Source organism: Triturus cristatus, chromosome 1_1 (genome assembly GCF_964204655.1).
Source record: "Triturus cristatus chromosome 1_1, aTriCri1.1, whole genome shotgun sequence".
Classification (NCBI taxonomy): domain Eukaryota; kingdom Metazoa; phylum Chordata; class Amphibia; order Caudata; family Salamandridae; genus Triturus; species Triturus cristatus.
In genome coordinates, this window is record NC_140579.1 from 113,028,147 (window position 1) to 113,151,897 (window position 123,751).

Consider the following 123,751-nt stretch of genomic DNA (forward strand, 5'->3'; position numbering starts at 1 on the left):
CCTCCCAGCCTGAGGTATGCAGCAGATGCCCTCTCCACGTGCACACGGAGTCCCTCTCTGCACTCCCCCAGCCTGAGGTATGCAGCAGATGCTCTCTCCACATGCACACGGAGTCCCTCTCTGCACCCTCCCAGCCTGAGGTATGCAGCTGATGCCCTCTCCACGTGCACACGGAGTCCCTCTCTGCACCCTCCCAGCCTGAGGTATGCAACAGATGCTCTATCTACATGCACACGGAGTCCCTCTCTGCACCACTCCCAGCCTGAGGTATGCAGCAGATGCTCTCTCCACATGCACACGGAGTCCCTCTCTGCACCCTCCCAGCCTGAGGTATGTAGCAGATGCCCTCTCCACGTGCACACGGAGTCCCTCTCTGCACCCTCCCAGCCTGAGGTATGCAGCTGATGCCCTCTCCACGCGCACACGGAGTCCCTCTCTGCGCCCACCCAGCCTGAGGTATGCAGCAGATGCTCTCTACATGCACACGGAGTCCCTCTCTGCACCCTCCCAGCCTGAGGTATGCAGCAGATGCTCTCTCTACATGCACACGGAGTCCCTCTCTGCGCCCACTCAGCCTGAGGTATGCAGCAGATGCTCTCTCTACATGCACACGGAGTCCCTCTCTGCGCCCACCCAGCCTGAGGTATGCAACAGATGCTCTATCTACATGCACACGGAGTCCCTCTCTGCACCCTCCCAGCCTGAGGTATGCAACAGATGCTCTCTCTACATGCACATGGAGACCCTCTCTGCACCCTCCCAGACTGCGGTATGCAGCAGATGCTCTCTCTCCATGCACACGGAGTCCCTCTCTGCACCCTCCCAGACTGAGGTATACAGCAGATGCTCTCTGTACATGCACACGGAGTCCCTCTCTGCACCCCTCCCAGCCTGAGGTATGCAGCAGATGCTCTCTCCACATTCACACGGAGTCTCTCTCTGCACCCTCCTAGCCTGAGGTATGCAGCAAATGCCCTCTCCACTTGCACAAGGTGTCCCTCTCTGCGCCCTCCCAGCCTGAGGTATGCAGCAGATGCCCTATCCACGTGCACACGGAGTCCCTCTCTGCACCCTCCCAGCCTGAGGTATGCAGCAGATGCCCTCTCCACGTGCACACGGAGTCCCTCTCTGCACCCTCCCAGACTGAGGTATACAGCAGATGCACCCTCTACATGCACACGGAGTCCCTCTCTGCGCCCTCTCAGCCTGAGGTATGCAGCAGATGCCCTCTCCACGTGCACACGGAGTCCCTCTCTGCACCCTCCCAGCCTGAGGTATGCAGCAGATGCCCTCTCCACGTGCACACGGAGTCCCTCTCTGCACTCCCCCAGCCTGAGGTATGCAGCAGATGCTCTCTCCACATGCACACGGAGTCCCTCTCTGCACCCTCCCAGCCTGAGGTATGCAGCTGATGCCCTCTCCACGTGCACACGGAGTCCCTCTCTGCACCCTCCCAGCCTGAGGTATGCAACAGATGCTCTATCTACATGCACACGGAGTCCCTCTCTGCACCTCTCCCAGCCTGAGGTATGCAGCAGATGCTCTCTCCACATGCACACGGAGTCCCTCTCTGCACCCTCCCAGCCTGAGGTATGTAGCAGATGCCCTCTCCACGTGCACACGGAGTCCCTCTTTGCACCCTCCCAGCCTGAGGTATGCAGCTGATGCCCTCTCCACGCGCACACGGAGTCCCTCTCTGCGCCCACCCAGCCTGAGGTATGCAGCAGATGCTCTCTACATGCACACGGAGTCCCTCTCTGCACCCTCCCAGCCTGAGGTATGCAGCAGATGCTCTCTCTACATGCACACGGAGTCCCTTTCTGCGCCCACCCAGCCTGAGGTATGCAACAGATGCTCTATCTACATGCACACGGAGTCCCTCTCTGCACCCTCCCAGCCTGAGGTATGCAGCAGATGCTCTCTCTACATGCACACGGAGTCCCTCTCTGCGCCCACCCAGCCTGAGGTATGCAACAGATGCTCTATCTACATGCACACGGAGTCCCTCTCTGCACCCTCCCAGCCTGAGGTATGCAACAGATGCTCTATCTACATGCACAAGGTGTCCCTCTCTGCGCCCTCCCAGCCTGAGGTATGCAACAGATGCTCTATCTACATGCACACGGAGTCCCTCTCTGCACCCTCCCAGCCTGAGGTATGCAACAGATGCTCTATCTACATGCACACGGAGTCCCTCTCTGCACCCTCCCAGCCTGAGGTATGCAACAGATGCTCTATCTACATGCACACGGAGTCCCTCTCTGCACCCTCCCAGCCTGAGGTATGCAACAGATGCTCTATCTACATGCACACGGAGTTCCTCTCTGCACCCTCCCAGACTGAGGTATGCAGCAGATGCTCTCTCTACATGCACACGGAGTCCCTCTCTGCACCCTCCCAGACTGAGGTGTACAGCAGATGCACCCTCTACATGCACACGGAGTCCCTCTCTGCACCCTCCCAGACTGAGGTATACAGCAGATGCACCCTCTACATGCACACGGAGTCCCTCTCTGCACCCTCCCAGACTGAGGAATACAGCAGATGCTCTCTGTACATGCACACGGAGTCCCTCTCTGCACCCCTCCCAGCCTGAGGTATGCAGCTGATGCCCTCTCCACGTGCACACGGAATCCCTCTCTGCACCCTCCCAGCCTGAGGTATGCAGCTGATGCCCTCTCCACGTGCACACGGAGTCCCTCTCTGCACCCTCCCAGCCTGAGGTATGCAACAGATGCTCTATCTACATGCACACGGAGTCCCTCTCTGCACCCCTCCCAGCCTGAGGTATGCAGCCGATGCCCTCTCCACGTGCACACGGAGTCCCTCTCTGCACCCTCCCAGACTGAGGTATACAGCAGATGCACCCTCTACATGCACACGGAGTCCCTCTCTGCACCCTCCCAGCCTGAGGTATGCAGCAGATGCTCTCTCTACATGCACACGGAGTCCTTCTCTGCACCCTCCCAGCCTGAGGTATGCAGCAGATGCTCTTTCTACATGCACACGGAGTCCCTCTCTGCGCCCACCCAGCCTGAGGTATGCAGCAGATGCTCTCTCTACATGCACACGGAGTCCCTCTCTGCACCCTCCCAGACTGAGGTATGCAGCAGATGCTCTCTCTACATGCACACGGAGTCCTTCTCTGCACCCTCCCAGCCTGAGGTATGCAGCAGATGCTCTCTCTACATGCACACGGAGTCCCTCTCTGCGCCCACCCAGCCTGAGGTATGCAGCAGATGCTCTCTCTACATGCACACGGAGTCCCTCTCTGCGCCCACCCAGCCTGAGGTATGCAACAGATGCTCTATCTACATGCACACGGAGTCCCTCTCTGCACCCTCCCAGCCTGAGGTATGCAACAGATGCTCTCTCTACATGCACACGGAGTCCCTCTCTGCACCCTCCCAGACTGAGGTATGCAGCAGATGCTCGCTCTACATGCCCACGGAGTCCCTCTCTGCACCCTCCCAGACTGAGGTATACAGCAGATGCTCTCTGTACATGCACACGGAGTCCCTCTCTGCACCCCTCCCAGCCTGAGGTATGCAGCAGATGCTCTCTCCACATGCACACGGAGTCCCTCTCTGCACCCTCCCAGCCTGAGGTATGCAGCAGATGCCCTCTCCACTTGCACAAGGTGTCTCTCTCTGCGCCCTCCCAGCCTGAGGTATGCAGCAGATGCCCTCTCCACGTGCAGACAGAGTCCCTCTCTGCACCCTCCCAGCCTGAGGTATGCAGCAGATGCCCTCTCCACGTGCACACGGAGTCCCTCTCTGCACCCTCCCAGACAGAGGTATACAGCAGATGCACCCTCTACATGCACACGGAGTCCCTCTCTGCGCCCTCTCAGCCTGAGGTATGCAGCAGATGCCCTCTCCACGTGCACACGGAGTCCCTCTCTGCACCCTCCCAGCCTGAGGTATGCAGCAGATGCCCTCTCCACATGCACAAGGTGGCCCTCTCTGCACCCTCCCAGCCTGAGTTATGCAGTCGATGCCCTCTCCACATGCACACGGAGTCCCTCTCTGCACCCTCCCAGCCTGAGGTATGCAGCAGATGCACCCTTTACATGCACAAGGTGTCCCTCTCTGCACCCTCCCAGCCTGAGGTATGCAGCAGATGCCCTCTCCACATGCACACGGAGTCCTTCTCTGCACCCTCCCAGCCTGAGGTATGCAGCAGATGCACCCTCTACATGCACAAGGTGTCCCTCTCTCCGCCCTCCCAGCCTGAGGTATGCAGCAGATGCCCTCTCCACGTGCACACGGAGTCCCTCTCTGCGCCCTCCCAGCCTGAGGTATGCAGCAGATGCTCTCTGTACATGCACAAGGTGTCCCTCTCTGCCCCCTCCCAGCCTGAGGTATGCAGCTGATGCCCTCTCCACATGCACACAGAGTCCCTCTCTGCACCCTCCCAGCCTGAGGTATGCAGCTGATGCCCTCTCCACATGCACACGGAATCCCTCTCTGTGCCCACCCAGCCTGAGGTATGCAGCAGATGCTCTCTCTACATGCACACGGAGTCCCTCTCTGCACCCTCCCAGACTGAGGTATGCAGCAGATGCTCCCTCTACATGCACACGGAGTCCTTCTCTGCACCCTCACAGCCTGAGATATGCAGCAGATGCTCTCTCTACATGCACACGGAGTCCCTCTCTGCGCCCACCCAGCCTGAGGTATGCAGCAGATGCTCTCTCTACATGCACACGGAGTCCCTCTCTGCGCCCAGCCAGCCTGAGGTATGCAACAGATGCTCTATCTACATGCACACGGAGTCCCTCTCTGCACCCTCCCAGCCTGAGGTATGCAACAGATGCTCTCTCTACATGCACACGGAGTCCCTCTCTGCACCCTCCCAGACTGAGGTATGCAGCAGATGCTCTCTCTACATGCACACGGAGTCCCTCTCTGCACCCTCCCAGACTGAGGTATACAGCAGATGCTCTCTGTACATGCACACGGAGTCCCTCTCTGCACCCCTCCCAGCCTGAGGTATGCAGCAGATGCTCTCTCCACATGCACACGGAGTCCCTCTCTGCACCCTCCCAGCCTGAGGTATGCAGCAGATGCCCTCGCTACTTGCACAAGGTGTCCATCTCTGCGCCCTCCCAGGCTGAGGTATGCAGCAGATGCCCTCTCCACGTGCAGACGGAGTCCCTCTCTGCACCCTCCCAGCCTGAGGTATGCAGCTGATGCCCTCTCCACATGCACACAGAATCCCTCTCTGCACCCTCCCAGCCTGAGGTATGCAGCTGATGCCCTCTCCACGTGCACACGGAGTCCCTCTCTGCACCCTCCCAGCCTGAGGTATGCAACAGATGCTCTATCTACATGCACACGGAGTCCCTCTCTGCACCCCTCCCAGCCTGAGGTATGCAGCTGATGCCCTCTCCACGTGCACACGGAGTCCCTCTCTGCACCCTCCCAGACTGAGGTATACAGCAGATGCACCCTCTACATGCACACGGAGTCCCTCTCTGCACCCTCCCAGCCTGAGGTATGCAGCAGATGCTCTCTCTACATGCACACAGAGTCCTTCTCTGCACCCTCCCAGCCTGAGGTATGCAGCAGAGGCTCTCTCTACATGCACACGGAGTCCCTCTCTGCGCCCACCCAGCCTGAGGTATGCAGCAGATGCTCTCTCTACATGCACATGGAGTCCCTCTCTGCACCCTCCCAGACTGAGGTATGCAGCAGATGCTCTCTCTACATGCACACGGAGTCCTTCTCTGCACCCTCACAGCCTGAGGTATGCAGCAGATGCTCTCTCTACATGCACACGGAGTCCCTCTCTGCCCCCACCCAGCCTGAGGTATGCAGCAGATGCTCTCTCTACATGCACACGGAGTCCCTCTCTGCGCCCACCCAGCCTGAGGTATGCAACAGATGCTCTCTCTACATGCACACGGAGTCCCTCTCTGCGCCCACCCAGCCTGAGGTATGCAACAGATGCTCTATCTACATGCACACGGAGTCCCTCTCTGCACCCTCCCAGCCTGAGGTATGCAACAGATGCTCTCTCTACAGGCACACGGAGTCCCTCTCTGCACCCTCCCAGACTGAGGTATGCAGCAGATGCTCCCTCTACATGCACACGGAGTCCCTCTCTGCACCCTCCCAGACTGAGGTATACAGCAGATGCTCTCTGTACATGCACACGGAGTCCCTCTCTGCACCCCTCCCAGCCTGAGGTATGCAGCAGATGCTCTCTCCACATGCACACAGAGTCCCTCTCTGCACCCTCCCAGCCTGAGGTATGCAGCAGATGCCCTCGCTACTTGCACAAGGTGTCCATCTCTGCGCCCTCCCAGCCTGAGGTATGCAGCAGATGCCCTCTCCACGTGCAGACGGAGTCCCTCTCTGCACCCTCCCAGCCTGAGGTATGCAGCAGATGCCCTCTCCACGTGCACACGGAGTCCCTCTCTGCACCCTCCCAGACTGAGGTATAAAGCAGATGCACCCTCTACATGCACACGGAGTCCCTCTCTGCGCCCTCTCAGCCTGAGGTATGCAGCAGATGCTCTCTCCACAGGCACACGGAGTCCCTCTCTGCACCCTCCCAGCCTGAGGTATGCAGCAGATGCCCTCTCCACATGCACACGGAGTCCCTCTCTGCACCCTCCCAGCCTGAGGTATGCAGCAGATGCTCTCTCCACAGGCACACGGAGTCCCTCTCTGCACCCTCCCAGCCTGAGGTATGCAGCTGATGCCCTCTCCACGTGCACACGGAGTCCCTCTCTGCACCCTCCCAGCCTGAGGTATGCAGCAGATGCTCTCTCCACAGGCACACGGAGTCCCTCTCTGCACCCTCCCAGCCTGAGGTATGCAGCTGATGCCCTCTCCACGTGCACACGGAGTCCCTCTCTGCACCCTCCCAGCCTGAGGTATGCAGCTGATGCCCTCTCCACGTGCACACGGAGTCCCTCTCTGCACCCTCCCAGCCTGAGGTATGCAACAGATGCTCTATCTACATGCACACAGAGTCCCTCTCTGCACCCCTCCCAGCCTGAGGTATGCAGCAGATGCCCTCCCCACGTGCACACGGAGTCCCTCTCTGCACCTTCCCAGCCTGAGGTATGCAGCTGATGCCCTCTCCACGCGCACACGGAGTCCCTCTCTGCGCCCACCCAGCCTGAGGTATGCAGCAGATGCCCTCTCCACGTGCACACGGAGTCCCTCTCTGCACCCTCCCAGCCTGAGGTATGCAGCAGATGCCCTCCCCACGTGCACACGGAGTCCCTCTCTGCACCCTCCCAGCCTGAGGTATGCAGCTGATGCCCTCTCCACGCGCACACGGAGTCCCTCTCTGCGCCCACCCAGCCTGAGGTATGCAGCAGATGCTCTCTACATGCACACAGTGTCCCTCTCTGCACCCTCCCAGCCTGAGGTATGCAGCAGATGCTCTCTCTACATGCACACGGAGTCCCTCTCTGCGCCCACCCAGCCTGAGGTATGCAGCAGATGCTCTCTCTACATGCACACGGAGTCCCTCTCTGCGCCGACCCAGCCTGAGGTATGCAACAGATGCTCTATCTACATGCAAACGGAGTCCCTCTCTGCACCCTCCCAGCCTGACGTATGCAACAGATGCTCTATCTACATGCACAAGGTGTCCCTCTCTGCGCCCTCCCAGACTGAGGTATGCAACAGATGCTCTATCTACATGCACAGGGAGTCCCTCTCTGCACCCTCCCTGCCTGAGGTATGCAACAGATGCTCTATCTACATGCACACGGAGTCCCTCTCTGCACCCTCCCAGCCTGAGGTATGCAACAGATGCTCTATCTACATGCACACGGAGTCCCTCTCTGCACCCACCCAGCCTGAGGTATGCAACAGATGCTCTATCTACATGCACACGGAGTCCCTCTCTGCACCCTCCCAGACTGAGGTATGCAGCAGATGCTCTCTCTACATGCACACGGAGTCCCTCTCTGCACCCTCCCAGACTGAGGTGTAGAGCAGATGCACCCTCTACATGCACACGGAGTCCCTCTCTGCACCCTCCCAGACTAAGGCATACAGCAGATGCACCCTCTACATGCACACGGAGTCCCTCTCTGCACCCTCCCAGACTGAGGTATGCAGCAGATGCTCTCTCTACATGCACACGGAGTCCCTCTCTGCACCCTCCCAGACTGAGGTGTAGAGCAGATGCACCCTCTACATGCACACGGAGTCCCTCTCTGCACCCTCCCAGACTAAGGCATACAGCAGATGCACCCTCTACATGCACACGGAGTCCCTCTCTGCACCTTCCCAGACTGAGGTATACAGCAGATGCTCTCTGTACATGCACACGGAGTCCCTCTCTGCACCCTCCCAGCCTGAGGTGTGCAGCAGATGCCCTCTCCACGTGCACACGGAGTCCCTCTCTGCACCATCCCAGCCTGAGGTATGCAGCCGATGCCCTCTCCACTTGCACAAGGAGTCCCTCTCTGCACCCTCCCAGCCTGAGGTATGCCGCAGATGTCCTCTCCACGTGCACACGGAGTCCCTCTCTGCGCCCACCCAGCCTGAGGTATGCAGCAGATGCTCTCTCCACATGCACACGGAGTCCCTCTCTGCACCCTCCCAGCCTGAGGTATGCAGATGATGCTCTCTCCACATGCACACGGAGTCCCTCTCTGCACCCTCCCAGCCTGAGGTATGCAGCTGATGCCCTCTCCACATGCACACCGAGTCCCTCTCTGCACCCTCCCAGCCTGAGGTATGCAGCAGATGCACTCTCGCCATGCGCAAGGTGTCCCTCTCTACACCCTCCCAGCCTGAGGTATGCAGCAGATGCCCTCTCCACGTGCACACGGAGTCCCTCTCTGCACCCTCCCAGCCTGAGGTATGCAACAGATGCCTTCTCCACGCGCACACGGAGTCCCGTTCTGCGCCCGCCCAGCCTGAGGTATGCAGCTGATGCCCTCTCCACTTGCACAAGGAGTCCCTCTCTACACCCTCCCAGCCTGAAGTATGCAGCAGATGTCCTCTCCACGTGCACACGGAGTCCCTCTCTGCGCCCACCCAGTCTGAGGTATGCAGCAGATGCTCTCTCCACATGCACACGGAGTCCCTCTCTGCACCCTCCCAGCCTGAGGTATGCAGCTGATGCTCTCTCCACATGCACACGGAGTCCCTCTCTGCACCCTCCCAGCCTGAGGTATGCAGCTGATGCCCTCTCCACATGCACACGGAGTCCCTCTCTGCACCCTCCCAGCCTGAGGTATGCAGCAGATGCACTCTCGCCATGCACAAGGTGTCCCTCTCTACACCCTCCCAGCCTGAGGTATGCAGCAGATGCCCTCTCCACGTGCACACGGAGTCCCTCTCTGCACCCTCCCAGCCTGAGGTATGCAACAGATGCCCTCTCCACGTGCACACGGAGTCCCTCTCTGCGCCCTCCCAGCCTGAGGTATGCAGCAGATGCCCTCTCCACGTGCACACGGAGTCCCTCTCTACACCCTCCCAGCCTGAGGTATGCAGCAGATGTCCTCTCCACGTGCCCACGGAGTCCCTCTCTGCGCCCACCCAGCCTGAGGTATGCAGCAGATGCACTCTCGCCATGCGCAAGGTGCCCCCTCTCTACACCCTCCCAGCCTGAGGTATGCAGCAGATGCCCTCTCCACGTGCACACGGAGTCCCTCTCTGCACCCTCCCAGACTGAGGTATACAGCAGATGCACCCTCTACATGCACACAGAGTCCCTCTCTGCGCCCTCCCAGCCTTAGGTATGCAGCAGATGCTCTCTCTACATGCAGACGGAGTCCCTCTCTGCGCCCTCCCAGCCTGAGGTATGCAACAGATGCTCTATCTACATGCACACGGAGTCCCTCTCTGCGCCCACCCAGCCTGAGGTATGCAGCAGATGCTCTCTCTACATGCACACGGAGTCCCTCTCTGCACCCTCCAAGCCTGAGGTATGCAGCAGATGCTCTCTCCACATGCACACGGAGTCCCTCTCTGCACCCTCCCAGCCTGAGGTATGTAGCAGATGCCCTCTCCACGTGCACACGGAGTCCCTCTTTGCACCCTCCCAGCCTGAGGTATGCAGCTGATGCCCTCTCCACGCGCACACGGAGTCCCTCTCTGCGCCCACCCAGCCTGAGGTATGCAGCAGATGCTCTCTACATGCACACGGAGTCCCTCTCTGCACCCTCCCAGCCTGAGGTATGCAGCAGATGCTCTCTCTACATGCACACGGAGTCCCTTTCTGCGCCCACCCAGCCTGAGGTATGCAACAGATGCTCTATCTACATGCACACGGAGTCCCTCTCTGCACCCTCCCAGCCTGAGGTATGCAGCAGATGCTCTCTCTACATGCACACGGAGTCCATCTCTGCGCCCACCCAGCCTGAGGTATGCAACAGATGCTCTATCTACATGCACACGGAGTCCCTCTCTGCACCCTCCCAGCCTGAGGTATGCAACAGATGCTCTATCTACATGCACAAGGTGTCCCTCTCTGCGCCCTCCCAGCCTGAGGTATGCAACAGATGCTCTATCTACATGCACACGGAGTCCCTCTCTGCACCCTCCCAGCCTGAGGTATGCAACAGATGCTCTATCTACATGCACACGGAGTCCCTCTCTGCACCCTCCCAGCCTGAGGTATGCAACAGATGCTCTATCTACATGCACACGGAGTCCCTCTCTGCACCCTCCCAGCCTGAGGTATGCAACAGATGCTCTATCTACATGCACACGGAGTTCCTCTCTGCACCCTCCCAGACTGAGGTATGCAGCAGATGCTCTCTCTACATGCACACGGAGTCCCTCTCTGCACCCTCCCAGACTGAGGTGTACAGCAGATGCACCCTCTACATGCACACGGAGTCCCTCTCTGCACCCTCCCAGACTGAGGTATACAGCAGATGCACCCTCTACATGCACACGGAGTCCCTCTCTGCACCCTCCCAGACTGAGGAATACAGCAGATGCTCTCTGTACATGCACACGGAGTCCCTCTCTGCACCCCTCCCAGCCTGAGGTATGCAGCTGATGCCCTCTCCACGTGCACACGGAATCCCTCTCTGCACCCTCCCAGCCTGAGGTATGCAGCTGATGCCCTCTCCACGTGCACACGGAGTCCCTCTCTGCACCCTCCCAGCCTGAGGTATGCAACAGATGCTCTATCTACATGCACACGGAGTCCCTCTCTGCACCCCTCCCAGCCTGAGGTATGCAGCCGATGCCCTCTCCACGTGCACACGGAGTCCCTCTCTGCACCCTCCCAGACTGAGGTATACAGCAGATGCACCCTCTACATGCACACGGAGTCCCTCTCTGCACCCTCCCAGCCTGAGGTATGCAGCAGATGCTCTCTCTACATGCACACGGAGTCCTTCTCTGCACCCTCCCAGCCTGAGGTATGCAGCAGATGCTCTTTCTACATGCACACGGAGTCCCTCTCTGCGCCCACCCAGCCTGAGGTATGCAGCAGATGCTCTCTCTACATGCACACGGAGTCCCTCTCTGCACCCTCCCAGACTGAGGTATGCAGCAGATGCTCTCTCTACATGCACACGGAGTCCTTCTCTGCACCCTCCCAGCCTGAGGTATGCAGCAGATGCTCTCTCTACATGCACACGGAGTCCCTCTCTGCGCCCACCCAGCCTGAGGTATGCAGCAGATGCTCTCTCTACATGCACACGGAGTCCCTCTCTGCGCCCACCCAGCCTGAGGTATGCAACAGATGCTCTATCTACATGCACACGGAGTCCCTCTCTGCACCCTCCCAGCCTGAGGTATGCAACAGATGCTCTCTCTACATGCACACGGAGTCCCTCTCTGCACCCTCCCAGACTGAGGTATGCAGCAGATGCTCGCTCTACATGCCCACGGAGTCCCTCTCTGCACCCTCCCAGACTGAGGTATACAGCAGATGCTCTCTGTACATGCACACGGAGTCCCTCTCTGCACCCCTCCCAGCCTGAGGTATGCAGCAGATGCTCTCTCCACATGCACACGGAGTCCCTCTCTGCACCCTCCCAGCCTGAGGTATGCAGCAGATGCCCTCTCCACTTGCACAAGGTGTCTCTCTCTGCGCCCTCCCAGCCTGAGGTATGCAGCAGATGCCCTCTCCACGTGCAGACAGAGTCCCTCTCTGCACCCTCCCAGCCTGAGGTATGCAGCAGATGCCCTCTCCACGTGCACACGGAGTCCCTCTCTGCACCCTCCCAGACAGAGGTATACAGCAGATGCACCCTCTACATGCACACGGAGTCCCTCTCTGCGCCCTCTCAGCCTGAGGTATGCAGCAGATGCCCTCTCCACGTGCACACGGAGTCCCTCTCTGCACCCTCCCAGCCTGAGGTATGCAGCAGATGCCCTCTCCACATGCACAAGGTGGCCCTCTCTGCACCCTCCCAGCCTGAGTTATGCAGTCGATGCCCTCTCCACATGCACACGGAGTCCCTCTCTGCACCCTCCCAGCCTGAGGTATGCAGCAGATGCACCCTTTACATGCACAAGGTGTCCCTCTCTGCACCCTCCCAGCCTGAGGTATGCAGCAGATGCCCTCTCCACATGCACACGGAGTCCTTCTCTGCACCCTCCCAGCCTGAGGTATGCAGCAGATGCACCCTCTACATGCACAAGGTGTCCCTCTCTCCGCCCTCCCAGCCTGAGGTATGCATCAGATGCCCTCTCCACGTGCACACGGAGTCCCTCTCTGCGCCCTCCCAGCCTGAGGTATGCAGCAGATGCTCTCTGTACATGCACAAGGTGTCCCTCTCTGCCCCCTCCCAGCCTGAGGTATGCAGCTGATGCCCTCTCCACATGCACACAGAGTCCCTCTCTGCACCCTCCCAGCCTGAGGTATGCAGCTGATGCCCTCTCCACATGCACACGGAATCCCTCTCTGTGCCCACCCAGCCTGAGGTATGCAGCAGATGCTCTCTCTACATGCACACGGAGTCCCTCTCTGCACCCTCCCAGACTGAGGTATGCAGCAGATGCTCCCTCTACATGCACACGGAGTCCTTCTCTGCACCCTCACAGCCTGAGATATGCAGCAGATGCTCTCTCTACATGCACACGGAGTCCCTCTCTGCGCCCACCCAGCCTGAGGTATGCAGCAGATGCTCTCTCTACATGCACACGGAGTCCCTCTCTGCGCCCAGCCAGCCTGAGGTATGCAACAGATGCTCTATCTACATGCACACGGAGTCCCTCTCTGCACCCTCCCAGCCTGAGGTATGCAACAGATGCTCTCTCTACATGCACACGGAGTCCCTCTCTGCACCCTCCCAGACTGAGGTATGCAGCAGATGCTCTCTCTACATGCACACGGAGTCCCTCTCTGCACCCTCCCAGACTGAGGTATACAGCAGATGCTCTCTGTACATGCACACGGAGTCCCTCTCTGCACCCCTCCCAGCCTGAGGTATGCAGCAGATGCTCTCTCCACATGCACACGGAGTCCCTCTCTGCACCCTCCCAGCCTGAGGTATGCAGCAGATGCCCTCGCTACTTGCACAAGGTGTCCATCTCTGCGCCCTCCCAGGCTGAGGTATGCAGCAGATGCCCTCTCCACGTGCAGACGGAGTCCCTCTCTGCACCCTCCCAGCCTGAGGTATGCAGCTGATGCCCTCTCCACATGCACACAGAATCCCTCTCTGCACCCTCCCAGCCTGAGGTATGCAGCTGATGCCCTCTCCACGTGCACACGGAGTCCCTCTCTGCACCCTCCCAGCCTGAGGTATGCAACAGATGCTCTATCTACATGCACACGGAGTCCCTCTCTGCACCCCTCCCAGCCTGAGGTATGCAGCTGATGCCCTCTCCACGTGCACACGGAGTCCCTCTCTGCACCCTCCCAGACTGAGGTATACAGCAGATGCACCCTCTACATGCACACGGAGTCCCTCTCTGCACCCTCCCAGCCTGAGGTATGCAGCAGATGCTCTCTCTACATGCACACAGAGTCCTTCTCTGCACCCTCCCAGCCTGAGGTATGCAGCAGAGGCTCTCTCTACATGCACACGGAGTCCCTCTCTGCGCCCACCCAGCCTGAGGTATGCAGCAGATGCTCTCTCTACATGCACATGGAGTCCCTCTCTGCACCCTCCCAGACTGAGGTATGCAGCAGATGCTCTCTCTACATGCACACGGAGTCCTTCTCTGCACCCTCACAGCCTGAGGTATGCAGCAGATGCTCTCTCTACATGCACACGGAGTCCCTCTCTGCCCCCACCCAGCCTGAGGTATGCAGCAGATGCTCTCTCTACATGCACACGGAGTCCCTCTCTGCGCCCACCCAGCCTGAGGTATGCAACAGATGCTCTCTCTACATGCACACGGAGTCCCTCTCTGCGCCCACCCAGCCTGAGGTATGCAACAGATGCTCTATCTACATGCACACGGAGTCCCTCTCTGCACCCTCCCAGCCTGAGGTATGCAACAGATGCTCTCTCTACAGGCACACGGAGTCCCTCTCTGCACCCTCCCAGACTGAGGTATGCAGCAGATGCTCCCTCTACATGCACACGGAGTCCCTCTCTGCACCCTCCCAGACTGAGGTATACAGCAGATGCTCTCTGTACATGCACACGGAGTCCCTCTCTGCACCCCTCCCAGCCTGAGGTATGCAGCAGATGCTCTCTCCACATGCACACAGAGTCCCTCTCTGCACCCTCCCAGCCTGAGGTATGCAGCAGATGCCCTCGCTACTTGCACAAGGTGTCCATCTCTGCGCCCTCCCAGCCTGAGGTATGCAGCAGATGCCCTCTCCACGTGCAGACGGAGTCCCTCTCTGCACCCTCCCAGCCTGAGGTATGCAGCAGATGCCCTCTCCACGTGCACACGGAGTCCCTCTCTGCACCCTCCCAGACTGAGGTATAAAGCAGATGCACCCTCTACATGCACACGGAGTCCCTCTCTGCGCCCTCTCAGCCTGAGGTATGCAGCAGATGCCCTCTCCACGTGCACACGGAGTCCCTCTCTGCACCCTCCCAGCCTGAGGTATGCAGCAGATGCCCTCTCCACATGCACACGGAGTCCCTCTCTGCACCCTCCCAGCCTGAGGTATGCAGCAGATGCTCTCTCCACAGGCACACGGAGTCCCTCTCTGCACCCTCCCAGCCTGAGGTATGCAGCTGATGCCCTCTCCACGTGCACACGGAGTCCCTCTCTGCACCCTCCCAGCCTGAGGTATGCAGCAGATGCTCTCTCCACAGGCACACGGAGTCCCTCTCTGCACCCTCCCAGCCTGAGGTATGCAGCTGATGCCCTCTCCACGTGCACACGGAGTCCCTCTCTGCACCCTCCCAGCCTGAGGTATGCAGCTGATGCCCTCTCCACGTGCACACGGAGTCCCTCTCTGCACCCTCCCAGCCTGAGGTATGCAACAGATGCTCTATCTACATGCACACAGAGTCCCTCTCTGCACCCCTCCCAGCCTGAGGTATGCAGCAGATGCCCTCCCCACGTGCACACGGAGTCCCTCTCTGCACCTTCCCAGCCTGAGGTATGCAGCTGATGCCCTCTCCACGCGCACACGGAGTCCCTCTCTGCGCCCACCCAGCCTGAGGTATGCAGCAGATGCCCTCTCCACGTGCACACGGAGTCCCTCTCTGCACCCTCCCAGCCTGAGGTATGCAGCAGATGCCCTCCCCACGTGCACACGGAGTCCCTCTCTGCACCCTCCCAGCCTGAGGTATGCAGCTGATGCCCTCTCCACGCGCACACGGAGTCCCTCTCTGCGCCCACCCAGCCTGAGGTATGCAGCAGATGCTCTCTACATGCACACAGTGTCCCTCTCTGCACCCTCCCAGCCTGAGGTATGCAGCAGATGCTCTCTCTACATGCACACGGAGTCCCTCTCTGCGCCCACCCAGCCTGAGGTATGCAGCAGATGCTCTCTCTACATGCACACGGAGTCCCTCTCTGCGCCGACCCAGCCTGAGGTATGCAACAGATGCTCTATCTACATGCAAACGGAGTCCCTCTCTGCACCCTCCCAGCCTGACGTATGCAACAGATGCTCTATCTACATGCACAAGGTGTCCCTCTCTGCGCCCTCCCAGACTGAGGTATGCAACAGATGCTCTATCTACATGCACAGGGAGTCCCTCTCTGCACCCTCCCTGCCTGAGGTATGCAACAGATGCTCTATCTACATGCACACGGAGTCCCTCTCTGCACCCTCCCAGCCTGAGGTATGCAACAGATGCTCTATCTACATGCACACGGAGTCCCTCTCTGCACCCACCCAGCCTGAGGTATGCAACAGATGCTCTATCTACATGCACACGGAGTCCCTCTCTGCACCCTCCCAGACTGAGGTATGCAGCAGATGCTCTCTCTACATGCACACGGAGTCCCTCTCTGCACCCTCCCAGACTGAGGTCTAGAGCAGATGCACCCTCTACATGCACACGGAGTCCCTCTCTGCACCCTCCCAGACTAAGGCATACAGCAGATGCACCCTCTACATGCACACGGAGTCCCTCTCTGCACCCTCCCAGACTGAGGTATGCAGCAGATGCTCTCTCTACATGCACACGGAGTCCCTCTCTGCACCCTCCCAGACTGAGGTGTAGAGCAGATGCACCCTCTACATGCACACGGAGTCCCTCTCTGCACCCTCCCAGACTAAGGCATACAGCAGATGCACCCTCTACATGCACACGGAGTCCCTCTCTGCACCTTCCCAGACTGAGGTATACAGCAGATGCTCTCTGTACATGCACACGGAGTCCCTCTCTGCACCCTCCCAGCCTGAGGTGTGCAGCAGATGCCCTCTCCACGTGCACACGGAGTCCCTCTCTGCACCATCCCAGCCTGAGGTATGCAGCCGATGCCCTCTCCACTTGCACAAGGAGTCCCTCTCTGCACCCTCCCAGCCTGAGGTATGCCGCAGATGTCCTCTCCACGTGCACACGGAGTCCCTCTCTGCGCCCACCCAGCCTGAGGTATGCAGCAGATGCTCTCTCCACATGCACACGGAGTCCCTCTCTGCACCCTCCCAGCCTGAGGTATGCAGATGATGCTCTCTCCACATGCACACGGAGTCCCTCTCTGCACCCTCCCAGCCTGAGGTATGCAGCTGATGCCCTCTCCACATGCACACCGAGTCCCTCTCTGCACCCTCCCAGCCTGAGGTATGCAGCAGATGCACTCTCGCCATGCGCAAGGTGTCCCTCTCTACACCCTCCCAGCCTGAGGTATGCAGCAGATGCCCTCTCCACGTGCACACGGAGTCCCTCTCTGCACCCTCCCAGCCTGAGGTATGCAACGGATGCCTTCTCCACGCGCACACGGAGTCCCGTTCTGCGCCCGCCCAGCCTGAGGTATGCAGCTGATGCCCTCTCCACTTGCACAAGGAGTCCCTCTCTACACCCTCCCAGCCTGAAGTATGCAGCAGATGTCCTCTCCACGTGCACACGGAGTCCCTCTCTGCGCCCACCCAGTCTGAGGTATGCAGCAGATGCTCTCTCCACATGCACACGGAGTCCCTCTCTGCACCCTCCCAGCCTGAGGTATGCAGCTGATGCTCTCTCCACATGCACACGGAGTCCCTCTCTGCACCCTCCCAGCCTGAGGTATGCAGCTGATGCCCTCTCCACATGCACACGGAGTCCCTCTCTGCACCCTCCCAGCCTGAGGTATGCAGCAGATGCACTCTCGCCATGCACAAGGTGTCCCTCTCTACACCCTCCCAGCCTGAGGTATGCAGCAGATGCCCTCTCCACGTGCACACGGAGTCCCTCTCTGCACCCTCCCAGCCTGAGGTATGCAACAGATGCCCTCTCCACGTGCACACGGAGTCCCTCTCTGCGCCCTCCCAGCCTGAGGTATGCAGCAGATGCCCTCTCCACGTGCACACGGAGTCCCTCTCTACACCCTCCCAGCCTGAGGTATGCAGCAGATGTCCTCTCCACGTGCCCACGGAGTCCCTCTCTGCGCCCACCCAGCCTGAGGTATGCAGCAGATGCACTCTCGCCATGCGCAAGGTGCCCCCTCTCTACACCCTCCCAGCCTGAGGTATGCAGCAGATGCCCTCTCCACGTGCACACGGAGTCCCTCTCTGCACCCTCCCAGACTGAGGTATACAGCAGATGCACCCTCTACATGCACACAGAGTCCCTCTCTGCGCCCTCCCAGCCTTAGGTATGCAGCAGATGCTCTCTCTACATGCAGACGGAGTCCCTCTCTGCGCCCTCCCAGCCTGAGGTATGCAACAGATGCTCTATCTACATGCACACGGAGTCCCTCTCTGCGCCCACCCAGCCTGAGGTATGCAGCAGATGCTCTCTCTACATGCACACGGAGTCCCTCTCTGCAACCCTCCCAGCCTGAGGAATGCAGCTGATGCCCTCTCCACGTGCACACGGAGTCCCTCTCTGCACCCTCCCAGACTGAGGTATACAGAGGATGCACCCTCTACATGCACACGGAGTCCCTCTCTGCACCCTCCCAGCCTGAGGTATGCAGCAGATGCACCCTTTACATGCACAAGGTGTCCCTCTCTGCACCCTCCCACACTGAGGTATGCAGCAGATGCACCCTCTACATGCACAAGGTGTCTCTCTCTCCGCCCTCCCAGCCTGAGGTATGCAGCAGATGCCCTCTCCACGTGTACACGGAGTCCCTCTCTGCACCCTCCCAGCCTGAGGTATGCAGCCGATGCCCTCTCCACTTGCACAAGGTGGCCCTCTCTGCACCCTCCCAGCCTGAGGTATGCAGTCGATGCCCTCTCCACATGCACACGGAGTCCCTCTCTGCACCCTCCCAGCCTGAGGTATGCAGCAGATGCACCCTCTACATGCACAAGGTGTCCCTCTCTCCGCCCTCCCAGCCTGAGGTATGCAGCAGATGCCCTCTCCACGTGCACACGGAGTTCCTCTCTGTGCCCTCCCAGCCTGAGGTATGCAGCAGATGCTCTCTGTACATGCACAAGGTGTCCCTCTCTGCACCCTCCCAGCCTGAGGTATGCAGCTGATGCCCTCTCCACATGCACACGGAGTCCCTCTCTGCACCCTCCCAGCCTGAGGTATGCAGCTGATGCCCTCTCCACGTGCACACGGAGTCCCTCTCTGCACCCTCCCAGCCTGAGGTATGCAACAGATGCTCTATCTACATGCACACGGAGTCCCTCTCTGCACCCCTCCCAGCCTGAGGTATGCAGCCGATGCCCTCTCCACGTGCACACGGAGTCCCTCTCTGCACCCTCCCAGACTGAGGTATACAGCAGATGCACCCTCTACATGCACACGGAGTCCCGCTCTGCACCCTCCCAGCCTGAGGTATGCAGCAGATGCTCTCTCTACATGCACACGGAGTCCTTCTCTGCACCCTCCCAGCCTGAGGTATGCAGCAGATGCTCTCTCTACATGCACACGGAGTCCCTCTCTGCGCCCACCCAGCGTGAGGTATGCAGCAGATGCTCTCTCTACATGCACACGGAGTCCCTCTCTGCACCCTCCCCGACTGAGGTATGCAGCAGATGCTCTCTCTACATGCACACGGAGTCCTTCTCTGCACCCTCCCAGCCTGAGGTATGCAGCAGATGCTCTCTCTACATGCACACGGAGTCCCTCTCTGCGCCCACTCAGCCTGAGGTATGCAGCAGATGCTCTCTCTACATGCACACGGAGTCCCTCTCTGCACCCCTCCCAGCCTGAGGTATGCAACAGATGCTCTATCTACATGCACACGGAGTCCCTCTCTGCACCCTCCCAGCCTGAGGTATGCAACAGATGCTCTCTCTACATGCACACGGAGTCCCTCTCTGCACCCTCCCAGACTGCGGTATGCAGCAGATGCTCTCTCTCCATGCACACGGAGTCCCTCTCTGCACCCTCCCAGACTGAGGTATACAGCAGATGCTCTCTGTACATGCACACGGAGTCCCTCTCTGCACCCCTCCCAGCCTGAGGTATGCAGCAGATGCTCTCTCCACATTCACACGGAGTCTCTCTCTGCACCCTCCCAGCCTGAGGTATGCAGCAGATGCCCTCTCCACTTGCACAAGGTGTCCCTCTCTGCGCCCTCCCAGCCTGAGGTATGCAGCAGATGCCCTCTCCACGTGCACACGGAGTCCCTCTCTGCACCCTCCCAGCCTGAGGTATGCAGCAGATGCCCTCTCCACGTGCACACGGAGTCCCTCTCTGCACCCTCCCAGACTGAGGTATACAGCAGATGCACCCTCTACATGCACACGGAGTCCCTCTCTGCGCCCTCTCAGCCTGAGGTATGCAGCAGATGCCCTCTCCACGTGCACACGGAGTCCCTCTCTGCACCCTCCCAGCCTGAGGTATGCAGCAGATGCCCTCTCCACGTGCACACGGAGTCCCTCTCTGCACTCCCCCAGCCTGAGGTATGCAGCAGATGCTCTCTCCACATGCACACGGAGTCCCTCTCTGCACCCTCCCAGCCTGAGGTATGCAGCTGATGCCCTCTCCACGTGCACACGGAGTCCGTCTCTGCACCCTCCCAGCCTGAGGTATGCAACAGATGCTCTATCTACATGCACACGGAGTCCCTCTCTGCACCACTCCCAGCCTGAGGTATGCAGCAGATGCTCTCTCCACATGCACACGGAGTCCCTCTCTGCACCCTCCCAGCCTGAGGTATGTAGCAGATGCCCTCTCCACGTGCACACGGAGTCCCTCTCTGCACCCTCCCAGCCTGAGGTATGCAGCTGATGCCCTCTCCACGCGCACACGGAGTCCCTCTCTGCGCCCACCCAGCCTGAGGTATGCAGCAGATGCTCTCTACATGCACACGGAGTCCCTCTCTGCACCCTCCCAGCCTGAGGTATGCAGCAGATGCTCTCTCTACATGCACACGGAGTCCCTCTCTGCGCCCACTCAGCCTGAGGTATGCAGCAGATGCTCTCTCTACATGCACACGGAGTCCCTCTCTGCGCCCACCCAGCCTGAGGTATGCAACAGATGCTCTATCTACATGCACACGGAGTCCCTCTCTGCACCCTCCCAGCCTGAGGTATGCAACAGATGCTCTCTCTACATGCACATGGAGTCCCTCTCTGCACCCTCCCAGACTGCGGTATGCAGCAGATGCTCTCTCTCCATGCACACGGAGTCCCTCTCTGCACCCTCCCAGACTGAGGTATACAGCAGATGCTCTCTGTACATGCACATGGAGTCCCTCTCTGCACCCCTCCCAGCCTGAGGTATGCAGCAGATGCTCTCTCCACATTCACACGGAGTCTCTCTCTGCACCCTCCCAGCCTGAGGTATGCAGCAAATGCCCTCTCCACTTGCACAAGGTGTCCCTCTCTGCGCCCTCCCAGCCTGAGGTATGCAGCAGATGCCCTATCCACGTGCACACGGAGTCCCTCTCTGCACCCTCCCAGCCTGAGGTATGCAGCAGATGCCCTCTCCACGTGCACACGGAGTCCCTCTCTGCACCCTCCCAGACTGAGGTATACAGCAGATGCACCCTCTACATGCACACGGAGTCCCTCTCTGCGCCCTCTCAGCCTGAGGTATGCAGCAGATGCCCTCTCCACGTGCACACGGAGTCCCTCTCTGCACCCTCCCAGCCTGAGGTATGCAGCAGATGCCCTCTCCACGTGCACACGGAGTCCCTCTCTGCACTCCCCCAGCCTGAGGTATGCAGCAGATGCTCTCTCCACATGCACACGGAGTCCCTCTCTGCACCCTCCCAGCCTGAGGTATGCAGCTGATGCCCTCTCCACGTGCACACGGAGTCCCTCTCTGCACCCTCCCAGCCTGAGGTATGCAACAGATGCTCTATCTACATGCACACGGAGTCCCTCTCTGCACCTCTCCCAGCCTGAGGTATGCAGCAGATGCTCTCTCCACATGCACACGGAGTCCCTCTCTGCACCCTCCCAGCCTGAGGTATGTAGCAGATGCCCTCTCCACGTGCACACGGAGTCCCTCTTTGCACCCTCCCAGCCTGAGGTATGCAGCTGATGCCCTCTCCACGCGCACACGGAGTCCCTCTCTGCGCCCACCCAGCCTGAGGTATGCAGCAGATGCTCTCTACATGCACACGGAGTCCCTCTCTGCACCCTCCCAGCCTGAGGTATGCAGCAGATGCTCTCTCTACATGCACACGGAGTCCCTTTCTGCGCCCACCCAGCCTGAGGTATGCAGCAGATGCTCTCTCTACATGCACACGGAGTCCCTCTCTGCGCCCACCCAGCCTGAGGTATGCAACAGATGCTCTATCTACATGCACACGGAGTCCCTCTCTGCACCCTCCCAGCCTGAGGTATGCAACAGATGCTCTATCTACATGCACAAGGTGTCCCTCTCTGCGCCCTCCCAGCCTGAGGTATGCAACAGATGCTCTATCTACATGCACACGGAGTCCCTCTCTGCACCCTCCCAGCCTGAGGTATGCAACAGATGCTCTATCTACATGCACACGGAGTCCCTCTCTGCACCCTCCCAGCCTGAGGTATGCAACAGATGCTCTATCTACATGCACACGGAGTCCCTCTCTGCACCCTCCCAGCCTGAGGTATGCAACAGATGCTCTATCTACATGCACACGGAGTTCCTCTCTGCACCCTCCCAGACTGAGGTATGCAGCAGATGCTCTCTCTACATGCACACGGAGTCCCTCTCTGCACCCTCCCAGACTGAGGTGTACAGCAGATGCACCCTCTACATGCACACGGAGTCCCTCTCTGCACCCTCCCAGACTGAGGTATACAGCAGATGCACCCTCTACATGCACACGGAGTCCCTCTCTGCACCCTCCCAGACTGAGGAATACAGCAGATGCTCTCTGTACATGCACACGGAGTCCCTCTCTGCACCCCTCCCAGCCTGAGGTATGCAGCTGATGCCCTCTCCACGTGCACACGGAGTCCCTCTCTGCGCCCCTCCTGTCTCCCACTCTCCATCCCTCTCACACGCCTAAGATTTCTCTCCTTCTCCTTTTTAGGTCTCGCTGAGACAGCGAAAGCTGTCTCTTTGAGACATTTTGTAAGTGGGCTTTGAAAAGTGCTACCCACATGGTTTGCTGGCCTAGGGCTTGAGTGAACGATGGCGTGCACGTGCACAGCTGCTCCTTGCATTACCCCTTCCCTTCTCACCCAGCCCTTTGATGCTCTGCTCGATTACTTTCACTTTCACCGCTTTGATGTTTGATCGCAAACGCGATCACTTCCGCTTGTTTTTCTTGTTTTAAACAAGCTGTCATTGGTGGCCGCTGCCATCATGTGCACTTTCATATTGCGTTTTATATTCAGCTCTAAGGTGGTTTGTTTCCTGCTCCAAGCTCCTACGAAATATTTCTCACACAGATTAAAAACAGCCTGGCCGACTCTCTTTTCCCAGCTTTGGTATTCGGATAATTTAGCTTGCATTCCAGACCTTTACAATTGCTGTTATACGATCTCAGCACTAGCACGGGTGCCACGATTGCATCAAAAGTAAGAAATAGCTTTATGCCACGTTTGCCCGCTCCACCACCATTCTGAGATAGCAGCTTTTTATCATTATTTTTTATGCTCGCGGCCACCCACCATTTCCTTTCGTTTTCATTACTTTTGTTACGATCTCAGCACCAGCACGGGTGCCACGATTGCATCAAAAGTAAGAAATAGAAAAAAAAAGTCCTTTTTTATTTCTTTACATTTGATGCAATCGTGGCACCCGCGCCGGTGTCAAGATTGTAACAAAAGTAACGAAAACGAAAGGAAATGGTGTGCAGGCGTTTTCAGCATGTGAATAAATAGGAAATAAGTAGTTTTCTTTGACAGTCGTTTTCTTCAATATTTTTCTCGTGCATTAAAAAAATAAAATTCTCATTTGTTGCGAGCACAATTTAAATCTTACTGTCTTTAACAGGAGTGAGAGGGAGCTACAGCAGACGTAGACAAGGCAACGTGGCTCCTTTTGTGGGCTGCGCTTCTTCACCATTATTAAAGGAAGACACACTGGCAACATGGGAGTTCCTTTATTGTTGTTCTTATTCCTTTATTGTTGACTCCAATGAAACAGTGGCATTGGTACAACACGCAGTAAAACAAGACACCGCAGGGCCCTGCTTCGAGGTGTATGCATTGCAAGGAAACCAGACATTCATCTTCTGTTATCTATTCCTTTTAAAACTGAAAAAGTCCAGGATTCGCTGTGCAAGGATTTACACGTGTTTAGAGCAAGATTAAAAAAAAACAGGTTAATAGTTTTAATCCTTGGGGTTAATCCTTAAAACAATGGTATTTCATGTTACTGACTGTCTTCTCTAAAACGGACTCAGCTGAGTGGGTTAATGTGCTTGCTTCAGAGAGCTTGTAAGCAGCTCAGCTTTTCAAGTATGCTGCAGAATGTGTGCATTTTAATCACTGAGAACTCCCTCCCTCCCTATGTGCTTATTTGAAACCTGGCACTGATCATTTACCCGTACAACAGAGTGGCTAACCTCCAGGTGTTATATTTACGGAGTCATTGATTTTGTTACTCGACTGCTAGTGCTATGTAACCGTAAAGGTGTCGTCTAGGACTGTGCATCAGCATCACGGCGGTCATTTTATGTCACTCTCGCTTCAGTGATAAGTTTTAGCCGTAGCAAAACATGCCCGATTTGTTTACGGGCTTTGGGCATGGTTTTTAGTGGTAAACTAGGTGGATTGTGGTCAGCCCCACAGAATAACATCATCTGGGGCCTTTGCAGCTGAAATACGTTTCTCGATAGCAGTGCTGGAAACGAAACAAGCATTTACAATGCATTAGGTCTTGCATTTTTTTTTTGTTGCTTAGTAAAACACCTCCCTTCTGCACCACAGACTCCTGCTCAGGCATGAAGCTGTATCTTAAGCATTGCATGTCTGTTCATGGCTGCACAGTGTAACCCGATCCTTACAGTGGTGCTTTGAACAAGCACTTACACTGCCTTTCCCTTCCCTCTGCTGTGGGATGCAGGACACTGCTTTCCTGTGTTAGTCATGCCAAATGCAGTATATTTGTTTTCGCATGACAAAGAAAAAATACAAATGGAAAATGAACAGTTAGTTTTTAGAGATATATAAAATTGCAGGATATCCCACACGTGCAAATGTATAATCTAGATATTAATACTCGTAGTGTTTGAAATTAATCTACTAAAAAACTACCAAACAATCATAGTTGGGAGGGTATAACCTTTCATAAAGCTACATCCGAACTACAAAAAAAGCAAAGTGTGTCTACCATCACCAACCTCCATGTTGTAGCCTACCAAGAGTTAACCCTTGCCCAAGTAAGCAATAAGGTGACCGGGTGACAAAGCCTACCTGTGTGTGTGGAAATGATTGGGCAAGGCCTTCTCTGTGGGAGATCTTTAACCAGCGAGTCTTGATGTGGAGTTTTAAACATGTAGTGGTCCTTGTGCTCCATTGACACCCATCTGGGAACCCTAGACCCAGCCCAAAAGAGGCCCCATGGCTACTGCACCCTGAAACATGGGCAGGTAAATAAGCATTTGTAATCCAATAGGTCTCGCATTTGTTAAAGTTAGAGCTGTTGGCGTTGAAAATGACAATGTCTTTTACTTTTGCTTTTTCTACAATCGCACTATGCAAATATAATTTTCAACTGCAAATGAAGAAACAAAAGTAAAAAACATTGTCATTTTCAACGCCAACAGCTCTAACTTTAATAAACGCAAGACCTATTGCATTGCAAATGCTTGTTCTGTTTCAGGAAGGGAACGCAGTTTGGTTACTTCGTCCTCTGCTTTGTAACTGGGGAACCTACGTACTAATCCTGGCTTCCCCGCATTGTGCACAGTGTGCTCCTCTGCAAGTTCCTTTATCTCCCGGTGAGTTTATGTCCCTTTCTTCCTAAACTGAGAGCTCTTGGAAACTGGCACTTTACAGGTATTAATTACTATATGAACAAGCACTGTCAAGGTCAATAGCTCTCGCTTTGTTATATTGCAAGCACCCATGGACTAACAACCGCACTGCAGGGATGTTGAGATTATACATATAGGCACACGCCCACCCCTCTGCCCCCCCTTTCCACACCTGGCACCAGCTTCCACTGCTGCAGACACGCCCACCCCTCTGCCCCCCTTTCCACCCATGGCACCAGCTTCCATTGCTGCAGGCAAGCCCACCCCTCTGCCCCCCTTCCCACCCCTGGCATCAGTTTCCATTGCTGCAGAAACGATGCCCCCACCCCTGGCATCAGCTTCCATTGCTGCAGACACGCACACCCCTCTGCCCCCCTTCCCACCCCTGGCACCAGCTTCCATTGCTGCAGACACGCCCACCCCTCTGCCCCTCTTTCCACCCCTGGCACCAGCTTCCATTGCTGCAGACACGCCCAACCCTCTGCCCCCCTTCGCACCCCTGGCATCAGCTTGCATTGCTGCAGACATGCCCACCCCTCTGCCCCCCTTTCCACCCCTGGCACCAGCTTCCATTGCTGCAGACACGCCCACCCCTCTGCCCCCCCTTTCCACCCCTGGCACCAGCTTCCATTGCTGCAGACACGCCCACCCCTCTGCCCCCCTTCGCACCTCTGGCATCAGCTTCTATTGCTGCAGACACGCCCACCCCTCTGCCCCCCTTCCCACCCCTGGCACCAGCTTCCATTGCTGCAGACACGCCCACCCCTCTGCACCCCTTTCCACCACTGGCATCAGCTTCCATTGCTGCAGACACGCCCACCCCTCTGCCCCCTTCGCACCCCTGGCATCAGCTTGCATTGCTGCAGACACGCCCACCCCTCTGCCCCCCTTTCCACCCCTGGCACCAGCTTCCATTGCTGCAGACACGCCCACCCCTCTGCCCCCCCCTTTCCACCCCTGGCACCAGCTTCCATTGCTGCAGACACGCCCACCCCTCTGCTCCCTTTCCCACCCCTGGCACCAGCTTCCATTGCTGCAGACACACCCACCCCTCTGCCCCCTTTCCCACCCCTGGCATCAGCTTCCATTGCTGCAGACACGCCCACCCCTCTGCCCCCTTTCCCACCCCTGGCATCAGCTTCCATTGCTGCAGACACGCCCACCCTTTAGCCCCCCTTTCCACCCCTGGCACCAGCTTCCATTGCTGCAAACAAGCCCACCCCTCTGCCCCCCTTTCCACCCCTGGTACCAGCTTGCATTGCTGCAGACACGCCCACCCCTCTGCCCCCTTTCCCACCCCTGGCACCAGCTTCCATTGCTACAGACACGCCCACCCCTCTGCCCCCTTTCCCACCCCTGGCATCAGCTTCCATTGCTGCAGACACGCCCACCCTTTAGCCCCCCTTTCCACCCCTGGCACCAGCTTCCATTGCTGCAAACACGCCCACCCCTCTGCCCCCTTTCCCACCCCTGGCACCAGCTTCCATTGCTGCGGACGTAGCGCCTTCTCCGAAGCAGACCTCACACTGACTCTCCCAGCAGGGGCGCTGTAACCAGGGGCGCCTCGGAGCTGCAGCGCCCCCTGATGGCCTACGAGGAGCTAAGGTGGATATGAGTCATGGAGAGGCGCTGGCGGTGAATTTCTTGTAACACTTTCTGTTTTTCAAAGACAGGGTTTCAAACGTGAGTCTGACTCTGCTTCCAACAGCTTCTCATTCGTCTAATGTGGGGGACTTCGTTTTCCTGTCTCCATCATTATCGTCATTACAATAAAGTTCATTCGGTTTCATGCAATTGCTCCAGCAGAAAAAGGGCAAATTTACATATCCTCCCTGCGTCACAGACCCGTCATCACCCTTACTCATTCACGCACGCATTCATTGGTGGGGCCCATAACACCAACACTCATACGTCTCACTCGAATCTGCACACAGGAGGAAAGAAGGCGCTGGACAATGTGGGGGGTACCTTATTACCTATAGGAAGGAAATAGTTACATTATATAAATTCAATACATCTGTACCTATAGGATCCTAACTTTAACATCAAGGCACTCCACCACTTGGTCGACGGACCAATTAGTTAGACTGGTTGATGGTGATTTAGAACCAGCTAAAACACATTAAAGCTTCTGAACCTTTAATTAATCAATACCTTATTAAAAGAATCACAAACTCATTCTTGTTAATCAATGTTTAGTTAATCTAATTAAGGCTCTTTCGTTGGCATAGTCAGCATTTAATCAGATCAGTTTTAATGAATAATTTGGCACAAATTAGCATAACAATTATATTTACCTAAATCTTGACACCGGTGACCATTTCCCGAAAACCCATCAGCCCTACACGAATCAATAATCCCTTCTGGCAAAATCGTTCAGTCAAATGCAGGTTAAGACCCAAAGTTCAGGAAAAGTTCTTTCGCGCGACACAATATAGTCCCAACAATATCCACAGGACCAGGCAATCGTGTTCGCAAATCGATCCTTCTCACTAGCAGTCACCAACGGAAATTCGGGGCGCACTTCTACCCACCCTCTTCTAAAGTACCCCTTATATAATAAATTCTAAAATAATCCGCAACATCTCTAGGAGTAGAAGACTCCAGATTGGCTAAGCCCTTAAAATTTGAAATATTAGACTCTGTTCCCAGGTTTTCTTGGTTCTCAGGGAATTGAACATGTCATCCTTTAGTTTGTACAGTTCTCATGCGAAAAGTTCCGAAGTAGCAACATGTAGACCTCTGGATACAGGTCACTATTGTCTTTTCTGTCATTCACACTAGCTGAGTTCTGGCAGTCCTCCACCTTCCTATCCTTGACAAGGAACACGGTGCCCAAACTGGAGGTCGCCCGGAGATCTTCAGAGCCATCCGAGTCTGCGCAGTAGACATCGAGCTCACACGACAGTGGCCACTTCCGAACTCCATTTTGAATACTACGGCCTAGTAGGCCCGAAAGCCAACTTAAGCAAAACAAACATAAAACTAATTAATACACAGAAATTAAGATTCTAATGTTTAAACCCTCACTATCCCAATGCATATTAGTATTTTCCTAGCTTATAGCAACAATTAAAGCGATAATACTCACCATTCCGCAATACCAGGAACGCAAACCATTACAAAAGCAACATAAATCATGCAATTTTCTATACCAACACATTCTACAATTAAAATGCGCACCACAGTTCTTAATTGGAATTACCAGCCATGCAATTAGCAATTTAGTCACACGTGTAATTCGTGTTTATTAAGGTGTAAGGTTGATTAGTACCGACTCTCCAATCAATTATTACAGGTTAGTATTTAGAAGAATTACGTAATTAGTATTTTCATGCAAAATAGAGAAGGTATACACAATTTTGATTTACCTGCTCCACCACAATCTTTTAAATCCATAAAAGTGTAACCAGACGTGTTACCCTTTCATTCTCTGTCTGCAGGGTGAGTGCATTTTAAACCTTCATCTAGGGTTCTTGTGCGTCCTACTTAGGGGTGAGACACGGGATTGTTTACGGGATGGAAACGTTTTCACACACTTGTTAAAAAACGCATTTGCTTAATTTGCGTAATTCAAAATCTATCATCACATCCGGGAAACCGACTGGACAGGAAGTAAAACCCACACAACAACACTGAGCAGAACGCGGGAGCTGAGAGCACAGCTTCGTGTGCAGGAACCGTCCTAAGTGCCACCGCATTTCACGCCTCATCGTCACCCGAGAAGTGCAGACTCGGGAGGAGGGAGGGCGGGTTCACTTCCTGTTTAGGGGTCTAAACCAGCGCCGCGGAGCTCCTTCGCAGTTTGCGACCCTGGCAGGCTCTGTAGGTACTTTCAGAGTATTTTATGGTTAAGGCTTCCCTTCTTTCCCTCTGCTCACAGCTCAGTTTGTTGTGCACAGCGGGCACTTTCACTGGTGACACTGCTGTGTGATTCATTGTCCCTCAGCTGCTGGGTGAGAGCCTGGCCCTGGCCACTCAGGCTTTCAGGAACAAAGCGCTCAAAATGATGTCATTTAAAAAGCAACTTAATCCAAAGTGTAAATTGATGAAACAACAACTACACCGTACTCATTATTACCCAGTGAAAGCAAACAACAACTATTAGGGAAGAGGGAGTGAAGCCTCAAGTGTGCACCCCTAGAAGAGTGACATCATCCAGTCGCAGTTCATTGGTCACAGCTCATTTGGATGGGGTGGTTTCATTGGTTGGTAATTCCACTTTGGCTTAAACTCTTTTACAGCCCACAGTAGTCGGCATCAGCCTTTATACTCACAGGGATGAGCCCAGACTAAGGTTAGGGCTGGGGTCTGCTCTTCTGCTGTCGAGCCACTTAGGGCAGGGTTCTGCTCTCGAGGCACTTTGGTCAGGGTTCTGCTCTCGAGGCACTTAGGCCACGGTTCTGCTCTCGAGGCACGTAGGCCAGGGTTCTGCTGTTGAGGCATTTAGGGTAGGGTTCAGCTATTGAGGCAGTTAGGCCAGGGGTTGGATGTTGGGGCACTTAGGTCAAGGTTCTGCTGTTCAGGCACTTAGGCGAGGATTCTGCTGTAGAGGCACTTAGGCTAGGGTTCTGCTGGCGAGGCACTTAGGCCAGGGTTCTGCTGTTGAGGTACTTAGGGCCGAGTTTTGCTGTTGAGGCACTTAGGCCAGGGTTCTGCTGGCGAGGCACTTAGGCCAGGGTTCAGCCATTGAGGCACTTGGAACCAGGTTCTGCAGTTGAGACACTTAGGCCAGGGTTCTGATGTTGGGGTACTTAGGTCGGGGTTCTGCTGGTGAGGCACTTAGGCCAGGATTCTGCTGTCGAGATACTTAGGCCAGGGTTCTGCTATTGAGGCACTTAGGGTAGGGTTCAGCTATTGAGGCACTTAGGCCAGGGTTTGGATGTTGGGGCACTTAGGTCAAGGTTCTGCTGTTTAGGCACTTAGGCCAGGATTCGGCTGTTGAGGTACTTAGGCCAGGGTTCTTCTGTTGAGGTACTTAGGGCAGAGTTCTGGGGTTGAGGCACTTAGGCCAGGGTTCTGCTGGTGAGGCACTTAGGCCAGGGTTTTGCTGTTGAGGCACTTAGGGCTAAGTTCTGCTGTTGTGGCACTTAGGCCAGGGTTCTGTGGTCGAGGAACTTAGGCCAGGGTTCTGCTGTCGAAACACTGAGGCCAGGGTTCTGCTGTTGAGGCACTTAGGCCAGGGTTCTGCTGTCGAGGCACTTAGGCCAGGGTTCTGCTGTCGAAACACTGAGGCCAGGGTTCTGCTGTTGAGGCACTTAGGCCAGGGTTCTGCTGTTGAGGCTCAGCTGTCGAGGTACTTAGGCCAGGGTTCTGCTTTCAAGGAACATAGACCTGGATTCTGCTGTCGAGACACTTAGGCCAGGGTTCTGCTGTTGAGGCACTTAGGCCAGGGTCGAGGCACGTTTTCCGTGTTTGTGTGCAATAATATGGCTGAATCGACAAAGAAACGGAGAGCATCATAGTGCCTCCTGGTCAAGGGAGGCGTTAGATAACTGCAGCCCCCTTATAGCACACAACTAAAAAGCCTATTAGATTCCACGTTGGCCTAATTATTTTTATTGAAGCCAGACCTCATCTGGATTAGAGTCAGTAGGAGGTCTAAATTGTGCAAGCCATATACTATCAACAGGATGGTGAGACAGCTCTTTCAAGCACCATGTTTGACTGAAACTCAAATAAACTAATGACCCCACCTCAGTGAGAGGTTTTGGATGTACTTTCCAACCTGCGAAACATACTTTTGATGGTGGGTCTGTACCTCTTTTGAACCAGCAACATTAGAAAGGTGGTTGTGTTTCCTGGATTTTTAACCTTTTGATATTCCTATTGCATTGTAATTGCATTTATATAGCGCTTACTACCCCTGATGAGGAATCAAAGCTCTTTTTCGGCAAGTAGCTCACTACTCCGGAACCCATAAAGGATTAGTGTTGAATTAGTATAGTGAGATATGAGAGTAATTTGAGTTGTGGGCAGGTTAGTTAGTTATTTGGATTCAGAAGGATAGCGGAGGGATAGAAGAGGGAAAAAGGTTTGCATTTATATAGTGCTTACTACGCCTTATGAGATGTTGAAGCGCTTTTTCGGCAAGTAGCACACTACTCTGGAACCCATAAAGGATTAGTGGTGAATTAGTATAGTGAGATATGAAATTTGAGAAGTGGTAATGCTAGTCTGTTATTTTGATTGAAAAGGATAGTGGAGGGATAAAAGAGGGGAGGATTTAGATTTCTTTTTTGTTTGTTTTGGAGGTCATAGCAGTAGGAGGAGGCTTGGGATGAGTAATAGGGGATGTGGAGGGGAAGAGTCAGAGGAAAGAGTTTAGAAAGGGTTTCTCTGATCTTCATTGGTTCCTGTTGCATTCTCCACAGGTTCTCTTTTGTTTTGTTTTCGTATTCAGCTCATTGACGAGTTTCATTCTGCAGCTCCTCATATGGTGGACAGGGAAGTAACGGAAACTTCAGCCGTCGCTCTTCATCCTCATGAGGGAAACGTATAATTTGTGTCTTGAAGAAGGTAGTTGTAGATCACATTATCCACCGAAATGCATCGATGCATTTGTGGTGCCAAGTTTGAGGAACAGATGAACACATAAGAAAAATAATTGTTTGTCATTATGTGTTGATTCCTACAAAGTAGCCCAAATCAGTGACAGATGTAATTGTCTCGCAGGTTTTGACCCTTTTTAAATTATTGATTTTGTTTATTGGTTACGAATTGTTAAATACATTTGTATCTAGTCCTCTTTCATTGAATGCATTTTAATCTTTTGAAATATTGTAATGATATTAGAGATATGGATTTTTTTATTAAAAACTTGTGCTATGAATATTTACTTCACTGTGCGGCATGAGTGGAGTAATGAATGTTTGCTGTGAGTGTCCATGTGTGGAGCTAATAAATGACCAGTGGTCCCAAAGGGAATTACCCTTGCCTTGACAGTCTTTCACAGAGCCCGGTCCCTTTGGTTCGTGGGGCCCCTCCCACTACATTTACCTACATTACCAGAAAGCGATCAAAGTGGGGAAGCTGGGGTTAGAGAGAGACAGAGAGATAGGAAGAGATAGACCAAAGAAGAGAGAAGGAGACAGAGACCATCCCCTGAGAGACAATTCCATTTCCGCTTCTTCCACACTATTGTAAAAGGGTTTATGATTGGTCAGACTAACCCCAGGAGTAAAGAATGGCAGCTTGGAGACAAGAGGAGCATAGGGCAGTGCCAATATAGCATTACAGCTGAGGGCTGTTCTGTTTGTTAATGGACATGAACCCGAGTTATAGGCCCGAATCGCAGGCGAGAGCCTGTAACAAGTGTTATAGCCTGAGACATAAGGGTTATAAGACTATTAGAACAGTGCGCCCACTGAGGGTAGAATATTCTACCTTAAAAGAAAGAAACAGAACAACAAATATTGGAATGTTGGAGTTCTGGGTTTATACCAACCATTATAGGCGCGGAGCACTCCAATGTCTTCAATGGAGCTCTCAACATTTGAGTCTTATAAAATAGCCTTATAGCCGCCGTAACATGGTATAATGTCATTAAAGGCCCAATCCAGCCTTTAACATGGGAGTGGGCCTTTAATGCCCGATATAGCCCAGCTACTGCGGCTATAAAGCTATTAGACCATTCCGCCACTAGAGGGCAGAATGTTCTAAATAGTAAAACAAATGCTACACAGTGCCTGAGGGAGTTGAAATCTCCTCGGGCTCCGTGAGGCCTTTTCTCACATCTATTGCTGTGAAAGACAAACGTTGGAATGTTGGGGCTCCAGGCTTATACCAGCCATAATAAGGCCGGAGCCACTCCATTGCCTTTAATGGAGCTCTCAACATTCCAGTGTTCTAATATAGCCTTATAGCCCACTGTAGTGAGCAATACTGGCTGTTAAAGGCCCGCTCTGGCGTTAAAAGCCCTAGCCGAGAGAGTGGGCCTTTAATGGCCAACATAACCCAGCTGTGGCGGCTATAAGACTATTAGAAAATTCCACCACTAGCGGGCAGAATGTACTAAATAGTAAAACAAAGGCCTCATGGCTTGGAATGTTGGAGCTCCGGGCTTCCACCGGCCATTAGAAGCCCAGAGCACCTCACTGTCTTCAATGGAGCTCACAACATTCCAGTGGTCTAATTCATGTTCATAGACCAGAGTTCTCTGTCAATACCGACAACCTCAAGCTGTCAAAAAAAAGATTCGGACCCTGGTCGGCTCAATCGAAGCTGAGTTGGCAGTCAGTAGTTGTTTATCGTCATTTATTGTTACAAAGGTGGATTAGCGACTAGCCTTAGTGAGTTCACGTTGATGGGCGGCACCCCCACTTTGGTAAGGAGTCCAGCCCCACTGGCTCCAAGCCCCAATGCCCTCCCGCCTGCAACGCTCCCACGACCTTATCGGCATCACTGTCTCCTCTCTGGCACTCCTTAATAGGGTGACCATCCATCCTTAATTTACACGGTTTCCCTGTAAATTAACCCTATAGTCCATTGTCGTTTCACAGATGGCATGTCCGTAATTTAGGCTTTTCTGCTAAAAGACAAAGGTTCATTCCGAAGGTTGAGGTACCTCAGCTGAAGTGGAGGGGAGGGAGTCTCCTGTGCTGTGTTCCAGAGGGAGAGACAGACATCTGAGCAGGAAACAAGCCTTCCTGCCAGGGTGTCTGCTGCTTAAACAAATGTAAATGTGTGCAATTGGTTAATCTGCAAATGTGGACTGCTTGGAAGTCGGTATCGGCGATACTTGATAGAGTCACTTTAAACTTCCTGATGACAAAGATTTCGGGGCATATTTAACAAAAAGTCAAGCAGCGCAGAAAGCCACCTTGTAGCCGTGCATTGCGTGACTGGTAAAAGGCATAATACAGCGCATTCCTGTCTTTTCCAAGCACTGGAGCACGATGTGCTTCCTAGCGCCAATGCAGGCACCCTTACACCACCTACGTTGTAAGCAGGATTGTTTTTTCCTACACGAAAACAATCCCCTGAGGCATTTTCCTCTTTCTATCTGTGCTACACTCATAGAAAGAGGGAAAACGAGGAGGAATACAGATATTTCTCCTTGTTATGCCTTACCTGGGAAGGCTTAGTATTTTGACGCATTCCCAGGTTTCCCAGTAATAATAAATCTGGGAATGCGCCAAAATCCAAGGGTGGATGCGTGGGAACACGGACGCTCCACCCATGTAAAGCCTTCACAGGGCAGAGTAACAATACGCAGCGATTCACGCTGTGTTGCGTTACTCCAGATCTATCGAGCTACTCAGGGTCGAACAAGAGGGCCTTGCCTGGCTTGATTAATCTCACTTATGAGTTGCGTTGCTCTTGCGCCCTATTGCGCTGCAACGGCAACGCAACTCTTTGATAAATTTGGACCCTTATTATTTTTGAGAGGTATTGTAAGGGTGCTCCAAGCTCAGTGGCGGAATGCATGCTCTTTATAGACAGTAATAAAAATCTTTCCACTAGGCACACTCCGCATATTACTTAAGTCTACACTTAGAAAGCAACTTTTTTTCTTTAACCTAGATTTATCTTTAACCTAAATGTATTTGCACATTTTGTGGAAGCCTATCTTATCTTCCCTGCTGCACTAAACAGGATTCAATCATAAGGGCCTCTGGTCGCACACACAGACATGGGCCTCTGGTCGCACACACAGACATGGGCCTCTGGACGCACACACAGACATAGGTCTCTGGTCGCACACACAGACATGGGCCTCTGGACGCACACACAGACATGGGCCTCTGTTCGCACACACAGACATGGGCCTTTGGTCATGCACACAGACACGGGCCTCTGGTCGCACATACAGACATGGGCCTCTGGTCGCACACACAGACATGGGCCTCTGGTCGCACACACAGACATGGGCCTCTGGTCGCACACACAGACATGGGCCTCTGGTCGCGCTCACAGACATGGGCCTCTGGTTGCACACAGACATGGGCCTCTGGTCGCGCACACAGACATGGGCCTCTGGTCACGCACACAGACATGGGCCTCTGGTCGCACACACAGACATGGGCCTCTGGTCGCGCACACAGACATGGGCCTCTGGTCGCGCACACAGACATGGGCCTCTGGTCACGCACACAGACATGGGCCTCTGGTTGCACACACACAGACATGGGCCTCTGGTCACACACACAGACATGGGCCTCTGGTCATGCACAGACATGGGCCTCTGGTCGCGCACACAGACATGGGCCTCTGGTTGCACACAGACATGGGCCTCTGGTCGCGCACACAGACATGGGCCTCTGGTCGCGCACACAGACATGGGCCTCTGGTTGCACACACACAGACATGGGCCTCTGGTCACACACACAGACATGGGCCTCTGTTCATGCACAGACATGGGCCTCTGGTCGCACACACAGACATGGGCTGGTTGCACACACAGACATGGGCCTCTGGTCACACACACAGACACAGGCCTCTGGTCGCGCAAACAGACATGGGCCTCTGTTCGCGCACACAGACATGAGCCTCTGGTCGTGCACACAGACATGGGCCTCTGGTCGCGCATACAGACATGGGCCTCTGGTCGTGCACACAGACATGGGCCTTTGGTCGCGTATACAGACATGGGCCTCTGGTCGCACACACAGACATGGACCTCTTGTCGCACACACAGATATGGGCCTCTTGTCGCACACACACAGACATGGGCCTCTGGTCGTGCACGCAGACCTGGGCCTCTGGTCGCACATACAGACATGGGCCTCTGGTCACACACATACACCTGGAGGGATCTCATTAACCACTAGAGGTTTCATAACATGCATTTCCCACTGATTAGTTTTACTTGCATCTATTTTTCATGTAAAGTGAGTTTCATTTTTTTTATTTACGGAGTTTTATACAGCGCAAACTTGACCTGAAGGTATCAGGTATCAGTGCGCTTTACATGAGGACGAGCATTGTTTCAGAGCATAGTTACAGGTTACATAGTTACAAGTTACACAGTTTCAGAGCATAGTTACAAGTTGCTGGAGCGTAGTTACATATGTTAAAAACATATACGTAAGGGAAAAAGCAGGCAAGGGGAGAGATTCAGGGAGAGGGGATAGGAGCAGGGGAGGTAGACAAAGAATGAAAGAGGGAAAGAGGTGGGGGAGGGTGAAAGAAACACAACCGGGAGATGAGGAAATACAGTGTCCAACGTCTGGTGTGCTGTGATCCTAGTGTAAATGGTGTCATTCCCACACCTCCGCTGTGTGTGGCTCCCTTTACGCTGTGGACTCTCTCGGAGGGGTTTCTGAGACTCCAGGGCATACATACTGGATCCCACCCCAACAAGGGGAGAGGGAGTACTTTGGCAAAGGGGTGCCATTTCCACACCTCCGCTGTGTGTGGCTTCCTTGAGGCTGTGGACTCTCTCAGAGGGGTCTCTGAGACTCCAGGGTATAAATGCTGGATCCCTCCCCAACAAGGGGAGAAGGAGTGCTTTGGTAAAGGGCACATGGTTACAATAGTTAGAGTTGCAAAAGTCCAATACAGAAGAAAGAAGTCCCCAGGAGAGGAAAGAGGGAAGGTGGGGGCAGGGGGCTGGGAAGCGGGTCAGATGTGGCAGATCAGGAGTGGGAGTGAGAAAGCTTGTGGGGGCCCAAGAAGGTAGAGTAAACGGGCCCAACGCTTAAATGGGGTCTCATAGTCATAAATTGAAGCCTGGGCGCCATTTTAGAGTCAGCCAAGTCCCAGGTAAGGAGTGATGCTTAAGGGGGGCCTGTTTCACTCAGTGACTCAGCAGTTTGTCTTGTCTCTTGTACTGAGATTCTTTATTCCGTAATGCTTTTTGACCATTTAAAACCTCGGGATCCTCCCTCACCGGTGGTATTTCCCGGCGGGCGCCATTTTGGAGTCAGGCGAGGCTTGGGGTCTTCTTTGGTGAGAGCCATGTCAGTCGTGGGATCACCATGTTCAGGTGGCTGTCTTTTGTCTGTGGGGGGAAAAATTGGTGACCTTAGTTGTAGCCTACTTTGGCGGCATAGGTGCGAGCCCCGCACCGCCCTTTGCGTGGCAGGTGGTGTCGCCGGTCGCGGAAGGCAGGAGCCTCTTTACTCCTCGAAAGTAGCACCGTCAATGGAGGCTAGTGACAACAAAGCTCTCCACTTTTATCACCTTCCCCTTGGCAGCGCAGTGTTTCAGGTACAGGATGGGAGGCCACCCGGTAGGAGGAATATGGGTACTGCAGGGCTATGTCAGTGGGCTTGCTTATACCACGAAGATGCAGGATTTTACATGCCTCTATGGGTGCTGCTGGGCCGTGTCAGTGGGCTTGCACATGCCACGAAGGCCCAGGATTTTACATGCCTCCTTGCTTTGAGGGCACTAGCTGGTAGTAAGTGTCCCAGATGGCAAGCATGGAATCAGGACAGCCGTCAGTTAACTGCTCGACGAGATGCGAGCCGACATCTTAAGGTCAGGCAGAGTCAGGCGTGGAGTTATCGGGCACTGAAATCCCACTAGAGTGCCCACCCGACCAAGTCCCCTGGGGTCTCGCTGCTCCACACTCCCTCCAGACTGGCCCGTTGTTGCTCCTACCTTTCTTACCACAATGGAGTCCCCACTTGTGTGACTTTTTGATGTAGATCCTGGTCCGTTCCGTGCTCCTCCGAGTTCTCACGCCACCTGGAGGGATTCACAGCAGCACTGGTATTGCGCTCCGGGGGCTTTACAGGGGAGCGGTCGCGCCAGTGAATTAATCAATTTTCCCGCAGGAGAGAGCCAACGATTAGCAGCCGTTTTGCGCTGCAGACCTGGCGGCCGCCATTTTGTGAGGATTGTACAATATTGGTCATGATGTAAGGGACACCAGACAGTCGGTTGTCTTTGCTCACTCATGACATTGTCAAGCGGTAGGGTTCATACATGTTTACAGTTCATGTTTATAAACTTGATAAAAGTCAATGGAAATTTGTGATCTAATGTACTAAACGGAAACACTCCCAATTATTGAGGAAACGGTTTCTATACTTTAAAGTCTTAGATTTTATTTTTTTGTGTAATTTACAGTCTAAATATTTTGAAGATTCTGTATGTCCTTTGACACTTAGGGATGAGCCAGACCACTGGTTAGGCTCTGACTCGACTGTAGAGCCATTTTAGGACAAGGACAGAGTGGGCAATTGTCCAGGGTCCAACATTCCAAGAGGCCCGGCCCCTGCCCACTGTCCATAAGGAATACCAATGCACCATTGCACTGGCAGAGATTGCACGGTGGGCTGGAGTTGATCAAACTACTTGAGAGGGCCTCTTCTTTTTCTAGCTTCTCTGCTGAGACCACTCTCCAGGTATGCATTTCTTTCTGATACTCATGGCGGGCCCATCTTGTCTGATTGTCCCATTGTGTTCTTGTCTTCCATATTTATCCGCTTCTTAGCTATGACTCTTTGAACCTGTTGTTGCAGATCTCCCATCTGATCTCAACTTCATTCTGCTCTTTAATTCTCTTTGTCTGGTCGTCAGGCTCCCAGTTCTGAGATAAATGTTGAGACGTATGAACACTGTAATGCAGCAGTCGGTCCTTCTTGGTGCTGCGAGACTACAAACAAGTTGTGGGTTGCTCACATCCTGACAGTAGGTGTGAGATTGCCGCCCACACAAATGTATTCAAAGATGGCTGCTGCTGCTGCCGGCGCCTCTGCAGTGGCAACATTTATAGGCATTTTGAATGTATTTTGCTAAAGGATCAACAAAATGATGAACATCGCTGACTGGATGAAGGACAGCTGTCTCAAGCTCGAATCAGACAAGATGGAAGCCCTTATCTTTAGAAACAACACCTCAGCATACAACGACACATGGTGACCAGCTGAACTCGGCCCTTCGCCAGCCACGACAGATCACACCCGCAACCTCGGTATTATCTTGGACAGCAAGCTATCTATGCAGAAACAGGAAAACGCAGTCTCATCCGCCTGCTTCCACACCCTACGCATGCTCCACAAGATCTTAGGCGGCTCCCAATTGGCACCAGGACAGCCACCCAAGCCCTCGTCATTAGCAGGCTGGACTACGGTAACACTGTTTACATACGAATAACTGCATGCCTCCTAAAGAGACTACAGACAATTCAAAACACAGCAGCAAGTCTCATCCTTGACCTCCTCAGATGGACTCACATCTCCCTGTCCCACTAAAAGCTACACTGGCTCCTCATCCAGAAGAAATGCCAGTTCAAGATGCTGACCCACGCATACAAGCCCTGCACGACAAAGGACCAGCAAACATCAGCAAATAAATGGCCTTCCACCAACCAATGCAAAAAGAACTATTGATGGACAGAATGCAGAACAATGTCATACATTCACCCCATTACAGAGATCTGGGCCTAAATCCATCGTTTTTTTGCTCACCATGCCATTCCAGTTTGGACCCAGCCATATGCAAATCAGTCTTGACCCTGTGCCCTATGGGAACAGTCCAGCCCAAACTGTCAAGCCAGGTCCTCCCTGGACTGGAAACAAGCATCCTAGGACCGGTTTCGGGGTTTCACCCCTCTTCAGCCAGGATAGCTTGATTCCAGTGGCATGGAGAGCACGGGACTCACGTCTGAGCATACCCGTCCCACTCGGGGTGACAAATGCAAAAAGAACTATTGATGGACAGAATGCAGAAAAATGTCATACATTCACCCAGTACAGAGATCTGGGCCTAAATCCATCGTTTTTTTGCTCACCATGCCATTCCAATTTGAACCCAGCCATATGCAAATCAGTCTTGACCCTGTGCCCTATGGGAACAGTCCAGCCCGAACTGCTAGGCCAGGTCCTCCCTGGACTGGAAACAAGCATCCTAGGACCGGTTTCGGGGTTTCACCCCTCTTCAGCCAGGATTATGGATTAAACCCAGATCAGTTGACTGGGGGTGAATGTTTGATTTGCTCAAACGCTCCATCCATCATCCCTTTGTATCGCTTTGCTCGCCCTAAGTTGGCAGGGTATGCCCAGACGTGGGTCCCTTGCTCACTTTGCCACTGGATTCAAGATAGCCTGGCTGATGAGGGTTATGAACCCGAAACTGGTCCCAGGATGCTTGTTTCCGGTCCAGGAAAGACATGGCTTGGCAGTTCGGGCTGGACTGTTCCCATGAGGCACAGGGTCAGACTGATTTGCATATGGCCACGTCTGAACTGGGGTGGTGGAGTGAGCTAAAGAATGATGATGGATTAAACCCAGAGCAGTTGACTGGGGGTGAATGTTTGATTTGCTCAAACGCTCCGTCCAATATCCCCCCTGGTATCGCTTTGTGCTTTCACCAACCTGGCACCTGCAATCTGCAGCCCTTTTCCTTGCAGACACCCCGCCGAGCGCCCTATCCAACAGCGGCGGATGCTCCTTCTCTCACCTGACGGCAAAGCCTAGGACGACCTTACCCTGCACTTCAGGAGGGCAGCATCGTTTGGGGAATCCAGAAAAGGACTCATGATCTGGTTGTAGGAATGAAACAGAGCACCGCGAAGCAGGCAGCAACTCTAGTGCCTTGAGACCCTCATGAGTGATTTGCAGCGCTATATAAATCCTGATTGATTGACAAAATAAATTGAAATTTGCCCACCATGCATGCACTCTAACGGGCGACCATCATAAAAGTGTTTAAACAATCATTCTAAGAAGGACCCCTTCCAAAAGTGCATCCGGTAGCCCTGAAACCACAAAAGACTAATGGAGTTGTAGGGTTGATAGTAGTGTGTTAATAAACAAAATGGGAAGGAGTGGATGGAGAGCAGAAAGAGAAGAGAAAATAGCCCCTTATATGTACCCTTCAGTGCAAGGTCTGATGTAGGCCTAGACGGTAAACTCAGCTTCGTTCGTGGAGTTTGTGGAGTTTTCACTCCGGGGAGCAGGCGGAGATCAGAAAAACTCCGCTCCACATAGCAGAGTGGAGTTTTTTCCTCGCTTGTGCTCTCCAATCGTAAGTTGGTGAGCATGAGTGAGGAAACTCCAACACTAGACCACCTCCCAGTGACATTTCTCAACACATGTGGTCACAGACACTCGCTACCGTTCTCATTCACAAATGATCGGTTTGCGTTGAGGAAGCTGCCACTCGATTAGAACATCTACTTGAGCGACAGGAAGAATCAGCACCGCCTTGCAATGAGCATTGTGCCAATTACACTGATTTTCCAGCGTGGGACAAAAACCTGGCACAAAAAATCAGTGTGAACGGCGGTGCCTAACGCACTACGCCGTTTGCAGAACTCCGCATAGTGTTGCAGAGTTTTTGGGTCACTTCACAGAGTTCGCCTACACATAACGCAACGAACTCCACCAAGGCCTAATCTGATGTTAGCAGTGGAAGACTATATCATCCATTCTAAACACGGTAAGACTAAAATATTCCAGTGCTGGACAAACACTGGAACAAGAAGAAAGACATTGAATAAGGAACTGGGAAGGGAGACAGAAAACAAAGCCATCCACTCATCAACAAAGGGCTGACAGAAACCACAGTTGGAGACATATTGGACCTGATTCCCAAAGGCCCTCCACACTTGTGGTGGATGCCCCACAGTCGTGGCGGGGGGCTTGCACTCATGGTGGAGTCCCGCGGTCTTGGCCAGGGGCTCGCACTTGTGGTGGAGGCCTCGCAGTCGTGATGGGGGCTTGCACTCATGGTGGAGTCCCGCGGTCTTGGCCAGGGGCTCGCACTTGTGGTGGAGGACCTGCAGTCGTGGTGGAGCCTCCGCACTGCAGTTTCTCAATGCGGAGGTCCCGCCATAAGTGCTGGCCCCCACCACGACTGTGAGACCTTGCCACGAGTGTTGGGTCCTTTGTGAATCGGGCCCATTGTTTCCAATAAATTACATATACAGACAGCTGAGACCTACAAATGAGAAACAAAGCAGCCAAGCCTGTTCCCTCTGTGCACCTGGAATAAGGAGCAACATCCCTCCATACAATGTCAACTGAGAGAGGAGCTACAGACTCTCACGCTCTCAACAGACCACCCCGGAAGGACCTTCCAGCTCCATCTGCCTGTCGTCCCACAGGAGGACCCCACTACTCCTCCTTTGATACAGTTCATTCTCATGAGGACCCCGCTACTCCTCCAATGGTACAGTTCATTATCATGAGGACCCCGCTACTCCTACATTGGTACAGTTCATTATCATGAGGACCCCGCTACTCTTCCATTGATACAGTCCATTATCATGAGGACCCCGCTACTCCTCCAAGGAAAACCTTCCTGCACAAAAACAATCACAAGAGGCATTTTCCTCTTTCTGCAGCACACGTAGAAAGAGGAAAAAAGAGGAGAAATAAAGATATTTCTTCTTGTAGTGCCTCATTTACGCATCCCATTGGGAGGCATAGGTTTTTCGCGCTACCGCAGACTTAAGATTTCTCGTAAATCTGGGGCAGTGTCAAAACACCATGGATGTTGCTGGCAACGCCCCCAGCAACACCCATGGAATGCCCCTTTCACGCACTTTTCTGCGTGAAAGGGGCACATATTTTTAAGGCCATGTAAAGCCACGTAACATGGCTTTTTGTGGCCTTATAAATATGCCAGTGGCACATTGAGCCACTGAGGTGTCAAAAAAGTGATGCTCCGGTAGGGCCTCATAAATGAGGCTCAGAATTTCTACTACCAGATCCTTTACTGCAAACAGCTTTAGAAAACACCCAACACTGGAAAAGCTAGTTAGCTTGGAAAATTCTTTTTTGAATTTCTTTTGTGCAGAAAAGCAAACCTACCTGTATCACAGGCCCCCTCTCACCATGATGTAAGGGCCTCGCACTATGATGCAAGGGCCTCGCACTATGATACAAAGGCCTCGCACTTTGATGCAAGGGCCTCGCTCTATGATGCAAGGGCCTCGTACTATGATGCTAGGGCCTCGCACTACCATGCAGGAGCCTCGCACTGTGATACAAAGGCCTCGCACTATGATGCAAGGTCCTCGCACTGTGATGCCAGGGCCTCGCATTGGGATGCAAGGGCCTCGTACTGTGATGCAAGGGACTCACACTATGATGCTAGGGCCTCGCACTATGATGCTAGGGCCTGACACTATGATGCAAGGGCCTGGCACTATGATGCAAGGGCCTGGCACTATAATGCAAGGGCCTGGCACTATGATACAAAGGCCTGGCACTATGATGCAAGGACCTCACACTATGATGCTAGGGCCTCGCACTGTGATGCAAGGGCCTCACACTACGATGCAAGGGCCTCGCACTGTGATGCAAGGGCCGTGGCACTCTGATGCAAGGGCCTCACACTCTGATGCAAGGGCCTCGCACTATGATGCAAGGGCCTCGCACTATGATACAAAGGCCACGCACTATGATGCAAGGGCCTTGCACTATGATGCAAGGGCCTCATGCTATGATGCTAGGGCCTCTAACTATGATGCAAGGGCCTCGCACTATGATGCAAGGGCCTCGCACTATGATACAAAGGCCTCACACTATGATGCAACGGCCTCACACTATGATGCTAGGCCCTCGCACTATGATGCAAGGCCCTTGTACTGTGATGGAAGGGCGCCTGCAGTGGTTCTAAGCAGCAGCTGAAACAAGCAGTGTTCGCCTACCCAGAGTGTTTGTTAATGACTGTTGTCAGATACAGCCCCTCGAAGGCAGCTGCATCTCCAACATTCACATCATCACATTTAACTGTTTCTCTTGTTCCATTAAATCACCTTCAGTTTGAGTTGCAGGTTTATAACCTACCAAAAATGAAATTTTCTCAAAAACATTTTGACCACTCAAAATGTTTTCGTATCCTTGTTTGAGAGCCACCAGGCAAATTGTATTTGCTACCCTTTGTGTTTGAGTAACGCCACGCTGGCGGAAACCCTCTTCACTTGCATTGGCTAAGAAAAAGCAGCTTCACCTTTTGATAGTCCTCCAGGATGACAAATGAGTGCCCGACCACCTGCTTAGATGATGGGTCTCTTTGATCTAGTTACCAAAGCATGATGCTCTTTGCTGCAACACTTTGTCTTCCAATATATGCTCTCTCACAGCCTCCCCATGTGGTCCCCTCCACTGCCTCTGCTGAAATCCATCCTGGTGCCAGTTGGGTCTTGGCATCTCTAACACTCAACTACATAAAAGGCAAAGAATGAATGCATAGACTGCAATAGAGATCGCAGTTCATGACGCCACCAGGTACCAGTCTATAACATAGACAGCACAGTACAGACACCATTGTTAGACGGCATTAGACTATCTACATGCAGCCATCCCTATGGACGAATGCAGTCGCACAAACACTAAATCAATGTTCCTTTGGGTGTGGCCTCAGCGCTCGGCTGACACTCGAACTGTTATAAAAGATTTGCGAGTCTTTACCAACACATACGCAATTGGCACACTACATTCTGACCAGGGTCCTGCATTTAGCTCTCGAGCTTGCAAAGAAGCCATGGCCAGTTTGGGCGTAGCATTGCGGTATTCTTCTCCATCCTGAGGGAAATTCTGTTGTGGAAAGTAAAAAACGGGACATAAAGCAGTCTATAACAGCTAGGGTATTATGTTGGGGTGATGGGTTGGTCAAACATCTTTATGGGGTCAAATGCTCATTAAACAATTTGCCAAGAAGTTTTCTAGGGGGTGTCACTCCATATGAAGTCCTATTTGGAACTAGAATGTTGATTCCGGACCTTGACATGAAAGGCACAGTGGTGGAAAATAAAACATTTGATATCAAAGATCGTTTGGCTGTTTTACAGGACTTAAATGAACTAAGATCGAAACAAAGAAATGTGTTCCTGAAGCCAACCACCACAGGGGAAAAACCAACCGTCCCAGCAAGGCCTGTCTGGATCCCAAAGCTTGGTGATCTAGTCAGAGAAAAGATCACGGACAAGAAGGAATTTGGGCCTTCTTACAGACACCCAATACCTGTCCTAGCAATCCACGGATCAAGAACAGTACTACTGCCGCCCCTTGCTGGTAAAAAGGAGAAAAGATTTGTGTCCATTGACCTGATCAAACCACACTATGTGGCCGATACTAAGAAGTAGGCCAAGTGGACTCTGACAATGTAGCAGACACACTCCGCTGGCTACAATCCAAGAGGTTCAAACTGAGAGACTCATCACCTTTGAAAATTCTACAGTGAGAAATAAAGGACTAAGCAACAAAGCTATGGAACTCGTCCCTCTTGAAACCCAAATAACAGTTCGTTCTGATACACATGTCTACAACGAAGTAACAAGTGATCAACTGGTTCCAGTGATTTCATCGAATCCTGATGCGATTCCAACCATTGACAGAAATGCTTCTGGCTATTTCATTAACTTTGATACGTTTTCTGACGATCCCAGCAAACCTGAAACGATGGCAGCACAAAGAACTTTCAAGGAACAAGCAACAGACTTTTTTCATCTCGTGAAAAAGACTTATCTGGTTTCACCATGGTTTGAACTATGGATTGTTATGGGAATATTCTTCTTTCTACTTTGGTTAGCTCTGGTAATAACTCTGGGTATCCTGATAAATGGAAGATATATTCAAATGGACACAGCAAGTAAAAGAGTGAACTTACCTCTCCAGCCACACAAATCATCCCATCGTGAAGCAAGAGACTAGTCAGCAGTGAACATCACAGCCGTTCCTATACCAGATGATATAGTTTGGGACAGACCTGAATATGACATTTTTGGCCCGTCGGAACATTTGAGGATCCCACACTTATTTAAAGTTTCATTAAGTGACTTTATTACCACTAGTGCCTTTTCTCATGATTGAGACTTTGAGACTGTTAATAACATGATGTCTGATCTAGAGATGTCTGCAGTATTCACAAATCATGAATATTTATAGGGTTCATCAGACTATGAACAAATATATTGTTATAACCACTATGGTCATTAATTCTTGCATAAAACTGCATCACCTAGAAATCTATTTATGTATAACAAATGGGAACATTGTCCTACACCTCCAAAGGGTAGCTCAAAAACATTTGCAATGAAATTTCCATATTTTTAGGGGTTCAACTTATCAAATCCAGAATCGTTTTTTTAAAGAATGTGAACAAGACAGGAACGAAAAATATGTTAACCAATACGAAACAGATTTATTCCGCAGCCTTTATTACCCAACTGTCTAGACAGGGTTTCGACTTTTGGAAAGACAACATGGAGACAAAATCTGTCTGGGTACAAAAGATTGGCAAGTGCAGGGGGTAGAAGCTTTGTTTAGAGCCTGTATCATCCCTGAGCAAATTATGTTTTTGAATGACACTATCCAACAGACGTCTTGCCTTGGGTTATCCAAGATCAAAGACATGAACACACCGACCATACCTATACCTGCATGCAATAGCACTACATGGGGGGAGGTCGACGTACATAATATTTTGCATCACAACAGATCAGATCCAGAATGGATAAAATGGTTGCTCTGGCCCACAGACACAAACAACTGTCAAGATCGATTTCTGAACAAAACACAGAGTTTCACTATCAATAGGCCAGGCCCACGCTATGTTCAAAGACAGCATCCAGGGGTAGTAACAACATACAGTGTAGGGAAACTCTGCCTTGATTGGCTACTGAAAGCTACACTGCAGGATGTAAAACAACACTTATCTTTACTTAAAGAAGGCGAAGATCTTAGGGAATTCTTGCTAGGACCAAGAAAATGGCGTAAAAAACGTTTCATATATGCCGGTATCTACGCTGCTTATAATGAAATATGGAACATTACCCAAGCAGAGACTGCAGAACGAATACGAGAAATTGATAGTAATAATTTAGAGAAATATCTCTCTGTAGTAGACAATGGGTTAACGACTCTGTCGTCCAGGATATATTCATTGGACAGCATTGTGTCTTCTGCCATAGACATCATGGAACAAGACTTGGTCATGTTGCAACAAGGTCAGTCTCAGCTACGTTCTATCATGCTATTAGGCTGGACGCTACAAAACTTGCTTGCAGGCTATGTGCCTTGGTGTTTAATCAACACTACGTAACTGTTTTCAGAATTCAGTCTCACTGATAAACAGATCAGACTGGCGCAAAGGGGAGCAGACTATACGGTGCTGAGCATCGAAAAACTGGAAAAATTACCATTCACGGTGGCAGAAAAAACAGCTACTGAGTGGATTATACATGGTAAAATTACTTTGCCTGTTACAACTTTCCATTTTCAGTATTGCCTAAAACATATACCAGCAGGCAAAGATGAAAGTGTAGTGATCAGGTCCACTCAGTTCAGATGATTTAAGGAGGTTTATTAGAAGTTGGTACAAGATCAAAGGAAGATTAGAACAAGACCAGATCAAGATCAGTTCAGGACCCAATCAAGACCCCACCAGGAGCGGCCAGCAGGCAGCTCAGTCCAGTCAACTGTGACTTCTCTGACGTATCCCCAACATTCTGACAGCATCATCACATTAACATTCCACTTGTGGTAGAATAGCATTGCATTAACATTAGCAGGATATGACATATCCTCCTTTCTTATACGGGAAAACAAAAAGCTAGAAACAGAAGAGGAGAACCTGAGAAAGTGAAAGCAAAAAGAACAACAATGAGAGGACATCCATCAAAAGAAGAGCAGTGTGAGAACAACCATAGAAAGAAGAGCAACAAGAGGGAAATCAAGAAACAGAGAAGAAAGGAAATCAAACATAGAAACCATCCTACCTTCTTACACAACAGAGAAGAAGAAAAAAACAACAACGTAAGAGAAAAGGATAAAAGAAAGCACAAAAGAGTGCCCCAAAGCACACCCACTGGCCAGAACAGGAATGAATGGAGGCTGAAAATGGAAAACTAACAGGCTGCGACGAACGCAGAGGAAGAAAACACGACAGAAAAGCAAAGGAAAGTCCAGAATCCACAAGAGACATGAGAAGAAGACCTCAGAAGGAAAACAGAAAAGAAGAAAGAAACAAGGAAGATGAGGAAAAATAAGGGTGATTCCCCTTCTAAACACCATTATCGTAACGCAATGACAAAAATGTAATGCAAAGTTAACAGTGCAAAAATAGCAATATAAAATACAATATAAACTTAGCAATGAAAGCATGAAATGCACTCAAATAGGGTAAAAACTTAAGCTAAATATGTGAACTAAAATGCATGACTAATCTCTTGGGATAGAAATGCGTTGTGCACAAAACAGGGGAAACTCCCCATACACATATAAGTGTAAGGACAAACATTGTGTGGAAAAACCACACCGTGCACAGTAGTAATGTAACTGTGTTAAACAGCACCCATGAGTAGGTACTCATGACATATTCCAAAGAATAAACTGAATATTTGGGTAAGAACCCATGATAATGCAAAAGGACTGTGACCTTTGCATGAGAACTGACAGTGTATGGGTGGAAACCCATATACTTAATGCAAAGGGGCTACACCCTTGCATAGCTCTCAGGAGGGAGGTGGAAAAGAATTGTGCACACCCTGTGTAGGGTAAACAAGGTGTCCGTGTATGGACAAATAGGGTGAAGCTACCACACTGTGCACTAAAGCAACATAAATGTTAGCTTTTCGGGTAAGAACCCGAATACATGGGTAGGCACCCATGACTTAAATGTGGGTAGGAACCCGAACCAATGGGTAGGAACCCATGACAAATCTCTATGGATAGAGAAGCACAAAAGATGCAAAACAGACTAAAACCGTTGCATAGTTGCCCTGAGTGAAAAGACTCAAGACGTAAAACAGTAGCTGTAAAACGAGCAAATGGGACTTAAACAAACTGCAGGCAAATGGGACTACAAACCCATTGCAAACCCAAAAAAAACATCACAGTATTACAGTCGTGAGGGTGAATACATCAGCATTAGAAAGAAGTACCAAGCGTAAACATAACATGACTTAAGGAATGTACAGCATTTTCTGAAAGTGCTGAAATACAAACATAATAAATGTACTGAAAAACAAAACAGCAAGCTGAATAGAAGACTGACAAAGGTGTGCCTGTCACCGAAATAATAGACATGCGTGGGACAGATTGTGACAAATGATGGAGACATGCCATAAAAGGCAGCAAATCAATGAAATTGGCAGTGGATCAAAGAAACTTGCAGCAGATGAAGGTACTTGGCAGCCTACATCATGTCCACAGAAGATAAAAGAGCTAAAGAGCACACTGAGAACTCACCACATGGGCTGGTATAATTACCAACGAGACTAGAAACAACCAACACAGCAATTCTGGCAAGAGCAAAGGATGCACTTAAGTGGAAAGCGATGCTTCAAGAACGATGAAAAGAAAAATGATCTTGAGCCGAGACGCTCATGGCAAGATTCAAGGCAGTGTATACCAGAAAAGCAGTAAAACACAGTCCATCGCAGGCAAAGTTGATTTCCTGCATCCTGAAATCTCCAAACCAAAGATGGCGGAGCGTACGGGAGACGCATGCTGGATGGCTCACGGCACGCTCCTGCTTCTGAACGTCCATAAGCAGTATCAAAGTGAATGAAAGCCGAAGACGTCATGGGAGGTTGCTGAGAAGCTCCGCGCGTGAAAGTGGTAGAGGTGAGTTGCGCAAGCCAATTTTAAATTTAAATTCGAAGCTTAACTGATATTACCAACTGGCCTTAAGAAAACATTATAATCAATAAAAACAGAACTCCGCTTTGATAAATGTCTTTCTGCTATAAATGTGGCAGAGACTCTGGGATCCGAATAAAGTTCATCCGTAACTGTCAATACGTCAGTAGACAAATAAAGCAGGCAAACAAAACATCTGGTGAAGCTCTCAAGTACGTAGTATTCAAATATTCAGGTTTTCACTGACCATGCCGTTCGTGTAGATTTGTGCCCTGTGAGCAAGACGTTTTGGTTGAAGTGCAGGTGAACATAATAGTGACACCTCAGCTGGCGCACACAGTTGAAAGGCTGTTGATCCTTACTTTGCATAAATGCACAGTTCCAGTAAATGTGGCTACGCGAGAACAGGAAAGCATACGCACAGTTTTTTTTGTAGAAATGTGCCTTTTGAAAAATATACAGCACACATTGTTTGGCGCATCCATCCAATAGCACTTGTTTGGCGCATCCATCCAATAGCACACTTCTTCCATATACAGCGCACACAAATATATGTGGCACTTGAGCAGGATATGTAAGGCCCACCATCACTGAAGGCGCAGCACTGGTCACGCAGAGATTGACCCTGGAGAGTAGACAGCCTTTAGAAGATGAACAGCTCTTTAAGTTGAACAGACTGTGCTGCGTAGACTGGAACTGGCACTTTGCATTGAGGGCAACCGATGGGAGGTCACTGGTGGGGTCAAGGATGCCAGATTGAGATAGGTGCCAGCTTGAGTTACTGTTAAGTCTGTAGTTTAAGTTGAATGTAGTTTGAAGAGGTGAAAGTTGCAGGTTCTTTTGAAGATCGTCGCCAAAATTCTGTAGTGATCAGGTCCACTCAGTTCAGATGATTTAAGAAGGTATATTAGAAGTTGGTACAAGATCACAGGAAGATTAGAACAAGACCAGATCAAGATCAGTTCAGGACCCAATCAAGACCCCACCAGGAGCAGCTAGCAGGCAGCTCAGCCCAGTCAACTGTGACTTCTCTGACATATCCCCAACATTCTGACAGCATCATCACATTAACATTCCACTTGTGGTAGAATACCATTGCATTAACATTAGCAGGATATGACAGAAAGGTTGGGCTAAGAATACATCAAGACATCTTGGGATTTACCTTACACACATAGATGTTGGAGTGGGGGGTGTGAAGTGTTTCTTAGTGGTACAAACTGTGAAAACGCACTAAGCGGTACTCTCCTTTGTAAGGGTATTCATTTACACGGGGCCTGCGATGGTTCCACTTATCCTGTCACCTGCAAGGCTCACCAGCTGCAGTGATTAATCCAATTTTTGGACTACTTCCAAATGGAAGTTACCTCATGTTGAATGATCACAGCTACTGTGGCATGTTGCCAGGTATCCCATATCTAGTAACGGTTACATCCAGGGTCACTTGCTGTATGCAAGTCTTGTTTCCACAAATACAGACAGTCAGGGAGTCGCCTCTATGGCCTTCACTGAACATCTCTTCTATACGAATTGATACTCTAAGCAGAATGAAAGCCATTCTTTTACAACAAACTGTGCCACTGACCTCGGCCAAAGAAACCTATGATCTACAAGTTGCAAGGACTTCTGCCGAGATACATGCCCTTTTGAATACAAACTGCCCTATACATTTCTCCGAAATGTTGGAACGTATCTCAAACATGTCTGATACGAGCGGTATTGTACATGTATTTAAGACCGAGTGTCAAGCAGTCCTCGGAATAATTCCCAACTTTGTGCACTCTGTGTTTGGCCGACTGCCACTACTTTTTGGACTCATTGCAGGGATCCTATTTTTGCTCCTACTGCTCCGATATGGCAAGAAAAATCATCAGCGTCACTCCGAGCACCATAGAGAGAGCTCTATTGGAAATGAAGTGTTGTGAGAGCATCGTCCAAATTTTGGGTTTACCTCGGCTACGAGAATTAAATACCACATGGTTTCTGTCATTTGGACCAATTTGGCAAGATTGCATCTTACCTGTTCTACGCTGCCTGCTTTGCGGTGAAGAATGCGTGCTAGACATCTGTCTAACACTTTCATCAGTCATGCCTACAGATATCGATACTCTGCTGGACCCTGTAATGGCCCATGCTGTGTGTTGTCCCCAGCGGCTACCAATCCTGATGACGGCATTCATTGAGATCTCACAGACGCAAATTGCTTCTGCTGAGGTACAAGAGGAAACAACAGGCACTCAGGTAACATCCGATACGAACATTGATTTTGCGACCAATGCTGAAGGCGATGCTTCTCATCTATGTGCGGTTAGTCTTCTAAACGAGGCAATCCAACTCTCACCTACAACAGTAGATTACTTTTTGTCTACAGGATTAGACAATATCATGTTTTCTCCACCCTCCTACTCTGCCTTTTGATTCAGCACACAGTGTACCGGGAGGACTCTAATTTGGCCTTCACTTTTCAAAACAAAGACTAAACTTTGAACTTTTTCCTATGATTAACATTTTTTTTTCTTTTATCCCAAATTTGAATTTTTCTTTTTATGGCACAGTAATCTGCTTATAGTAGAACTATTCATAAAGAACAGAAATCTTTGAAACACTTTTAGAGACTTTGGGCCTCATGTAGGTAGCCCAATACCGGTCGGTAACGGCCGATTTTCGGTAATTATACCGTTACCGACCGGTATTTAGGCTTTTGCAATGTAGGGGACACATTACAGGATTCGGTAATTTACCGAATCGGTAAAATTACCGAATCAGTAATTTTACCGATTCGGTAAATACCGAATCCTGTAATGATATGTAGGGGGAGTGTGTGGGTGTCGTGTGGAGTCGGTATTTACCACCAACTAATAGTTGGTGGTAAATGAAGAATGGCTCTGTAAATGCATTTTCAAGCGCTTAGAAGTGTGCAATGTCGCAGACATACATGCCCTTAGGGCATGTATGTGTGCCACATGTGCACACATGCAGGAATCGGGGGTGCAACAGGGTGTCAATGTGACACCCTGCCACCCTTGATTGTGCTCCCCCCATCACCGAATCGGTATTTACCGATTCGGTAATGAGGCATACCTTCCCATTGATTGAATCAATGAGAAGGTAGGCCTCATTACCGAATCGGTAAATACCGATTCGGTAATTACCGAATTTCTACGAATCGGTAATTTTTACCGCAGGAATACCTACATAGCATTTACCACTTCATAAATACCGAATCGGTATGATTCGGTATTTATGAAGTGGTAAATGCCAGGCCACCTACATAAGGCCCTATATGTCACCTTGTCAAACACAATTGGTTTATGTAACTTGACATGAAATGGGTTCAGCTTTTTTCTTCTGTATTTACGAGCCATTTCATAACGTATATATGTATGTTCATTCATTTAGCATTCGATGTAAATATATGCTTAGAATGAAACATTGCTTTGATATGTACAGCACCAATGCATTTTTATGCATGGCAACAGTTTTTATGCATTTTACAAATGTATTTTTAAACATGGTCTTGGCCATCCAAATGTAGCTATCTTTTAGATGTTTAGCATGTTTAGGATTTAGTAATGTCGTTCATACGAAAGTGGAGTGGGTGTTGTGTGTCGATTTAGATACCGTAAATAGGTTTCCCGATTTATGTCCTTATATAGGCACAATTCGCATTGCCCATATTTAGGCATAGAAATCCTACCCTTATTTAGGCATTATCCATGCTACCCAAATACAGACATGGCCACCTACATCCGTTTAGCTACGTCACAACGAGTTCTTGGAAAACCAGACTCCTAAGCCTTTAGGACTTCCCCTTGCTTGGATATTGATTTCTCCAAGAACTCATTTATTATGCATGAACATCTATTCCTTAGGGGTTCATTCATGATTTTCTTCTGCCCGACTTTTACGTCAATACTGGCATTCCTAAACACCATCAAGGTATAAATATACCTTCACTTACCATGGCAAAACACGGTTTGGCTGCCTACTTGCATGATGCGGCTTGCCACGGCAAGTTCGGAAAGGAAGTCAAGTCCCCGCCTGACGCACTGACCAGATGCTGTCATCCTCCTCGCAGAGAATCCAACTCCAGTGTTTCTGACTCCCCTTGCGGGGTGTTGATCAAGACTCTGAAAGAGGTTCCAACCTCACTCATTCTAAGGTATGGAGCTGACTAGAACCTAGAGGGACTTTTGGAAAATCTTGGCAACTATAGCTAAACTAGACTATAGACAAACAGCACCTACTTCTTTATCTCGTACTACACTTAGGTTAGGTACACTGGGGTAGAACTAGCTAGAAGCATCAGATGAGTATTAACATATTAGCCTGTGTTATTTATGTATGTATTTTATGAATATCTGTCATAGCTATAAACCATGCTATTGCAGTATTATTTTATCTTACTGCTAACGCTGTACATATTTTACTTCGCATTCTGTCTTACGATTGTAGCAGTTCATATCTCTTGCACGAGAAATAAGACTGTTCAATAAACCCTTTTTATTGAAACGCCCGTCTCTCTATTTCTGTGCAACTCTGTAGAAACAAAGCATGCACGATTGACTGAGTGAAACTTATCTATTGTTTCCACGATTCTGAGATTGTTCCGATTCTAAGGGAAACAAAGTTGTCATGTTTATGCGGTCTTCAGAAACTAATTCCTTCTTGTTTATTCGAGAAGTTTCTAGTGACCTCTGAGTTAGCTGGCACACACAAGTAATTAAGTTTAATGTACTCGATAGAGACATACTGACCTCAGTCCTATGTCAAAGCAATAGTATACATTATTCCAATGCGCAGGGCCTATCAGGAATATAGGAACTACACTACAGTATCCTGTGACTTCAGACTAGCGTTGTCCTGAGAGCTTGCACTAGGAACATTCTCAGACATCACATTCAGTCTAACCTAAGACATAACTCCCCCAACACATTCTACTGCCCCAAAACCAAAGCATCTCTCAGGACCTCCGTGAGATGATGCACTGAGAGTATCCTGAGACATCATTCTAGATCTACCCTGAGATATCACAGTAAAGCTCCCATGAGACATTATATTAGAGTTACTGTGAGACATCAAACCACACCCACTGAATTTCACACTACGGCCACCTCAAAATATCACATCAGGGATACCCGGAGATATCACATTATGGGTAACTAAACCCTAACACAGTAGTCAAACCCCGAAGCATCAGATTAGGGATACCCTGAGACATCACACTAGAGCTATCGTAAGACATCATATTAGAGTCACAGTGACATCACACTGGGACTACCTTGAGACGTCACACTATCGCCACTGTTGCATCACAACAAAATGGGAAGTCACACTCTCGCTAGGTTGAGACATTACACAAGGACCATAGTGAGAAGTCACACTCTTCCTACTCTGAGACATCACACTCTCGCTACCCTGAGACATCACGCTAGGACTCTATTGGGAAGCCACACTCTCACTATCTTGAAACATCACACTCTCACTCACCTGAGACATCATACAAGGGCCATACTAGGGACTCACCCTCTGGCTACCCTGAGAAAACACACCAGAAAGCATATTTGGGCTATCCTATGACATGGAAAAGAAGAGCTACCAATCTCTGACATAATAGATGAGCCACTGAACAACAAACGATGTCCTTTAAGATTGTGCGATAGCAACGCCATAAGGATCACAGCTAAGCCCTCCTGCATCAGTGCATGGCCCCAATGCAGGACTTTACAGCACCTCTGGCACAACTAGTAGCTCATTGTCAGTGCTATATGGATGAATGGATGCTTGAAGGTTTGCTTTAATGTGAGATCCTACCATACTGCATAAATGTAACTCTTTGTGGTTAGGTTCACCTAGTAACTATCAGTCATCAAAGTAGGTGGCCCAAGAGTTAATGAGACTGTGTTGGGTGGTCAAAGGGTGCTTCAAGGGCTCGCAGAAGATTACATGGGGTGAGAAAGGGAATGACTACGATGTGCCATGATCACTACCAACACATCCTTTTTTGGTTTTGGGCTAGGTGTCGACTGACGTTGTGGCATACACCACACATTCTGACATCTTGTGCGGGCGGTGGCCTGCATTCGCACCAGCGACAGAGTTCACCCTGGTGTACAGGATGTAGTCTTGGTCCTGAGAGGGTCGCCTAGATACTCCTAGCTGCACGTCGTTCTGGACCCTGGAGTAGACCATCTGCTCTGATTCCTTGTAGGGCTGGGGTCCTCTTTTGTCGTCTTCAGTACTCAGAGTTGCGTAGGGCAAGCATTCCTGGATCCCATCAAGTGAAAAAGGAAACACAAGACACCTGTCAATATTGCAGCCAAGCAAACGTTGCTGGACATCAACTCATGACAGAATAGAATTTTTCATAACACACCAAAACAAGCACAAATGTTTATTAAAGTTACTAGAATATGCATAATTGGGTCAAATTGTGGTCTTCACCGCAATGTCACCGGGCATCCATTTTGTGATTTCTTATTCACTTGATAGTTTTCCTTCTCTGCAAATTCACATAGCAATTTTCCTGCACAGTACTACAGGTTTTTGTTGAATATTATTTCCTCTGCAGAATGCTAAGAAATGCAGAAGAAGGCGTGCACTTCAAGTTACGCCACACCAAGTCTAATAGTGATTACGGTGTCCTCAGATCTGTCTGTGGGCTGACTGATGGGTGGTTACCACTTTTAGCGAGTACAAGTTCTGAGTGTGTCCTCGGGCACCCTGACACTGCACAAGATTTAGACTGTGTATTGATCACTGACATGCCCTCCTTAGTTGTGCGCATGCATACACAGGCGCACGCACGCATGCACACATGAACACAGGCACACACGCTGCTAGGCATATGCTTAATGCACATAAGACCCTTGCTCCACAAAGTGCAGGACCAGATCTCCAAATAGCTGGTTGGAAAATACTGGTCGTATATTGTGACCAGTAAAGATTTTTTTTAAACCAACCTATATACCTATAGATCAGTTCTTAAATGCCATAATCCCATTGGGTCGCAGTCTCAGCTATCTCATGACTATTAAAGAGGTAGGTCGCAGATTGCTACTCACTATGGCCTACATGTATGAAGCTTCTTTGTGTTCGCAAACGGCCCGAATCACAAAATCAGGCCATTTGCGACCGCAAAAAAGCTTTTTCATGTGTACCAAACAATATTTACAATTCAGTATCTTATTACAACGGCCTCAACAGCGCTGGGATGCCTGGCTTCACCTTGGGGGTGCCCAGGAGTGGACATCTCACAGGGAAAAGCCAGGAAGGGTTCCCCAGCGGTATGAGTACAGCGCCAGGACACCCTAGGGTAGCAGTGCGCTATACAAGTACAACACATTTACATTATCGAATCGTAAATAGGGTTTGCGTTTCAGTGTTAGGAAGGGGTGTGTTTAGAGCGTCCCTTCCTAATATCGAATCACAGAGGTATGCAAGAATGTTTTGAGACCGAAATGCAGTTGCAAAACATTCGCATTTTACAATCAACTTCAAGTTGGTGGTAACCCTTCGCAAATGGGAAGGAGGCACTGTCTGCTCTTAAAAAATTAAAAGAAAACGTTTCATTTTTCTCTTTTAAACACACCTGCTTCCTATAAGGAAAATGGGCTGCATTTAAAAAAAAAGATTGCTTTATTTAAAAGCAATCAGGGGCATGGTAGTCTGCAGACCCCAACAGGCCACCCGTGATTTTAGAGATTCCCAATGTGTTGCAAATTGCGACCTACCTCATTAATATCATGAGGTAGGTTGATTTGCGACCCACTAGAAATTGCTTAATGAAACTCATCGAGTTTTACACATTAGGAATAGAGATTACCTACTTGCGATTCACAGAAAACCGCAATTAGGTAATCTCTATTTCAAATATTGATACATGTGGCCCTTGGATTGGTGGCCATCAAAGGGACCGTGGCCTGCTGGGATCAGCAGACTACCATATCTGCCATTGCTTTTCAATAAAGTGTACTTTTTTTTTTTTAACCCAACTCGTTTTCCTTAAAGGAAACAGAGCTGCAATTAAAAAGAAAAGTCTACTGTTTTTTATTTGTTTGACCACTTCATGCTTTTCAGCACACTTTTTTTTTTACATTCGTCAACGAGAAGAAGTCCAAGCGGACCCCCTTCCTCTTTTTTAATGCATTACTACCACCTTCGAGGTTTCAGTAAAATTTCAATATTTTGCAGTAAAATTTCGGTCGCAAAACATTAATACATCAGATAACACCCCCCTTTTAGATATCGAATGGGTATCCATTTACAATCCCATTTTTGGAGTCAGAAAAACTTTTCTGAGCCTAAAAGGTGATTAGTACATAAAACACATCATGTTAGCTGTCCCAAAAGCCAGATTTGAGTGATCAGATGGCTAGAATGCTTAGTACAATCAGCCACAGATAACTTGCAACCCTTTGGGTGAGTCTATTTCTTTTGCCCCAAACAGCGGTCGTGATGTTGAACAAGGTCATGCAGTATGAGCTCTTGCACGATTTATAAATCAAAGCGAGATCTCACGAGAGTTTAAAATCTCGGCGGCCATCTTTCCATGAATAGGTGCCGTGCCTTATTCTCTTTGCCAATTTCTCCTAGGTGTAGGATACGGTTGTACACTTTTCTTTTGGGATCGAGCTACAGCCATTTTGATGCTACCTGTGTTCTGAGATGACGCTCGGAGGTGCATTTTTGCTATATGCATGTGTAGTATCCGGATGTTATGCATTGCCTCTCCCATGTTTCCCTGTCCCTGGCTGCTCAGCCTGTGTGTGTGTTCTGAATGGAATGTTTGGTGAGTGGACCTTGAGTGGAATGCTTGGGTGACTGAATGAGAGATGACAGTTGATGGATGGGGCTGAGCAGCTAGCAGGCTGCTCCCGGTGGGGTTTACCACAACTTATACCTGGACTTATTCTACCTGTGTACCTGTGGTGGAGCAGGTAAAACAAAAATTTGCACCTTCTTACCTGATACCTGAATAAACCTACGTTGACATCATCACTCCAGTGTGGTCTCCTGATTACTGCACTTATTTTTGGTGACGAGTTGAGGACGTCCCCACACTCTACAGTGGTTCAGGACGACAAGAAAAACTTCATGATGCTTCCTACATCAAGCTGGGAAGGAGCCACTACATGGAGAAGACGACTAACACAAGCGACAGGTACAAGTTCAAGACTGAAGAAACACACAACAGTGTCACTCAAAAGACATGAAGCTACAAAGAAGAAATGTGAAACAAGTACAGCAACAGCACGCACTACAACCCCACTGGTGTCCATCACATCGGACAGCCCCCACACAAGTGTGCTGTACACCGTCTAAACAAGCCATTACTACAAGTCACGTCATGGATGATGCACAGAGCGACCTTGAGTACAGTAAGCCTCTTCATCTACTTCTGTGTTGCTGTGCAGAATGTGACTCACAAGGGCATTTTATTTCTAATAAGTCCTGCGCCTACAAGGTTAGTCTACTCCTTAAAAATGACTTTCTACGTGAGTACATACTCCTTGGTCGCAGCACACGTTAAGATTCACACAGACAACTGTCCTGCGCAAAATCTGTCTACTGCCAGATGTGGGCGCTAGTTTGGAGGTGCCTGAAGAATGACTGTATGTGCTACATGTTTCTACAACGTGTGCAGAGATCTCTACACATGGTCTTGCACAACAAGGACTCTCTTGAGCAAACGGTCAGCTGTGGATGTTTTCAACGCTGAATGCCTGGCTTCACCTTGGGGGTGCCCAGGAGTGGACATCTCACAGGGAAAAGCCAGGAAGGGTTCCCCAGCGGTATGAGTACAGCGCCAGGACACCCTAGGGTAGCAGTGCGCTATACAAGTACAACACATTTACATTATCGAATCGTAAATAGGGTTTGCGTTTCAGTGTTAGGAAGGGGTGTGTTTAGAGCGTCCCTTCCTAATATCGAATCACAGAGGTATGCAAGAATGTTTTGAGACCGAAATGCAGTTGCAAAACATTCGCATTTTACAATCAACTTCAAGTTGGTGGTAACCCTTCGCAAATGGGAAGGAGGCACTGTCTGCTCTTAAAAAATTAAAAGAAAACGTTTCATTTTTCTCTTTTAAACACACCTGCTTCCTATAAGGAAAATGGGCTGCATTTAAAAAAAAAGATTGCTTTATTTAAAAGCAATCAGGGGCATGGTAGTCTGCAGACCCCAACAGGCCACCCGTGATTTTAGAGATTCCCAATGTGTTGCAAATTGCGACCTACCTCATTAATATCATGAGGTAGGTTGATTTGCGACCCACTAGAAATTGCTTAATGAAACTCATCGAGTTTTACACATTAGGAATAGAGATTACCTACTTGCGATTCACAGAAAACCGCAATTAGGTAATCTCTATTTCAAATATTGATACATGTGGCCCTTGGATTGGTGGCCATCAAAGGGACCGTGGCCTGCTGGGATCAGCAGACTACCATATCTGCCATTGCTTTTCAATAAAGTGTACTTTTTTTTTTTAACCCAACTCGTTTTCCTTAAAGGAAACAGAGCTGCAATTAAAAAGAAAAGTCTACTGTTTTTTATTTGTTTGACCACTTCATGCTTTTCAGCACACTTTTTTTTTTACATTCGTCAACGAGAAGAAGTCCAAGCGGACCCCCTTCCTCTTTTTTAATGCATTACTACCACCTTCGAGGTTTCAGTAAAATTTCAATATTTTGCAGTAAAATTTCGGTCGCAAAACATTAATACATCAGATAACACCCCCCTTTTAGATATCGAATGGGTATCCATTTACAATCCCATTTTTGGAGTCAGAAAAACTTTTCTGAGCCTAAAAGGTGATTAGTACATAAAACACATCATGTTAGCTGTCCCAAAAGCCAGATTTGAGTGATCAGATGGCTAGAATGCTTAGTACAATCAGCCACAGATAACTTGCAACCCTTTGGGTGAGTCTATTTCTTTTGCCCCAAACAGCGGTCGTGATGTTGAACAAGGTCATGCAGTATGAGCTCTTGCACGATTTATAAATCAAAGCGAGATCTCACGAGAGTTTAAAATCTCGGCGGCCATCTTTCCATGAATAGGTGCCGTGCCTTATGTGCCGTGCCTTATTCTCTTTGCCAATTTCTCCTAGGTGTAGGATACGGTTGTACACTTTTCTTTTGGGATCGAGCTACAGCCATTTTGATGCTACCTGTGTTCTGAGATGACGCTCGGAGGTGCATTTTTGCTATATGCATGTGTAGTATCCGGATGTTATGCATTGCCTCTCCCATGTTTCCCTGTCCCTGGCTGCTCAGCCTGTGTGTGTGTTCTGAATGGAATGTTTGGTGAGTGGACCTTGAGTGGAATGCTTGGGTGACTGAATGAGAGATGACAGTTGATGGATGGGGCTGAGCAGCTAGCAGGCTGCTCCCGGTGGGGTTTACCACAACTTATACCTGGACTTATTCTACCTGTGTACCTGTGGTGGAGCAGGTAAAACAAAAATTTGCACCTTCTTACCTGATACCTGAATAAACCTACGTTGACATCATCACTCCAGTGTGGTCTCCTGATTACTGCACTTATTTTTGGTGACGAGTTGAGGACGTCCCCACACTCTACAGTGGTTCAGGACGACAAGAAAAACTTCATGATGCTTCCTACATCAAGCTGGGAAGGAGCCACTACATGGAGAAGACGACTAACACAAGCGACAGGTACAAGTTCAAGACTGAAGAAACACACAACAGTGTCACTCAAAAGACATGAAGCTACAAAGAAGAAATGTGAAACAAGTACAGCAACAGCACGCACTACAACCCCACTGGTGTCCATCACATCGGACAGCCCCCACACAAGTGTGCTGTACACCGTCTAAACAAGCCATTACTACAAGTCACGTCATGGATGATGCACAGAGCGACCTTGAGTACAGTAAGCCTCTTCATCTACTTCTGTGTTGCTGTGCAGAATGTGACTCACAAGGGCATTTTATTTCTAATAAGTCCTGCGCCTACAAGGTTAGTCTACTCCTTAAAAATGACTTTCTACGTGAGTACATACTCCTTGGTCGCAGCACACGTTAAGATTCACACAGACAACTGTCCTGCGCAAAATCTGTCTACTGCCAGATGTGGGCGCTAGTTTGGAGGTGCCTGAAGAATGACTGTATGTGCTACATGTTTCTACAACGTGTGCAGAGATCTCTACACATGGTCTTGCACAACAAGGACTCTCTTGAGCAAACGGTCAGCTGTGGATGTTTTCAACGCTGAAACTCCACACAAAGGGGAGCATGGCACAGTGACTCCCATTTGTCTGTCTGTCTCAGGATGTAGGCGCTACTTGAGAGGTGCCTGCGTAATGTTTCTACTCGCGCCTGCATATCTACAAGGTGATGCGTGTCTTCTTCACTGGAGCAGTGGGCCTCTCACAAGAATGGTCGCTTGGAGGTCCATGCCCCAGTTCTGCTGTGAACATTTTGTATCTGGACACTTCAAATGAAGTTTGCAGCGTGTGGAGGTTGTTTTGGCACTTATCGTGCTCCCAGCCATCCACTCTACTTATACAGAGGCTTGGTGTAATTTGGCAGCGGATGGTGGACCGACAACTGAGCTTTGGGTCGTACGTTGGAGATGAGCCCATTTTAGTCAATCATTTTTTTGGCGTCTTTTGAGCTATTTTTGCCTCTGCGCCCGTTTAGCTGCCTTTTACAAATGTAAAAGTTGTGGCGCGTGCCTCAACCAGTGCGCGCACACCTACCTTCATCGTGACGTGTCCAGCTCTGTTGGATCCTCTGTGCAACCTGCTTTTCCAACACTGTGTGATTCTCTGTGACGCATGCTTCGATTGCCTCAAGACGTTTTGGTGCACTGTGGACCCGTGAGCCATCTGGCACTACGTAGAGGACATGCCGCCATCTTAGGGTTGGCTGTAGAACTTCCTTCTCGGTGCTTGGTGATTTGTCTTCGTTCTTGGCCAGCCACCCTGGCTCACGTTTGCTGCATTAAAGTTTTATTTGAACTTGATGGAGTCCAGGGATGATGCACATCGAGACATTCTTTTCGTCAGTCTCTGCCGAGGTAAAACAATTATTTCGTCTAGACAACGTCGGGTTGAAAGGATTCTTTGCCTGCAGCATGTCACCGTTTGAATCACAAGGTACTTTTCTTCCTTTGCCAAAATATTGACGCTCTGCAGCATTTGAATCTACGCTCTTCAGCACAAATACTCGTGGTTGCTTACATGCTTATAAAATGGACTGTGACTCGTTATTTTGGAGGTTGTAAAGTTGGTGAGTATGTGTGTGAACCTGATGGCAAGGAATACTCTCACGCCTTAATTCTGTGCACGCTTCTTTATTTCTCGTACATATGCAGGAGCGCCGGAGCGGAGCTCCGTACTGTTTGGAATCGGCGCGCTTCTGCCGATAAAATGGCCGCTACCGGAAGTCCGCTGACGTCACAAGCAGTGTGCACCCGCAGACTAGACCGCTACACCACATCTCCCCCTTTATAACAACTCATAACATAACAACAACCCCTAGAACTTATACAGTCTTACTTGCTGTCCATACTGAACTCCCCGAACCTCCTGGGCAGCATGACTCTCCTGCCACACCGTGTCCACCTACTGTTCTCACCAGTTTTCGGAGTGGTGGTGACATCGTCCAGGCTGGATGCCTCTTCACCGCCCCTTAGTCCTGCTTCTCTCCACTCCTCCAGCTCTGTCCCCTCCTGGGTGTTGGACGCCTGTCCTCTCATTTCCTCTCTCCCTCTGTGACCAGTTCCCGACCGGGGACTGCTTTCTCCTTCCTGGGTACTCTCCCGTTCTGCCTCCGGGCCCCACTTGGCGCTGGCTGCTCCGGTGTTATCTGACTCCACACTTGTCTTCCTCCCGTCAGTAGGTGTACACCTCGCCATGCGGTCTTGGGACCATATCTTCCCGTCACTGAGAAGAGCTGACCTGGAATATGGTTCCATCACTTGAAACGGGGGGTGAACTTACTATCTCCTTTCTTCCTTTGCGTAGGTAGTTTGACTCTCACCCATTCACCCTTCTCGAATGCGACCTCTTTGGTGTTGTGCTTCTTATCGTAATGCTCCGTGTACACTGTCTGCGCTCTCTCCAAGTTCTTGCGTACCTCCGCTGGGGGCCAGTGGCTTTGCACCGTGAGGCGTTTCCATGCCACATTATCCTTAGTGAAGGGCTCTCTTCCTCTCAACACTCGGAACGGACTGTACCCCGTGGTGGTGGGCGTTATCCGATAGGCCCACATCAGCCGTTTCAACTCCTTCTCCCAATTGACGCCTTGGCTGAGCGCTGCCTGCACCGATCCCATGATCACCCGGTTAAATCTTTCCGCCGATCCATTTCCTGCTGGGTGATATATCGGTGTATGTCGTACTGCGATGCCATTCCTGTCCATGAAAGTTTCCTACTTACTTGATGTGAATTGCGGGCCATTGTCACTCAGAATCCCTTTGGGGATCCCTTCTCTTATAAAGACGTCCGTCAGGAATTCTAGTATTGTTTCTGTTTCCGCGTTATCAGCCACGTGGACCTCCGGCCACTTGGAGTAACGGTCAATTACAACTGTGATGTATTTCTGGATGTCATTCGTGTCCTGTATAGGTCCCAGGATGTCGATGGAAATCTCTTCCCATGGGTTTTCCGGACATTCGTATCGCCCCAGGGGCGGACGTAACACTTTTTGGGTCTTGTCCGCATTGCTGCATTGCTCGCATGCCCTCACATGACGTTCTACTACTATGTCCATCCCCGGCCACCAGTAGTCTTCCTTTGCTCTCCATTTTGTTTTCACTATTCCTAGGTGGCCTTCATGTGCGATGGACAGAATGCGATGCCTCAATGTGTGCGGAGGGACCACTTTACTGCCTCGTAGCAAGAACCATGGTTTGTCCCCAACAGACAATTCTTCCTGGACTTCCCAATACTGTTTCAATTCTTTCTCCAGCAATCTCTTGTCCGGCCATCCATTGGTTACATACGCCTTCACTGCAATTATTTTCTCATCCTTGTCGTATTCGGTCTCCCATTCCTAGGCACTTATGGCTCTTTCATGATCTCCTGCGAAAGCAACCGCGTAGTCCTCCCATCCTCCTTCGTCCTGGACTTCCGTGACTTCTTTGGATGCTGCCCTACTCAAGAAGTCAGCCACTTTGTTCTTGTGTCCTGGTAGATACTCCACATCATATACATAATCTAGTAGTCTCAGCGTCATCTTGGCGATTCGTGGAGTGGCATGTTCATGCCCGCAGGACGTGAGGACCTTCACCAACGGCTTGTGGTCCGTGCGCAAAAGGAACCTTCCGCCCCACAGGAATTGCCGGAATCTCTCCATTGCCCACACTGCCGCAAGCATTTCCTTTTCAATGACACTGAATTTACTCTCATTGGGAGCTAACGCTCGGGACGCAAAACTTATCGTGGTGATCACTCCTTCAGTGGTCCTTTGCGTGAGCACCGCCCCTAGTCCTCGGTCACTAGCGTCCGTGGTTAACATGGTTTGTGCATTTGGGTCGAATCCATGTATGGGCACTGCCTCGCTGATGTGTCTTTTCATGTCCTCAAATTCCTGTAGTTGCTCTTCAGTCCATTGGAACATGGATTTGTCTTTAAGAATTGACCTTAAATGGTGGGTCTTGGAGGCAAAGTGTGGTACAAACTTACTATAAAACTCTGCCATCCCCAAGAAGGTTCGGACATCTTCCTTGTTCGTGGGCGTAGGGGCATCTTTTATTGCGGCGACGTTGAACGCTTTAGGTTCGATGCCGTGTTGACTTATCTCGTGCCCTAAATACGTGACTTTGTTCATTCCGAACTTGCATTTGTCCCATTGGGCGGTGAGTCCATTTTGCCTTAACACGGTTAAAACTTCTTTCAGTTTCCTGTTGTGATCCGCTTTGGATGTTCCCATTACCAATATGTCGTCCTGGAAATATTGGATACCTATTTTCTTTTTGAAAAACTGCTGCCGCAGAGGCAAGTCCAAACGGCATCCTCAGGAACTTGTAGCATTCGAACGGAGTGATAAACGACGTCAGATGGTTGCATGATCGATGTAAGGCAATCTGATGGTAGGCGGATGTCAAGTCTATGGTGGAGAACCATTGTGCCCCTTGGGTCTTGGCTAACATTTCGTTGATCCTGGGAAGCGGGAACTAGTCCACCACAATGTTCTTGTTAAGTTCCCTTAGATCAACACATAACCTCACCTTCCCGTTGGGTTTTCTGCGCTACCACTAAGGGTGCCAACCATTCCGCGTTGTCGATCGCCTCTATCACACCATTGTCCTCCAGTCTCTGCAACTCTTCCTGTACGGCAGCCCTGGTCCAGAATGGAATGTTGCGTACTTTGTGGGACACCGGTTGAGCCCCCTCTCTCAGATGGATTCTATGTGTGAACTTCGCCATGCGGCCGATGGAGTCCTTGAAAACTTCCGGGAATTCTTCCTCCCATCGCCGCGCTTCATATTCTGGTCCTTCTTCGGTCATGAGAACTTGCGTGTGTCCTCCTGGGTTCAGCTTCATTCCTAAAGCTCCCTGGTCTTTCCAGCCCAGTACTGATGGTCCTTTTTCTGCCACGTACAATTTCCCTTCGCACGTTCTGCCCCTGAACTCAAAAGATAAAGAGCAAAATCCCACCATGGGTATGGGCTCCCCGGTGAACGTCACTGGATGGATGTCAGTGGGCCTCAGGTGATACTTCGTTCTCGTTACAAAATCTTCCTCCCATATCTTCCTTTGTATAATCGTGTAGGGCGACCCCGAGTCCGCTACCATGGTAACTCTTACCCCGCCGATCATCATTTCGCACCTTGGTTTCTTGTCAGCTGAGCTCTCTATGCCCAGTACTTGTTCTTCCACTATCAAGATCTCGTCGTCCTCCTCCTCGTTCTCTTCTTCATCCTCCTTGCGTGTTCCTTGTGCCACGTACTTTACTTCCTGCCTCGGGGACTTCCTTCGACACACCTTTTCATAGTGTCCTACTAGCCCACAGTATGCGCACTTGGCGCCGAATGCCGGACAGCCCTTGTCGTTGGCGGTATGCGTGCCGCTGCCGCATCTGTAGCAGGCATTCTTACTCCACTGCCGTTGTCCTTGTGGTCTTGTTGTTCTGGCATTGAACCTTTTGTAGTTCCGTGTTCCTTGCTGTCCTGCTGGTTGCTTGCTGTCTGTAGTCTTCCGGTCCTCCACTTTGTACACCGCTTGCTCTGGGTGGCTTTCGCGATTGGTTGCTTCTGCGCACCTCCTGGTCAAGTCCGCCTTTTTTACTAAGGCCACGACTGTCTTCAACGGTGCGTCGCCATTTGTCCACAGCTTCTCTTGAATGGAGGAATTCACTGTGTGCATGATGATTTGGTCTCTTATCAGTTCTTCTTGTAAGGTTCCAAATTTACATATTAGGGCCAATTTCTGTAGGGCCGCCACGTATTCATCGACTGATTGTTTTGCTTCCTATGGTAGAAGTTATACCGATCTATCGCTGTGCATACCACCGGGCGGTAGTGGGCGTCTAGGTCTTCTATCGCATGTTGGAACATATCATCGTCCGCTGCTGGTCTATCCTCTTTCACCAGGTCTTGGTATACTCTTTGTCCCGCCGGGCCCAAATGATGGAGGAGAATTTTCTTCCGTCGTGTACTCGTGAACTGTGCCTCACCCTCTTCTTCTAGTGCTGAGAGGTAGTTTAAGAAATACCTTTTCCAGTCCTCCCACGGCATCTCGGGTTCCCCGGCTTTTGCCAAGAAGGGCACTGGGTTCGTCAGCGAGAAGGTCTGAGAGCTCATCTTCTCTCTGTCGCTGGCGCGCCTTCTTCTAGGAGTGGAATTGTCTGGTGTCTCTGCCTCTTGGGCGTCCCTCCGTGTGGCTTCCACTGACCTCCTCCAGGATGCAGGACACCTCCCCTTCCGGGGATTAAGGGCTGGTTCGCACTTCCCTCTTCGGGCGGCGTGGGGACTTTTGACACGAGCCCTCCTGGCAGGGTGACCGGCGCCAGGTATAGTTGGTGCGCTGTGTCTCCGACTCGCTGCACAAGGGTGCACTCCCCGCTGCTCTGCCGCGCTCCCGTCTTCATGCACGTGGTGTGTCCTGCCGGGTTCACTACTTCCCACGTGGGCTGGGTCCGGAGTGCGTGTCACTCCCTCACCACCTCGTCGCCATTGTAAAGTTGGTGAGTATGTGTGTGAACCTGATGGCAAGGAATACTCTCACGCCTTAATTCTGTGCACGCTTCTTTATTTCTCGTACATATGCGGGAGCGCCGGAGCGGAGCTCCGTACTGTTTGGAATCGGCGCGCTTCTGCCGATAAAATGGCCGCTACCGGAAGTCCGCTGACATCACACGCAGTGTGCGCCTGCAGACTAGACCGCTACACCACAGAGGTGACATTCTTTTCTCGAGTACAGCGTAGTTTTGTTAAAAATTGTAAAATTTTGTTTTCATGCATTTCTTTATTCACTGTTCTGTGTTACGCTGCCATCTAGTGACAGTTTCTCAAATTACGAGCTTGAGGTTCCATGGTCAATGTCTCACTATTCAGTATTTTATGCCAGAATGTCTTATTTATATTATAGTTTTCAAGTTTCAGCGTCCACATTTCACAAATTAAGTTTTTCTTATGTTGGGGACGTGCTAGTTCTCTTTACAGTGAATATCTGCACATTACTCTCTCTTACATGAAGGATGGTCATGGGTTTTGGTGCATGTTCTTTTTCAAAAAAGTGTCACACGTGGCCCCTACACAGGGATGAACCCTTACACAAGGTAAGTTTTACGAATTTATGTTACACGGGGTATCCCTGCATGCTTAAGACGGCTTGGACAGCACAAGTTTATGTTGCAGGGTTTTCATCCTGCCTTACTCCTCACATTGGAGAGCTTTCACGTTTTATTTCACAGGTTGTCCCTTAGTTGCTAGTGGGGGCAGGAGATTGGGTGTAAGTCCCTTTTGCCCTCATGACATTATTCTTTACATGGTGAATTATTTCTAACTTACTGGTTGTCCCTTTTGGTCGGTGGGGGCAGGACATTGGGTTTTAGTCCCTCTAGTCCACATTTACGTACACGTTGTCCCCTGTTTTGGGTGGGGGCAGGACGTTGGGTACTAGTCCCTTCTGTCCACATTGACTATACTCCTTACATGGAGATATTACATATTTACGTTTCTATGTCTGCTCATTTTTTTTTCATTAGAGGAGGGGGATGGGTATTATTGTGTATCCGTCTTTCTCTTTTGTCTTCTGTTCCTTTCCCTCTCGTGATGCGTGTTTCCCGCCATCCCTGGGTCTGGACTCTAGATTCATCTTTATTAGTTCTTTTCCCCTTGCGATGCTGTTTTTTCCTCATCCCTGGGTTGTGAACTATTTATTCTTGCTGCAATTGTATGTTTATAGTTCAATGCTGTTTTTATCTTTGATGCTTTGTTTACATTACATCAATCTTCTGTCATTAGGGAAGAGGTATGTAGCATCCTGATGTTATGCATTGCCTCTCCCATGTTTCCCAGGCGGCTCAGCCTGCGTGAGTGTTCTGAGTGGAATGTTTGGTGAGTGGACCTTGAGTGGAATGCTTGGGTGACTGGATGAGGAGTGACAGTTGATGAATGGGGCTGAGCAGTTGTCAGGCTGCTCCCGGTGGGGTTTACCATGACTTATACCTGGACTTATTCTGCCTGTGTACCTGCTTACCTGATACCTGAATAAACCCACGTTGACATCATCACTCCAGTGTGGTCTCCTGATTACTACAGAATGGAACATTCCAAACTGTCTCTAAAGTCGGAAAGGGGTGACATTCCAGGAATGGTAGGGCCTTACAGCAATTCTGTTTTTCTTTGCAAAGATTCTGAGGGATTAAAGGTCATGTGAAATGAAACCAGATCACTCTGAAAGAATTGATCTTCATTTTGAGATATAGAGGGATGTTTGTTTAAGATAATTAAGGATCGTAAAGTTAACGGCTCAAGGTATGTATAAAAATAAAGCTGTTTTAGAAAGACAATTGGCAGAGCAACGGCTTAAGGCAAGATTAAGAGTTATGCTAGAGATATGTGCTGACAAGGTATGTAATATACATAGACATTCATAGGTCAAGTGTGATGTTAACATTGTTGATGCCAAAGCATTATTAAAGGACATTTTGAAACAGGCATGAAGATGCGAGAAGAGCATTTAAAACCATAGATATTACCAAGTGATTTATCAGGTAAGGAAACATTTAGAAAGTTGCTGCACATTGGACTGATGATACCTGCCATACATGATTTCTAAAGTAATTGCACGTTTTCTCTCTGTTCCAGATCTCCTTCCCTACTGTACCCTCGCCATCTCCCCCCCCCCACCCTGGCCTACTGAACAATTGCACCAGAGCAAGGGTTGCCAGAAGTTGGCTTCGGATGGTTCTGCTCATAAGGATTTCGTAACATGACACACCCATACATGCACACACAAGCATATATACTTTGCACACATAAGAACGTCTGACACGCACATTCTTCACACATATACAAATTTCACTCACTAAGAACCTGATTACAAATTCCGTGGTTCATCGAACCGCCGAACCCGTGGTGCGTGGTGGAGATGCAGTTGTGGTCAGGGACCGCCGCACCAGTGGTCCAACTACCGTGTTACAACTACGGCAGTACGACCTCCATTGCACCATCGCAACCGCCAGGGATCCGTGATCCGTGGCGTGACAGAGTGAGGCCGCAATATGCTTGGCAGAGTCACAGCAGCCCTGCCAAGCATATTACGAACTCCCTCACTGCCAGCGGTCTCATGGCGGTGTTCAGGCCATGAAACTGCTGGCGGTGAGGAAACTAAGGGGGCCCTGGAGGGCCCCCTTGTGCCTCAGGCAATCGGGATGGAAGCAGGGGGCACATAATGTGCCCCATGTCTGCATGCACGCCCAGTTCCTGCACAGCATGAACTTTACAGTCCATGCCTTGCAGGAATTTGCTTTGGCGTTCCCATTGTGGTGCCTTTTTCACAGGCACCGCCGTGGGAACACCAAAGCACCACCCACCAGACAACGAGGAAACTCGTAATCTGGCAGACGTATGGCAGTCGAGTTTGGCAGTGCGGGGCGGTGGCGTGACGCCCTGCTTCAGCACCACCAAACTCATTATCAGGCCCTAAATCTTCACATATGATCTTCACACACATTCTTCATACACATACAGGCTATGCACACATGTTTCACACACACATTATTATTATTATTATTATTTAAAATCTTATATAGCGCGCAGCTACCCTTGGGCATCCCGGCGCTTCCAGACAAACATCCGATGGTAATGGGGGACAGAGTTGACGCATTATCCGGGGAACAAATAGGTTTTAAGACCTTTGCGGAAACGCAATGTACAGGGCTCAGCGCGTAGTTTTAGAGGAAGCGAGTTCCAAAGCTTTGCCGTGTTAAATGAGAATCTTCTCCCGCCTGTGCGGGCCTTTTTAACTCTAGGAACTAGCAAGAGATATTTCCTCTCTGATCGCAGTGTTCTACTTGCTTTGTATGACGTAACTAGGTTTTTTAAAATGAGGGGGCCTTTCCCTGAGAGGATTTTATGGGCAATGCAAAGTGCCTTAAAAGTCACTCTCTCCCGCACAGGGAGCCAATGCAATGCCTTCAATGCCGGTTTCGCTGATTGCGTCCTCGGAATGTCCATAAGCAGCCTTGCCGCTGCGTTTTGGACCTGTTGAAGGGTCTTGAAGGTAGATTCAGGGGCGCCCAAGAAAATAGCGTTGCTATAATCTAGTCTAGATGTTATAAGACCCTGAATCAACAGCTTCCTCGATGTTAACGGAAGAAGAGGAAGGATTTTCCGAGCCGACCTAAGCAAAGCATAGCACACTCCTGCTGTTTTCTTGGCTTGAGTGCGAAATGACGATTTTGATGTCATAAGGGGAAACTACATCCTCCAGGGGGGGCATATAAACATTAAATAGTGTAGGGCTCAACGAGGAGCCCTGTGGCACACCACACTGGAGGGGAATTGATTTGGATCTCTCCGAGCCATCCCAAACCTGGTAAGTTCGATCCGAGAGAAAAGATCTCAACCACTGCAGAGCCACCCCAGACACCCCTACCTCAGCCAGCCGTTGAATCAACAACTGATGGCTCACGGTGTCAAACGCTGCGCTGAGGTCCAGGAGGATCACTGCCACTGATCCTCCTGAGTCCAGGATTCGTCTGGATTCGTCCACGACCGCCACGAGGGCCGTGTCGGTGCCCTGACCTGGGCGAAATCCAGTTTGAGAAGGCCGAAGGAGTCCATTCAACTCCAAAAAGGCTGACAGCTGTTTGTTGGCCAACCGTTCAGCAATTTTGCCGAGACCCGGCAGCAACGAGATGGGCCTAAAGTTCGACAGGACAGTAGGATCCAGATTGGGTTTTTTTAACAGGGCCTTAACAACAGCCATTTTCCAGGTGGGTGGCACCAAACCCTGGATAAAAGAGGCGTTCATTAGGTCTGTCACGGGAGCTGCAATGGTGGCTGTTACCTGTTTAAGGAACTTCATGGGAACCGGGTCCATGGGGGAACCACTTTTAATCGAAGATAGAGTTTTGGCAACATCGCTCACTGATGCTGGGCCAAAGGTGTCGAGGTCGAGAACGCACTCTCTGGCCTGAGTTCCCCCGATCTGCTTGCCATAGTCCTGAGATAGCCTGGGCTGGGGCAGGGAGTTTAAGATCTTCTCAATTTTTGTGTGAAAGAACTCCGCTAGTTCCGTGCTTTTTTGTTTATCGTGCATAGCAGCCGGCTCCGGAACTTTGAGCAGTTCTCTAAGCACTTTGAAACTCTCCCTGGAAGAACTAGAAGCAGATTTGATACGGTCTTCAAAGAATCGGGCTTTCGCGAGTCGCAGAGCAGACTTATAGCCCCTCATTGCAGCGCGATATTCTTCTCTCCTATGGACTTCCCAGTTCTTCCTCCATATCCTCTCCATCCTTTTACATCCTTTCCTGAGGGTGCGCAGTTCAACAGAGTACCATGGAGCCGAACCAACTCGTTTCTCCCTCTTTTGAACTCTCTTTTTAGGAATCAGAGTGTCCAGGGAAGCGGATAGCCAGTTGTTAACATTGGCATCGGCCTTGACTGGGTCCGACTCAGACGGAGGGAGCGTGTCTTCCAGTTTAGAGGTCCAGTCATCAACCGATAATCTGGACCAGGCTCTATCCACTAGGAAGGTCTGTTTGGTGCTTGTAGATAGTGGGTCAATTTGCCAGAAAACTGGAACCAAAAAATGGTCTGACCATGGGAGGGGAAGGGCAGGCTTAGCTGTAAGGCGAGGAATGTTCGAGAACATCGGGTCGAGTAGGTGTCCCTTTTCGTGAGTGGGCCCAGAGTTAATTAGGTTCAACTCACACTCTTTTAAAACGCTCTGGAGATCCAGAGCCGTTTGATCAGTGGGCTCGTTGAAGTGCAGATTGAGGTCACCCAACACCATGAAATTAGCCGTAGATGTAGCCAGGCTCGTCACTGATTCAACAAGGGAACTCACAAAATTACCCAGTGCGCCCGGGGGCCGATAAATCAACAGGCCTGATATCGACACTGTCGGGGATATCCTGAGAGCGAAATGGCAGCTCTCACAATCCGAGAGTTGGCCATTCTGTGCCCTACAAACGAACAGGTTCCTATAAACAATGGCGAGGCCGCCCCCTCGCCCCTCTGGTCTGTCTACCTGACAGATAAGGTAGCCCGTCGGAAGGGCCTCCACAATGTCTGCATCGGAACTGGGGGTTAACCACGTTTCCGTTAGAAACAAAACGTCTAGGGCAGAGTCTTGGATAAGTAGATTGACATAATTCATACACACACGCATTGTTCACACACATATTCTATATACACACACACACATTCAATCTTCACAAACATTCTGGCAGGGACAATGCAATGTACAGAGGCTTTACAGTGAAATCTCACCTGTAGTGGGGCTGTGGTCTGATCATGCGTGTCTTTTTTGCCTGCAAACAAACAGGGTTTTACAGTTACAACTCCAGTCATACAGTCTCCAATCTTTTTTTACATGCCTAATTATAAATTGGGGTGTGCACAAATTGTGTAATTTGTTTTTGTGTAATTATACAAAATTACGTGGAATTACTTGTATTTAAGCAAAATGTAAATCCATAGTTCTGTGCTAGATTTTAGAGCAAAATGCATCCTTGCACCACTTTGTCACAAGGACGTATTTAAACAAAAGCACTGCAAACAACAAACGCTCACCTTCTATTGTTCCCATGCATTAGCGGTCATTTTTTTTATCGTGAATGGCATTAAATTACACATACTGCAAAATGGTATAATTTTCCCAGGTTAAATAATACATTTCAGCTAGGTGTGACCACCTTTGATTTGTTAGGAGGCCTGAAGTGTCAAAGTAACATCTGTCCAGAACTTTATTTATCCAAGTTACTTCATTTCATGAGGTCTGTTATCTTCCTCCCTCTACTAACATCTTGATCCTCTTTTCTACAGTAGGGCTGCATCCAGGAAGCTTCTAACACTACGGAGATAGTGGGAAACGTTTGTGGGGATGGAAAAACCTTGCAGCAGTGAGAGGCGAAGCAAATGCAGCTGGGGCACAATGAGCACTAGCTGAGCAGAGAGTCATGCCAGGCTATTCCCAAAGCTAGCTTACACTTGTGATTAATTTACACATATAATTTACTCTTACATTTATACATTACTTTGCTAGATTTGGCAATTACCAAAATCAGAGTGCAAAGTTATTCAAAAGTGTAGACTTACATGTCTCCACCCCCTAAAAAAGGGTGTGGAGCCAATTCTACAAGCATAGGTAATTACTGCTGAGAAAGAAACAACATTAAGTTTAGCACCACACATGGCCAACCTCCCATAGAAAATAATTGAGACGGGGACTTAAAATTCAAACACATGTGTAATAATATCAAATCAAATTATTTAAAGGAGTCAAACATATAAACAAATGTAATTTAATGTTTAACAGCACATACAAATAAAGCATAAGTATTATTTAATTAAAGAATCTTTTTTAAATTTTTTGATTAAAAATAATGAAAGACTAAATTTTATTAAAATATAATTAAATTACTTTAAAATAATTCTGTACATTGCTTTTAATAATTGTTCATGCATAATTTTTTTTTAAAATTAGGTGAAAAATATTTTTCGCAATGTAAACTTCAGAAAAATATTTTTTATTAAATGTAATATATGTAAATTAAGTTAGCAGTGCTATGGAATTTTTATTTTCTTCTGCATTTAAAAAAAATACATATTTATATTCAACATAAACATATGTCTACTAATTTATTATAAAGTTTAATAAACTTTTTAAATTTTCACTATACTTTCCACTTTAGCATAGGAAGACCTCCATCCTATGGTAATGTGTGTGGAAAAGTTTATTTCACTCAAAAACTATAGTAAAAATACTTTTATGGTAAATATGAATGCCAATTAATTTATATATTAAATAAAAATGCAACAGGACTATTAGCTTAATTTTGAATGAAAATACTTATTTTCATAAACTGATAAGTTGATGTCTGATGCTGCATTGGGAAAAAATATTGAAGCTGATATTTGAATGATTATTCATGCTGAGTTTGGGAAACCTATTTCTGGTTGGGGCTCCTTGGAGACAGGTCACCAGAAAGGATTGTTATGGCTGTTATGTCATGATTCATATGTAAATATTTGACCATCTATATATAGGGGTGGGCGGTAAACTCTGCTCCACTGGCGAAGTTCGCTGAGTTTTGCCTCAGTTTGTCAAAAACTCCACCAACCACCAGGTGGCTGAGTATACCGCCCACCTTACTTGGAAACGCTCATTGATATCAATTCAGGCTTCACGTACTCTGTGGTTTATTGTGCCATTATGTCTTTTTAGGTGAAGGTTTTCCCTCGAAATATAAAAATAGCAATCATACATAAAACCAACAAGGCTGACATGCCACATGTAGCTCCTCCATGGCTCACTTTATAATCTCACAAACAGCCCGGACTGGCCGTCTTCATAATCACAGTTCAGTCTAACATTGGGGCACCAGGACTCTGTGCTTGAAAATTGCAGCTTGGGTGTGCATATTACCTGCTCAGCTGTTGCTCACTTCACCCTCAAAGGTTAGTTCTATAGTAAACGCACAAATGACATAGCATCCTTATTAGCAATGTTTATGATGCGTGTGAGAAAGATGAACATGTTTCTCAAAGAGTCATTACCTCCTCCTTCGTTTTCCCCTAATTAATTACTTAATGAAGCCGCCGCACCTCATGCACACACCCTCTTCCCAAAGTTAAAACCCCTTCTGCCCCCACATGACCTCCTGTTTAAGTTGTGTCTTCGCAGACACCCAGGAGGTCGTGACTCTGTCGGGCTGCAGGGTTATGTATTTTGGTATTTTCCTGATCTGGTTTGATGTGGGGAGGATTGTTCCTTCACCCAGGCTGTGTTCAACTATTCATCCTGCTGCATGCCGAGTCGGCTTGAGCGGTGGCATTCTGCTCCATTTGGGCGTTTATTAATCACAAAACGGTCGAGGCATACATAGGTATCCGTTACACATGCAATTGCAAAGTCAAAGTAAATGTAAATTCAAAAAGTCCACAAATAGATCCAGGATGTAATTCGATTTTCATTATTTATTTTTCTTTCTTGTAATTTCCAAATGACATTACATAGACATAACAGCCGACACGTGTTTCGTCCATCCGGACTTTTTCAAGGCTGTGAACAAATAGATACAAACACACCAATTACAAAACACATACATATACTATTAAATATTATTTTAATGATTAAAACTGAAAAAACAGCATAAAAATCTAATGTTTAAAAAGACTGATCCACATGAACTCATATTATAACAATTCATCCAGTCTTGACACTCGATTGTCATAAGGGGCTAGTGTCATCCTATTCATCTAAAAAAAGGTTTAGATACCTGATGCCGAGATTTGGCATGAAAAGTATAGAGCCACCACCAAAATGAAACATCCTGGTCTTATTGGGGTTCAAGTCTTACGCATAATTCCATAGTGCCACCAAGTGTTCACATGGTCAACACCCACAACTGACTTTCTTGAAACAAATGTTTCCTCATGTATTAGGTTGATATGAAGTATCGTCCCTCCTGTTCTTACTGATGGATTCGTATTATTAGATACATCCGAAAATCATTTACAATGGATATTGTTCCTACGACCTGTACAATTCTTCCATTCGTTGTTGATCGTTTAACGGTTAGACAATCACCGTTCGCAGCAGGTAATGATACACCTGTGTATTCAAAGACCCATAGTATAAGGCAAAAATAAATATACATTTCCTCCTTCTCAAATTGATGACCATATTCAAGGTTAGAAACAACATTGATGGTGCAATCATTAAATAGTTACAATTGTGAGATCACTAGATGCACCAACCGCCCATTTTTAATTAATCCTCATGTTGGTATTTCAATGGTTGTAGGCAGCGAGTTAAATGTCAATACAAAATGTCTAGTCACCAAGAATCACGTCTTGGTACCCACCATAGCAAAAAGATTACTGTCAGCCCTGTTGCTATTTTAACATAAGTCGTGTGGATCCTTAAATGAGTCCACAAAGACCCCTATATCAAACATTGTACTATTATTTATATTTTTAAGACATGCATCTTAATCCACGATTTTCCTAAATATTTATTTGTCTCTCCCTTAAAAATGATGATTTCCAAGGTGACAAGGTTGTTGGCCTTGTCCTTCTATCTTGCAACAATTTATATAGAAGTTTATAGTGTCGTACCTCCCCAGTCCTGATAAGATTTTAAGTCTTTACATACTTTAGTCGGCCCTTTTCTAAGTAATCTAAATCTTTGGTTACACTTTGTATTATCTCCCTAAACATTGCGATATTTTTGACAGATGAAAAAACGTGTAACATTAACCTACAATGTCGGTCCTCATTTTGAAACCACTCTTAAATATAATTCCCACTTTTTTTAACAGTACTCTGTTTCCTCAATATGCTGGATAAGAACAACAACCCATCCCCAGTCTCGGAAGTCCAAACTGCACCGGCCCCTATTCGCGTCACCCTCTTAAGATAATCTTCGCTCTGCTTCGTAATATATATTGGCCTCCGTTGCTACAGATACAACAGTATCCCCATACCTGACAGCTGAGTCGATAGCAGCATCCGCACTTTCTCACGTTCGTACCGGTACTCGGCCTATAGTCTGTTTCACTGTTTTTATCGGGACAGGAACCGGCGTGGTAACGTGATACACCATAGAAAGCGAAAGCGGACAGAAACGTAAACATCTAACGTTAAACATTGCGCCATCTTGGAAGGTTACACACTGTATGAATATACCAAGTGTGATCTGAATATTCTTTTTTTCTACTTAACAGGGACAAACAACAATATATTTTTAACAAGTAATGAAAGAGCAGCAAGTTTATACTATTCTCCCCTCACAGGTAAACGAATAACCGTAGGGCTTAAATGGAAATCTACTCGTTCCATGAGTTGTGTTTGAAAAAAATATATTCACGAGCAAGGGTGATAATTTGCGGACATATTTAAAAAAGAGTTTCTCAAAGAAAGTGTGCCAATGCTACTAAGAATCGTTAGGATTATTATAAAAATGGCAATGAATATCTAATATTCATTGCGTGAAAGAGGAGGATCGGTTAGCAATGGGGAACATAGTCGTTTTCACTTGTCCAAATGTTAATGCCATATATCATGCGGAAAGAACCCTGCCCTCTTCTATGTTAGTTCGCTTGACTACAGAAAGGTATATAATTCCTTATCGATATTTAATCCCAACTCAGTGGCTCTGAGTCTGATTAGCCATTTGCTTTCCAGCTGTCTCAATGCCAGTGTATGGTTACCACCTCGTTTTGACATTTTTAGACTTTCGACGCCGTGAAACTGAATATTAATTTTGCCCTCCAGTGTGTGCATCTGATTGTAATGTACCGCCAGCGGATAGTCCCAGTTTTTATTTCTGATCGCTCGGACATGCTCCTGAATGCGTTCCTTCAAGGGGCGTATGGTGCTGCCTATATATATTTTACCGCAGCAGCATTCAATACAATATACAACATACTTAGAATTACATGTCATGAAATCGCGAATCCTGTATGTTTTCAAAGTGTTGTATTCAAAGAATACCAATTTATTTTTGGCTAAGTGGCAAATGCTGCATTGTCCACATCTATGGAAACCGTTGGGCGATGCTGGCAACCAAGTGGTGGTAGTTATTGGTTTTAGGTAGCTATGGCACAGAGTTTGTTTTAATGTCTTACCCCTACTGTGGATGATGGTAGCTTTTTGGGAGATGGTCTCTTTAATGGTACTGTCCATCTTAAGGATGTGCCAGTGCTTGTTGAGGATGCGATAAAAATCTGGTGTAACCGCACTATAAGGGACTACCAATGATGGTCCTCTGCCCCTTTTTTCCTTTTTCTTTTTTTGTTGTCCTTGTTGGGTGTTAACTAGTAGGTTAGATCTTTTAACCTTCGCTAGTTTATCCTTGGCAGCGGTCAGGACCTGGTTAGAATAACCCCGGTCTTTAAACCTCCTTTCCAATTTGTCAAGTTCCTCCAAGAAAATATTGTCCATGCTACAATTTCTTCTTGTTCTGATCATCTCCCCGTAGGGGATTGATTTTATCTGTGCTGGTGGGTGTGCGCTGGTCGCGTGCAGCACAGAATTGCAAGCTGTCTCTTTTCGGAAAATCTTAGATCTGATTTTTTGTCCTGTTACATATAGTGTAGTATCCAAAAAGTTAATACTATTGGTATCATAATGATGTGTAAACCGTATATTAAAAGAATTATCATTTAAATATGTGATGAAATCTAGTAAGCATGTTTCAGTTCCAGACCAGAATAATAGAACATCATCTATGTATCTGGTCCAAAGGATGATGTTATCGCTATACTTATTAGGGCATTCCCTCCAAACATGTATGAGTTCATAATGACCCATATATAGATTTGCAAAAGAGGGTGAAAATTTTTCACCCATTGCCACGCCCATTTTTTGTCTGTACCACTTAGTCTCATGTAGAAAAAAATTGTTATCTAGAACCAAGGATATTAGCTCCATAAGCATGTTGTTATGTTCATATAGAGTGGCAGCTCTTGTATCCAAAAAATACTGGATTGCTTCTAGGCCCTTATCTCTAGGTATACATGTATACAAAGAGCTGACATCCAAGGTGACCAGAAAATGGCCATTTGTCCAATCAAAGTCCTCTATTTTACATAGCAAGTCCTTCGTGTCCTTAAGGAAAGCTGGTAGGTTTTGTACCAGAGGCTGCAGAAAGATGTCAATAAATTCCGACAACTTTTCCGTGGGAGACCCGATGCCAGCTATGATTGGTCTTCCTGGGGGAAAATTTCCCTCTTTGTGTACCTTAGGTAGTATGTATAGACAGGCTGCAGTGGGTGTGGGATTAAACAAATATTTTTGTTCTATATCTGACAATTGTCCCTCACTGTTCCAAAAGTGTAGTTTGCTTTCAATCAAGTTGGTTACCATGCTCATTGGATTAGAGACAACCTCCTCATAAGATAAGTGATCCAGCAGTTGTCTATCAATCTCTGCAATGTAATCACATCTGTTCATAAGGACTATATTTCCGCCCTTATCAGCTTCCTTAATCACTAAATTGGAGTTTTGTGCGATTCCATTTAGAGCCTCCCTCTCTTCTTTACTTATATTATGTTTTACTTTTTTCAAATTTTTCTGATAGTCATCTTCTAGTTTGTATAGTTCATGTGTGACTTTTTCAGAAAAGATATCGATTACATTGTCTGGTGATAGGTGTGGTGTGAAACGTGATTTCTGTTTAAGTCCACTATTTACCTCAGTTTGTGTGTTCAACTCCAGATCTACTAATATTTCCCTAATAGTAGGGTCAGGTGTCTCCATTTGTTCTAAAGAAAGGAGTAGTTGTATGTTTTTTGCATCCCCCACCGTTATTTCACATGGTGTGTTAACGTGATGTTGTTCTGCCCCATTCTCATTTTTGTTAGCAAAAAACTTTTTAAGCTTCAAATTCCTAACAAATCTGTACAAGCCAATATGATATTTAGTAAAATCAGGTAGGGAAGCAGGACAAAAACCCAAACCTCTGCTCAAGATTTTTATTTCATTGTCATTTAACACATAATCAGAAAGATTAATCACATTGACATTATTGCTGCCATCATCCTGTATAACATTTATTTCTGTACTGTTCTGGACGCAGATCTTGTCGTCATTCTTTCCTTGCCCTTGCTTCCCCCTTTGTCCTCTTTTTTGCCCTCTTCTTGTCTTTTTGAGTTTGGGCCCACATTTTGTACTCTCTGTCTGCTCCCTTTTCTGAACCTCTCCATCTCTAAAAAAAAGGAGTTGGATTGCCCCTTGTTAGTACTGGTTGATGGTTCTTCTGAGCAGTTGGACTCCTCACTCGTAATGCTTGTGATGCTGGAAAGGTCGGTATCACTAGATGTACCTTTATTTAAGGTTTCAGTCTCAGGTCTACTAGTTCTCTCTTGTTGGATATTAATATTCAAGTTGTCAAATTTGCTAGCATAAGTAAAAACTCGACCAGACCGATAGTCATTATCATCGCGCTTCAATTTGCGCATCTTTTTATCTTTAATGTATACATTATACATCTTTTTATCTTTAATGTATACATTATACATTAAAGATAAAAAGATGCGCAAATTGAAGCGCGATGATAATGACTATCAGTCTGGTCGAGTTTTTACTTATGCTAGCAAATTTGACAACTTGAATATTAATATCCAACAAGAGAGAACTAGTAGACCTGAGACTGAAACCTTAAATAAAGGTACATCTAGTGATACCGACCTTTCCAGCATCACAAGCATTACGAGTGAGGAGTCCAACTGCTCAGAAGAACCATCAACCAGTACTAACAAGGGGCAATCCAACTCCTTTTTTTTTAGAGATGGAGAGGTTCAGAAAAGGGAGCAGACAGAGAGTACAAAATGTGGGCCCAAACTCAAAAAGACAAGAAGAGGGCAAAAAAGAGGACAAAGGGGGAAGCAAGGGCAAGGAAAGAATGACGACAAGATCTGCGTCCAGAACAGTACAGAAATAAATGTTATACAGGATGATGGCAGCAATAATGTCAATGTGATTAATCTTTCTGATTATGTGTTAAATGACAATGAAATAAAAATCTTGAGCAGAGGTTTGGGTTTTTGTCCTGCTTCCCTACCTGATTTTACTAAATATCATATTGGCTTGTACAGATTTGTTAGGAATTTGAAGCTTAAAAAGTTTTTTGCTAACAAAAATGAGAATGGGGCAGAACAACATCACGTTAACACACCATGTGAAATAACGGTGGGGGATGCAAAAAACATACAACTACTCCTTTCTTTAGAACAAATGGAGACACCTGACCCTACTATTAGGGAAATATTAGTAGATCTGGAGTTGAACACACAAACTGAGGTAAATAGTGGACTTAAACAGAAATCACGTTTCACACCACACCTATCACCAGACAATGTAATCGATATCTTTTCTGAAAAAGTCACACATGAACTATACAAACTAGAAGATGACTATCAGAAAAATTTGAAAAAAGTAAAACATAATATAAGTAAAGAAGAGAGGGAGGCTCTAAATGGAATCGCACAAAACTCCAATTTAGTGATTAAGGAAGCTGATAAGGGCGGAAATATAGTCCTTATGAACAGATGTGATTACATTGCAGAGATTGATAGACAACTGCTGGATCACTTATCTTATGAGGAGGTTGTCTCTAATCCAATGAGCATGGTAACCAACTTGATTGAAAGCAAACTACACTTTTGGAACAGTGAGGGACAATTGTCAGATATAGAACAAAAATATTTGTTTAATCCCACACCCACTGCAGCCTGTCTATACATACTACCTAAGGTACACAAAGGGGGAAATTTTCCCCCAGGAAGACCAATCATAGCTGGCATCGGGTCTCCCACGGAAAAGTTGTCGGAATTTATTGACATCTTTCTGCAGCCTCTGGTACAAAACCTACCAGCTTTCCTTAAGGACACGAAGGACTTGCTATGTAAAATAGAGGACTTTGATTGGACAAATGGCCATTTTTTGGTCACCTTGGATGTCAGCTCTTTGTATACATGTATACCTAGAGATAAGGGCCTAGAAGCAATCCAGTATTTTTTGGATACAAGAGCTGCCACTCTATATGAACATAACAACATGCTTATGGAGCTAATATCCTTGGTTCTAGATAACAATTTTTTTCTACATGAGACTAAGTGGTACAGACAAAAAATGGGCGTGGCAATGGGTGCAAAATTTTCACCCTCTTTTGCAAATCTATATATGGGTCATTATGAACTCATACATGTTTGGAGGGAATGCCCTAATAAGTATAGCGATAACATCATCCTTTGGACCAGATACATAGATGATGTTCTATTATTCTGGTCTGGAACTGAAACATGCTTACTAGATTTCATCACATATTTAAATGATAATTCTTTTAATATACGGTTTACACATCATTATGATACCAATAGTATTAACTTTTTGGATACTACACTATATGTAACAGGACAAAAAATCAGATCTAAGATTTTCCGAAAAGAGACAGCTTGCAATTCTGTGCTGCACGCGACCAGCGCACACCCACCAGCACAGATAAAATCAATCCCCTACGGGGAGATGATCAGAACAAGAAGAAATTGTAGCATGGACAATATTTTCTTGGAGGAACTTGACAAATTGGAAAGGAGGTTTAAAGACCGGGGTTATTCTAACCAGGTCCTGACCGCTGCCAAGGATAAACTAGCGAAGGTTAAAAGATCTAACCTACTAGTTAACACCCAACAAGGACAACAAAAAAAGAAAAAGGAAAAAAGGGGCAGAGGACCATCATTGGTAGTCCCTTATAGTGCGGTTACACCAGATTTTTATCGCATCCTCAACAAGCACTGGCACATCCTTAAGATGGACAGTACCATTAAAGAGACCATCTCCCAAAAAGCTACCATCATCCACAGTAGGGGTAAGACATTAAAACAAACTCTGTGCCATAGCTACCTAAAACCAATAACTACCACCACTTGGTTGCCAGCACCGCCCAACGGTTTCCATAGATGTGGACAATGCAGCATTTGCCACTTAGCCAAAAATAAATTGGTATTCTTTGAATACAACACTTTGAAAACATACAGGATTCGCGATTTCATGACATGTAATTCTAAGTATGTTGTATATTGTATTGAATGCTGCTGCGGTAAAATATATATAGGCAGCACCATACGCCCCTTGAAGGAACGCATTCAGGAGCATGTCCGAGCGATCAGAAATAAAAACTGGGACTATCCGCTGGCGGTACATTACAATCAGATGCACACACTGGAGGGCAAAATTAATATTCAGTTTCCCGGCGTCGAAAGTCTAAAAATGTCAAAACGAGGTGGTAACCATACACTGGCATTGAGACAGCTGGAAAGCAAATGGCTAATCAGACTCAGAGCCACTGAGTTGGGATTAAATATCGATAAGGAATTATATACCTTTCTGTAGTCAAGCGAACTAACATAGAAGAGGGCAGGGTTCTTTCCGCATGATATATGGCATTAACATTTGGACAAGTGAAAACGACTATGTTCCCCATTGCTAACCGATCCTCCTCTTTCACGCAATGAATATTAGATATTCATTGCCATTTTTATAATAATCCTAACGATTCTTAGTAGCATTGGCACACTTTCTTTGAGAAACTCTTTTTTAAATATGTCCGCAAATTATCACCCTTGCTCGTGAATATATTTTTTTCAAACACAACTCATGGAACGAGTAGATTTCCATTTAAGCCCTACGGTTATTCGTTTACCTGTGAGGGGAGAATAGTATAAACTTGCTGCTCTTTCATTACTTGTTAAAAATATATTGTTGTTTGTCCCTGTTAAGTAGAAAAAAAGAATATTCAGATCACACTTGGTATATTCATACAGTGTGTAACCTTCCAAGATGGCGCAATGTTTAACGTTAGATGTTTACGTTTCTGTCCGCTTTCGCTTTCTATGGTGTATCACGTTACCACGCCGGTTCCTGTCCCGATAAAAACAGTGAAACAGACTATAGGCCGAGTACCGGTACGAACGTGAGAAAGTGCGGATGCTGCTATCGACTCAGCTGTCAGGTATGGGGATACTGTTGTATCTGTAGCAACGGAGGCCAATATATATTACGAAGCAGAGCGAAGATTATCTTAAGAGGGTGACGCGAATAGGGGCCGGTGCAGTTTGGACTTCCGAGACTGGGGATGGGTTGTTGTTCTTATCCAGCATATTGAGGAAACAGAGTACTGTTAAAAAAAGTGGGAATTATATTTAAGAGTGGTTTCAAAATGAGGACCGACATTGTAGGTTAATGTTACACGTTTTTTCATCTGTCAAAAATATCACAATGTTTAGGGAGATAATACAAAGTGTAACCAAAGATTTAGATTACTTAGAAAAGGGCCGACTAAAGTATGTAAAGACTTAAAATCTTATCAGGACTGGGGAGGTACGACACTATAAACTTCTATATAAATTGTTGCAAGATAGAAGGACAAGGCCAACAACCTTGTCACCTTGGAAATCATCATTTTTAAGGGAGAGACAAATAAATATTTAGGAAAATCGTGGATTAAGATGCATGTCTTAAAAATATAAATAATAGTACAATGTTTGATATAGGGGTCTTTGTGGACTCATTTAAGGATCCACACGACTTATGTTAAAATAGCAACAGGGCTGACAGTAATCTTTTTGCTATGGTGGGTACCAAGACGTGATTCTTGGTGACTAGACATTTTGTATTGACATTTAACTCGCTGCCTACAACCATTGAAATACCAACATGAGGATTAATTAAAAATGGGCGGTTGGTGCATCTAGTGATCTCACAATTGTAACTATTTAATGATTGCACCATCAATGTTGTTTCTAACCTTGAATATGGTCATCAATTTGAGAAGGAGGAAATGTATATTTATTTTTGCCTTATACTATGGGTCTTTGAATACACAGGTGTATCATTACCTGCTGCGAACGGTGATTGTCTAACCGTTAAACGATCAACAACGAATGGAAGAATTGTACAGGTCGTAGGAACAATATCCATTGTAAATGATTTTCGGATGTATCTAATAATACGAATCCATCAGTAAGAACAGGAGGGACGATACTTCATATCAACCTAATACATGAGGAAACATTTGTTTCAAGAAGGTCAGTTGTGGGTGTTGACCATGTGAACACTTGGTGGCACTATGGAATTATGCGTAAGACTTGAACCCCAATAAGACCAGGATGTTTCATTTTGGTGGTGGCTCTATACTTTTCATGCCAAATCTCGGCATCAGGTATCTAAACCTTTTTTTAGATGAATAGGATGACACTAGCCCCTTATGACAATCGAGTGTCAAGACTGGATGAATTGTTATAATATGAGTTCATGTGGATCAGTCTTTTTAAACATTAGATTTTTATGCTGTTTTTTCAGTTTTAATCATTAAAATAATATTTAATAGTATATGTATGTGTTTTGTAATTGGTGTGTTTGTATCTATTTGTTCACAGCCTTGAAAAAGTCCGGATGGACGAAACACGTGTCGGCTGTTATGTCTATGTAATGTCATTTGGAAATTACAAGAAAGAAAAATAAATAATGAAAATCGAATTACATCCTGGATCTATTTGTGGACTTTTTGAATTTACATTTACTTTGACTTTGCAATTGCATGTGTAACGGATACCTATGTATGCCTCGACCGTTTTGTGATTAATGGTGTGACCTTAGTTGAATACCTTTGGGTTTTCTCGACGGGTCAATTGTACCTCCTAAAAGCAGAGGGGGTTTTGGGTTTGAGAGCACTATAGGGTCCCTTTTCAAATAAATTGTCAAGTTGTGGATGTGCATGTAATTCTAGCCTACTGCTGCTTAGGTGCATGTGAGTAACCATTTGGGCGTTTACATGGCAGACGGGCCATCAGCTGGTAACCCACTACTTGGATGATTTAATTTTCATGGGGGCACCCAGTTCGGCGGATTGCCAGGTTATGCTGATAAGGTTTCAAGAGCTCATGGGTGCCCTAGGGGTGCAGTTGGTGCTGGAAAAAACGGTAGGTCCTCAAACAGAGTTATCGTTTCTATGCATTGAGATTGATTCTAAAGCAATGGAGGCCAGGTTGCCACAGTAAAAGAAAGAAAAGATGCTATTGCTATTGACTGGCATGCTGTCAAAATAAAAGGGGGAAGTGAGGGAAAAACAGGTGCTGCTAGGTCACCTAAACTTCCAGTGCAGGATAGTACGGGTCGGGAGGACTTTTTGCAAAAGGTTAGGGCGAGCGCTTTCCTGCTTTTCACTGCCTCACCATCATGTCTTGCTGGTGCATTTTTTTTGCAGTCTTTCAATGGTATTACTTTAGCCAGGCAGGAGGATTTTGAATGGGATGTCCAGATTTTCTCGGATGAAGCTGGGGGCTGGCGTTCGGACTGTATTGGCAGGGCAGATGGTGTGCAGAACCCTGGCCTGCGCAATTGAGCAACAGGGGCAGGAGCATAGCTTTCTTGGAATTGTTTCCTTTAGTGGTAGCAGTCATACTGGGGGGTGCAGAGCTAGCACACAGAAAGGTGCTTTTTTCAGTGTACAATATGTCAGTGGCAGAGGTAGTGAACCGACAGTCCGCAAGGGACACGCAGGTACTGAAGATGCTGAAGGTGTTTGTGTTGGGCTGCTTTCTTTCAGGGTGCAGCACGTGCCTGGAGTGGACAATAACATTCCAAATGCTTTGTCTCGTTTGCAGTGGCGGAGATTCTGTGGGCTGGCCAAGTATGCCGACAGAGACATGACGCCCATGCCAGAGAAGTTGTGGTCTGTAGGCAACGCCAGATGGTACAACAGGTGATAGGGTCCCTTGCGGAGTCGACAAGGATAACATACACCCATGCATGGAAGGAATTCTTAGCATCAGGTGTACGTGACGGGAGGAAGTCTGATTGTGGGCAGAAGCTGTGATAGATAGAATACATCTTGGACCTAATAGATAGGGGCTCATCTCGGGTTACCATTGCTGGAAAATTGGCTGGAATTGTCTTCATGGGAAAGTTGTTATGGGGTTACACTCCAACGGCGGGTGAACTGGGCCATAGGATGCTGGAGGCCTGGGCATGAGAGTGGGGCCAGGTGGGACCGGCACACAGGCCGTTATCTTGGAACTTACTTTGAAAAGTTCTGCAACAGTTTCCAGAGGTGTGCAAGACCATGTTGGAGACTTGCTTGTTCTCCACCCTGATGGTGTAAATGTTTCTGGGGGCTTTCCAGGTGGCTGCATTGCTGGGGAGTAGGGGCGTGCATGGAGTGGGAAGATGTCTCCAAGAGAGTAGGCGGTTTGGAGATATGGCTTCGCCACTCCAAAGCTGATCAAAGAGCAAAGGGGAAGAACGTCATATTGCACGCAGTAGGCTCACCAGGGCCCTGCCCCATAGAGTCAGGTGAGCGCTGGGAAAATTGTTGTGCAACGGACTCTGGTTTTGTATTTTGCAATATGAATGGGGGCAAAGCAATGGCGTACCAGCTGTTAGCATTGATGCTGAAGGCTTTGGTGCAGATGGGGCTGCATGCAGCAGATTATGGCAACATTATTTTTTGATCTGGGGCAGCGACGGGAACAGGAAACAAAGAAACAGAGGCTGGGAACGGGAGGATATCATGCAGCTGGGCCGATGGTCATCTGAGTGTTACAGGCACTGCTTGTTTGCTTTCTCCTAGGTTCAGTGGCATGTCCAGTGGCTGAGGAGGTGGCCATATGGTTGGTGGGTCACTCATTTATCAAGTGGGCAGCTATATAGGCTCAACAGAGGGGTCCAATTTAGGATTCAATAATCGTTTGTTTTCTATTGAAAGGGAAAGGGGGCATGTCCTGGAGAGATTTAGTGTCAACCCTGAATGGCATGATGAAAGGTGGGAAATGTCCAGAGTTGTTGATTCTGCACCTGGGGAAAATGATTTAGTTAAAGAGAAAGGGGTAGTTCTGATTAGGAATATGAAAAGGGACTTGTTGCTGATTAAGTATAATTGGGCTAGCTGTTTTGTTCTGTGGACTGAGTTTGTGCCTCACATGAATTGGAGAGGGGTGAGCAAGCATGTGGCGATAGACAGAGGGAGGAGGAAACTGAATAGGGAGATGTCACACTTTTGTAGGGGGATCGGTTTTAGGCGGATTTGCCAATCGGACATAAAATTCAAAGCCATGGCGTTTTTCAGGGGAGATGGGGTGCCTCTGCCTTGGATAGTCATGGATCTGTATCTGTTGGAGCTGAGAGAAGTGTTGGACAGGACTCTGCATATTAGGCACTAGGGGCTCAAGTTAGTAACACACCTAAAGGAGGGGGCAGAAATGTTGTCTGGTTCCCAATCCCTCTTTTCTGGGTGGTGGGGAACTGGAAGGTTTTCGAGGAGTTAGCCAAAGTTTAGTTGGCGTTGCCAGTTGGTGAACCATGTGCATGGGAAGGGTAGGCAGGTAGTTCCATTTTAGGCCATTTGGTTACTTACAGGTTCATACATACAGTCATAGAATGTAGGGGAAATAGAAAGTTTGAAATGTTGAAATGCATTACATTTAAATGAGTTAGCTGTGGGGTGGGTATATTGGGGGGGACCGTAGAGGTGGGGATAGGGGTTAGTTCACTTGATGTTTAGCGAGGTTTTCATTTTGTAAGGGGGGAAATTTTGTAATATGCACCTGTTACAATAAAGCAGTCTTTTTTACACAGTAAGTGGTCAGTTTTCTGTGCTGCACCCCTCTCTCACAAGGTAGGAGCAGGCATCTCCTGAGAAGTTCTAATGACTCAAACCTAACAGGGCCCAAATGTGCTCACGTCCCTGAGGACACTGTCAATGGTGAGCGGTTAGCAGGCGATGATGAGCAAACATCACGGCAAGCTATACGGTGGGTAGGCAGGTTACTCATTCCCTGGTGGAACACACTGTTGGCTCAGTGTGGTCAACAGAAATAACAATAAGAGCTAGGCAGCCATGCAGCTGAAAAAGCTGATGGAAGCCATTAGAGGCTCTGCCTGTACAGACACACCGAACATATTACACTGCAAACTGCATACCACACTCGGTCCACTGCTCTCGTAGCCACTAATCCTCCTGCATGTTGATGTTTTAATAAACTGTGCACAAAGGTACAATTCAACCCCCTTTTTAAAAAGCCATATCTGTTAATGCTATACATTCTTGAGTCTATAGAGCTGTGGATATTATAAGGCAATGAATACTACAAAATGATATTCAGAATTACCATAATTGGCTTCCTCACTTCATTCATTATGTCCTATTGCTGTCACCAACCATATCTACACATAGTACTAAACACCATTTGCTTATTTAGGGGTGGATGGAACTCCATGGATTATCGCAGAGTTTTTACAGAACACCATGGAATTTTGTGGAGTAAAACTCCACGAGTTTCGCCCACCCCAATCTATTGAGAAACCACTGGTAATATTATCTCTGCTAGGTAATCTGGAGCCTCTAAGATGGGTGTAACCTTTCTGACACCTGAACTTGCACACTTTCTGTAGCATGCATTAGCTTTTGTATCAACCTGTGATATGGTTAAAGCCAGTATGGCCTGGAATGCCCTTCCTTCTGATCTTCGCCTTACTCACGAGCTTGCAGCATTCAAAAGGAAGCTTAAAACACATCTTTTTACGTGATCGGCTCTCCTCTCCCCTCGGGTTTTGCGCCGGGACACTTACGAGTAGCCGAGCGCGATACAAGTGGATATAACATAACATAACATAACATATGTGTTATACCTGGCATCCTTGGTGTGATTACCCCTAACTTTTTGTCTTCAGACCTCCTATTTTTGCTGCCTTAGTTTTTGCTAGCCTTAGGATTCTGTGCACTTTGCCACTGCTGACCAGTGATAAAGTGTTTGTGCTCTCTCCATAACACATGGTAACATTGACTTATCCACAATTGGCATATATAATTTACTAATAAGTCCCTAGTAAAGTATACTACATATGCCCAGGGTATGTGAATTAAATGCTATTAGTGGGCCTCCAGAACTGATTGTGACACTCAGTTAAGTAGCCCTTTAGACATGTCTCAGGCCTGCCACTGCAGGCCTGAGACATGTCAATTACTGTGTAATTCAACCTGCCATGTTGACCTTGAAGTTAATTCTCTTGCCAGGCCCAAACCTTCCTTTTAATGCATGTAAGTCACACCTAGAGTAGGCCCTGGACAGGAAGCAATGTAGTTAAAAAGCAGGACATGTGCATTTCAGTTTTACATGTCTGATAGTAAAAAACTCTTAAATATGTTTTTCAATACTGCAAGGACTATAACTCCCATAGGATAACATTGTGATTACCTTATTACATTTTATGAGCGTAATTTCCAAATGGGAAGATATAACTGGCTCAACTTTTGGTGTCACTAGAACCCTAATTTAAAATCCTAACATGATGAAGTCGGATTTGAAATTGCAATTCTAAAAATGACTCTTTTAGAAAGTGGGCATTTTTTTGCATTAGTCATTTAATTCCTGCAGCCTGTCTCTGATCACATGTATGGGTGTAGTTGGCCTTAGTGTATTTCAGCTAAACAGCCACAAACAATGGAAGCTTAGGTGTGACTTTATGGGCCATCCTCACAGGATGGGAAGGAGGAGCTGGGCACAGCCTCACTTACACCTGAATTGGCTGTATCCGGTCCACACACAGGAAGGTACCCCTTCCTGCACAAAAACATTCCTGCTTGCAAAGCAGGCACCCTTGTATCATGGTGCAAGAGTGTCTGCATTCGAGCGAGGCAGCACATTGTGCACCCGCTCTGGGAAAAGGCAGGAAATTGCTGTATTCTGATGAATACGGATGCATTTTGAAATATATGCGATCAACCAAAAGGGTATTCGAGATAAGTGCGAAATACTAGAGGAGAAACTTGATGACATTGCACAACGTACCAGTACTTTGGAAGGGGAAGTTAAAGCTTTGTCAGTGGCAGTGCTGGAAAACCCTAATGATATAAAGAAGCATAATAGAATGCTGCAAGACGATTTAGAAAGGTTGGAAACGCAATCTCGTCGAAATAATTTGAAGTTTCTTAGAATTCCGGAAGGGGCTGTGAAGGGAGATGTTAAGGCTTTCATAGTCTCCTGAGAGAAATCGTGATGGACAGACCAGAAATTGATTGGGAGAAGGAGATCCAGACAGCTCATAGAGACCCCTTTAAGCTGAACCCAGACAGGAAAACTCCGAGAAAGATTCTGATGAATTTTTTGACATTCGCTGCGAAAGAGTTGGTGTTGGGACGGGCTTTAAAGGAGGGCTCCCTAAAGCATGAGGGTTTCTCGTATCAAATAAGATCAGACCTAGGTAAGAGGATGGCCCAGAGGCAGTGGGAACTAGGTAGCAGAATGAGTGAGCTACGAAGCAAGGGAGCTCAGGTTCAACTAAAATTCCCAGCAATGTTAAAAATCATGTGGCAAATAAAATGTACAACATTAGTGATCCAGAGGACGTGGACACTTTCATATTACAAATGGATGGATGAGCTATTGTCTGCACAGCTCTATAAGAAGGTTGAGAATAATGTCTGTGCGATATAGATAGGCTGTTTTCCTTTTTTAAATTTATTTTATGCAATCTTAAGCTTTTCTTTTTCTCTTTCTCTTTACGGGACCGGGGGTTCACGAAGGGCAGACTGTATCGCTCAAGATGTAGAAATGGGGTTTCCTGGGGGGAGGGGGGAAGAGGGGCACGGGGTTTGGATGCAGTGGGAGAAAAATAAAACAAATTCTGTCCTCAGAAAGCCAGCTTTCAAAGGTTTAGGGAATCAGTTGGGCCGAACAAGACAAAGGGATGGATTCAAGATCTATAAAAGACAAACCGATCCTATAGTACCAGAGTATGGATAACACAAAAGTAGTTAATTTGTTAACTAGGAAAGTAAATGGGTTGAGATCTAGAAGGAAAGTGTCACGGGTTATCAAAACTTTAAAGGACAGTGAGGCCCAAATGATATTGCTACAAGAGACTCATCTGGAAAGAAATGAGTGTAGGCAATGTTTTAAAAAAATTCAGATGGGAGCAGAAAGTAGTATGCTCAGACCAGAGAGGGAGCACTAGGGGAGTTGCTAAAGTTATTAAGAGCAATAATGGAATAATATTAGTTAAGTTTGAAACTGATTACTCAGGTAGGTGGTTATTGGCAACTCTTCTAATTCATTGGTGTGGTCGGTATATTATGGGCCGAATAATGATAAACAGAGGCCCTGGAAAAATTGGAGTCCTATCTATTGGAGACAACAGCTCCTATTATATTAGGAGGAGACTTCAACTTGGTCATGAATTAAGGGTTAGACAGGACGTCAAAAGTTAAATATACCAACCCACCTAAAACGTTCTCCAGACTTAAAAGCATGATGAAAGAATTTAATCTGATCCACATTTGGCATATTAAGAAGAGGGAGACCAGGGAGTTCACCTTTTATAGTAAGAAGTATAGGCATCACTCCTGTACAGACTATTTTTTATTATATCAGGAGTTATGCGGGGAGATGGTAGAGGTGACCCATATCCCAGCAATTGTGTCAGATCACTCTGCAGTAGCGATGTCGCTGAGGTATCATCAAAAAGAGGAGCATAGAAGGTGGACACTAGATAGGGTGATACTGCTAGATGAGAGTGTAGTTTGTGAACTACTTTCATGACAATAAGGGTTCGGCAGAAGGACAAATAATTTGGGATGCCTTCAAAGCATACTTAAGGGGGGCTCTAAAATCTATAAGGTGTGCCAAAAGAATGGTGGCGCAGCAGGAAAAGGAGAACAGAATTAAAGAGATTAAGGAAAAAGAAGGAGAACTACAGAAGGCGTCAATGGAGGATTCAGCTAGAGTGCAAGTCTTAAGTAAAGAGCTGGAGAGGCTACAAGGGGCATTCCAGGCGCAAATGGATAAAAAATTACTTGATAGGTGGAAAGCGAGTAAACTTCAGCATTTTGCCTATGGAGAAAAATGTGGTTCACTATTAGCCTGGATGGCCAAGACAGATAGGGCGTGGAACACAATCCGGGAGTTAATTAGTAGAGAATCTGGGGAAGTATTGTATTTCAACGCTGATAAATGTGGAGAGGCCTGTAGCTTTATGAGAGATTTATATAGGGATGACATTCAACCCAGTCGTGAAGGCCTAAAGGAGTGGTTAGGATTGATTACACTTCCGCAGTTAACTATGGAACAACAGAAAGGTTTAGAAGGGGAGATCAAGGAGGAGGAGATAAGAGTTCAGTGTAAGAAAACTGCAAAGGGAAAGGCAGCTGGATCAGGCGGTCTTCCAGTTGAGATTTTTTTCTGTATTATAGATACAATTATCCCAGTCTTAAAATGTTTATTTAATGAGATATATATAAGTGGGAAGAAGGTCCCTATCTCTTGGTCAGAGGCTATATTTACTTTAATTTTAAAACCAAATAAGGATCCACTGAAAGTGGACTCGTATAGACCGATATCCTAATTAAACTTGGATTATAAGATCTTTTCCGGAATTATAGCATCTCGAGTAGCAAAGGTAATAAATGAGGTTATCCATCTGAACCAAAGAGGCTTCATACCAGGGAGGCAGTTGAATGAATTGACATTTCAGCTGATGGGAGCTATAGATATCGCAGAGGCTCGGAACTTACCTCTGACGATAGTGGCTGTCGATGCAGCCAAAGCTTTTGACCAGGTGCATTGGCCTTACCTTTGGGAGGCTTTGCTAAGCTTTGGTTTTCCCCAGAATATGGTTAGGGCGGTGCAAATGTGAATTGTGGTCCCAAGGCTAGGGTGCTGATAAACGGGGGACTGTCAGACGGGTTGGAAACCCTTAGAGGGATAAGGCAAGGTTGCCCCCTGTCCCCACTTCTTTTACATTTATATATTGAACCACTAGCAAATCTGATAAGGGCAGATACTACTATATTCCCTTTTAAATCATATGATTTGGAAATTAAATTATCATTATATACAGATGATTTAATGTTGTTTACAAGTAACCCACAAGATGCAATCCCCAATCTGATGAGGAAGGCTGAGATATTTGGTCATATTTCTGGGTATAAGGTGAATACAGCAAAAACTGAGATTATGGAATGGAATCAGGGTTTTGCAAATCACGGTGTGAAAACACAAATACGGTATCTGGGGGTGTTAATAACTCAGAAATTGGAAGATATTACAAAAATAAATTGGAGGAAAGTAAGACAGGAAGTAGTAGGGTTGCTGTCTAAATGCGCAAACTTACCTTTAAATATTTATGGAAGGGTAAACCTCATAAAAATGATTATCCTCCCAAAAGTTACCTTTCTTTTTAACACCATCCCGTTAGTTTTTCGGAAGAAAGACATAGCAAAACTTCAGGGGAGAACAGGAAGTTTCATCTGGGCGTCGAAAGGTCCTAGGATACTGTGGAAAAAGTTGAGGAGGAGGCTAGAAATCAGAGGATTGGCGTTAAAAGATGTATTTGCCTACCGCCTTTCAGTTAAGAATGTTCGCATGCCTCCTAATAGGATTGATAAGTCAGCAATACGCTCACTTTTTGAGGCATTGCTAGTTGATGTCAAACTCACTTCCTTTTTAAATACGGCAACCCAAAGTTTTTTAAAAAGTTGAGGCTCAAGATTTTGAAGTCTGCGTTATATTTTTGGTACTGGACCTTTTTGGAGATGAGCAGGGAGATTGAGACTGAAATTCCAAATTTGTGGGGTGAAGAGTTTGATGATGAGGATTTGAAGTAAAAGTGGTGCGACTCATATGATATATTATGAACAGTAGTAAAACCGGCAACATTTAAACTAAATCATTTATACACCACTTATAGAGTTTATTGGTCAACTGCAAAGCTTTTTAAGTTACTGGTAATACCTATAATTGCCCAAGGTGCATGCTTGTAGCAGTAGATGATGTGCATCGGTTTATGTCTTGTCCAAAAGTAGCACCATACTGGAACTCAATTTGTGACTTTGTGGGAGAAACGATTGGGGTACAAATTAAAGTATGCCCCAGTGTAATTTTCTTTGGGCTAATTCCAGATCAAGAAGTACAAATTACAATGGTGGAAACAACGTTTTTGTTTTATGTTATCTTGTTAGCAAGGCGTGAGATCTGCAGGCTATGGAAATCTGAAAATCCTCTGTCTTTTACTGAGTGTCTTAGGAACATCATTTATACATGTGAGTCAGATATGGCATGCAATCTAAGTAGTAGAGAGAAAATTTGGCCTCCGTTGGTAAGGTGGAGAGATAAGGAAACGTGAGTCCTATGATTAAGCCAATTATGCTGTCGGCCATGGTATCTTCTATCCCCGGGCAGTCTCAGTATGTAAAGGAGATGGAAGTGGAAACAGTTATATCTTGGCGGGTCATTACTCGTCCTTTTCCTCTTCTGGTCTCCGGTCTGGTTTCCTCTTGTAAGACCTAGAGGAATTAGAGTATAACCTAGCAAGAAAATTGGCAGAATGAGGACAACAAAAATAAATAAATAAATAAATAAATATGGTTAATTTCTGCCCTTTCCTTGTCACACAGCGCAGCGAGGACACTTGTTGCACTACGTTACAATTTGATAAATATGGCCGAAACACTTTGCAGTTCTCACCTCGTTCCCGATTGTGTAGGCTGCCGACCAGCAACGCTGAGACAAGAAGCAGGCAGGCTATGCCTACACCTATACCAATGCAATGTTTCATCCAGTGTGGAAGGAATCTGGATCCCAGGGTTGGAGGGGCTAAAAGATGCAAAAATGGTGAGGCATTAAGTCACAAGATGGTTTCAAATGGCGTGAAGTCAAAGTTGACAAATGTTACACCTGATGCAGTTAGCAAATTGTGTATACTGATCACAATTACACCTACGGATGTAATGTCATGTAACAATTTATTTGCAGAAGATCTTTTCTCAATAAATGTTCTTCTACTACAGAAGTGGACCTGAAACTGTATTTCTGAATGTACTGTTTCCACAAAATGTATTCTTTCTGCTACCAAATTCTATTGAAAAAACACTTTGCAGCCTTTCTAGCCTTGCAAAAGTACAGATAAAGTTTTAAATGATTGTGAAGGAAACCCTTTCTGTAGGAAATTGGGTTGTTAGACTATGGGGGAGACAGGCAGCAGTTTTGGTGAGGGCTGTTCTCTTAAATTATATTTTATATTTTTATTAAGCAAACAGCACCACCATTCAACTTCAAAGCGCTAGTAAAATGCTACCACCAACCTGAAAAACTTGACTGTGGTCCTGACACATAGGTGGTTGTATTCATGGGTGAACCAGACAGAAAATTAGTAGATTTTAGATCACAGGGAGGAGAGTTCCATAGTTGGAAAACCATCTGCGTCCAACATGAGCTTTCCAAAACTGTGGTAATTCATGAAAAAGGACAGTGCTAACTGAAAGAGAACAGACAGGGGGGCAACAACTAGATGAGAGGTGATAAATCAGGGAATTTGCTAAAGAAAAACTTGGTTTCAACTTTCCTTGGACTTCAATGGGAAGCCAGTTGAGGAGTCTAAGAAGGTGCTTGGCATGAGAGATGCATGGAGTCAGTATTCAGTATCTCTTCTGCAGCAAGATTCTAAAAATGAAGCCTACAAATGGGCTTTTAAAGAAGACCTAGAAATGGTGAATCAGAATAGTGAGGCCTGGAAACGTCTTATGCAGAGATGGCTGAGCATCTTCGATCTAGGGTTAAGCATGGGACATCTTTTTCCACATTCGAAAGCTGGATGATACAAGTCTCCCAGGTAGAAATCACCTTCGAGATCCTGGGCCTGATTTAGAGTTTGGCAGACGGGTTTCTCCATCAAAAATGTGAAGGATATCCCGTCCACCGTACTACAAGTGCATTATATCCCATGGCTCTTGGAACATGGCGGACTGGAAATATGTCACATTTGTGACAGAGTAAACTGTCACCCGAACTCTAAATCAGGCACTAAGACTGACGATGTGTGGATGTGATGAACACAAACACAAAAGAATGTAATCCCTAAATGTAAAGAATCACACATTTGTGACATGCCCTTAGTCTTAGGAATGACATAAGTTTAAATGGTGGTGCAGATGTCACTGTATTTTGCAGGTTACACAAATCTCGGTACAACTCTGCAACATTTCTGTAGCAAGTGTACATCTTTGGAAAAAAAAGATTTAGATGAACATTTTTTCTGCGTCAAATTTTATGAATATCATCTGACATCAGTATTGTGTCATAAATATTGTTTACAAAAATATGGCTCTATTGAAGTTAATAATATTACATCCAATGATTTTTTTTGTTGTAAATTATATTATTATATTTAGGATGGAATATTTATGTCAGACAATATTTCTGCATATGATGTTCTGGTGTTGCAATTTAAATTTGGAAATCTTTACAACATTTGCAAAGTTAGTAAAATGTCAAAAAACATTATGGACTATGCGGTGGAATAACACTATAAATTAGTGCAGCCCATGTAATTATATAATGTACCCTGTTCCATACATAAGGAGGATATTGCAAGTCACTGAGGACTTCCATATCGATATAGAGGAACAAGGCTGAAGGCTGAGTTCCTCTGTGAGGTCATGGAACTCCGAGGTAACTTGCAATATCCTTATCATGTACACAAGGGGCACTTTATCCCATAAAATACATTGTCACACATCACCTAAACCACTTAAAATCTTGGTGCATAGCTCTTTCATTCGAAAAAGCATGTTTGCAAATACGAAGAATGAAAATGGAACCTCTGGTACAAAATTAAACACATCAAAAACCTGCTGGATATTTGCTGCAAAAACGATATTAGAAACAGTTAAATGAAAGCCAGTTTCATAAAAAAAAAACTGCAGTAGCTCGGTATGTGTAGAAAAGTGCAGAAAGTTTCTAACTTATAATTATCTAAGGGTGCAAATAAGATGTTATTTCTGCATGTCACTGTAAGCTTGAAAAATAGAGCAGGAGAAAGAAAAGCAACGTTTTATTTTTGTTGCTTTAAACAGCTGCTCTGTAACCTAACCTGCCATTCACCTGGATCTGGCAGCAGGCATTTTGATATCAGAACCGGACTGTAATAACTTATTACAGTTGAGTTCTGATGTCTTTTCTTTATAATCAGCGTCTGGGTGCTACTCAAGTTGCTGATAATAAAGTAATTCGAGACGGGCGTTTATACAGGGTTTGCAGAATCCCATGTATTACAACTGCCCACCTTGAGTTAGGTGAATGCTGTACCACTGGAGGCACCGGCACTCACAGGTTATGCAGTTTGGAAAAGTTACGGGTGGGTGCCTATTGGGTGATTATATTAAATCAGCAGATGCCATCTTGGAGATGGCCTCTTGAGGAAATATGAATTTTGTGATCAGTTATGTCCCCTATCGTAGACCCCAACGGCTCCATGTGCATGCTATAAGTACATGTATATTCCCTCCTGCTCCAGCTCTGAAGACGCAAATATATGTGCGTCCACCGTCAACATGTCCTCTTTCAGATCCGCCATGAATGGGTCAGATATTCCATTCCTAAGTATGAAAGGCCACCGACTTTATGTGGTTCATTTTCCACATTTCACAGATTCAGGCGAGTAGGCCCGAATTCTGTCATCAAGCCTTTTCCTGCCTTCTGCCTCTGAAAGCTCCAGTCTGAGCCTGCATCTGTGACCATGAACTTTGTCTTACTCCTTGCGCGGCTAACGGTGCCTGATCCAGCCTGTCGCCTGCCAAAAACTGTATTTCACCTTCGAGATTATCTCCTTCGCTCCTCATCCGATGCATTCATGTCTAGCAGTTTAGGTAAACATTCCTCCAGCTACCATGCAAAGGGGCCAGGCCTCGCTGTCCTCATGCAAGTAATTCATAGCCCCGTTACCATGGAATATTCTTACCCCCTCGCATCTAGTGTAGACACTTAGACGCTTGTACACGCACTAACAGTCAGTATAGTCAGTATAGAATAAGATTCTATCCTAAGAGACCTTTCCTTTTGGATAACACAGTTCTTTAAACATAGGATACTAGATATGATTTGGAATTAGGTTGACATAACCCCAGACTTCTGTCTCCACATGTAGAGCTAAATGTCAAGTCCCCTTCACCCTCTAGTTGCACGTCAATCACACGTCATGCGGCTGCGTGCGCATCTTTGCCAAACATTTCTGCTGACATTGCAGGATTCTTTTATGGATCCACCCACTTGTGACATCATGTTTAGTGACGTTTCTTGAATTACGCCCTCTATTAGCTACGTATGCACCTTTTATCAGCTGTTACGCCTCTTGCATCTGTTTCACTGTAATGTATTTTCTATAAAACTGCCTATCTGTCAATAATATATGCGCCCTTCCTTCCTGAACTTTCGTGGTGATGGAACAGAAGGCCCACAATTCGAATCGTCTTCCTTTTTATAGGAATAAAGCATTTTAAACCCTCTCATACCACGGATTCTGCCTCTTATATTTACTGAGTTATTCTTGATAGATTTTACCGCATAAAAAATAGTACCGGTAACGAAATATTTACCACACTCTTACCGTCTAGCACCAGCAGCCGTGTCCCATTTCCACACCCTTTTCTGATATTCGCGAAGAGCTCCACCTCACACATGTATGTTCCTGTGTCATTGTGTTGCACATTGTGAATTTCCATGTCAGCCTTCTGCTGCGAGGTGAAGATGGTATGGTTCGGCAAGAAGACCCTTCCAATGAACTTTTCACTGCTGTTGGTCACCTCGGTCATTGAAGAGGAGGAGGGTTCGATGAAAAACCATTTGTAGCTACCGATGTTAAACTTCTCGCTGCTATTGATGGCGCACTGTAAGGTCGCTGTATCACCGGCTGTCACAGTTGTATTCCTCGGCTGAGAGACAGTAATACCCTGTGATGAAATCCCTGAAAAAATCATGAAAGCACATCAAGTTCTTGTTTATGAAAGTCATGCTGACAAGAGGCTAGTGGGAGACACAGCGACAAAAACCACACGTTTCACGCACGCTCTAGTTTTGATGTTCAGCCTTGACCATGGGCCATCAAAATCCACTGATGTCGGGTTTTCCCGAATGTAGTTCACTTCTCCCAGTAAGCTCTCCCCAGATTGTAACTTTGTCAGTGAAGCCTAGCAGGCAGGCTGATCAGAATCAAGATGTCATGCACATGAATAGACGACTCTTATCTCAACCATTAAACATGAACTTTTCAGGGTGGGTCACAAATTCTATGGGGACCGAATGCCAATTTTTCCCTGCCGTGAGTCATATCACCAGTGGTCAGGTCTGTGGAAGCTATAAAGATAAAAGGACAAACCAGTGGTGGTTTTTATACAGCATCAACCTAGCTTCAAATCAAGTTAGTGCAAACGGTAGACCGTTTATACTAGAATGCCGCAGCCAAAGACCAACGTGCAACGAGGCCCCAAATTTGCCATATCTTAAAGTTCAGTCTGCAACATTGTCAGAATGAGGGTAGCCAGCAGAGATCATGAAACAAGATGGAAGTTTATTCTTCAGTTTCAAGTAGGAGTCATAAGTTACTGTAAGTAGTAAGGTAGCAGCCCCACCGGGAGCAGCTGCCCAGCTGCTCAGCCCAGACACTCCAACTGACATTCACTCAACCAGGCACACATGGGCATTCTATGCCATCTCACACACACTGGCTGAGCAGCAGGGCACAGAACACAAATGAGGAAATACATGGCAATAAGAGCAGGATACCACACACCTCCCTCCTTTAAGGAGACAATAAAACACAACACGTCAAATAAGAAGGAAACACACATCATCATAAAAACAGACATATAAGGAAAGTGGAAATACAGAGAGAAATCTGTCTCTCTCCAGCAAGTGGGTGAAATACATGTGCCGCTATGGGTGCAACACATATGCCCTAGGAGTGGGTGGTGCAAAGTAAATGCCCCATTACCAGAAATTGTGCGGGGAGAACCAGGGTGCAAGACATGCACCCCATAAAATGTAACTGTATCACAGTTTGGGTGAAAATGCCCAAGAGCAGTAAACGTAAGTATTGTTTTAGGTTACAGCCAATATAACCCATCACATATAATGCAGAAGTAAAATGTAAATGCTAGAAAGGTGTGAGCTTCATGCATATGCCCATCACCAGTAAAACGTAAGTACTGCGTGGAGTCAAAACTAATATGCCCCATCACATGTGAGAAAGGTCTGAGTAAACCAACAAGTCCAACCACCAGTAAAAATGGAAGTAAAGATTGAGGTCGCAATATGTTCCTTCAAAATGGTTTGTAAGTAATACCCTCAAAATGGTTTGCCCCATTGGTGTAACCCAGTACTAGTAGAGGTAAGTATGGTTTGAGTTACCGGAACTTTGCCCCATCACCAGAAAAAGTAAGAATAGTTTGGGATGCAAATGACATGCCCCTGCACTTATAAATGTATGCAACGTAAAATACTGTCAAAAGAACCATAGGTAAGGACTGCACAAGGAGTAACACTCACAACCTCTGCGGCCTAGCCCACATGCAGCAAACAGGAATTTACTTCTTAGCATACCAAGGTACGGAGTAAGCACAGTAAAAGCACAAATTGAGCAAAATTCATAACTTTATTGCCACATACCGAAATAGAAACTTAAGAATGGCATACCTACCACAAATTCAGCATGGCGCAAATACCTACATGCAGGCAATCATAACTAGCATGGAACATACTTGATTACATGTTTAAAATCCAGAATGGCAGCATTAACAAACCCCTTGGTATACAGTGGGTGTCCGGTGAGAGGGCTATCCTCCGCGGAGGTCGTTACAACCGTTTGACTGGCTGACCCTCTTCTCTGAGTACTACTGTGAAGCGTCTCCAGTATTACTCAGAGAAATGAGGGTTATCCAATGTACCAAAGCTGCCGCCAAGACATCCTGTGACGAAGTTCCGCCTGCTGTCCTCTCACAGCTGACGTCTGTGACGCTGCTCCCAAGCTCTTACGTCAGTGCGCTGCTGTCAGCGCATGGATGCGCAGTGCTGTCATTGGTCCTCCGTGCGCAGGGGCGCGCAGTTGTCAGCCTGGCTCACTCCCGCAAGAGCTGGCCCATCGCGGCTCGCGCACGGCGGCCTCCCGACGCATTCCAAAGCTGCAGAGCATGGCAGGGCTGTGAGGGGCACGCGCTCCATCAAGTCAAATGTGCAGCACGAGAGTAGGTTCACAAAAGATGCTGTGCCTTACCAGACTGGTGCCTGTAGTGGCATGAATGAGGGAGGTGCGACAGGTTACTTGCATAAACATGAGCCTTTATTAACTTCGGTAAATACTGCGGCCCACGAGGAGCAGCGGATGATACAACCGCCGGCAGCGTCCTCGCGCTCTTTCTGTCCTCCTCCCGCCGCCCCCTGACGTCACAGCCATCCTCGACATCGGATTGGCCAGTGACGTCAGGAGGCAACATACAAGGGAAAGAGGACTGTCCTCCGCGTCGCAAGACTAGTACGGTAACTCACGTACGACATCTCCCTTTCTTAACAAATTGAGAAACATACATAACTTCATCTCATAACAAAATCTTCGAACCTCTTGGGAGCCCTGATATGCCTTGTTTGGCCTGCGGGGAGTAACATACAGGGTGGACCCCCCGCCGCTAGTGCCCGTACCATCTTGGCTTGCACTCGTTACATTGTGACTATCACTCTTCACCGTTTTTGGGCTGCTACCACTCCGGCCTTCGGTATCCCCGAGGCCGTGCCACGTACTCTCACACCGGTCTGCACTCCCATGTCCAGTCCGCCCTCGTACGGGAGACGTATCCCCACTCATACCATCACCAGTGGCACCATCATTGGCTTCATGAACCTGCCACTCATACACACTATCATCGCTCTCGGCCTCGCGCACCGGGTTGCCTCTCATGATGATTTCCTCTTGGCCAGCCTTGAGCCTGACAATGTCGTCCTTGCTACGCCATCCCCCTCCTTCCAAACAGACAGCTCCCTTTGTCACTCCTTGCACCCGTACAGGGGTCTGAAATACAGATTCTCCTTTCATCACCCTGTTAGGTTTCTTCACCAACACCCAATCCCCCTGTACCACATCCTTGGGTTTGGCTCTGTTTACCATGTCAGCATACCGTTTGTTGCTTTCCTGCTTAGCCACTATCCTTTCTTTGACTCTCAACCTCTCCTCAGTCAACTCCTCAGTTTCCTCCCTCATGTCATACCACTTATCAAATTTGGGGGAAAGCTCACTCATACATCTTCTCCCCCTCATCAGGTAGAACGGAGTGTGCCCCGTAACCTCATTAGGCGTGTTATGGAAAGTGTGCACCTTGTCCGCCAGAAACATTTTAACGTCCAAGTTGGAGGCAACGGCCTGTTGTACGCCCTCTTTGAGGAATCTATTCATCCGCTCGACCTGCCCATTGCTCTTAGGGCTGTATAGCGGAGTCTTCTCCTGCTTGATTCCTAATCTGGCCAAGAAGTCCTTCATCTGTCTGGAAACCAGCTGGGTGCCGTTGTCGGACACCAACATTTTCGGCTGTCCTTCACTAGCGAAAACTTTCGTCAGCATCTTGATCACCCGGTCAGTAGTGACCTCCCTGACGAACTTGTACCTGATCCACTTGGAGAAATAGTCCGTGAGAACGATGAGATGTCTGCAGTCGTCTGGCAGCAGGGTAAATGTGCCGGCGAAGTCAATGGCAACCTTGATCCATGGGCCGGCAGGAATGTCCACCAATTGCAGCTCCCCCTTCGCCGTCTTCCAGTGCTTGTCGGCCCTTAAGCACGGCCCGCATCGATCAATGAAACTGACGACGTCGCTGCACATCCCAGGCCACCAGTAGTATTGTTTGAGGAGATTCTTTGTGGCAGTACCGCCGGGATGGCCCCTGTGAGCTATCCTGATTAGCTTTTCTCTCAAACCTTCCGGCAGCACAAACAACTCATGTCTCTTCACAAAACCGCCTTCGATGGCCATCTTTTCTTCTGTCCTCATCTCCTCGCAGTGCCTTCCTCCCACGTGTCCCCAGCTCCTCACAGTGCCTCTTTCTGTGTGTCCCCAGCTCCTCACAGTGCCTCCCTCCCATGTGTCCCCAGTTCCTCACAGTGCCTTCTTTCCGTGTGTCCTCAGCTCCTCCCAGTGCTTCTTTCTGTGTGTCCCTAGCTCCTCACAGTGCCTTCCTCCCATGTGTCCCCAGCTCCTCACAGTGCCTTCTTTCCATGTGTCCCCAGTTCCTCACAGGGCCTTGATTCCATCTATCCCCAGTTCCTCACAGTGCCTTCTTTCCATGTACCCTCAGCTTCTCACAGTGCCTTCTTTCCATGCGCCCTGAGTTCCTCACAGTGCATTCTTTCCATGTTTCCTAGCTCCCCACAGTGCCTTCTTTCCATGTGCACTCAGCACCTCACAGTGCCTTGTTTCCATGTGTCCCCAGTGCCTCACAGTGCCGTCCTCCCCTGTGTCCCCAGCTCCTCACAGTGCCTTCTTTCTGTGTGTCTGTAGCTCCTCACAGTGCCTTGTTTCCATGTGTCCCTTCTTCCTCACAGTGCGTTTTTTCCATGTGTCCCACCCCCTCACAGTCACTTCTTTCCATGTACCCTAGCTCCTCACAGTGCCTTCTTTCCATGTGTCCTCAGCTCCTCACAGTGCTTCTTTCCATGTGTCCTCAGCTCCTCACAGTGTTTCATTCAGTGTGTCCCTAGCTCCTCAAAGTGCCTTATTTCCATGTGTCCCAGCTCCTCACACTGCCTTTTTTCCTTGTGTCCCGAGCTCCTCACAGTGCCTTCTCCCATGTATTTCCGGCTCCTCACAGTGCCTTCTTTTCTTGTGTCCTCATCTCCTAGCAGTGCCTTCCTCCATGTGTCCCTAGCTCCTCACAGGACCTTGATTCCATGTGTCCACAGCCCCTCAACGTGCATTTTTTCCATGTGCCCGAGCTCCTCACAGTGCCTTATTTCCATGTAACCCCAGCTCCTCACAGTACCTTCCTGCCATGTGTACCCAGCACCTCACAGTGCCTTCTTTCCATGTGTCCCAGCTCCTTACAGTGCCTTCCTCCCATGTGTCCCAGGTCCTCAGAGTGCCTTCTTTTCTTGTGTCCTCATCTCCTCGTAGTGCCTTCCTCCCACACGTCCCCAGCTCCTCACAGTGCCTTCTTCCATGTGTCCTCAGCTCCTCACAGTGCCTTCTTTCCATGTGTTCTCAGCTCCTAACAGTGCTTCTTTCTGTGTGTCCCTAACTCCTCACAGTGCATTGTTTCCATGTGTCCCCAGCTCTTCACAGTGCCTTTTTCCACGTGTCCCACCTCCTTACAGTGCATTCCTGCCATGTGTCCCCAGCTCCTCACAGTTCCTTCTTTCCATGTGTCTCCAGCTCCTCACAGTGCCTTTTTCTTTACATGTGTGTCCCAGCGCCTCACAGTGCCTTCTTTCCATGAACCCCCAGCTCCTCACAGAGCCTTGATTCCATGTATCCCCAGTTCCTCACAGTGCCTTCTTTCCATATAGCCTGAGCTCCTCACAGCTCCTATTTTCCATATACCCCCAGCTGCTCACAGTGCCTTCTTCCCATGTGTCCCCAGCTCCTCATGGTTCCTTCTTTCCATGTGTCCCATCTCCTCACAGTGCCTTCCTCCCATGTGTCCCAGCTCCTCACAGTGTCTTCTTTCCATGTACCCCCAGCTCCTCACAGTGCCTTCCTCCCATGTGTCCCAGCTCCTCACAGTTCCTTCTTTCCATGTGTCTCCAGCTCCTCACAGTGCCTTGTTTCCATGTGTCCTGAGCTCCTCAGAGTGCCTTTTTTCCAGGTGTCCCCAGGTCGTCACAGTGTCTTCTTTCCATGTTACCCCGGCTCCTTACAGTGCCTTCCTCCCATGTATTCTCAGCTCCTTACAGTGCCTTCTTTCCATGTGTCTCCAGCTCCTCACAGTGCCTTGTTTCCATGGGTCCCCAGCTCCCCACAGTGCTTTCTTTTCATGTATCTCCAGCTCCTCACAGTGTCTTCTTTCCATGTTCCCCCAGCTCCTTACAGTGCCTTCCTCCCATGTATTCTCAGCTCCTCACAGTGCCTTCTTTCCATGTACCCCAGCTCCTCACAGTGCCTTCCTCCCACGTGTCCCTAGCTCCTCACCGTGCCTTTTTCCATGTGTCCCAGCTCCTCACAGTGCCTTCTTTCCATGTACCCCTAGCTCCTCACAGTACCTTCCTGCCATGTGTTCCCAGCACCTCACAGTGCCTTCTTTCCATGTGTCCCAGCTCCTCACAGTGCCTCCCTTCCATGTACCCCCAGCTCCTGACAGTGCCTTCCTGCCATGTGTCCCAGCTCCTCACAGTCCCTTTTTTCTGTGTGTCCTCAGTTCCTCACAGTGCTTCTTTCCTTGTGTCCCGAGCTCCTCACAGTGCCTTCTTTCCATGTACCCCCAGCTCCTCACAGTGCCTTCCTGCCATGTGCCCCAGCTACTCACAGTGCCTTCTTTCCGTGTGCCCCAGCTCCCCACAGTGCCTCCCTTCCATGTACCCCCAGCTCCTCACAGTGCCTTCTTTCCATGTACCCCCAGCTCCTCACAGTGCCTTCCTTTCATGTGTCCTCGGCTCCTCACAGTTCCTTCTTTCCATGTGTCTCCAGCTCACAGTTCCTTCTTTCCACGTGTCCCCAGCTCGTCACAGTGCCTCTTTCTGTGTCCCTCCAGCTCCTCACCGTGCCTTCCTCCCATGTGTCCCTAGTTCCTCACAGTGCCTTCTTTCCATGTGCCCTCAGCTTCTCACAGTGCCTTCTTTCCATGTGCCCTCAGCTTCTCATAGTGCCTTCTTTCCATGTGCCCTGAGTTCCTCACAGTGCCTTCTTTCCATGTGTCCCCAGTGCCTCACAGTGCCTTCTTTCCATGAGTCCTCAGCACTTCACAGTGCCTTCTTTCCGTGAGTCCTCAGCTCCTCACAGTGCCTTCTTTCCGTGTATCCTCAGCTCCTCACAGTGCCTTTTTTCCATGAGCCCTCAGCTCCTCACTGTGTCTTATTTCCATGTGCACTGAGCTCCTCACAGTGCCTTCTTTCCATGAGCCCTCAGCTTCTCACAGTGCCTTCTTTCCATGAGTCCCCAGCTCCTCAGAGTGCCTTCTTTCTATGAGACCTCAGCTCCTCAGTGTCTTCTTTCCATGTGCACTGAGCTCCACACAGTGCCTTCCTCCCATGTGTCCCAGCTCCTCACAGTTCCTTTTTTCCATGTGTCTCCAGCTCCTCATAGTGCCTTGTTTCCATGTGTCCCGAGCTCCTCACAGTGCCTTTTTTCCAGGTGTCCCTAGGTCGTCACAGAGTCTTCTTTGCATGTTACCCCAGCTCCTTACAGTGCCTTCCTCCCATGTATTCTCAGCTCCTCACAGTGCCTTCTTTCCATGTGTCTCCAGCTCCTCACAGTGCCTTGTTTCCATGTGTCCTCAGCTCCCCACAGTGCTTTCTTTCCATGTGTCTCCAGCTCCTCACAGTGCCTTGTTTCCATGTGTCCCCAGTTCCTCACAGTGCCTTCCTCCCATGTGTTCCCAGCTCCTCACAGTGTCTTCTTTCCATGTTCCCCCAGCTCCTTACAGTGCTTTCCTCAGATGTATTCTCAGCTCCTCACAGTGCCTTCTTTCCATGTGTCTCCAGCTCCTCACAGTGCCTTGTTTCCATGTGTCCTCAACTCCCCACAGTGCTTTCTTTCCATGTGTCTCCAGCTCCTCACAGTGCCTTGTTTCCATGTGTCCCCAGTTCCTCACAGTGCCTTCCTCCCATGTCAAGTCAAGTCAAGAATACTTTATTCGGTTTTAAAGACAAAAACCATGAAAGTTACAGCATTAAATTACAATTTAAATACACACACAAGAAAATATAAAGGGAGAAAGGTAAACTTAAAATACATCTAGACTCAGTGTTTTCCTAAGTTTAAAAACGTTTTTTAAATAAGTTAAAACTGCGGTAACAGTAAGAACAGTGTCCATTCTCTGGAACTCTAAGAAAGCCAAGCGACATTTGTTAATTTTCCATTCTTTGAGGAGTGGAATAATGTATGTCTTACGTGGTAAGGTATAAAAGGTGCAGAAAAACAGAATATGAATATCTGACTGGGATGAAAAGTCATCACACGGACATAATGGTAAGCTCGGTGACCAAGAATTCATAACTGGAAAAGACAATAATCTAAAAACAATAGACAATCTAAAACGAGTCAAGATAAAACGTTCATAATTAGACATCGGCAAAGTTAAGTATGGCTGCAGACTACTGCTCGTTAAGAGGGAAAAATGCAGAGACACAGATTTTTTCTTCAATTCCTCTTGGCTTCTATTTTCAATAAGGTAATCCAGGGATAGCTTGGACAAAAGGTTCCTGGATAAACCTTCCATTGAGGATGGGTCTGCAAAATGGTGTTGGCGACCAATTTTGGAAAAAAATAATTTGACGTAATTTAGCCAATCTAAACGGTCCACATTTTCCAGTTTTATAACATCCCGAAGGATGGCTCGATTCAGGGAGCACTCATCAGTTGTCCAGACCCTGTGCCACAAAAGAATAGGTTGAATTCTGATCAAATCAGATATATAGTTTAGGCCAAGTTCAGAATGACAAATGTAGGTCGCGACACTTTGGGAGACTCTCAAAACGTGTCTCAAGAACCTGTTCTCAGCTTTCTGAAGTAGATCAATGTTAGTGTGGCCCCAGAGGCCCGAGCCATACATAGCAACCGAGGTACATGCAGCTTTATAAATAGTTAAAATTTCCTTAATTGGTTTCTTTCCCAGTTTTTTAATAAAATTCATTAGGGCCATTATAGTTTTTTGAAACAAGAGAGTTCTAGCCTTTACCGCGTGAGACCATGACAGTTTCATGGAACAGTACGCCAAGGTATGGGAAGATAGAGGTAGATTCCAATGGGACGTTATTTAAAAACATTCTTTTTGCATGATTACCAGGTTTAGTGCCACAGTTCCTTGAAAAAGTTTTAGTGCAATTAACTTTTAAGTCTAGACTAGACATAAAGCACTCAAAAGATTTTATCAAATTTTGTAGAGCCACGGGAGTGCGGGCCATTAAAACCGCGTCATCCGCATACAGGAGCGCGGGGACAAACCTCCCCCCAACCCTAGGAATGTCCCCGCGATCACGCAGAAGATGACGCTCAAGGCCATTAATATACAACAAGAATAAAAAGGGTGCCAGGACGCAGCCCTGGCGAACGCCCCGGCCAACCTGAAATGACCTTGTGCATTGACCCTCACGGCCGTAGCGGACCGAAGCTGAGGCCCCTGAATAAAGATCCTTCAAGAAACAAACAATGGAATCTTCCACGCCTATCTCTCTTAAAATGGTCCATAATTTAACATGGGAGACGCAATCAAACGCCGATGAAAGGTCGACGAATGTGAGATACAGGCGCTCCCCCTTAATCCTCAGGTATTTTGATTGTATAATCATTAAGTTTAGGGACTGTTCTAGAGTTCCAATACCTTTTTGAAAACCGTATTGTAAATCGCTCATTATTTTATTTTCTTCTGCCCAGGTTTGCAGTCTGACCAAAATGATTCTCCCAAGGATCTTAACGGACGAATCTAATAGGGAAATTGGTCTGTAGCAGGCGCAGGATTGCCTGTCGCCCTTCTTATAGATAGGTACAATCACGGAGGTGAACCAGGACGGATTTAGGCCCCTAGCCAGTGCTGCATTAAATAATTGCACAAGCATGGGGCCCCAAAGCTCAACATTGTCTTTAAACAGGTCAGCAGGGATTCCATCAGGCCCTGCAGCCTTGCCACCCTTCGTTGCATTCAAAGCCAAGTTGACTTCCTCCAAGTTTACAACCAGTTTAACTGCCTTGTCCACTATATGGGCCCCGGTAGAAATATCAGTAATATGGAGATTATCATGCGGTGTATAAAGACAAGAAAAATGCTTGACCCAATCCTCCTCAGTGATGGCATTTTCTATACGCGCCTTGGTGTTATCATAGAGAAGAGGGGTATTAACAGCCTTCCAGAAGGCAGACGCATCCTTCTGTTGTGACGCTTCACATAGCGCTTCCAGGGCCTCCTTTTTTATAACCATCTTCCTGTTTGTTAGGGCTTCATTATATGCTTTCCTGCAGATTCTTCTTTCAGTAGTATTACGTGGTACTTGGTGAATAGCTCTTTTCAGGGAGGTTAAGGAGCTGGTGCAAGCGTTATCAAACCAGCTCCTTTTACCCTTTGCCCTATCATTTGCCACAACCCATAGATCTTCCTTAATGGTGGAAGCTATTAAGTTAAAATGTTCAATTATCGAATCAGGACTAGAATTATCGTCCAAGCATGTGGCAAAACTGGTAGAGCAGATACCCAGTAATTTATCTAAAAACCTTTCCGGGACCACCTTATTCCATTTTAAGCTGTACCCGTTTTGTCTACCAAGGACCACGTCCGGAACTACATGAAGCGAAGGCGCGTCCGTTTGTTGGTCCAAAAAAAGATTTTCAATCTCCATAATCTGAGGCAGGTGGTCACTCACTGGCTGGTCTATAATATTGGACTTAATAATTTTATGGCGACAACTATTAGAGGCAATAATAAAATCAATAATAGACAGTGCTCCTCTACCAACAAAAGTTGGCACAAAGATGGAGGGCGTTTGAGCAATTTCATTTACAAAGCCTAAGTCATACATAAACAATATGTCATTTAGTAAATCCCCAATCAGAGAATGTTCGAAATGAGTTGAATTTGTTTCCTGTTCGATAGTTAAACCGCATAAACCCTGTTTACCTTTAGTGCAGAGTTTACAATTAAAATCCCCCCCCCCAAACAAACATAACTTCTCTATCGGTTTTGTCTATTTCATAATGTATATCATCCCTCAGCGTGGATAGAACGCTGGGGATTTCTTTCCTTGGTATGTTATTATAGAAATTAATTACAGCGACATTTAGTCCCTTGCTATTCCTTAAAATTATTAAATGATAAAAACTAGATTTAGGAGAAAACCGGATGACCTCGTGTTTAAGCTGATTGGAAACTAAGGTTAATAGGCCACCCTTAGCTCTTCCATGGGTGCTCCCCACGGCCGGGGTGAAAAAACTTCTGTATCCATTAATGTTTACCGGATCCAAGGACCAGGTTTCCTGGAAGGCCAGAATATCATGGCCCTCAATGATGGAGCCCCATAATGGATTGTTGATTTTCTCCCTTAAGCCGGCCACATTCCAGAATAAGAATGTACAGCTTTCCTGATTACTTTAGTACCTTGATTACTTTGGAAGGAAGATACCTTTGTTTCCTCAGGTCGAGTACAAGTAGAGGGACCAATAGGTCCCTCATCGTTTGGTTTGAGTAGGAAGAGAGCCTTGTGAGTGTTACTACAGCTAACCTCACTTATGTTGTCATGGATCAAGGTCTGGGTAATTTGTACAGGCGTAACGTCCTCAATGAGAGGTAAGAAGGCCTGAACTTTGGGGATCAGCAGAACATTATCGAGTTTAGGCCCTAGCCTAATGGAAGGATTGTCGCATGCAATTTTCCTATGTCAGTCCACAAATTCCAAACCTGAAAAAACATCAAAATGGTTTTGAGTAGGCAGATTATAAATGGACGGGGCAATGTCATTCCCGTCCCATGTATAATTATTCGGGCCTCTATACAAGGAGTAAGGGTGTTTGAAGTAATCATTGTGATTAAATGGACCACGAAGTTGTACAAAGGGAATCCGGCTATGACCATGATGATTACAAGCAGACCTAGTGACTGTCTGCCATCTATCCACCTGGTTTGTAGGTGATTGAGTTGGCACATATGGATAAAAATAATTTAAGTAATGTGTAGAAATAGCATCACTACTACTGTGGACGTACCAGTCCCCAATGTGCCTAACTGCCCTATGATCTTTAAAATTCACAATAATTACGTCCCCTTTTTTGTCTTTGGGACGCACCCCCACCCATTCACAGCGCCTCACATGCAATATTTCCCCATTAATATAAGCAGGCAAGGATCTGATTTAGACAACCAGTAAACAACTTTGTTCCGAAGACCTTGATGATCTTCCCTAGTCCCAGTAGGGAGCTCGGGAACGCCGGCTAAGATGATTACATACGGGGCAGCTTCAGGAGGAAGGTCCACTATTACACGATATTGCCGGTCTTTATTAAGGTCACTTCCAATCCCAAAGTCTTTAATGGCTGGATTATCAAGACTTTGTGATGGGACTGATTTTGGGTCTAAACTTGGATTGACTTTTGATTTATCAGATGTCTTAATGTGTGCAATATTATTCGTTAGTGTGGGTGTTATAGGGGAAAGAGGATGAGATGGCAAGTATCCCTTCTGAATAGATGGTAAAATAGTAGGATGGCTTGGAGGTCCGGGGATAGTGTTTGTCGAGGCTTTAGCGGGTGTATAGGAAGAACTAATGTTTTTTAAACCTGTCACCCAGCCCGAGAAAGCAAGGGTATTGTCTGCCAGCTTTTTCTCTATGGAATCCAAGCGGGTGTTTAATATTAATAAAATATTATCCAGAAGGGGCTGTATTAGGGGTTTCACCACTTGGTCAATTTTGGCAAAAATGTCGGTCTCAGTCGTGCAACCGTAATTGGTCTGTGGAGGCAGTTTAAGAGCAGACAATTGGGCCATCGTATCCATCAAAATTGGGGTGATAATTTTCTTCAGGTTCTCGGATAGCCATTTTAAAGTTAAATCTTCAGAGCCATTCTCACAATTAGTCCCTTTGGATTCCCCATTAATTAATATAGGGGGTGAGGCAGGAGAAAAGCTGAGCAAATTTGGAGAGCCTTCATCAACACTGCTAGAGCAAAAGCTCAACAGAGATGCAGAGGCATTAATGGGCGTGTTTAAGGGGGAATCAGTTACAGAACAATTAACCACGCCTGACCCTATGAGATCTTCAACAGCAAATTTACGAGGTGAAATAGGAAATAAAGGAGAATTATTTGATTGAAGCGTTAAAAGTGACACTGCATCCAGATGCCCTGAAGCGGGGTTTTTATCCGAGGGGGACTGTGTTAGGGAGCAAACTTTTTGTTTAAAGGTTGCTGAACTTTGTTGTACATGCTTTCCCCTTTGTCTGCGTTTTACCTTTGTGTATTTTCTAGCCGTTTTGGCAGGTGGCAATGGGAGCTGTGAAGTAGCACTATGATCAGCCAAGGACCCAGAATGCCTAGCATTATGCACCTAAGCGGTAATCACAGTACTCTTATTTGCTCCACAAGAGGTATTACTAGTCATGATAGTCAGAGGCAGTAAGGGAGGGGTTGTGTCTTCAAGAAGTCTAATGGGACTCACCTTGCCCAAAGAGGCCCTCCTATCAGTATTAATCTGACTTACTTTTTTAATAAGATAGCTATCCATAGGGCCTGTGGTGTGCAAATGCCTCTCGTCTTTGCCCTTAGTCATCAGGGCGGGTAGTTTGCCGACGTCAGTCATTACAGTCAGGCAAGAAAAGAGAGGAACTGCACCTAAGGCAAGCCCGCTATGCCCACAAATATAGTGGGATAAATATCCCCCTCAAATAGACTACCAGAACATGTAATTACAAACAGCTATGAGTTATAATTGTTGTGCGATACACAGCTGCAAAGTACCTGGCCCAGTCCAGTCTCTTCGGGCCTCGGAGGGCCACAGAGGGCCCGCCCTTTGCCCGGGCTTCGCCCGCGCGCGTCCCGCGCTGCTGGTCTCGTCCCGGAGTTTTAGCCCTCCCCGGCGCTGCCTGATGACGAAGTTGGCAGGTGCCCGGGTGAGGGAGTGCTGGGGGATGTAGTTTTGTTTGGGGTGTACTTCACCGTTCCCCTCACGGTACCAAAAATCACCGGAAACACCAGGACAGAGATTTAAAGATGAAGCGCCGTTCCCCTCACGGCTGGTAAGTCAAAGGGTACCTTCAAAATAGTGCTGCTGAGCGTCCCGCGCTGCTGGTCTCGTCCCGGAGTTTTAGCCCTCCCCGGCGCTGCCTGATGACGAAGTTGGCAGGCGCCCGGGTGAGGGAGTGCTGGGGGATGTAGTTTTGTTTGGGGTGTACTTCACCGTTCCCCTCACGGTACCAAAAATCACCGGAAACACCAGGAGAGAGATTTAAAGATGAAGCGCCGTTTCCCTCACGGCTGGTAAGTCAAAGGGCACCTTCAAAATAGTGCTGCTGAGCGTCCCACGCTGCTGGTCTCGTCCCTACATCACTACACCCAACGCATCCGTGAATATGGGAGCAGATTTCTCTGAAGCCACTAGATCCTCCCATGTGTTCCCAGCTCCTCACAGTGTCTTCTTTCCATGTTCCCCCAGCTCCTTACAGTGCTTTCCTCAGATGTATTCTCAGCTCCTCACAGTGCCTTCTTTCCATGTACCCCCAGCTCCTCACAGTGCCTTGCTTTCATGGGTCCTCAGCTCCTCACAGTTCCTTCTTTCCATGTGTCTCCAGCTCACAGTTCCTTCTTTCCATGTGTCTTCAGCTCCTCACAGTGCTGCTTTCCTTGTGTCCCCAGCTCCTAACAGTGCCTTCTTTCCATGTGTCTCCAGCTCCTCACAATGCCTTGTTTCCATGTGTCCCCAGCTCCTCACAGTTCCTTCTTTCCATGTGTCTCCAGCTCTTCACAGTGCCTTCTTTCCGTGTATCCCAGCTCCTCACAGGGCCTTTCTTCCGTTTGTACTCTGCTCCTCACCTTTCCTTCTTTCCATGTGTCCCCAGCTCCTCACAGTTCCTTCTTCCCATGTGTCTCCAGCTCTAGACAGTGCCTGCTTTCCGTGTGTCCCAGCTCCTCACAGTGTCTTCCTCCCATGTGTCCCCAGCTCCTCACAGTTCCTTCTTTCCAAGTGTCTCCTGCTCCTCACAATGCCTTCTTTCCATGTGTCTCCTGCTCCTCACAATGCCTTCTTTCCATATGTCCCAGCTCCTCACAGTGCCTTCCTTCCATGTGTACCCAGCTCTTCACAGTTCCTTCTTTCCATGTGTCCCAGCTCCTCAAAGGGCCTTGATTTCGTTTGTACTCAGCTACTCACAGCTCCTTCTTTCCATGTGTCCCCAGCTCTTCACAGTTCTTTCTTTCCATGTGTCTGCAGCTCCTCACAATGCCTTCTTTCCATTTGTCCCAGCTCCTCACAGTGCCTTCCTCCCATGTGTCCCCAGCTCCTCACAGTTCCTTCTTTCCATGTGTCTCCAGCTTCTCACAGTTCCCTCTTTCCATGTGCCTCCAGCTCCTCACAGTGTCTTCTTTCCATGTGTCTCCGGCTCCTCACAGTGCCTTCCTCCTATGTGTCCCCAGCTCCTCACAGTTCCTTCTTTCCATGTGTCACCAGCTCCTCACAGTGCCTTTTTCTGTGTGTCCCAGCTCCTCACAGGACCTTGATTCCGTGTGTACTCAGCTTCTCACAGTGCCTTCCTCCCATGTGTCCCCAGCTCCTCACAGTTCCTTCATTCCATGTGTCTCCAGCTCCACACAGTGCCTTCTTTCCATGTGTCTCCAGCTCCTCGCAGTTCCTTCTTTTCGTGTACCTCAGTTCCTCACGGTGCCTTGCCTTGTGTCCTTAGAGCCTCGTGCTAACTGCCCATTTCTCTCCTCGCACTGCCTGGCCGTGTGTCTCCAGCTCAGCACAGTTTGTGTGTCCCCAGCTCCTTACTGGCTGTACATAGACCCCGGCTCTCCCTCTACTCTCACCTCAGGGGAGACTAGGGGGCGCCATGTTGTTCTTCCTTTATCTGAGCTGATCATCTGCCCCTCAAAGAGCCCCAAAAATATACATTCCTGAGTCTTAGTTTTAGTGGTTTTCCCATGAAAAGGAACAAGTAGGTGGTGGTTTGGGGCGGGGGGGGGGGGGGGGGAATTGTTCATGGATTAATGTTCTTATATCAGTTTTGGCTCCCTTGGCTGGTGCTGAACTGACACGCCCAAAGGTCTGCTTCATGTGCATAGCTAGCTCTATGTCTGCCTTTTTCTGTTGCATCTATTGCCGATTACTCTTATTCAACATATATTGTAATTTTAATGTATTTCTGTTCCTTATATATTTTGTGATGCTATATCTCTAGTCCTATTTCCCTTCTTCCCATCCCTTGAAGTGGAGAGTTCCATGGAACGTTGAGGGGGAAGGGCAGCGCCATTTTGTTTGATTTCAGCTCTCTGACTCAAGAATACAATAAAGAAGTTCTTGTTTTACTTTTCCTCATGTTGCTAGGGGTTCCATCGTTAAAAGGATAGAGGACGTGTCCTACCGCCTATGGCAGCTTCCTCTTATTTATTTATTTATTCTGAAACTTGTATAGTGCATAGCTACCCCCAGCAGGGGTGTCCCGGCGCTTTGGACGGTTGTCAGTTGTAAGGATCACTGAGTGGCTAAGGGTTGGTAAACAGCCAGTTCTTCAAGTTGCGTCGAAATAAACATTCAGATTTGGTCATACGAAGGGACAGTGGCAAGCTGTTCCAGGTTTGAGCGGTAATACCTGCAAAAGCTCTGCCCCCATTCTATATCGGCGAAACCGGGGAGTCCGCGAGAGGCGAAGGTGATTCGATCTGAGTGATCGGTTGGACTGAGCATGCTTAAGTCTAGCTCTAGGCTGGACCCTGGCCCTGCATTGCTCTATATGCCAGGACCAGTGATTTAAACTGAATGCATCTAGTCACGGGCAGCCAGTGTAACTTCTTTAAGTGAGGTGAGATTGAGTGACGATATGGGATGTTACAGATCATTCTTGCCGCTGCATTCTGCACAATCTGTAGGCGTTTGATCAAGTAGGTTGGCGCTCCAGCATACAGACTGTTCGCGTAGTCCAGATGTGATGTAATGAGGGCATGAATAATGGTCCGGCAAGAATCCAGAGGGAGAATTTTGCGGGTCATGTGTAGTTTACCAAAGCACGCAGAAAAACCCTATTTATTTGGGACTTGCAGGACAATTCATTGTCAAATCGGAATCCAAGATTCCTGGCTGATTCCACCGGGACTGGGGGGGGATTCAGCTCAGGTGGCCACCTACCTAGAGACAGAGGGGGGTTTTTTGATTAAAAAACAATACTTCGATTTTATCTGAGTTGAGCCTGAGAGTGTTGAGTGACATCCAAGTGGAGATGTTGCTTAGGCAGTGTCTGAAGTTAGAGAAGGCAGCGTCAGAGTGATCTCTAAAGGAAAACACCAGTTGTGTGTCGTCAGCATAGGAGATCACTCTGACCCCACAGGATTCTGCCACTGTGGCCAACGGAGACAGGTAGACATTAATAAAAAGTGGGCTCAGGGCTGAGCCCTTGGGGACTCCACAACTGAGTGGTTTCTTTTCCGAGACAAAAGGCTGAAGGGAGACCTGTTGGGTACGGGCGCTTAGAAATGATCTGATCCAGGACAGAGGGGTGCCCTGAATCCCAAGACTATACAGTCTCTCAAGCAATATGGCATGAGAGAGCGTATCGAATGCCACGGACAGGTAGAGGAGAACGAGCATCGCTTGTGTCCACGCATTCGCGGATGGTCTCTGAAACCTCCAGTAATGCAGTCTCGGTACTATAACCGGATTTGAAACTGCACTGTGAATCTTGGAGAAGTTGACCGGACTCAAGGTAGTTAGATAGTTGTTCTTGAACTACTTTCTCCAGGATTTTAGCTGGTTTAGGTAAAGAGAAATGGGACGGTAATTAGTAAAAACAGACGGATCAGCTTTGGGTTATTTCAAAATAGGAATTAACATGGCCTGTTTCCAAATCAAATTCAAAGGAGAAATAATAAGGGGGTCCAGCAAGCAGAATATTTGTGCCGGACAAGTATCCATAGGGGAGCCTGATTTGCAGGTCAGCAATTTTTGGGATGTGGTCTCAATAGAGATGGATTTAAAAGATGTAAGTGCCGTCTCCTTAGTTACCCTAGAGTCAAAAACCGGGGCATCCGGGGAAGGGCTAAACGTGGAGTATATGTCTAGGATTTTATCATGAAAAAAGTCAGATAGAACATCACAAAGTACTTGGCTGGGGGTGGGGGGGTGGAGCTAGATAATGCGGGTGGTTTGGAAAAATCTTTCACTATTTTAAACAATGTTTTTGAGGAGATATCAGCGGAGTTGACTTTCTTAATAAAGTACTCTCATTACAGTGCACTTAAGTTAATGGAAGTTCTTAATGGCAGCTCTAAAAGTTGATTTTGCCTCTAGGTCTCCAGCTCCGCTCAATTTTTTTGTAGTGGAACTGTCATGACTTTAAGTAGTAGCTGGGCGCTAGAACGCTGCTGACCCGCTATTTCCTCCCCCAAGCGAGACAGGAAGCAGAGAGCCCTCCAGCCGTCACTACCCTCCACAACAATCGGGCGAGTCCTATGGGACTGGAAAGCCAGGTTCGAGTCTTGGCGTTGGCTCAACCGGCTCTGATTCTGGGTAAATCACTTAAACTCAAGATGCCCAAAAAAACATGAATGTGTTATATAACTTGTGCTCATGTAAAGCGCTCCAAAACCTTTAGGGTCGAGTTGACGCTATATAAAACCGGACAAAATTCGAAGACGGTATTACGCTGCCTGGGGGCGGGTTCCACACTTGTTTTCTGAGGAAACTTTTGAAGCCACGTCCGGCATAATTTTACCTCCTTTCTGTTACAGTTCATTCTTGTGGGGAGAGGAGTTGGCCTAACGGCTAGGGCACTCGACCTCGGACCTGATGAACTGTGTTAGAGTCTCGGTAATGAGGCTGAACATCCTGTGATTCTGGGCAAATCACTTAATCTCCCCATGCCTAACAAAAAAAATGAATGTGTGTCCTCATGTAACGTAACTGGTGCTATGATACCTGATTGGATTCGGGTCAAGTTCGCGCTATATAAAACTGCAAAAAAAAAAAAACGTTTTGTTCAGGCTGAGGCTTTCCTCTTTCAAGATCTGACATCCAGTGCTTAATTTGTAAAATATTATTGCCAGGGCTCTGACCAGCAGTCCCTTGCAGCTTGCACCACCCATCGCCCTTGTCATTGCTGCCAAAACAACAACTAACCATCTCTCCCACTTGTAAAGGCGCTAGTTCAGATTATTCCTGGTCCCCAAAGCTCAAGGAATGGCTGGGGAGGAAGGTATTAGCACTATTCTAATGTATAGTGTACTCCTAAACTACTGTTGTTCTGCTCATCTTTAAATTAGATGAGCAGCACCACCATGTGGTAGACTGTTCTCAGTATGGTGTTGACAATTTGGTGCTGGTGCCGAGCAACGGAAACCAATTAAGTGTCGGTGCTGAGCTCCGGAAAGCACCGGCTCAAATTAAGCACTGCTGACATCACTCCTAAAGCTGACAGTCAGACATCGCTCAATAAACTCAGGTCACATGGCGACATTACCCAAGGAATACCTGTGCGCTATCACTCCAGGAAACTGAACTCCCTCTGACTGACATCACTGCAGGGTCCAGAGAGCCGACGATGTCGCCTCTGTAGGAATATGAGGTCGGACTATGATAGCACTACAGGGATAATGCATACCACCCTCCCTTCCCCCACCATAGACATCAACATTCTCTGCAGGCGCACGTGGAGCCCAGAGTGATGTCATGAGTTCCTAGAGGGCGCGGAGCACACCGGAAGACTCCAACACTAAAGACAGAAAGACGGACTCACATACATCCAACCCCGGATTTACCAATAACCAACAACTTTCAACAGACATTCTAGAATGTGCCTTTGATGATGTCTGCGTGGGTTCGGTGACTGACTCTGATGTCATTCACTGGATGGTCACTTAAAACTACAAAAAGAGCGCATCTTAAAATGAGAATAGGCCAGGCCCTTAACTGGGAGGAGAGGAAAGATAAAAAAACTTCACCCCAAGAATCCTAAAAAAAAGTATCTCAAGGACTCACCTGATATCGTCACAAGCATGGGTAAAAGACACAGAAAACTCATCTCTAGGGCTTCATGTGAGGTCTGACCAGACACCGAGTGCCATCCTAGACCGACAAGGGCCACCTGTGGCTGGGCATGGGTAGCAAGTGATGGGTCGAGCAAGTGTCTTCTGACTGGCAACAAGGCAGGAAGTGATGTCATGGAACTTGCTTTTACCTATCTAGTAAAGAGATCACGTCTATTTAAAAAGAAGTTCCAATGCTCATTTGAGGTCAGTGTGAGGCCAGGCTTCAGTGACAACTTCGAACGATAGCCGCGCAGTGACCACAGCCGCAAAGCCTCTGCGAGAGGGAGTTCTCAACTTTGTACATTAAATGTGGCTTCCTCATTTCATAACTCTTAGAACTTGACTTCCCTCTGTGGGACACCCATGATACGGAAGGACTCCAAGTAACGCTTTGCCACCCTCTCTCGAGGGCGCGTTCCCCACCTCCCATTAGTTTGGGAAATTTAACGTGGATCTTAGCCAGTCTAGTCCATGTCACTCTCAAACTGTCCATATAAGGTAAGACACTGCTCATCTCTGAATTCTGATTGGCTGGTGCACGGATGACACTGGCTCAGATGTTTAGGGCCCCTTGGGATGGTCCTTTCATTCTTCAGCAGGACAGACTTTGAGGACCAGGTGAGTGCTGCTGAGTGCTGCTGAGTCCTCCGGTTGGATCCCCATGGACCCCCTGCTCATGGTCACATACACACCGAAGGTGGATGAGGCCGGCCGGGGTATCACGTCCACGCATCCCGCCGTCTGCTCTCAGACTCTACTTGCCTCTAGTCTCTGGTTCTTCTATTTGTGGCCTTCCCTCTCGACTGATCTACACTGGTTCTTTTTATCAAATGAAGGGCTCCCTTACAAACATTGTCCACGATAGCAATTACCGGCATCCATTTTTTTTTTGTGATTTTTAGTAACACCAGTGAGGATGTTAGCATTCTAAAAGAAATCTGGAAGCCTTGCGCTACTGCTGGAATGGGACTCCTTCTGCGCAGATGCCTGCCTCATGGCGCCAAGACATGAGCGTCAGAGAGGGCAGGCAGGTTTCTTGTGTCACATGCGCAAGTGTACATGTGTTCAATAATTGATATGTTGCTTCTCTGAAAATACGGGCTGATATGGTGCCAGCCCTACATTTAATATATTGAGGTCATTGGAGACATCCCACAAATGACGTGAGGCAGCGCCATGTTTAAAAGCAGCCCCGGCCGGGTACAGTAAAAGCCCTGGTCCCCCTGAGACTGCTTATTTCTAAAGCAGCAGTGACGACCCGCCCTTTCCCAAGTCATCACTGGATGGGGTGGGGTCATCAAGCATGACTGACCCACCCATCCCTGTAACAGGATGGGAAAGGGGGGAGTCATTTATTCATTTTTTATTACAATAATCACAGTACTGTATTGTGCTGTGATGACTGTAGGTAGTCACGCTGAATTTTGTGAAGTCAATTTGTTTGAGCTAATATGACGTCATGAGACTCAACTCATGAGCATGTGACGTCACTCATGAGCATGTGACGTCAGTCACCCGCTGCTTGCTGTAAACAGATACACTGGGCCTGCTTTTGCTCAGTGGATCTGTTTATAGCATTTTTGCCAGATTCGCAGAGTAGAGCTTTCACTTTCAGCTTCTCTGTGAACTGTGGCAAGGAATGAAAAATGTCCTAGCTTTCGTGTCAAGAAATTTCAATTCTATTAAGGACAAGGAGGTGAAGATTATGCTTCTCTTTCTTTACTGTAAAACTTTCAGCAGCAAATCGCATTCACAAAAAAAAACTACATTAGCCATGTACCCAAATACATCATATGTCACGTGCCCCAATCACTATAAGGCAGCCACATATGACTCCATTTTGTGCTCTCTTTCTTACAAACAGAACATCATATGTACAGAAGTCTCCACCAATCCAAACATGGATCGAACATCTTTCAGACGATCCAACAGGGACGTCGAAGCACCAAAATGGGGCCAGATGTAGACATCTGAACTGGAGCCCAGGGAGTGTAGAAGGCAACGGCCCGTGCTCGGCTCTCTTTTCACAAGTGAAAAGCGATGAAAGCTGGAATCACCTTCTCAACCATTCTTCTGTTCATTTTCTAAAAAGCAAAATAACTGCAGTGAAGCTTGCAAATGGATATAGAGAATACAAAATACCCCCAGTATCACAAGCCGGGAAAAGAAACCATCATAGCTGTAAAACTCTGCTATGGAAAATCAATGAAATATATATGAATACAGTATTAGCATATAATGGGCAGGATAATCCTCGCCTCCGTGTCCTTAATAGACTTGAGAATTCCTGGTGCTGAAGCTGGAAATGTATTCATTTTGTGTCAAGACCCCAGGCTCTGATGATGCTTGTTCAAAGCTGCATTACCACAACAGGCGGCACATCCACAGTAGGCTTACAGTCAAACCTTTGAAATGAAGATTTGGGGGACCAATCTGCCACCCTCATAATGTCCTCCATGCGGGAACCTAAAGCACACAATGAAAATTCCGTGGCTCTCCTAGCAGAATGTGTTCCAAAGGTGGAGATGTCAAATCCTGCTTCCGATAGTAACCATCTCATCCATCTGGGTAACGTAGCCGAGGACACAAGTCTAAAAGGCTT

The 123,751-nt window shown here is 47.8% G+C and overlaps 1 protein-coding gene across 1 annotated transcript; it reads right to left on the reverse strand.

The window, feature by feature from the left end:
• Positions 1 to 47,970: 47,970 nt before the first annotated feature.
• On the reverse strand, positions 47,971 to 121,204 carry LOC146869695 (cytotoxic T-lymphocyte protein 4-like). Its single transcript, XM_085612115.1, has 5 exons — positions 121,100 to 121,204; positions 100,861 to 101,217; positions 96,945 to 97,073; positions 74,191 to 74,231; positions 47,971 to 56,533 (listed from the first exon to the last, which is right to left on the reverse strand). The coding sequence occupies exons 1-5, from the start codon at positions 121,140 to 121,142 to the stop codon at positions 56,282 to 56,284; spliced, it is 822 nt and encodes a 273-aa protein (XP_085468241.1). The 5' UTR covers positions 121,143 to 121,204; the 3' UTR covers positions 47,971 to 56,281.
• Between the last annotated feature and the right edge of the window lie 2,547 nt (positions 121,205 to 123,751).

Coding starts and splice junctions, on each gene's coding strand:
- LOC146869695 (XM_085612115.1), bottom strand. CDS start 121,142: ATGAGTTTTCTGTGTCTTTTACCCATGCTTGTGACGATATCAG. Junction 101,218..121,099: donor CATGCTTGTGACGATATCAG/GTGAGTCCTTGA, acceptor TGATTTTTTCAG/GGATTTCATCACAGGGTATT. Junction 74,232..96,944: donor CCTACACAATCGGGAACGAG/GTGAGAACTGCA, acceptor GTTTGTTTGCAG/GCAAAAAAGACACGCATGAT.